Raw genomic sequence first — 144,179 nt, 5'->3', positions numbered from 1 at the left:
CCGAAATAGCATCACTCTTGAGCTCGTTAGTTTGATAAACTGTCCCAAGTGTGAAGCAACAATGGTACCTCTAGCACAGAAGCATTTATGGGTCTCTAGGGAATTCTGAAAAACACCAGGAAGTGTTTAGGTACTGAATCACAGCCAAGTGTTCTGAATCTTTAATTTTTTTTTTTTTCTATGAGGATGTCAGCATGAAAATATAAAACATGCTTTTCCCACTTGGTTCCTATTACTTGTAAAGCATTTGAGCACTTCTAGGCTAGAATTACCTGCTTCCCAGTCAAGAAAAAAAAAAAAACAAAAACTCCAAAAGGCGCATTAACGGTTCCTTTGCTGGCCTTCTACATTTTTGACCCAACAATATAATAAAAATGACGAAATACCAAACCTGAGCACCAGGCTTCTAAATCCATCATGGTTTTTATCATATTTATCCATGCAGTGTTCCCATCTTTGGTGGTTCGGATAATGCATGTTGAAATAAATTTTGCAAGATAACTAGTTTGTTTTCAGATATGACACATCCATCATCCAAATAACCAGGCAATTATGACATCGCAAACCTTTGGAATAAATGATTTGTTTTAAAGGTGGTTTGGGTTACAGTTAAAAATTAAAGTTCACAGTGAAGGCAGGAAAAAAAAAAACAAGACACAATTAATGTTTGTAAATAAGAATTTAAAACTGAAGCCGGGCTTCTTTTGCTTGGTTAATTTTCATTTTTAATTAAGCACATTTATTATTTATGCTGGAATACCTCAGTCAACCAGTGGGGGAAGAAGAGAGATTACAACTGTATTGTCTCAAATCTTAACTTTATCTGGCTTTGTTTACTGACTGCATTAGTATTTTTAAACAAATCACCCCAACAACTGGACATTGAGCTATTTATCCACATACAAATAAGCAAAAATACAGGTAAAAAGGTGTTGAATATACCAAATTACAGTATTAACAAATTGGAGACAATCGTCCATCAATAGGGAATAGCTAATCAATTTTGACTAGAGTCAGATAAGCAGGACAGAGAGTGCTTTGCAGACATTTTGAAAAATTGAACAGATCAGCATATACCCGTGTGGACATGTCCGTGTCCTAGTGGTAAACATAAAAAGCATTCTGCATTCAGAGAATACTAATGAGAATACTAAGATGTCCTCCAGAAATAAGAACTCATAGATACATTTGAATATTGTTTGCATTTTTACAACAAGAACATATCAGCCATCGTATTATTTTTAAATGATTCTTTAAAGGGTCCGGAAGAATACCGAACAACGTGCTCATGGCTATTGCAGTGAGCAGGACAGGAGGAAAAGAACATTCACTCTTACCTGTGTTACTTAAAAGACACTACCACTTTAAACAATACTCACTTCGTCTAAACACTCGTTCAGTACTGAATGAAAAAAATGTCATTTACATGAGATTCAGGGGGATCATACTAACATAGGCATGTGTACCAGGGACTAGGAAAGGGAAAAGACAAATATCTAGTGAAAGAAATGTAAGATAATAATGACAATAATACTACTTTCTAACTTGGCAAAACGGGTACTGAAAATATTTCAGCTGATGGCAGGAACAGAAGTTCACACAACCTTTCTAGAGAGCACTTCTGTATTGTATATCATGAGCTTTACAAACATCTGCGTTCTTCAGTCCAGCATTTCCACTTCCAAGATTTTCACCTAAGAAAAAGATGATGCTCACAGCACTACTTTAAAAAACAGGGAGGGGAGGGGGGGGTCTGGGTGACTCGGTTAGTTGAACGTCCGACTCTCAATTCTGGCTCAGGTCATGTTCCCAGGGTCCTGGGACTGAGCCCCAAGTTAGGCTCCACGCTAAGCATGAAGTGTGCTTAGGCTTCTCTCTCCCTCTCCTCCCTCTCTCTCTCTGTCTCTCTCTCTCTCCCTCCCTTTGCCCCTCTCCCCCACTCACACTTCCTCTCTCTTTCTAAAATAAAAAATATACAAAAATAAAAAAGACTGGGTTCCAGGGATGTGAGTACATCCCTAAACGGAACACATAACTGCTTTGTATATTTTAAGTTCAAATTATACAAGTCATATATTTATGTATTGCTTATTGAAGGTTTTGTCTTTGAAAATAGTGTTTCTAAGATTAATAAGGTGACCTTGGGACTGTTATAAATAAATAAATAAACAAACAAACAAACAAACAAATAAATAAATAACAGAGTGGGATACAACATGAACATCTCGTCAGAGAGGATTAGATAACCAATTGATTTTTAAACCTTTATGGGTTACCTACAATATGCTAAGCATTGTTCCAAGGGCTTAATGGACATTGGTTCACGTACTCTCCTTAACAACCCACGAGGTATGCCCTATAACTTTCTACCTTTACGGGTGAGGAGACAGAGACACGAGTCATTCCAATAACTTGTCCCCGATCCACAGCTGGTAAGAACTACAGCAGGGAACAGACCCAGGCAGTCAAGAAGACACAGCCTGCGATCTTAAACCGACACACTAATCTGTATTCACCCGATGGAATGCCAGGTAGCCGTTAGAGATGATGGCATATCACTGACACGGAAAAATATTTGTGATTTCTTGTTACGTAAAAGTATATAATGCAACATAGCATGTCTAGTGTAGTGATGATTTGGTAGCACACGTTCACATACCAACATAGGATTTTCTAAAATTAACATGGATTCCTTTTGTGATCAGAACTAGACATAAACACTTATTTGTAAGCCTTTCATGAGTGGTTAATGACATCATACAGTAAGCAAGAATGAAAGGTGCCAGTTGCATATGTTATAAAATAGTGATCTCCAATTTTGAAGTCGTAAATCGCCCTGCTAATGGGCTTTTCCAACTGATGTCCTCCTCTGCCTCTGGTTGATGTGTCTCATGGACGGACACACACACACACACACACACACACACACACACAAGCAAAAGATGAGACAGATACATAAAAATATTATCAGTAACCCTCTGAATGTGGAATTTAAGAGTAACGTTCATCTTTTTCATTGTTCTTGGACAACTGTTTTCCAAATTTTTCCGATGTAAATGTAGAATTTTAATATAAGGAAAAACGTTATTATTAATACTTATATTTACATATAATATATATAAAGCAATATAACACAGTTTTCTCTATTATATAAAGATACATGTATGTGTATTGTATTTGTAAACTCGTACTTTTTTATTGGAAAAATACAAACATTCGTAGATGGTATGATGCCCCATATACTCATGACTCAGATCCAGTAATTACCAGGGACCATCAAGACTTTGGGGCAAGTCCTTTAGTTTCTCAGGAAAGAGCTCAGGGCAGGGCAGGGCAGGGGATTAAGGTGAGGCAAGGGAAGCATTCACCGCAGGTGGAAAATTTAAGGTGGCACCAAAGAGCTCACTAATCAAGATAAATAATATTTAATGCAATACTTTTTAAAATCAAAGTTGATGCGAAAATTCCATGATGCACCCATAGCAAAAATTTAAGTAAGGACAGGACCCACCCCTCCATTTGCTGGGCTCTGAGTCCCAAGCCTGCCTTCTAAGAGGGGAAATGCGGGTGGAAGAAAAGAAGGGAGAAGGAAGAGAAACAGGTACCGCTCAGAGGCAAGTCCTAGCCTAGGAGAGAGAGGAGCGGTTTGCCCAAAACACGCCCACCGTGAACAGCTCTCATTGTCTCCTGTTTCCCAGGCCTTCGGGAAAATCATGCCGAACGTTGGGCCCTGTAATTTCTAGTAAGAAAGTTTGCGATATGACCATATTACAGTAGGGGCATTGGGGAGCTAAACCTCAACCCGCCAGGGTCCCCATTTCTGTCCACAAACCCCACATACCGCCACAGGGCTTTTCACAGAATCCACTTACAGGGTACTGTGAAAATACATGCATGGAAAATTATTTGTGTAAAAGTTCTAAATTAAGTATAATTACAAAACAGGAAAAAGAGAGAGAGAGAGATTCAGTTCATCTCTTTATACCACCTGAGATGAAGACAGGATACTACCAAAAATGTTAAGCCTAATTGGGAAGGATTCTCTAAAGATGTCTATTGAAGACAATATTTGAAAAATAAAAAGAACCATACGTGCTTTCTAGTTTTAGCTGCATAGCTCTTCTGGTAAACAAACAAAAGTGGAAGATGCTACAATCCTTATCATCAGGGGAAAAAACCTGCCCCCTCTCTCAACCCCCCCCCCTCCCCCCACCTACCCACATCAAGAAAACCTACAAAGTTTCCATGAACAGAAAGTTCTGGTCATATGGCCATTGACACCTCCTAGCCACTGGTTTGAAATGTAAGACCTAGTGTGGAATTTCCCTAAAACTCACTGGCCATCAAGGAACACATTTGGACAAAAAAGGAATCTCCCAAATAATTCATTTCAGAAGAAAAAATAAACACCATTTCAGAGACTGAACCTCAGCTCTAACAATATACTTAATATTTCCTGCACACTTCCCCCAAATTAATAATTATATACATTTGAAAGGAGGCAGACAAATTACCATTTTAACATAATTAATTTGACATTTATTCATTGTTGTAAAATTATTATTGTCACATAGTCATACTTTAATGTGCACATGTCAATAAGGCAAGCCAAGGATGAGGATTTTAAATAGTTTCAAGAAGGAAGACAATTAATTTTTATGATTGTTGCATAAACATTGCATTAAATGTCAAAGGAACACATCGGAGGAATTCAAATGGCTTCATAAAATCAAAGAGAAGGAAAGTCATAATTACACATATCAGAGAATGATGAACTATTCTTTCAAATGAATTCCTTTGCTGAAGATTAACAAACATTGGCTTTTGCCAGAATGTTCCAAGATGTGCACCACAGGTGGGACAGGAGATAAACATGATTCTGTGTTAATAGTTTTGTGTTTATTTTAATGTGTCTTAGAGATGGGGCGCCTGGGTGGCTCAGTCGTTAAGCATGACTTCGGCTCAGGTCATGATCTCACAGTTCATGAATTTGAGTCCCACATCAGGTGGGCTCAAGCCCCACTTTGGGCAAAACATGAGCCCCAGGTGAGCCCCACTTCTCTCCCCCCCCCCACCTCTGCCCCTCACTCACTTGCACCCTCTCTCTCTCAAAAAAATAATATATTAAAGAAATATTATTAGTGTACCAAGCCTGAGGTGCCACAATATTATTGCTTAGAATGAACTCTTGTTTTATTTTATTTTTATTTTTTTTTAATGTTTATTCATTTTTTTGAGAGAGAGACAGACAGAGCACGAGTAGGGACAGGGCAGAGAGAGAGGGAGACACAGAATCCTTCTCAGGCTCCAGGCTCTGAGCCATCAGCACAGAGCCCGATGCGGGGCTCAAACCCACGAACCGTGAGATCATGCCTGAGCTGAAGTCAAACACTTAACCAACTGAGCCACCCAGGCGCCCTGATGGTCTCTTGTTTTAAAAAAAAAAAAAAAAAGTTTGTATAAATGAAAATATAACTAACTCATGGGACAAGTAGGACACAGATTAGAGCAGACGACGTCAGCATACCGCTGTACCCCCGTGAATGCCTCCTGTTTACCTGCACACAGACCCCCAGTGTGTTCCCCCTCCTGACAGCCAAGCACTTGGGGTCTTTGTCCACCTCAAGCTTCTGATGCCAGTTTTGCCTGGGATCGGGTAGAGCTAGAAATGCCTTAACCACTGTCCTTAACCGACAGGTGCAAGGGTATAAACTAGTTCTCTCCCTAGAAATACGGTACCATCCATCTGGGTCATTTAAAGCTTGCCGGTAGCTATATGTTTACACAAGTAAAAACAAACACATGAAATAATTTTGATTATACAATTTATTTAACCCATTACAGTCAAAACGTATCATTTCGATATGTAGTCAATATTAAAACTTACTGATGAAATCTTTTATATTCTTGGTTTTTTGTACCGCGTTTTCAAAACCTGGTGTGTATTTCACCCTGACAGAATATTTCAGTTTGGACTAGCCACATTTCAAGAGCTCAGTGGCCACAAGTGGCTGGTGGCTGCCGTCTTAAACAGAGCAGTTCTAGACAGCTGCTATGGACTGTTTGTGTCCCCATCCCCAAACTTATATGCTGAAACCTTAATTCCCAGTATTAGAGTATTTGAAGGTGGGGCCTTTGGGAGGTCATTAGGTCATGATGGGGGAGCCCCCATGAATGGGATTAGTGCCCTAACAGAAACAGACACAAGAGAATTTCTCTCCCTCTCTCTCTCCCTCTCTCTCTCTCTCTCTCTCTGTCTCTCTCTCGGCCTTGTGAAAATATTGCAAGAGGCAACTATTTTCGAATCAGGAAGAGGGCTCTCACCTGACTGATAGACAAGGTCACAAAAACAACCTGACTGACGGCTGAGAGTCCAGTCCCTGGAAGGGAGGAGCCCCGTCCTTGGTCTCCAGCAGGACAGGGAGGAGATGAATGTCTGATCGGCCCCTTGGCTTGGGAAGGAAGGGCATCTTCGTTAATGATCCTACCAAGACTTCCTGCAACACAGGAGATCCAATTTCTCCAAAAGAAAAATGCACGTTTATACCATTAAAATGGGGAGATATTCTGGGCAGCAAGAAAATCGTGAACAGTCTTCAGAAGTATATATCTGCGTCTCCAAATATCGATAAAACTTTCCCAAAATGCGTGCACATCCCCACACATACACAGTTAAAAATTCCTTTTTATTATTTATCTATTGATTGATTGATTGATTGATTTAGAGAGACAGAGAGAAAGCGCGCATGAGCAGGAAAGAGGAGCAGAGGGAGAGAGAGAGAATCTTAAGCAAGCTCCACGCTCACTGTGGAGTCTGATGCAGAGCTGGATGTGGGGATCGATCCGGGGACCATGAGATCGTGACCTGAGCCAAAATCAAGAGGCAGATACTTAACTGATTATTGAGCCACCCCAGTGCCCCTAAAAATCCCCTGTATTTTTTTTAAGTTAATTTATTTTGAGAGAGAGAGAGAGAGAGAGAGAGAGAGAGAGAGAAAGGTGGGGGGAGGGGCAGAGAGACAGGGAGACACAGAATCCAAAGCAGGCTCCAGGCTCGGAGCTGTGGGCACAGAATCCATCACGGGGCTCGAACTCGTGAACCGTGAGATCATGACCTGAGCCAAAGTCGGACGCTTAACTGACTGAGCCACCCAGGCGCCCCTAAAAATCTCTTTTTAAAAGGAGCCCTAGGGGCACCTGGGTGGCTCAGTAGGTTAAGTGTCCAACTCTTGATCTAAGCTCAGGTCGTGATCTCACGGTTCATGGGTTGGAGCCCATGACGTCATGGGCTCTAGCTCTAGCCCATGGGTTGGGGTCCGAGCTGACATCAAGGAGCCTGCTTGGGATCCTCTGTCTCCCTCTCTCTGCTCCTCTCCCACTCGTTCTCTCTCTCTCTCTCTCTCTCTCAAAATAAATTAAAAAACTTAAAAAAAAGAGAAAGTTAAGGTAAAAATATCAATAGAAGGATTTTTTTTTTTTTTTTAGAAAAAGGATCCCTAAGTTTCCTTTAAGCTTTAGAACTATTTAATTGTCTTTACATTTATGTCCTTAGTTACTGGGGCACTTTTTCGTGTACTCTTGTATTTAGCTGGTGAGTTTTGCTTGATTTTACTTTGTTTCAGTCAGGCCTCTCTTTCCATCCCATGTGGGCTTGGGACACAATGTGACGCCCTACGGGAAGACAGCAAACAGACGTTGGCAAGTCTTCACTGGCATAAGATCTAGACTTGTCCAGAAAATCTTTTTACCACGAAGTTCAAAATTATTTCCTTTCACTGACATGGTTTTTATCTCTTATTTCACTGGAACCCTGTAGGGGGGGATTGGCTGGAGGAGCGGGAGCCTGGGTGCCCGTCAGCAACGGCGTCACTGTAAGAAGGGAACAAAGTCCTCGGGTGCCACGCACCCCCCCCCTGCCCCCTAGTCACCTCTCTGCCTCTCGTCTGTGGACACGCTCCTACCAGCAAGTGACGTGAGCAGCTAGGGCCGTTTGGAGAAGAAGCAGGTGACCAACTTACAGACAAAAGCCAGGGGCTGAGCCAGCTGGGGCAGAAGGTTGGGGAAAGCCCAGTCTCCGGGGGACACATGAAGCAGCCTGTCCCTGGACAGGCTACCTGCATCCAGGCTTCTTCAGAATCGGCCACGGCCACCTTCAGGTTTGCAGCCACCGTCACTTACGCTCTCTGCTACCTGCGGCCGGTGGGACCCAAGGGAATAAGTGGCTTTGAATCATTTCAGAGGGACTGACTGCTAATCCTCACCATTCCTCGCCCCCAGCCTCGAGCCTCCCTCTAAATAAACCTTGGACAGGGGCACCTGGGTGGCTCAGTTGGTTGAGCGTCTGACTCTTGATTTCGGCTCAGGTCGTGATCTCACGGTTCGTGAGTTCGAGCCCCGCTTCGGGCTCTGTGCTGACAGCACGGAACCTGCTTGGGATTCTCTCTCTCCCTCTCTCTCTCTCTGCCCCTTCCCCACTCGTGCTGTCTGTGTCTCTCTCAAAATAAGTAAACTTAAAATTCTTTAAAAATTTAAATAAATCTTGGACAAATGTCTACAAACAGTCTGAAGGGACTGTACAACGTAAGTGTGACCCAGAAGGTCCTCTCTAATGTATACGCAGGGCAGAAACGAGCACAACAAAATTCATGGTGTTTTCTGTTCCCTGAGTCAGCAGTTCACGCACTTCGTGTGTCTTCCATGGCAGTCACTTGGGGAGGCTGGTGAAAATACATAGTCTGGGGCCCCACCCTTGTATATTCAGAGTCAACATTCTCTGCCCAGAAATCTGCACTCTTACCAAGTCGTGCCCCCGAGACGGTGCGAGGCAGGGGTCTGCAGGTGTGGTTCTGAACATTCAAGCATGGCTTCCTAATGGGCCTCCTGTGTGGCCCAAGGAGGGAAACGCGGAGAATCCAAGTCCCCCCATTATCCAGAGGGGAGAAACGCGCCAGGAGGTAACGCAGGACTTGAGGATGCTGTGTGGGAAAGAAACACTGCACCCAGAGTCGTCGGCAACTAGAAAGTGGTTTATCGGTCAAAAGAATGAACAGGGTTCGCTATAATCAGCGTGACTGGCTACACCCCAATCATTGCAGTGGACAGAAGATTCCTAAACGAGAAACCAGTGGCTCTCAACCACAATCACAGGGGTGATTTGGTCCCCAGGGGACATTTGACAATACCTGCAGACACTTTTGGCTGTCGCAAGTGGGCAGGTCCCACTGGCATCCAGTGGGTGGACGCCAGGGATCCTGCTAAACATCCCACAATCCACAGGGCAGCCCCCGTGACAAGGAATTATCTGGCCCCAAATGTCAAGAGCGCTGTGGTTGACGAGCTGTCTTCATTTCCCGTGGCTCCTATAACATTAAGCCACAAACTGAGTGGCTTAAAACAGCAGAAATGAATCGTCTCACGGGGCTGGAGCCTGGATGTCCAAAATCAAGATGGCAGCACGGTCGTGTTCTCTCGGAAGACTGGAGGGGAGAATCTGACCGTGTCTATTTCTTGGCTGCTGGTGCTGCCCACAATCCGTGGCGTCCTTGGCTTGTAGCGGTATCTGTTCAATCTCTGCCTCTGTCCCCACATGGCATTCTCCTGTGTGTGTGTGCCTGGCTGTGTCTCTTCTCTTCTTACGAGGATACCAGTCCTGTTGGATTAAGGGCCCACCCTCCTCCAGTCTGACCTCATCCTTACTTACGTCTGCAAAGACCCTGTTTCCAAATAAGGTTACATTCACAAGTACCAGGGGTAAAGTCTTCAACATATTGTAGAGGGGGATTCAGTTCAACCCACGACAGGATCCAGAGCCTAAACTAGGTTATTCATGTGTCTCTTAAGCAGTTCCCAAGTAGGAGGCCATTAAGAAAAAAAAACCAAACAAACAAGGAATAAATATGTGGAACTTAGGCCACAAATGAGCCGCTATAACTCAGTGACTTTTCTTAGCCAATTCTGTTCTTTTTTTTTTTTTTTTCTTTTTCATTCTAGGCCTGGTCAGCCAAATGCACGGACCAAAGTCAACCCCCCCTTTTTTTTTTCTTTTTAACTTGAGTCAAATATACTAGGACACTGGAGTAAAGAGTCATGACACCTTGAAGTGCTGAATAAGTTCTTTTGGAAAAAAAATATGTCACATAACTGCCAACAAAAAAAAAAAAAAAAAAAAAATGAAGAGGAAGGCAAAATCTCTGGTAAAAATCAAAGAGGAAGTCAGTTGTGATGTTTCAACCGCGAAGTCACCTTCACGATGTGGGAAAGGAGATTAACAGCAGTGGCTCTCACTGTGCACCTTCCTTCTGCCTTGGACACCTCCCGGCCGTGGCCTTGTTAACACCGGCTTCATGTCCTGCGACTACAGGAGGTCTCGGGAACCTTTCATGTCCTGCGGGCAGACATTCGCACTGACCCAACAGGATCTCTGGCTCTCACACTTTTAGTTCAATTTCGGTTACATTACTAGGAGCGCGGGGACGTGCATACATTTCAAAAACCGTATAAGTGATCCTGGTACAATAAAAGCTGACTTTTTTCCTGCAGGCTGCGGGCTTCCTTTTGAGTTATTTATTAAGTTAGTGAGTTATTCGAGAATGTCTCCACGACATTCATCCCAGGCACACGGTACTAAAATGCCCTGTGCGTGCCAAAGCCGAGGGAAGGACGTCAGTTTCCTCCCGCTGCTCCACCAAATTGCCATGAACTTAGAGGCTTGCAGCAATGAGGATCTTCTAGTCCAGGTGCCCAGAAGTCCAAACGCAGTCTCACTGGGCTGGTCCCTTTGGGAGGTGTTGGACCTCATTCAAAGGAGGACCCAAAGAACAGACCTATGCCCAGATCAGGAAGAATTGAAATGAATGTGCCAACTGAGGTGTAGTAGTTTCCTACCGCTGCTGTGATAAGTTACCACCAACTGTGTGGCTTAAAACATGAAGTGGCTCATTATCTTACAGGTCCGCAGGTCAGAAGTCCACAAACCAAGGTGTTGGTAGGGCTGGATCCTTCTGGAGGCTCTAGGAGAGAATCCGTTTCCCATCTGTTCCATCCACATTCCTTGGATTGTGGCCTCTTCCTCCATCTTCAAAGCCAGCAGCTTGAAGGTCCTTCTCTGACCTCTTTGTCCATTACCACACCTTCTGTGACTCTGACCCTCCTGCCTCCCCTCTGTGAGGTCACTGCCATTGCACTGGGCTCACCCAGACAACCCAGGGCAATCTCCCCAGTTCAAGACCCTTCATTTAATCACATCTGGAAAGTGCCTTGTGTTAGGTAAGGTCTCTGGACAGGGAGCTTTAGGCACAGGGACTAAACTGAAAATAGAGAGGACAAGAGAAGGGTTACAAACTGATTGCCGAGGTCCCTTGACCTTCCCCCCACCACCACCTCCCAAGACCACAGGCAAGATGGCGGCCATCCTCCAGCAGCTGGGTGGCACGCATTCTCTGGGAAATCTGCCCAGCATAGAAAAAGGAAACCTGTGGGTGTGAGGAGGTGAAGGCAAGGACACAATGATGCTCAGCCTTGACAAGCAGCCAAGCCTCCCCCCTGCGCTCAGAACTGCCAATCAGCGCTTTCGTGCCTCTTTCTACAGTAAGGTCGGGTAGCCAAGGAGCACGGGACCTTGGCCAAGGCAAAAACAGCTGAACAGAGAAGTGTGAGGCCACCCGCAGGAAACCACAACTCGGTGAGAGGGAAAAAAATCCCCTCCCCCAAACATCAGCATCCTCAGAGAAGAGAAAGTATTGCCTCCACAAAGTAAGAATCAGGCAGCATTTTCTTAATCCAGATAACAAAAATAGAGTCCTGGGAAATTAAAAAACACGAGAGTAGGAGTGGAAGATGGCATAGAAAGCCTGAAAGATACAGTAGAGGAAATATCCCAGAAGGCAAAGCAAAAAGACCAAGACACGGAAGTTAGAGAGAAATGATACGTAACGACAGGACCAAGGCAGGAAGGAGTTCCGCTTCCAAGTGCCGGGGGTTCTAGCAAGAGAACAGAGAAAACAGGGGAAGAGAAAAAGTCGATACAATGTCCCAGAGCCCACGACAGAGGACACTAGTTGTCAGATGGCAGGGCTCCTCTGGGTACCCCGTGCCACAGGCGGACATCGACCCCACCGATGAACATTGTCACCAAATTCTAGGTTACTAGGAAACAAGGAGAAGCAGCTAAAAGCTAGTGAGAACACGCAGAAGTTTTCATCTAACAGCACAACGACCAGAGAATGGCATCACACTTAGGTCCTCGGGGACGTGGGAAACACAGCGACACAGAGGTGATTACAGTAGACCTCATTATTCCCAAGTTCAGTATTTGTAATTTACCTGCTGGCTCAAATTTCACACTGAAATCAATACTCGACACGTTTTCCTGGTCATTCAGGGACATGCGCAGAGGGGCAAGAAACTTGGGTCTTGGGACAGCACCTTCCCAGCTGACGTCAAGCAAACCAAGGCGATGTTCTGCCTCCTCAATTCTGCCCTCATTCTCTGAGCAAGGGTCTTCATGGACTGTTTTGTGCCACGTTTCACACACTGTTTGTGGCTTTTGTTGGTGATTTCAAACTGTTCATTTTTTTTAATGTTTATTTATTTTAGGGGAAAGAGAGAGAGTGTGTGTGTGTGAGAGAGAGAGAGAGAGCAGGGGAGGAACAGAGAGAGAGAGAGAGAGAGAGAGAGAGAGAGAAGCCCAAGCAGATTCCATGCTGCCAGCACAGGGCCCCATGAAGGTCTCAATCCCATGAACCATGAGACCATGACCTCAGCCAAAATCAAAAGTCAGACGCTTAACCCACTGACCCACCCAAGCACCCCTCAAACTGTTTAAAACAGCCCCCAAAAATACAAAGCAAAACCACACTCAGATATCACCTCAACGCCAGTCAGAGTGGCCAAAATGAACAAATCAGGAGACTATAGATGCTGGAGAGGATGTGGAGAAACGGGAACCCTCTTGCACTGTTGGTGGGAATGCAAATTGGTGCAGCTGCTCTGGAAAGCAGTGTGGAGGTTCCTCAGAAAATTAAAAATAGACCTACCCTATGACCCAGCAATAGCACTGCTAGGAATTTACCCAAGGGATACAGGAGTACTGATGCATAGGGGCACTTGTACCCCAATGTTTATAGCAGCACTCTCAACAATAGCCAAATTATGGAAAGAGCCTAAATGTCCATCAACTGATGAATGGATAAAGAAATTGTGGTTTCTATACACAATGGAGTACAACGTGGCAATGAGAAAGAATGAAATATGGCCTTTTGTAGCAACGTGGATGGAACTGGAGAGTGTGATGCTAAGTGAAATAAGCCATACAGAGAAAGACAGATACCATATGGTTTCACTCTTATGTGGATCCTGAGAAACGTAACAGAAACCCATGGGGGAGGGGAAGGGGAAAAAAAAAAAAGAAGTTAGAGTGGGAGAGAGACAAAGCATAAGAGACTCTTAAAAACTGAGAACAAACTGAGGGCTGATGGGGGGTGGGAGGGAGAGGAGGGTGGGGGATGGGTATTGAGGAGGGCACCTTTTGGGATGAGCACTGGGTGTTGTATGGAAACCAATTTGACAATAAATTTCATATATTAAATAAATAAATAAATAAATAAATAAATAAATAAATAAAATAAACAAAACAGCCCCCAAGCAGGGGCAACTGGCGGGCTCAGTCGGTAGAGCATGTAACTTGATCTTGGGGTCATGGGTTCGAGCCCCACGTTGGGCACAGACATTCCTTAATAAAATTAACAATGAAACGGCCCCAAGCAAAGTGCCGAAGCGACGTCTAGTGCTCTACAGGCAGGAAGGCTGTGACATCCTTAGAGAGAACATTGGTGTGTTGGGTAAGGTTTGTTCAGGCATAAGTAACAATGCTATTGTCAGACTTCAGTGCTAACGAATCAACAATATATGTTAAATAAAATGTCTTTAAACAGAAGCACACATAAGATTATGCACTGATGAAAATGTCATAAGCAGAGGCTCAAGAGACCCAACCTTGTTTTTTGCCTAGGAGCTCTGTAATTCAACGGTTACGATAACTATAGAACACAACTACAGCAAATAATAAGAATCAACTAGAATTTTAATATAGAATGGGTTTTTTATATTATAATACATTGAGATTTTTTTTTTCTTTCCGTGTATAGTTCTGTGAATTTCAACACAGGTATAGATTTGGGTGACCATCACCCCAATCAGGACACAGAATGTTTCCAGCACCCCACCATATTGGCTCATGTCACCTCCGTGCAGTCAAACCCTCCCCCTCCTGTTAAACCCTGGTAAGCACTGATGTACTTCCCGTCACTGTCACTGTCTTTTAGAAAATGCCAGATAAACGGGATCACCGTATGGGGACGCCTGGGTGGCTCAGTCGGTTAACCGTCCGGCTTTGGCTCAGGTCATGATCTCACGGCTATTCATGAGTTCAAGCCCCATGTCGGGCTCTGTGCTGACAGATATCAAGACTATGAAAACATCTTTGGCAGGAGCTGGGTGGAGGGTACGAGGGTATGAAAGTTTCACAACTTTTGGGGGCTCAAACTATATCATGACAAAAGGAGGGTATAAAAACATCTCCCAAAAAGGTTTAAAAAAATTTTTTTTCAAATAGTTTCGGATTCCCACAAGAATGGGAGGGACTCAGTTTCCCTCTCCGCAAAATAAGAACTAGATCAGTAGTTTTCAAACCTTAGTGTCACAAAGGGTGTTCCAACAGCTCAGCAAATACCTGATTTGAATTTCATCTTTAATGTATAATTAACACCATTTGAAAACAGCACACCCAGATGTGTTACATGCTAACTTTTAACACACTGAGGACCCCCAGGAGGTCCGCTTTCAGATTCCGTCTTTGGAGTTCAAACTTTGGAACAAAGTGTCTCTCCCGTCATATATGCATTATATTTGAACCTCTTATAAGTCAATAATTACACAGAATGTAACGACAGGGTTTGGTTTTGTTGGAGAGCAGCATTGAGAATTTGCCTTCGGGGCACCCGGGTGGCTCAGTGGGTTAAGCGTCCCACTTCCGCTCAGGCCAGGATCTCATTGGGTTTGTGAGTTCGAGCCCTGCGCCCGACTCTGTGCTGACAGCGCGGAGCCTGGAGCCTGCTTTGGATTCTGGGTCTCCGCTCCCTCTGCTCCTCCCCCACTCACACTCTGTCTCTCTCTCTTAAAAATAAATAAACATTAAAAAAAATTGCTTTCATTTTGCTTAAATTCAGGCCTGTATCATAATTAAAGACATGCAAATGAAATCTACAACTTAGCATTTTTTTTACCCATCAGATTGACAAAGATCAGAAATGTGATAATATCGTGTGAGCAGGTGGGAGACTGGTGCCCTGACAAGTTACTGGTAGGAGCTCTACGTGGCACAACCCCATCGGAATCGCATCAAAATTTTAAATGGCGTCGGACCCAGCCGTTTTAGTCTAGGAAAGTATTCTACAGATATACTCTCTCCTGTACCGATATAAAAACAGACACAGATATTTGTTGCAGCTTTGCAGTAACAAAGAAACTGACAACAAACTAAATGTCCATTAACAGAAATGGTTTGAATACACTTTACCATACGTACGTGTACAATGGACAAGTGAACTCTTCCTAAAGCAATAAGGCAGATCTGGAGCCCTACGAACCAGTGTTTCCCAAGATACATTGGCATGCAAAAAAGGGGATATAGAATGTTGTTTGCATTATGGTGTCATTTGGAAAACAGAAATGGATGAGTATACATAAACTTTTTTGTACATAGGTAGGAAACTTCTGAAGAACGCCCAAGAAACTGATCATAGCAGTTGCTTCCTAAGAAAGGAAACTTGGGGGCCTGAGGGAGGTTGAAGGCAACCCACTTTTCCCTGTATACTCTTTTATGCTGTTGGAGTATTTTCATGTTGATGCATTAACTATATACAGGAGTGGGGGGAAGAAAAAGCAAGGCCTGTGTATGCTTGCTCCTCTGAAATTATCTAAGTCAATATAACTATTAAAACACAGGTGTGCCACCCTTGGTTAGGGGCCAGGCAAGACTCAAAGCCAACTCTCATCAAAATAATTGGTTGTGTAATCACCACTTAATGCACAACGGGTTGAGTCTTGAGCGGACCCCATCACAGAGGGTTTTAGCGCTTCGTTTAACTGTCCTCTTTTTCTTCGTGGACTTTTATGTTTATGTAAGGGCCGTGGCTGAATATCGCCAGTGAATCAATTTTGGAATACATTTTGCCCTGGGCCCCTTCAAAGATTTCAGATGGGCTTTCAGTGATGCGGTCAGGGGGTGCTGGTTAGAGTCACCCAAGTTGTGACTCCACACTGCGTGCCTGGACCATACGCCCTGAGATTCTGTTCCAGCGCCTTTGGGTGGTGCCTGAGTTCCCAGCAAGCTCCCGTGGAGAGTCGGAGGCGCTCTCCAGTTAGGAATCCGCCATAGAATCCAGAAAAGCAACAAAGTTGCAAGCCCTACAAGCCTTATTACAGCTACTCCAGTCAGGGCCCAACCAGAAACAGAGAAGCAAACTCTGAGGATTTAGGTGTAAATTTAAAGCAGGGAATTTGATACACTCGGGATAATGGAGCCGAAAAGCCAAACGGGGGCAGTCAGGCAACCAAGAGATTAATAATGACTGGAAGCCACTACCCCTCCTCCCCAGGGATGCGGCTGGGGACAAAGGGAGAAGGGGTGTTTTCAGAGACAAGGGAGTAGTGTCACCTGGCAGAAGATGAGACCACAGTGGCCTGTCTGGGATCTGGGGCCACAGAGCGGACGCAGCCACAGCCACCAAGGTAGAGAGGTTCGGGAAGGCATCCTCTGGGTTCTCCCTTCTGTCCATTAACCAAACCCAGCGGGAAGCCAGAAGTCCTAAAAGGCTGGAAAATGCAAAGGGGGGTCAGCTGCCCTGGCAGGGAGAGCTGAGCAGGGGAAGCAGACAACGGATCAGAGGACAACAGACCCAGGGCGGGGCCCCCCTCCTTTGATTAAATATATAGCCGATGCCTTGCGCCATGATTTTCTGTGCAATTGTGACAAACTCTGGGCGGAGACGTGGTTCATACAAGTGCTTTTGAAAGTACAAAGCCCTGGGTTGGCCATTCTTGTTAGCCTTTGTCTGGAAAAATAAGGGAGGTTTAAAAATATTTGCATACCAGTTACCATACAGTTTCAATGGAAATTGAAATGTTTCAATTTTCACTGGAAAATTTTTCAGTGGAAATTCTTCTAGACTCAGTCATCGTATCACACTTTTGTCTGTATGTTTCACTAAAAAGGGAAAAATGCTTTCTTCTGATGGCCAAAGGTTTGCTCTAATAGTGATCTTCCAAAGGAACTTGAATACTATCTATCCGTCCGTCACTTTTTACGTACCAGGCCCTATTGTAGATGATGAAGTAAGGAAGAAAATAAACAAAAGTTGCTGTCCTGAGAACTTACATTTTAGTGGATTGTGCACCATCGCTATAGCAAACTGTTTTTGTTAAAATGTTTACAACGGGAGGGGCACCTGGGTGGCTCAGTCAGGTAAATGTCCGACTTCGGCTTTGGTCATGATCTCACAGTTTGTGAGTTCGAGCCCCACGTCGGGCTCCGTGCTGACAGCTCAGACCCTGGAGCCTGTTTCAGGTTCTGTGTGTATGTCTCTCTCTCTCTCTCTCTGCCCTCCCTCCCTTGCTCATGCTCTCTCTCTCTCTCTCTCTCAAAAATAAATAAACATTAAAAAAAGAAGAAGAAGAAAAATGTTTACAATGGGAGAAAAAAATCGGTTACTTGAATCAATGAACTATCTTGCTAAGAGAAGGTTATCTTTGCTCATAAAACTTATAACAATTAATCCAGTGATTATTACCTTGTTATTCTGGTTATTATTAACATTACCAGGATTTAAAAATGTATATTCTCTTAATAAGTTAAGAAAGTATCTGAAAATCTCCTTCCAGAAATTAAGAAAATAATTCTCATAGGTTGATTTTGAAACACTGTGCAAATCTCGGTTCTTCTGCAGTTTATGTTACCTGCCCTCAAAGATTCTAACCTAAAATCATCCTTTATTGGCCTTCTGACTGGAGGAAATCTATTTACCCTTTATGAGACTCAGTTTCTACATCAATAAAATCATGACAATAGTGTCTACCCGTCTATTGTTCTGAGGGTTAAATGACAAACACAGGTAATGTAGGTAATTCCTTGGCAGAGATTTTTAGTCAAAAGAAATATTTAAACCATAGGAAAGGACAAATCCCTTTTTCTATCAGAAACATACTGGAAATTTTGGGTAAATTCAAATACATGCAGCACAAGGGCAATGATCTAGGGGACTAAAACTCAATCTTGATATCAAGAAGTAATAGGGAGGAGTGGAGACTGGGGTAAATTGGCGAGGCCGGGCTTTATATGAAGGGGAGGCTTCTCAGACCCAGGCAAGTGCTGCTATCACACATATGATAATCCAGGCCCAGATTTGCCAGATCTCTCCATTTAAAAAAAAAAAAAAAAAAAAAAGAATGCTATAAATCCCTAGTTTTCTGAGAAATTTGTCATCTTTTAAGGGTTGGCAATAGATTTCAAGTTCATTTATTTATTTTGAGACAGAGCGTGAGCAGGGAAGGGGCAGAGAGAGAGGGAGAGAGAAAATCGCAAGCAGGCTCCAAACAGTCAGTGAAGAGCCTGACATGGGACTCAATCCCATGAACTGTGAGATCATGACCTGAGCTGAAACCAAGAGTCAGATACTTAACGACCAAGCCACCCAGGCGCCCCGGGATTGACTTAAATCTAAATTTATTTAAATTTATTCTAGAGTCTAGATTTAAATTTATTCTAGAGTCTAGATTTCCAACATGTAGCAGGATTATATCTAAAACCTACAGGAAGTTTGCCATTGCTTGGTTGTATCTTATCTATTTAAATGAGAAGTAGTCAAAACCGTAAGAACAGAAGAGACCATGAGCATTCTAGTCAGGCCAAGCCTTTTTAAGAAATGTAATTCTTTTTTTTTTTTTTAAGTTTATTTATTTTTGAGAGAGAGAGAGAGAGAGAGAGAGAGAGAGAAAGAGAGAGAGACAGAGTGCAAGTGGGGTAGGGGCAGAGAGAGAGGGAGACACAGAATCCGAAGCAGGCTCCAGGCTCTGAGCTGTCAGCACAGAGCCCGATGCGGGGCTTGAACTCACAGACCGCGAGATCATGACCTGAGCCAAAGTCGGATGCTTAGCTGACTGAGCCACCCAGGTGCCCCTAAGAAATGTAATCCTTAACCCAGAAATTCATCTGGAAGGAAACCATATTGAGAAAATGATCTGAAAAGAAAAGGGGAGGAAAAACCCTTCCAAATGGTGTTGAAACAAGTTCTCATAGCCGCTCTGTTCAGGACGGCTGGCAGAGAGAGGCAATGGGTTCGCCTGGGCCAATAAAAAAGCCACTGAGCGTATGACTTGTGACATTTAAAAAGTAATTAACAACATCCAATAGCACATCAAATAAATTATGATGCAATCCTATAATAAAATATCATGCAACCATTAAAACTAACAGTGAGAAGCACAAGCTTGCACACACCAAGAACATCACCATCACCCAAGGAGCTCGTCAAGCGTAAAGACGCCCAAGCTTCCTGCCAGGCCGCCTGTACCAGGGTCTCCACAAATGGAGTGGGGGGAATCTGCATATTTCGCAACTTCCCAGGTGATTCTAATGCACCAACCAAACTGGGAAAACCCTTCTACATCAAAGCCAGTTATGAAACAGTCCGCAAAGTATTGAGTTTGATGAGGATTTGATTCCACTGCATGTGAAAGAAACACACACACACACACACACAAACACACACACACACAAGTAACAGTGGCTGAAACAAAATAAAAGTGCATTTCTCCTGTAAACGAAGCCCAGAAGTCGGCAGTCCAGCTGACAGCTCCACAAAGAAGTTAGGGACCTAACCAGCCATACCTAGAGTATAACTTCCTTCTCATAGTCCAAAGTGGCAGCTAAAGCTCCAGCCATCACATCTTCTTTCCAAGCAAGGACAGGAGGGAGTGAAAAAGAAGGGGCAAATGGCTACGTCCACTGTTATGTTTAGGAGATTTCTGGGAAGTTCCATCACAACATTTCATTTACATTGTGAGAATGCAGTCATGGATCCATGTCTGGCAGCAAAGGAGGCTGGAAAAAGTCTTTTTCCAGGAGGCCATGCACTCAGCTGCAAATCAAACATTCTGCAACTACGAATTTGAGACAATCAGTGTATATAAACAGCATTCCCTACCAGAAGTCTAATATTAATATGGTGACTCGTATCGATTTGAACCGTATGAAATTAACATTTTTAACTTAAAATTAGACAAACATCAGCAGTTCATTTGATTCATTCTATTGTATTTCTATGGAAAAATCTAAAAAGATATATAGTACATAAGTGAATACTGGTTATCTCTGGATGGTGGGATCTCCGGTAGCCATACATTATTTGTATAACTTTTAAAAATAATGATCATAATACATACCCCAAAAAGGGAGCTTAAAATGCCATGTAAGTGAAAATCACATTTTTATAAAATATATGAATACAACGTGTGTGTTTATGCATATATACATATACACAGATGTACATAGACACAAAGAAAAAAAGACTTTAGGTATATTTATCAATCAGATATTATTTCTTGGGGGTGCCTGTGTGGCTCAGTCAGTGGAGCATGTGATTCTTGATCTTAGGGTTGTGAGTTCAAGCCCCACAAGGAAGGTAGAGCTCACTTTTAAAGAAATGCTATTTCTACATGGATGGAACTGGAGAGTGTGATGCTAAGTGAAATAAGCCATACAGAGAAAGACAGATACCATATGGTTTCACTCTTATGTGGATCCTGAGAAACATAACAGAAACCCATGGGGGAGGGGAAGGAAAAAAAAAAAAAAAAAAAAAAGAGGTTAGAGTGGGAGAGAGCCAAAGCATAAGAGACTGTTAAAAACTGAGAACAAACTGAGGGTTGATGGGGGGTGGGAGGGAGGGCAGGGTGGGTGATGGGTATTGAGGAGGGCACCTTTTGGGATGAGCACTGGGTGTTGTATGGAAACCAATTTGACAGTAAATTTCATATATTAAAAAATAAAAAAAATTAAAAAAAATAAAAAAAAAAGAAATGCTATTTCTGGGTACTATATTATAAATGTGTTTTATTTTCTTCCTTATGTTTTCCTGAGTTTTTTTCCCCAAATTTCTAACACTGACCCTGTAATACTCCTACAGTAAGAAAAACAAGCATGGAAAGAAAAAAGAAAAAAAGAAAAAACAAGAAAAGAGGGAATTTTAAGACCAGAAAAAACACCACTGCAGTGATCTACACGTACAAGGGTAAATATGGCTGGGCATAGTAGCAAATGGTTAAATTCGAGCTGATGGAAACATACACAAGTTCATTCAACAACAAAAAAATGTATTGAGGCCACCTGTGAACCAGGCCCTGTCCTAGGCTCTGAGAATGCAAGGTTAATAAAGTAAGTCAGGTCTATGCCCTCTTGGAGCTTATAGCCAGTGGGGAGATAGGTAATAACCAAGTAAAAATGAAAAATAGATAGGGGCCCCCGGGTGGCTCAGTCGGTTAAGCGACCGACTTCGGCTCAGGTCACGATCTCGCGGTTCGTGAGTTCGAGCCCCGCGTCGGGCTCTGTGCCGACAGCTCGGAGCCTGGAGCCCGCTTCGGATTCTGTGACTCCCTCTCTCTCTCTGCCTCTCCCCCCGCTCACGCTCTCTCTCTCAAAAAATAAATAAGCATTTCAAAATTAAAAAGGAAAAAAAAGTAATGAGAGCTGGGATGTGTTGCCCAGTTATACGAGCCATGCACTGTTGTAAGCCCGTTATACGTATGGACCGGCTTCCTCTGAAAAACAACTTAATGAAGTAGCTACTCCTATTATCTCCACTTGCAGAAAATTGAGACACAGAGCAGTTGCCCAAGGTCACCCAACTAGTCACCGCGACGTGGCCATGGAACAGACGGTCTGCCTCCAGATCCTACAGACTTCACCACCTTTTGGCAAAGCCCAGGCTTTTATCTCAATAAGAATTACCTGCGGCGCTTGTGAAATACGTGCAAATTACCAGGTCTTGCCCTAGGAAAAGCTGCAGTAGGTCCAGACTGGGACTTGAGAATTTGGTCTCTCCAGGCGTTTCTTCTCTGCAGGCAAATAGGAAGAATTCTGGTCCCAACAAAAGGAATCTGTGGCAACAGACGCGGAGGGGCGCTTACCTCTCCGGGCTTGGGGAGCTGGGGCATCATTGACCGGGAAGGGTGGCGAGGCTGGAAATCGTCTGCATCTTGATCCGGGTGGGGCTGATTGAGGTGTGCACCTGGGCGCACAGTAATCAAGCATTCGAAAATAAACATTGCCCTAAGCGGGAGGGCCTTTCTAGATCCTGTCAGCTGGGGATAGGTATAGTGAAGGTGGTGTGGCAGAGTGCCGAGAGGGGCAGATGCTTTAGATAGGAGGCAGGAAAAATCACCCTAGGAAGGGGACATTCCTTTTGGCCCTGGATGACAGAAAGCATTCAGTCCTGGGAAAAGATTCCAGACAGAGGGTGGTACAGATGCAGAGGCCCTGGGGCAACAGCAGGATGGCAGAAGGCACTGGCCTGAGCAAAGCAAGAGGGGAGTGGTAAGGCGCGCAGGGGGCGGGGAGTGGCCAATTCGCATCCAGCTCATTCCTGCCTCGGGGCTCTTGCTCCCCTCCACCACCTACCACCTACAGATCTTCCCTGCTCTCAGTGTGATTATTAGCTACTCGGAGAGGCCTTCCTTGACCATTCCTGCAGCCATTATCGCAGCCTTGTTTTATGTCTCCTGAGACTTTATCGCTGTTACGAAATCACACTGCTGATAGGACTATATTTAGTGTTGGCTCAATCACTAGCCACTCGCCAAGTTCTATTAGAGAGGTACCAAATCATCTGGATCACCCTCGTACCTCCAGGGGTGGGCTCAGTGCCTGGCACATTGCAACACACAGAAAGAATTGGAGGAATGAACAAATCCTTAAAGGAAGCAGCAGGGAAAGTTCCATTAGTTATACAGTCATATTTACTGAGAAGCTACTATGTGCCAGGCCCTAGGCCAAGTCGCTGGGGATAAATATAGCAGTGAAGCAAAGAGATATTTTTTTTAATCCCACTTTCTTGGGAGCTTCTGAATGTGTAAGGGGGAACAGGTAATACACAAGTAAATTATCTATCTTCTAGATCCACGGATCCATGGATGGATAGATACACTACAGATACATAACGCCAACTGTAATAAGTTCTGAGAAGAAAGAAAAGGCAGACCAGAGAGAGACAGGGAGCAGTCGGGTGAGGGAAGAGGAAGCTTCAATATTAGAATGGGCTAGCCAATGGGGTGCCTGGGTGGCTCAGTGGATTGAGCGTCCGACTTCTGCTCAGGTCGTGATCTCACAGCTCCTGAGTTCGAGCCCCGCATGGGGTTCTATCCTGACAGCTCAGAGCCTGGAGCCTGCTTCCCATTCTGTGTCTCCCTCTCCCTCTGCCCCTCCCCCACCCACACACACTCTCTTTCAAAAAGTAAATAAACATTAAAACATTTTTAAATAGAATGGGTTAGCCAAGACTGGCCTCCCCAAGAACGTGAATTTGAATCAAGACCCGAAGAGAGTAGGGAGTGGCAGGTGGATAAGGAGAGACCGGTAGCACAGGAGACTTGAGGCTGGTGAGCGGTTTGCCGCTGAAGCCCGAGGGAAGTAGGGGACGAGGTCCACCGAGCGGGCACCGGTCAGGGAGGGCTGCGTCCACCAACGACTGGGACTTCACTTGGAAACTTGGAAATGCTTGTTCTCGGACCTCCCACCAGACTTCACTGAATCAGAAACTCTGGGGTGGACCCCGCAGTGCGCAGAACCCGCGGGGTGGGCGTTCGAGCCCAGATGTTACTCTTACGATCCACGTGATCACGGTCCTCGGTATTTCACTAGCTGGGCAGGGGACCCGCCCAGCGCTTCGCTGATTTGCCGGGCGCTGACGCTCAGCTGGGGTTTCTCCCCAGCCCGCCGCGCCCCGCGCACCCACCCCCCAACCGCAGCCTGACGCGGTCCCCTCTGCAAAGCGCCCCCCGTGATCCGGGAGCGACGCCCAGGGCGGCAGGTGCAAAAGCGACCGAGCCGGGGAGGCCAGACTCCTCGGCCAAGACCGCAGGGGTTCGGGCCGGGCGGCGGCGGCCGGGGGTGGGGGCGCGTCCCTCGCCGCCCGCGGCCGCCCAACCCGCCGGGACGCTGGTGCGCGGTCCAGATCCCGGGGGATTCCGCGCTCCCAGGCCGCGCGGCCCGGGCATCGGGATTGGCCCGCAGCTTCCCCCGGGAGCCGCTGATGCAAAGCCAGGCTGGGGCGGCCGGGCCCGGCCAGCGCCCTCTAGGCAGCGGAAGTGGAGCTTGCTTTACATCCGTCCTCCCCGCCTGGCGGAGTTGGGAGAAGGAAGGCTGGGGGGTGTGGAAAAATAAAAGGAAAAGTGCTTGCACCATGTAGATCAGCGCCCCCCACCCTGGCACCCCGGCCGGCCGGGGACCTCCCAGTCTGCGGCCATGAACGCGACCAGCGAGGGCGAGAGCTTCCCGGGCTCGGTGCAAAGTAAGTGCTTTTCCGGGCGCAGTGCGCGCTCCGGGGCCCAGTGCGCGCTCCGGGGCCCGGGCCCAAGCACGTCTGCGACGCAGCGAGCAGGCCCGGGGCCCCGAAATCGGGGTGACGGCCCGGAGCCGGCGTCTCGGGCACCGCGGCGGGCGCGCCGGGCAGGGGGCGCCGGAGTGGGCTTGGGATGGGGGCACCCAAGCCAGGGGAAGGCGGGGGGCGCTCTCCAGCCTGGCGAGACCCCTTGCGAAGGGACGGTGGGGGAGGGCACGCCGTTCAGACAATCGCCACCCCCTCGGGGTATTCCCCGCCCCCCTCCGGGCGGAGTTTGGGGGGTTTGGGGGGTAACTGCGATTACGCTGATGGGAAAACTTCTGCCTTGGCGGCTCAAAAATCATTGAAGTCTGGGGATCCGAGGGTTGCATGAGGTCTGGCGGGCTGGGCTGGCCGCGGCACTGCAAAGCCTTTTACGCATGAAAGGTGGAGATCTGAATGGGGAGTGGGGCGGTGGTCGCTTTCTTTGAGTTTGGGATTCATTTGAATTTGCCTGACGAGGACAGCAGCCTGATTCACGTCCCTCATTTCTCCCGCTGCATTGTTTCCCAAAGTGGGGTCCGGAGCCTGAGCGCCAACCAGCCACCTGGGAGCGCGAGCGCTTATTTTTAAAAAAAAGAGAAAAGAAAAAAAAGCTCCCTGGGCCCCACCCATGAGATGGGGGACGTGGGGGAGGGGATCCTTGGCCTTACCCCGAACGATTCGGACGCACACAGCCTAGAGAACCCACCTCTGGCACAGGGGGTTGCAGATACCGGGCGCATAGTAAGCGCTTCTCTTAGCTGTTTTGAAGACATTGCCTCCCAAACTTGGCTGGGTATTCCTTGCATAACTTGTGAAAAGCCCAGATTTCTCTAAACACCAGCCCCTTCTGCGCCCACCTCCATTATGACTCAGTATCTCCAAAGTGGGGCTCAGATGTGTCCATGTTCAACACCCCCCCACACACACACCCCCAGATTTTTCTGATACCGAGACAGATTTGGAGTACGGAGTGAAGATAAAGGGATTCTTTCTGGTTGCTGTTAAAAGCTTGTGCCCGTGCCCAGTGTTTTTTATCTGGTCTGTTAATTCTCACTACAAATGCAGGAGGTTAGGTATATTTTATCAGTCCCAAGTTTTCAGAGGGGGATACCCTCCCATTCAAATGGGGTAGCTTAGTGCACCACCAGACTCCTGCCCGGGGACGGAGACCCTGTGCTGGCCTTTTACAAGCACGATCTCGGTTAATCCTTGGCACCTTCCTCTGCAACAGAAACTTCCCATTTTACAGACGAGAGAGACGAAGCCCGAGTCACTGTAAATCGTAGTGTCTGAATTCTAAGGAAGTCTCGGTCATGACCTGTACACTTGGCCACATCCTGGAGCTATTGTTATTAAGACCCTTCCATACTGGGTATCAGTCTTGTTCGGTCATTAAGGAATCCTCATCGATGCAAATCACTTCATTTCCTGGTTCCTGTTTCCCTGTTAGTCTCATGGGCACCTCAGCGACAGGGAGGCAGTGTTCCAGAGGAATAGAAAAGGCTTCGTTTCTTCCATCCATCGACTTTGATGTACTCAAGTGCACACGGCACTCTGCAAGACGGCTTATACAACGTGGCAACACAGGGGTGCCTGGGTGGCTCAGTCGGCTGGGTGTCCAGATCTCGACTTCAGCTCAGGTCTTGATCTCACGATTTGTGAGTTCAAGCCCCACATCGGGCTCTGCACGGACAGCGTGGAGCCTGCTTGGGATTCTCTGCTCTCCCACTCTCTCTTCCCCTCTGCCGTTTATGTGCTCTCTTTCTCTCTCTTTCAAAATAAATAAATAAACCTAAAAAAAGTAAAATAAAATTAAAAAAGTGACAGCACAGCCCAGCACCGGTGTCTTTAGCAAGTCGGCCAAATTGTATTTCCACACAGAGGTTACTTGCCTTTGCTCAACTTGGGGGAAAAGGGAACCTAATGGAAATATTTATAAATTTTCAGAAAGTTATGATGCACATATACCAACCACATATGCACAAAGGTAGTTTTCATAGGATTTAGACTTGAGGAAAATTAGAAATAATATAAAGACCTTATAAGTACAGAGGTTATGATGCATGGATAACATATGATCGTGTGCTATTAAATAATAAGATTTATAAAAACTTTAGTGATCTAGCCATAACGCTTATGTGATGTTATGTGGGGAAAAGACCGATTTAACGGTACATTATGATCTTAATTTTTAAGCGTTAATGAATGGAAGAAAATGTTTTGTAATGTTCATGGTACCCAGAGGTGGAAAGATTGTGAGTGATTTTCCTTCTGCTTCTTCTCTTCCCAATTTTCTGTGATTAACATGAGTTTCCTTATGATGAGGCAAAGAAAATTTGAAAAATAAAAATAAAGGTAGTCCTATTAGAGACTCATTCATTGTGTATCTTTTTTGTATGTTTTTAACTTTTATTTATTCTGAGAGAGAGAGAGAGAGAGTGTGCATGCGTGTGTGCTCACACAAGCAGGGGAGGGGTGGAGAGAGGATCCCGAGCCGGCTTCACCCCATCAGCACAGAGTCAGACACAGGGCTTGAACCCACGAACCTGTGAGATCATGACCCAAGCCGAAGTCTGACGCTTAACTGTCTGAGCCAGCCAGGTACCTGATTGTATTTATTTAGCAAACATTTACATAGCACTTTCTTATACAGTGCCAGATATTGTGGGAAGTGCTTTGCAAATGTTAACACGGTGTTAACTTTTGGTATCATTATGGTTAACTTTTGGTATCATTATGGACTGTTGAGAAACAGTACCCCTATCAGTTAGGAGTGAATTTTGGCTACAGGTAACAAACTGAACTATCCCAGCCTAATGAAAAGTCTGGGATTGGTTGATTCAGGGGATCAATGAAGTAAGGATGAGCATCTGTAGGGACTTTAGCATTTCCCTTATAGTAACAACATGGCTGCAGAAGCTCCTGGCGTCACATCCGCATGCAAGGCCAGAAGAGCAGGGGACCAGTGCCAACCATGTCTACTCCCTTTTTATCACGAAAGCCAGATTTTCCCAGAAGTTCCCGAGTATGTAAGGGACCAAGATTATTTAGACTAGTAGTTCTCCTGGATGGGAGCGGGAGGATCGTCCAAGCGGAGGGGTTGGTTTTCCTGACGACTGGGAAGTACAACTACCTTTTGTTGGGATAGGACTAGCTCCTGGTCCTTCAGAGTGCAAGCAGCCCTGCACACCAAAGAACTTTCTTGCGTAAAATGCCACCGGTATCCCCACGGGCAACGGCCCAAAGGTGTCAGGAGCCGGAAGTTGGGTCTGGGAACGCTGCTGCTGGCTGGGACAAAAGAAGGGAGCAGAACGGACATTGCGCCAACGACTGGCCCTCGCTGCCGCGAGTCTGGTCTGTGTTGCGATTTGAAGCTGTTTGGAATGGACCGCTTAACTAATCTGTGACTTTCCCTTTGTCCCATGGAGTTCCAGGTGGCACAACGGTGCTGGTGGAACTTACTCCGGACATCCACATCTGCGGCATCTGCAAGCAGCAGTTTAACAACCTGGATGCCTTCGTGGCTCATAAGCAGAGCGGCTGCCCGCTGACCGGCTCGTCCGGGGCCGCCCCCAGCACGGTCCAGTTTGTGTCTGAAGAAACCGTGCCTGCCGCCCAGACTCAGGCCGCCACCAGGACCATCACCTCCGAGACCCAGACGATCACAGGTACGGCCGGGGGGACGGGAGAGGCGTCCTGCTTATGTCCCAGGCACCTCCGTGGAACTCATTGAAAAGGCGGATTCCCGGGGTCCACCCCGTGGGGTTGTGGATTCTTCTTCTTTTTTCTTTAATGTTTATTTATTTTTAATTTTGAGAGAGGGAGAGCATGAGAGGAGCACAGAGACGGGGAGACACAGAACCCGACGTGGGGCTCGAACTCATGACCCGAGCCACAGTTGGACGCTTAACCGACCGAGCCACCCGGGCACCCCACGGATTCATTCACTCTTTTTAAACAAGCTCCGCTGGGAAGCCAGCTGCCCAGCCAGGTTTGGGAACTGCTGGGTGAAAACGTCAAGCGTTAGCAGTTAGAGATGCTGTCACATGTTGAAACAGGCAAAAAACAGATTTCTGAAACAAAAACCTGTACATACTAAGGAAACAAAAATACTTGCAGGAAATACGTTGCATGGGAAAAAGGCAGTTGTTTTGGGTGGTGGGACCATGTGTGTCATCCCAGAATTTGCTTCATTTTTATAAAGGGACAAGCAACATAGGTTTGTTTTGAATCTACCAGCAGGCATTGACGTCCACCCTCCCCTGTGCTGCCTGCCAGAAAGATAGAAAAGTTCGTCCTAGTTCTTGGTTGTGTTCATTTACTCCACCAAAAATAAATTGCAGAGCCCCCCCCCCGGGGGCTCAGTCAGTTAAGCAACCGACTCTTGGTCGCAGCTCAGGTCTTGATCTCAGGGTCGTGAGTTCAAGCCCCGCACTGGGCTCCACGCTGAGCTTGAAGCCCGCTTCGAAAAAATTGCAGATAGATCCAAAATTGAAATGGTTTCATTTCACAACGAAACCATCAAAGTTCTAGAGTAAATATATACACACACATACACACTCACATAAAAACACTCGTGCACAAACATATATCTCTACTTATACCTCTATAATCTGTCTCAAGGGACTAGACAGACAACTTTAAAAACATGAAGTCACCCATTTATGAGGACACAGTACAAACACTGCTGGATCCTGTGGGGAAATAAAGAATGTAATTCCTTAGTTAAAAGCATTCAGGTTTTTAAATTCAAATCTGTGAGGCGCCTGGCTGGCTCAGTTGGTATAACATGCAACTCTTGATCTCGGGGCTGTGAATTTGAGCCCCACATTGGGTATAGAAATTACTTAAAAATAAAGACTTGAAAAATACTATATATATATATAAACAAAACATATACATATACATACATACACATACATGTATATGTATATACATATGTATATGTATATATATGTATGTATATGTATATACATACATATATATACATATATACATATACACATATATATGTATATGTATGTATATGTATATATGTATGTATATGTATATGTGTGTGTATGTATATATACATATATACATATACACACATATATATACATATACACATATACGTATATATGTGTATATATGTATATATATGTGTGTATGTGTATATACACATATACATATATATGTGTATATGTATATATATGTATGTATATGTATATATGTATATATACATAGGGGTGCCTGAGTGGCTTATTCGGTGAAGTGCCCGATTCTTGGTTTCGGCTCAGGTCACGATCTCATGACTCCAAGAGTTCGAGCCCCGTTTTGGGCTCTGTGCTCATAGTGTGTAGCCTGCTTGGGATTCTCTCTCTGCCTCTCTCTCTCAAAATAAATACACTTAAATCCTCTAGCAAAAGGAAAAGAATCGTGTGTGTGGCTACAAATAAAGTTACAATTTTTCCAAAGTAAAAACAATGTATAAAATTAAAGACCCACAATTGGGGGCGGGGGGGGGGGGGGGGAACTGCAGCATCGATGGCCAAGGCCTAATGTCCTTCATATACAAAGAACTCCTAAAATCAGACGAGATCGGGCGCGTTCAGGGTGGTATGGCCGTAGACAGAACTCCTAAAATCAATAAAAGTAGAGAAAAAGAACCAAATGGAAAAGTCAGCAAAGGGCAACAGATGATATACGAAGGGCCACCAAACATGAAAGGATGCTCTGTCACCTTAGTCATTAAAGAAATGTAAGGGAAAAGACTTCGGACAGGAAACGGCTTCCATTTTCCCGGGATGTAAACTCATATAACCTGGGCAATTTTGTGATATCTTTTAAACTTAAAATCTTTCAAATTTTAAAATGTGCATTAACACATTTACCCAGTAAGTCCACTTCGCGGTATTTATCCCGTAAAATTTTATAAACCTATGTATCCTGTAAAATTTTATTCATTTACGGTATATACGGTCAAGAAAGTGGAACCTTTAGGGGTGCCTGGGTGGCTCAGTCAGTTGAACGTCTGACTGTGGATTTCGGCCCAGGTCACGATCTCGAGGTTCGTGAGTTCAAGCCCCGAGTCGGGCTCTACACCGACCATGCAGCCTGCTTGGGATCCTCTCTCTCCCTGCCCTTCCCATGTCTCTCTAAATAAAAAAATAAACATTAAAAGAAAGAAAGTGGAACCTTTGTATATATACATGTATACATCAAGAGACGATGAGATAAGTAGGCATCAGAGATTTGGACAACTGGACAATGAAGTATGACTTAGCCTTGAAAAGGGGAGCTAGATCTTTGTATGGACATAGATTCCCAGGGTAAGTGTAAAAAAAAAAAAAAAAAATACACATACATATGCATACATGCATAGTATTCAAGGCAGGCTTCTAGAAGAGGAATGAGGTAGGTAATGTTAATGATAGAAGCTGTACGTCAGGTGACGGGCACTGCTGGGGTGGGAGGGGGGACTGTGGTAGAGAACAAGCATAGAGAAAAACCATGTGCGACTCATCCAAAGGTACAGCTGCCCTTTGGATCCGGTCACTTAGATATTTGGGTTCTTCAGAGAGGCTGAAAAATATAAAATGTCCTACATTTTCAAACTTTGTTGGCCAAACAAAATACATCTATAAGCTTGACGGAGTCTGCAGGCTTCTAGCCTTTCTCCGACACTGTTCAGCAGGTGGTTAGCCTGGAGCTGAGGAGTGGAGAGAACGTCTGACCGGGGGCGGGCCACCAACCTGCACCTTGCTGATTCTGTCCTGTGTTGGTGTTTCCATTTTTTTGGCAATAAGCAAAGTTTTGTGGTTGTCTTCTTAACGCATCCAGAAGAATGTTTCTGCTGAGTTTTTTTTTTCCCAAAGTGTATTTGTTTTTGAGTGAGAGAGAGTGAGCACGAGTGGGGGAGGGGGAGAGAGAGGGCAACAGAGGATCTGAAGTGGGTTCTACGCGGACAGCAGAGACCCGGATGCGGGGCTTGAACTTGTCACCTGCAAGATCATGACCTGAGCCGAAGGCCAACGCTTAACCGACTGAGCCACCCAGGTGCCCCTCTGCTGAGTTTTTAAAACGCTGAAATATAATGATCTGATCACTCACAAGCCTTAAGGGGGCAACCTTCTGATTTTACTGCTGGTCCAAGGGAAGCTGTAAGTGGGGAGGAGACACGGCCAGCGGCCACCACAAGTTCGGGACAGTCCCAGGACTTACACATTTTGGCCTTTACCCCAGCAGCCCTGTCCCTGTTCACTGTCCTCGCAGTCAAACTCCCATCACCCCACACACTGGGTACGAAGCCTGTAGAACAATGCCTCGGGTTCAGGAGGCTTTTACTTGTGGCCATTGCCCCTTTCTGGGTTCTGAGCCTTTCCTCGGGCTGTTCCCCGGGCCTGAAATACTTTTCCTGCCTTTACCTGGCATGACCGTCCACACAGAGGATCTGGTTTCATCTCAGGACACCCCCTTCACTCTGGCGGCAGCCCAGCCGAAGTCCTCTGTTTTCCAATGAACCCCGTTTCCTTGCCTTGGCGGGTTCGTACCGTGTTGTTCCCTCTGCGTGGGACTCCTTCTTACGCAGACGTCAGAGCAGAGCTTAAAGGCATCTCCTCGGAGATCCCGTCTCGAACATCACACACACACGCTGTTCCCCCGAGCCAGGCCAGGTCCCTGTAATTAAATGAATATCTGGGGAACAAACTTCAGGTCTGTCCCGTCACTGAGCCATGGGCACCGTGAGGTCAAGGGCAGCACCCCTCCCGTCCACCACCGGATCCCCAGCACCAGCCTTTGCTCAGGGAATGACCAGCTGCCCCAGTCTCCCGTCCGTCGTGAGGCTGATCGCGCACCCACAAACCTGCTCCTTCTTGTGTCCTGTGTCTTTGCTCAAGGACGCTTACCCTTCCTTGGCATTTCTACTACCCTGCCATCCCTCACGCTGGCCATGCCTGGGTTGTGCCGGCCACCCCGTACGTTCAGGCTGGGCCTGGAGACCCCTGTGTGCCCAGCTCACGGCGCTGCAGGGAGCTCCGAGCTCCAGAGACAGACTGCCAGGCTTGCACCCCTGTCTGCCACCCACCAGCCCTAGACCACGGGCAAGCTGCTCTCTGCTCTCTGCTTAATATTCCTCGTGTGCAAAAAGAGGTTACGGTGACACCTAATGCTGTTAGGTAATAGAATTAGGTGCCTAATACCTAGTAATCATTGTGTTATTGGAGGACTCTGTGATAATCCACATAAAGGGTCTGGGACGGAGTCATTGGGCTCAGTAAACCACCGCCGTTATGAACAGGTGGCGAATGGACGTGAGATCTGCAGTCTTTTAATCATTCCTGCTTCTGTGCCACACAACAACCGGAAGCCTGCCTTCTCCCCCCTTCTTCCACACTGTTTCGTTTGGTCTTCTGGGCCTGACTCCCCGAAAGCTTGGGCTTCCCTGTTCCATTTAGTGGCAGTTCCGAGACCCTCCCATGGACCAGAGTCTCTGGGGAGCTTGTTAAAGATACCGATGCCCGGGCCCCACCTCCTGCAGCCGAGTCTCTGGGGCCGAGGCTCAGGCATCTGTATTTTTAACAAGCTCCTAAGGGATTCCACGTCTCGGCCAAGTTGGAGAGTCCCTCGCTGCTCGAGGCCACGGTCTGACCCCCGGCAGGCAGATTTCTCCAGATATTCTCACGCAGACACTGTCCAAACTTGTTTGTGCCTCCCAGTCGTTGACTAAAGCCAAACCTTGCCAGATCGCTCAACTCATCTCCGTCCCTTCTCTGTCCAATAATATAGTTGAATCTAAAAGAGAATCCTAGTAGTAGGTGGATGTAAAGTAAACTTGATTCTCTGCCTGCTTCGAAAGCTGCCTTTTGTCTGGCGTTTGGCTAAAGAACTTTTCTACAGGTGCAGTAATAGTAGATATTGATGCTGGTGAAAAAAATAGTGAGCAGCCCACATACATTTTCTAAGACTCTAAAAATCACGGGGCTTAGGAGTTAGGCCCCTGAGTTGGAATCCCGGCCGTGACCATGGCAAATTATAGGAGCTCCTGGTGTCTTGTTTTCGAAGTGGGGATAAGAATAGATAGAAAGGCCACGGGGTTTGATGGTTAAAGAGTCTGGGTCCGATTGCCTTGAGTTCGATTCCCAGCCGCCCCCACCTGCGGTCAGGTAACCTTGGGCAGGTAACAGGATCTCACTGTCTGTTTCCCCAGCTATATAACATGCCGGTACTCACCTCAGAGGGTTCTAGCCAGGCCTCCCCCATGGAAGACGCTTAGAGCTGTCAGTGTTAGCCCCTCGTACTTAACCACATCCGAGGGCTGTGAAAATGCAATGAAACAGCACAGAAAATGCGGCTGCAGGGCCCGGCCCATGACAAGCCCCCAGCCAAGAGTAGTTGAATCGATCTCTTGACCCAGAAGGATCTTTCTTTCTCTCCCCTTCTAGTTAATTCCTACCCTTTGGGTCCCACGCTAAAGGTCACCTCCACCTAGAAGCTCTCCGTGATTTCTCACTCCCCACACCCCCGAGGTTACGTGTTTTACCGCTTCCCCACCCGGCACTTATTTATCTCGCTTGTGATTCACTAGCAATTTGGGGATAAGCAGTCTTTAGTTAGCTGGAGAAGTGGGTTCAGATGCTGTCACAGGGCAGGCGGAGACGGTGAATTCAGGAGCAGATATGCCACGATGGGGAGTGGGAGGGCCTGGGGACCACCAGCTGGGAAAGGAAAGCTTCCTGATAGCCAGGAACCGGCACCAGCTTCCTCTTGGTATGACTAGGAGGTGGGCTGGCTCTATCAGGCAGGCTGTGCTGGTCCCCTGTCCTCTGTTCTCCTGGGAAACAGTTCCCAGAAGGCCAGCATGAGCTGGGCCGCTCTGGGACCATGGTGGGACAGGACCACAACTAGACCGCTCCCTCCTGAGACGCCAGATACCCGACATCCCCTCCCCCACGCATGGGGGTGACAGCTGCTTCTCTGCCTATTACAGGTGAGCCTTTTCTCCTCCTCAGTCTTAACTAAGATACCAAATCCTAGGCTTTTCCCCACTTTCTGACGGCTTGCAGGCCGGCTTCCTCAGGCCTCCCCAAACCTCACTTAACATGAGCCCCAAACCAGTTAGAAGTCCTTTGTAGCCACCGGTTACTGAGATGCCCCGTGGCTCTCGTGGAATGACTCTTTCCTGCCGCAATGAGTGACAGACTTACTCAGCCACAGGCATGTCCCTAGTGTCTCTGGCCAGAGGACATTGATACAGGGAAGGTCCAGCCCACCTAGCTGGTTTTGGAAGCCTTGAAAGAGAATCCGAAGGCTCAGTTTGGCCCGTGGGCCCCCAATCAGTGGTTTAATTTCTTGTTTACTGGATTGTAGATCTCCCTGCCCGCAGGGACCTAATCGTCTTGCTTTCCTGCCCCCTCAGCACCAGACCTGGCACACCGGAGACCCTCAATAAAACAGTTCTGGAAGGGACACGGGAAAGGGCAGCTGTAGGATTAGATTAATGTGCGTGTAGCATGTGACTTGGTGTCTGCCCCATCCTGAGGGTCCAGGGAGGGCAGTCCCGTGAGACTGTTGTGCAGCAGACGTGGGAGCCGAGATAATGGAGATGCCTGCCCCTGGAGAATTCCAAGCCCACGGGGGAGGAGAATTTAGTTGCAAGACATACAAAACCAGCCGTCGGTGACAAGTCTGGCCTTGTGCAAAGAGTTAATGGAGTAGATTGGTCCCAGTGGGGAAAGCCAAGGGGGGGAAATGAGATCAAATGTATAATAGTCCTTGAAAGACTCACTGGCCTTTGGGAGGAAGATGGTGGGAAGGGGGTATTTCCTAATGGTGCTTTAGATGTCGAGACGCTCCAGGCAGTATCTGGTAACAGTGGCTGGAGTGACAAAGAGTGTATGTGCAAGGAACCATGCTTCAGCTCTGGTCTTTATTCCAAAGGAACCGGGGAGCCATTGAAGGTTGTTGAGCAGGTGAGCGGTTTAGTAAGATAAACTATATAATGATTTGCTGGAAGAATCCGACAATAATAGAGCCAATTCTTATGTGAGTGCTTATTCACCATGTCTTTTCTAAGCACTGCATATGAGCCATAAATTAGATGCGAAGAATGATTAATCCCCATGTTACCAATAACCAGCTAAGGCACAAAGGGGTTAAATAGCTGTTCAAGTTGACAGAGCCAGAAAGTAGCAAATCCAAGCCACCTGGCTAGAGAATCTGTGCACTTGACCACTTACACACCAGCCCTTAGAACACCCTCATGACAGTGTTTCTCAAACGTGTCTGTGCCTCAGAAGCCCCTGAAACTTCGGTGAAACGTGGAAATATCCAGATCCCCTTCCCCTGGCGGTAACATCTCCGTGGCTCTGAAAGGGCCCTGGGAATTTGAACCAGCCGATGAAGGCTTGTTTTAAATTTTTTTTTTTTTTTAACGTTTATTTATTTTTGAGACAGAGAGAGACAGAGCATGAACGGGGGAGGGTCAGAGAGAGAGGGAGACACAGAATCTGAAACAGGCTCCAGGCTCTGAGCTGTCAGCACAGAGCCCAACGTGGGGCTCGAACCCACGGACCGCGAGATCGTGACCTGAGCCGAAGTCGGATGCTTAACCGACTGAGCCACCCAGGCGCCCCGAAGGCTTGTTTTAAAGAACTACTGAATTGCACCTGCGTTTTACAGAGATCCCCCAGATCTGTCTATCCCCAGATAGATCCCAAGATCCCAAGAAGCTATCTGCATGACTGCCCCCAGGTTTTATGCCTTTTTTCCCCCCACAAAAGGAAAGTTCACACCAGACTGCGGGAATCTTAGTCCCAATTCCTACCTTCCGGGCGAGCGGGTCTGATTGGCTCAGCTCCTGGAGGTATCTGCTGCTGGACCAATCAGCTGCGGCAGAGGAGACGGGGCGGTGTCAGGCTGGGACCTCACGTCGGACGTGCGTGAAAACCCTTTGGAGGGGCATGAGTGGCCTTTTTTCTTAGGAGATGAATTCTGAGTTTGCATTTGGTTCCAGAACCCTAAATGTCAATCGTACGCGTGGACAACATTGGAAGAAACAGAAAAGTACAAGCGATTTGAATATATGACAATGTAACGATATCCTTAATCTGTAAAGCTCATGTACAAGTCAATAAGAAAAAAGTGAAATTCAATAGAAAAAAAAAAAAAAAAAAAAGAAAAAATAGCATGAACAGGGAGCTCACTACAGAAGGTACAGGGATGGATTAAAAAAAAAAAAATGTCAAAAGGAATTCATCCTCACCAGTTGTTTGAAAAAAATGTGGGTTAACGAAAATGATCTCATTTTGTTCTGTCAAATAGCTGATGTGCTAGCAAAAGTGAAGGGGAGAATGTAAATTGATTTAGATTTGCAGAAAGGATCTTATAATCATGTATCACCAAGGAACACGGTGACCATACCACTCTGACCAATCCTGCAACTTAGAGGAATGTATCCAAAGTATCCAGAGGTCAGTTAAAAATCTGGGGTGGGGGTGCCTGGGTGGCGTAGTCCGTTGGGTGACTGACTTTGGTTTAGGCGGTGATACCACGGTTGGTGAGTTCGAGCCCCTCGTCGGGCTCTGTGCTGACAGCTCAGAGCCTGGAACCTGCTTCGGATTCTGTGTCTCCCTCTCTCTCTGCCCTTCCCCTGCTCGTGCTCTGTCTCTCAAAAGTAAATAAACATGAAAAAAATTTTTTTTAATTTGGGGTAGGTGTTATTTATACAAATAAATACCCAGAAGCCAACTCAGTGTTAAAAACAGGGGAATGGATGATATAGCTCAACCAAAATGAAGGAATAGAATGTAGCCATTTGAAATTGTGATTTAGGTGAATGATAGCCTGGCCAACAGCTTCAAATGGTGACGTTTTTTAACAAAAGGGGACTGTAAATGATTCAAGCCATGTCCCAGTTTTACACTTTTGAAATCTACATACAAAGAATGTGTTAGCCATTAGGTATCATTAATTCACAAATATTTTTTGAGCCCCTGCCCTTTGCCAAGTTCTGTGTTAGTTGCTGGGAGACAGAGATGGAGAGGACAGGTGTGACCTCGGGTGTCTCATCCAACCAGAGGGAGGGGAGGACCACGATTAGATAATTTCCCAAGTAATTTTTTTTTCAATTTTTTTTTTTAACGTTTATTTATTTTTGAGACAGAGAGAGACACAGAGCACGAGCAGGGGAGGGGCAGAGAGAGAGGGAGACACAGAATCCGAAACAGGCTCCAGGCTCCGAGCTGTCAGCACAGAACCCGACGTGGGGCTCGAACTCACGGACCGTGAGATCATGACCTGAGCCGAAGTCGGACGCTTAACCGACCGAGCCACCCAGGCGCCCCCCAAGTAATTATTTCATCACAGTAGAGATTAGTGCTTTAGAGAAAAAAATACAGAATGTAATGAGCACATAATGCACGCGTGTATATTGCCATGTTGACGGCCTTGGGCAGTTTTTATTTTCTTCTCTGTGATTTTTCTGTATCCCTAGATTTTCTACAGTTAATGTTTACTTTTATTTAAAAAAAAAAAAAAAAAAACAGGGGTGCCTGGGTGGCTCAGTGGCTTAAGTGTTTGACTTCGGCTCAGGTCCTGATCTCACAGTTTGTGAGTTCGAGCCCCACGTCGGGCTCTGTGCTGATAGTGCAGAGCCTGCTTGAGATTTTCTGTCTCCCTCTCTCTCTTTCCCTTCCCCACTTGCAGTCTCTCTCTCTTTCTCTGTCTCTCTCTCTCTCAAAAGTAATTAATTAATTTTTTTTTTTAATTTTTTTTTTCAACGTTTTTTATTTATTTTTGGGACAGAGAGAGACATAGCATGAACGGGGGAGGGGCAGAGAGAGAGGGAGACACAGAATCAGAAACAGGCTCCAGGCTCTGAGCCATCAGCCCAGAGCCTGACGCGGGGCTCGAACTCATGGACCATGAGATCGTGACCTGGCTGAAGTCGGACGCTTAACCGACTGCGCCACCCAGGCGCCCCATTAATTAATTTTTAAAAATGCAGGGGCTCCTGGGTGGCTCAGTCGGTTAAGCGTCCGACTTCGGCTCAGGTCATGATCTCACAGTTCGTGAGTTCGAGCCCCGCGTCGGGCTTGGTGCTGACAGCTCGGAGCCTGGAGCCTGCTTCGGATTCTGGGTCTTCCTCTCTCTCTGCCCCTCCCCTGCTTGCGCTCTGTCTCTCAAAAATAAATAAACATTTAAAAAAATTTAATAAAAATAAAAGAGATAAAAAAGGGGAGTCTTTAAAAATTGAAGGAGAGGGGCGCCTGGGTGGCTCAGTCGGTTGGGCGTCCGACTTTGGCTCAGGTCATGATCTCCTGGTTCGTGAGTTCAAGCCCCGCGTCGGGCTCTGTGCTGACAGCTCAGAGCCTGGAGCCTGTTTCAGAGTCTGTGTCTCCCTCTCTCTCTGACCCTCCCCCCTCTCTGTCTCTCCCTGTCTCAAAAATAAATAAACGTTAAAAAAATTTTTTTAAATAAAAATTGAAGGAGAGACGGGAGAAGCCAGAAGCGCTGGAGGATGTGAACGATGCCGTCAGATATCCGAAGGGCCGAAGGGCCATTGTGCAGAAAAGGAGCTCCCGCTGGTCCACGTGAGCCCAGCGGGTTAAGACACTGAGGGGCGTGACCTCTGAGACATTTGGCTTCTGTAACACTCATCTAACAGTCTTATATTTTAAGCAGCCTCATAACCGAGTAACCCAACACCCACGGTGCTCTGGCCACAAACCGGGACTTAACTACAACACACGGGCTCTCGGGTGCACGCCTGGACACCCAGAAAGCCGGGGAAATCCCCCAGGGACAAGAAACAAGACCGAAAGCCCAAAGCAGGTGTGTGAGGCCGTCAGCTGCCGCAGGGTGTGGGGGCAGGGGGCGGATCTCACTGAACGTGGGACTTGACTTTCATAGCCAAGCCAGAGGAGGAGGCGGCGAGGCCCTGAACCGCTTGCGAAAGCCTCGGGTCAGTGGGACTGTTCACACCCCCTCAACGCCTGGGTCACATCACACACAGACACCTAAAGGGGCCTGAGGCCGCCCCCCCAGTGACCAAGGCCACTTGAAGCCTTCCCCTGGGTATCTGTAGGCCCTGCTATTCCCAGGGCCTCCTAGAAAGAAGCCAGAGGGGACGGCGGGGACAGGGGACCCTTTCTAAAGCCAGCCCAGAGGCTCCAGCAATATTGGTAACCGGAGACCCCAGTGCTCCTTTCTCGCGTGTTGAATTCCAGGCACCTGCAACAGGCACTATGAACAATTACGTGCTTCCGTGTTCTGAAATGTCACCTTCTCCCCGAAGCCCTCACAGATCCCCCTACTTGAGACTGCACGGCCCCCCAGGACTCCCTGGACCCCTTCTCTGTGTATCTTCCTCCATAGCGTTTAGCTATATATCTGTATTAGCTGTATGGCGTGTGGGTAAGTTACTGCCTGCACCAACTAGAGTGTGGGCTCCATGAAGGCAGGGATTTTTTTCTGAGTGCAGGGAGGGGCGGAGAAAGAAGGAGAGAGAAAATCCCAAGCAGGCTCTATGCTATCCGCGCAGAGCCCGACACGCGGCTTGATCTCACAAACTGGGAGGTGAGGACCTAGGCCAAAATCAAGAGTCGGACGCTCGGCTGACTGAGCCACCCAGGCACGAAGGCAGGGACTTTTGTCCCTTTGGCTCACTGATGTGTTTCTAGTGCCTAGAACGGTGTCTGGCCCGCAGTAGGTGCTTAATAAACGAGGGACGCCTCGGTGGCTCAGTTAAACAATTCTCACTCTCTCTCAAAATAAACAAACAAACATTTAAAGAAATATTTGCTCTGGGGCGCCTGGGTGGCTCAGTCGGTTAAGCGTCGGACTTTGGCTCAGGTCACGATCTCGCAGCTGTTGAGTTCGAGCCCCGCGTCGGACTCTGTGCTCACAGCTCGGAGCCTGGAGCCTGCTTCGGATTCTGGGTCTCCCTCTCTCTCTGCTCCTCCCCCACTCATGCTGTCTCTGTCTCTCAAAAATTACTAAACATTAAAAGAATTTTTTTTAGGGGCGCCTGGGTGGCGCAGTCGGTTAAGCGTCCGACTTCAGCCAGGTCACGATCTCGCGGTCTGTGAGTTCGAGCCCCGCGTCAGGCTCTGGGCTGATGGCTCGGAGCCTGGAGCCTGTTTCCGATTCTGCGTCTCCCTCTCTCTCTGCCCCTCCCCCGTTCATGCTCTGTCTCTCTCTGTCCCAAAAATAAATAAAAAACGTTGAAAAAAAAAATTTAAAAAAAAAAAAAAAAAAGAATTTTTTTTAATATTTGCTGAATAAGTCCATGAAAAATGACAACAGCGGTAGCAGTTTTCCATGCGTGATTTCTACTCTTCACAATAGCTCTAGGAGGTAGGAATAGAAATTGTACCCATTCTCCAGGTGAGGAAACTGAGGCTCAAGGAGATAAGACTTAAGAGCCCAAGCTCTTGAGCAAACCCCTTCTGGTCTTGGACCCAGCTACTTTGGGATGACTCACTCATTATGTGTCATTAGACCCACCCCAAAATGACCCCTGCAGCTGGGTGCCTGGCTCCCTTTGTTTCCTGCTGCCTCCCCCAGGACACCAAAAGCACAGGCAATTTGTCTATTTTGCCTAAAGGCGGAAATAGACAAATGGAAATCCATCAAACTTCTGTGCATCAGACGAAACAAGGCTGAAAAGACAACCTTGAGGTGCCTGGGTGGCTCAGTCCGTTAAGCAACTGACTCTTGATTTCGGCTCGGGTCACGATCTCACGCGTGATTCATGAGATCGAGCCCCACATCGGGCTCTGCGCTGACCGTGCAGAGCCTGCTTGGGATTTTCTTTCTCCTTCTCTTGCTGCTCCTTGCCCCCCCTCAAAATAAATAAATAAACATGTTTTTTTAAAAAGGCAACCAAGGGGCTCCTGGGTGGCTCAGTTGGTTAAGCGTCCAACTTCGGCTCAGGTCATGATCTCACAGCTCGTGGGTTCGAGCCCCGCGTCCAGCTCTGTGCTGACAGCTAGGAGCCTGGAGCCTGCTTCAGGTTCTGTGTCTCCCTCTCTCTCTCTCTCTCTCTACCCCTCCCCCCACTCACGCTCTCTCTCAAGACAAATATTAAAAAAAAAAAGTTTTTTTAAACCCCAAATGTCTTTGCGAGCCTGCAAACAAACTTGAGCACTGTTGAACGCCTTGTTGTCACTCAGCAGAAGGGTGTGCATTTTGGGGGACTACGTATATCGAGCTTCATTGTTTAAACATCTCCCAAGATGTCGCATGATGAATCGGGTTGAAGATGAAAAGTAACCGTGTACGCAGAAATACCCGCAAAGAGTAGCAGGGGGTCAATTTGATATTAATGACGCAAATGTCGTTGGAGGAACAACACAGTTCTTGCCGTTCTTGCAAAGCAACAACCAGGAGAGATGAACTCCCTCAGTTAGACAAAGCTGCGTTAAGTGTTACTGAGGCGCATGGAGAGTGTTCTCAAACTCGACCACGCATCAGAACGACCTGGGTGGCTTGTTAGGACACAGGTTGCTGGGTTTCTGAGTCCGTGGGCTGGGGCGGGACCGGAGGATCGGCCTTGGTAGCAAGCTCCGCCGTGGGCCCAGGGCTGCTGGCCGAGGACCACGCTTTGAGAACTGAGCAGAGCGCTGGAAGCAAAATCCCACGGCGTAAATGAAACGTTCCAACAAGAGGCAAGTGTGGTTGGTACCTGCATCCAAGGGACTCGGCGTGCAGACAGGATATCGGTTTGTCAGAATCTTTTGGCCAACTTTAAACAAAAGCCACTCAACTTCCGGGGCACCTGGGTGGCCTCCGACTTCGGCTCAGGTCACGATCTCGCGGTTCGTGGGTTCGAGCCCCGCGTCAGGCTCTGTGCCGACAGCTCGGAGCCTGGAGCCTGCTTGGGATTCTGTGTGTGTGTGTGTGTGTGTGTGTGTGTGTCTCTGCTCCTCTTCCGCTCATGCTCTGTCTCTCTCTGTCTCTCAAAAATAAATAGTAAAAATTTTTTAAAAAGCCACTCAACTCCCCCGTGCATATTGCAGTTGAAACCGTGAAACCATTTACTTGCATAGCAAGTGCTGCTGGAACCCAGGCGTTCTTGGGCTTCATGCTGTCATTGCCAAAGGTCCTTAAGAGGTGGAGATAAGAAGCCTGGGTTTCCTCAAACGTCCAAAGAAATCGAAAATAATTCATTCCATACGTTCATGGTTTTGCCATCGTTAGGACCTCTCAGCCTGAAAAATACACCCAACGAACAGACCTGCCACTGGTCATATTGACTCTTCCTGTGAAACCAAGTCTCCACGTAACAAATTATGTGTCATAAAGGAAGAAAATATTTCCAAACCCAAAACCATAACTGTAGTTAATGAAGTAGTCACAAAAGTTTTTATAAGCAGGAAAAGAAACTTGAGACTGCCTGTTTTATTCTTTATAATAATAAAAACAAAGATCAAGATGATGAAGATGTTTGGTTTCTTTTTTTCCCTTGAAAACTTCAGTAAGAATACAAGGAGTTTTTGATTTTTGTTTTGTTTTTTTGGGGTTTTTTTTTTTGGTTTTTGTCTGTTTGTTTGTTTTTGGAATACTTGAGTTTTTAGAGAGTATTTGTAGTTTGGATCAGAATTCCTTTGATCAGTTCCTGTCCAATTGCTTGTTAGGATTTTGTGATAAAAACTTATGAAGGTACCAAGTGCATTTGGCCAGAGATAATAGAAAGCTTGCCTGGTATAAATGATAGGCACATTTCTTGTTTATTTAATAAGTCTAGATTTGGATAGTCTCCGAGTTCTGGCTCAACGTCAGATTTCCTTGCTCTTTCCTCATGGTCATAGAACGGCTGCCACAGATCCAGGCATCACATCCTCACTCCAGCACATCCCAAGACAGAAAATGGGACAACCAGGACAGTAAGAATGAGCTTTCCTCGACTGCCTCTTTTTTTATTTTTAAATCAGGAAGAAAATCTCTCCCAGAAGCCCCTCAACAGATGTTCTCTGGTGCCTCACTGGCTAGAAAAGGGTCACAGGATCAGTCCTAGACAGCAAAGGAAACTGGGAAAGCAATTTCACCTGTTCACTCTCTGTGGAGGAGGGTAGGCAAAGGGAAGAGCTGTCGGGTATTCATATGATGAGAGCTAACATCCATCGTATCTTTCAGTTTCAGCTCCAGAATTTGTGTTTGAACATGGCTATCAAACTTATCTGCCCACGGAAAGCAATGAAAACCAGACAGCCACTGTCATCTCTCTCCCTGCCAAGTCACGTGCCAAAAAGCCCACAGCCCCACCTGCTCAGAAAAGGCTTAACTGTTGCTATCCAGGTAAAGGCAGCCTTGGGTCCCGCTTGCGTAAAGGATGTGACATTCACGGATTCCAGGGCCCTCGGTGGTGGATCCCTGACAAGTGGACATAGACGTGCTCCAAAGCGCTTGGCTTAAAAATCAGAGCCCCATAGCATTTACATCATCCCATAGGACCTCTCTCTCGCTGTCCCTGGTTACTGTGCATGTGGACTCTAAACTTTTACAGCCATGGGCTTTGAAATGAAACTCGTGAGTATCCAGGGGACTGTGAATTTTTCTCCCTGTGCTGTAGCTTACAAAGACACCCAGAAAGATTGTTGTTTCCTTTAAAAATAAAACAAAGCGAAACTTCGTATTTGGGAATAATTTCAGACTTACAGAAAAGTTGCACAAATAGTACCAAAAAATGTACGTATGCCCTTCATCTGGATTTCCCAAATGTTAACATACTGTCTTTGCTCTGCATTCTTTCTGTATATAAATATTTTCCCCCAAAACCATTTTAGACTAAGTTACAGACATGATGTCCCTTTACCCCTAAATACCACAATTTATGTTTCCTAGAACCAAGGAAATTCTTTTATATAACCACAGTACAATCATCAAAATCAGGAAATTAACATTCATACACACTATTATCAAACTACTGACCTTATTAAGATCTTACCAGTTTCTCAGTAACATGAGAAATTAGAAGAAAAACATTTTCCCCTGGTTTAGAATCCAGATCATGATCCCCCATTGATTTGCGTTTTTGTCCGTCTTTAGTTTCCTTTAATCCTAAAGTTTTGTCTTCCATGGCCTTGATATTTTGCCAAGTACAGTTATTTTGTAAAATGCTCCTCGGTGTGGGTTTGCCTGATATTTCTGCACGATCAGATTGGAGCTCTGCAGTTCGGACAGGAAGCACAGAAGTGATACATGTCCTTCTCGGTGCATCGTATCAGGAGGCACGTGATACCTGTTTGTCCTGTGTACTGTGGGGTTAACTTTCATCACCTGGTTAAGGAAGTTTCTGCCAGCCTTCTCCACCCTTAAGTTACTATGTTCCCCTTTGTAATTAATCTTTTCTTGCCTTTATAAGGTTGCCAATTCAAGACTGCCTACGGCATGAAGGACATGGAGCGTCATTTAAAAATTCACACTGGTAAGTAACATTTCTTCGGCTCGTACGCCCGGGACGTGTATTGTGTGCCAGGAGCCGGGGATCCAGACGAGTCAGACATGTGATAGGACACAGAACCTCACTGGTCGTCACAGGAATACAAATACAAATTAAATAAAAATAAGATGCTATTTCCGCCCATGGTTTTGGCAGAAAATGTTTGAAGCAATAAAATCCAGTGCTGGAACAGATATGAGCAAGCTTAGCTAGTGGAAATGTGAACTGCATTTTTGATGATTAATCAGCCAGAATTAATTAAAATTTAAATGTACATATTCTTCTCATTTTGAGATGATCCTATAAATCTGCGTGTGTGTGTGTGTGTGTGTGTGTGTGTGTGTGTGTGTGTGTGCATAACGACTGATAGAGAGGGAAGGATAGTAAATATTTTTATGTTTACGTCATATCACTGGACACAGGGTGTATGTGTGCTATTTTTGCCATTTTGAAGGTGAAATTGAATTCATAAATACTTTTTTTAAAAAAAGAGGGAAGGAAAGATTGATGGGGCACCTAGCTGGCTCAGTCGGTGGAGCATGTGACTTGTGACTCTTGATCTTGAGGTCGTGGGTTCGAGCCCCACGTTGGCGTAGAGATTACTTTAAAAACAAAGCAAAAGGAGAGGAAAAGAGTGATGCACGGAAAAAGAAAAACGTGATTATTTCTGGTGATTTTAATTTTCTTTAATATACATTTTTATGTCTCCCAGTTTTTCTGGATGGAGAAGGAACTGCATTTAGACTATTTTTAACAAAGTATTAGATACTCATGATTCAAATGATACAGTATGAACACGGAAAGTGTCAATGTGTGTAAGACAGGGATACGCTGAAATGTAGCTGGGGCGTCCCTAGTTGCCCCAAGTCTGCCATTTAGCCTCAGCCTTTGGAAGATGAAATATCCAGCAGTTATTTCTGAAATTTGTTGGCCATGGCCAATGACTGCCTTGGTGCAGTGGGGTCATCGTCATATTCTCCCCAACCTCATGGTGTCACATCATTTGGATTTTTTTTTTTTTTAACGTTTATTTATTTTTGAGACAGAGAGAGACAGAGCATGAACGGGGGAGGGGCAGAGAGAGAGGGAGACACAGAATCGGAAACAGGCTCCAGGCTCTGAGCTGTCAGCACAGAGCCCGACGTGGGGCTCGAACCCACGGACCGCGAGATCGTGACCTGAGCCGAAGTCAGAGGCTTAACCGACTGAGCCACCCAGGTGCCCCTCTTTCATACCCTTTTAGATGTATTCTTAAACCCCAGATGTTTGCTGTAAGACAACAGTGATCGGCTTTGGCCGATGATTGATTTTAACAGTTGGCTACTTAGAATTTGGCCAAAAGTCACATTTAATACATAAAGTAAAAAGGGGAGATCCTGACTTCACCACCCACTTCCTTATCCCATATAGACCCAAAGTCACCAGTCTTAATAGTCTCCTGTGTCATATTCTTAAATTTTGGCATCCCTGTACGGGGGCTAAAAACACACCAAATCTACTTTTCGCATCCTTTATGAAGTTAATATCATCCAAACCATCACTGCAAATTGCAGTGGAAAACACCATTCAATAGTGGTCATCTGTCCATAAAGGTAGTAGATGCCTACCTCACTGGTTTCAGTGGCCAGGTAGGGAATTGGTTCAATAATTTACGCTCCATCCATACAGTCAACTACGTCAGCTTTCAGAATTGTGTTGTGGCTATTTAATGATGTGACGAGACGTTCGAAATTATTTCCAGTGCCAGAAAGTAGTCAGTGGGGAGGCACTATTGCATTTGGCTCAGAAAGCAAGAACGTCGTGGGTTCTAATCCCGGTTGCTGACAGGATTGAGGAAAGTCACTGAGAGGCCCGGTGCCTCGGAAACAGTATTCGAGTTGACGTCAGCCGAGAAGTTTTTTGTGCCTGATACGCACACAGACGCACGTAGATAGTTGCAGAGACCTCCATCGAAAAGTTAGCAGCTGTTCATGGGTGGTAAGTTGGCCTGTGCTTAGTGAGGACAGGTTAGGCTGCTGTCACAGAGAAACCCAAACAGCGGCTCGTACGCGGTGGGGGTTTGTGGGTCTGTCACATAACTGTCCGGAGGTAAGGCAGGTGGTCTAGGGCAGGCAGGCGGCTCTGTCCTACGATCATCCGAGGACCTCGCTTCCTTCTACACCATTATGGTGCGTTGTGTCCCATGACACCATCCACACACCTGCTGACCGCACCTGCCGTTCACCTTCCCCCCCCCCCCCCCCCCCCCGGTCTTGGAAACAGCCGGCAGGAAGGGCGGAAAGCAAACAGTAAAAGGCAAGCAGTGTCCTTTTACAAAAGGGACGCCTTTACCTCCTCTGCGACATCAGCGAGGGGGACTCTGCTGCCGAATCACGCCTCGCTGCGGGAGAGGCTGAGAAATGCAGCCTTGAGCTGCTTGGCCAGGAGCGCCCCTAAAACGTGAGCCTCCGCGTGCTGGGGCGTGTCCGTGAAGAAAAGGGAACAGGACGGAATGGAGCGAGACCTCCGTGAGAACAGCGTCTTGTTTTACTGAGCCGTACTTTAACAACTTGAGTCGCCTTCTGTGCTTAACTAACAAGGAACTCTTTTCGATGTAGGAGAAATTAGAAAATGCCAGTAGGCAAACCCGAAGGAACTCCCCCTCTCCTGACGTGTTGGGCAGCTCTTTTGCCCGTGTTCTGCGTAGCTCTGGGGCTTTCCTGAATGTTCTTCGCTGATTGCGTATTCCTCTTCTCGTAAGGCAGTGGGAAATAAGCCTGTTTCCTTTTCAGTATCGTTTTCTGATGCCATCTGTGTGTGTGTGTGTGTGTGTGTGTGTGTGTGTGTGTGTGTGTGTGTCTGAAGGAGACAAGCCCCACAAGTGTGAAGTCTGCGGCAAGTGCTTTAGCCGGAAGGATAAGCTGAAGACCCACATGCGCTGCCACACGGGCGTGAAGCCCTACAAGTGTAAGACGTGCGACTACGCTGCAGCCGACAGCAGCAGCCTCAACAAGCACCTGCGGATACACTCGGACGAGCGGCCCTTCAAATGCCAGATCTGCCCCTACGCCAGCCGCAACTCCAGCCAGCTCACCGTGCACCTGCGGTCCCACACAGGTAGGTCCCTCCCGCTGCCTCTCACGCTGCACTCGTAACTGCCTGTGACCTGAGTCAGAAGCACCCCAGAGCCTCGAGTCACAAGCGCAGTAAGCGACCTGGGGACGGGTGGTCATTGCACCGTTCGTGGGTTTGCTTTTCATCTACCCAGAAACGCCTCTGCTCAGTCCAGCAGGGAAGAACGTGGAGTTTATAACCTCGTGTATATCTTTGTGTGGCTTTCTACCTTCTTCACTTCTAAGGTATTTGGTTGAGGAGGTGAGCTAAATGAAATAGAGATACAAATATAAACAATGCACTTTAATCCATTTCTGCATAGCTTCCGTATTACTTCCATCCTTTTTGAAGTATGCTCGGATTCGCTCAGCATGGGCACAGGTTCATGGAAGAACCCAGCAGAGTAGGTAACTTACCCAAGCGTGTGCGTTTTCCTTTGGGCGAGTGTATCAGTCAGCTATCGATACAATGATGCTGTGTAACAACCGCTACAAAACCTCAGTGGCGTATTGTAATAAGCGTTCATTGCTTACGGACTTCAGGTCTAGCCGGTGGACTGGACACTGTGTTGATCTCGGCAGGGCTCAGTCGCATGTGTGGGGAAAGGCTGGCTATCTGTCCACTGACCTTGGCTGGGGTTCTGCTGCCTGTGGGTTAGCTGTCTGTACACTTGCCTTAGCTGTGGCAGTCTGGCTCTGCTCCACATGCCTCTCATCCTCTTCCTGGGGCCAGTGGGCTACCCCAGGTTTGTCCTTCTCATGGCCGTGGCAGGGTACAAGCAGGCACCCCCCAGTGGGGAGGCCCCAGTCAAGCCTCTGCCTTCATCCCACTGGCTGAAGCAGGCTGTATGGTTGGGCCTGGTGTCACAGGTGGGACTGGGCTCACCCACGGTGGGAGGTCACCGCCAGGTTACACGGCAGAGGCCAGAGATAGGAGGAAGGGTAAAGAATCGGGGCCATTTTTGCAAACAACTGTAGTCCAGCTCGCCATCACTCACATCTCTGACGTGAAGATAGAGTCATACCTTCCCAAGACCCACATAAATCACACCCAGTCACAGGATCAAGATTAAAGGCCGGGATACCGTGATCTCCACCAGGTTCGAATATGGCTTCTCTTAACCTAGAGGCCTTGGAAATGAAAAGACAAGCCGTGTGTTCCTACGTTCCCAATGTGCAGTGGTGACACAGAGCTGGAATAATTCCAGTAACCCTGCTGTTCAAAAGGGGAAGAATGGGAAGCCCTTGGCAGTCCCTGCTCCACAGATTTCCAAGATCCCTCTGGGCAAATGTCCCCGGGTCCCCTCACTCTGGGGCCAGGGAATGTTTCCTGGTTAGGCCTTCCTTGGCTCGGCTCCCCGGTTCCCGACCCTCCCCACCACAGCATCCTTCCTATCACCTGCCTGAGCCCCTTCTGAAAAGCGGTGGAAAATGTTCCTTTGAGGAACTTTCTCAGCCTGCTTCCTGCCCACCCAAAGGTACTGCTCTTTGACTCTAGGGTGGTGACAAGTTTGCTAGCAGAGCCATCAGCAAGACTTTGTGAGTTTCCTGTGTGTCTTTGTGCCAAAAGCCACACCCACAATTCTCTCGGAGGCTCTCCTTTCTCCGAACCCAATTCTAGGCACTTTGGGCTTAAAACCTTCTGCTGTTGAATCCCTGGAGATTCCCAGGACTCGCGGCCAGCGGGAGAACCTACTTATGCCAACTTCGTTCTTTCGGAGGTCTTAACGAAGAGCCGTACTTTACATCGACACCCCTCGTTTGTCATCCGGTCTTCCCCCTGAGATCACTTTCCTGGATCTGATCTTCAATCCCCGAGTTTCTGTCTTACTCGGAAAACCTTTTACTGACTGGAGATGAGAAATCTTATCTAACCCAGCCCATCTTTGGTTTTCTGTATTCTCTCTGAATTCCATTTAGGAAATGGCCGGTTCTTTTTTGAGTTTGTCTCTTCCTTATCGGACCTCATCCTATGCAGCTTGGAAGACGCTTTCACGGTTCTGCCCAGAATTGATCTCTTTGCTCGAGTCCACAGTTCAGTAGGTGCATTCTCTGTCTTCTGAGTGGCTACAGGTGACAGTTTTACCAAATGTTTGCCATTAAACAGTGTGCAACTGCCAGGCCTCCGGTCTCTACTTGCTGCCCGGTCCCAAGGCCAATGCTACAGATTTTAGTTTTCTGTTACGGCAGCATTTTGTTTCTAGATACCGATATCCGTCTCAGCTATCTGTCGTCACAGTAATGCGGCATTAACAAAACCTCAGCAGATGTGACAACACGCCGTTTCTGTCCACGTGCTGGGGATCAGCTGGGTGTCACCTCAGCAACTCTGATCTTGGCAGGATTCACTTAACGTGTCTGAGAATCTGCTCGCTGCGGGCTGTCCGTCCACTGGTCTTGGTTGCTGGAATCCAGCACTGCTCCACATTTCTGTCATCCTCCTCCTGGGACCAGGGCTGAGCCAGCCTTGATCCTCCCACGGCGACGGCTGACGGAGGTACAAGCGAGCAAATCCCAACGCACAAGCGCATTTCGAGCCATTACGCGGATCAAGCCCAGTTAACCTACCCTCAGCCAAAATCTAGTGACGTGGTGTCGAGGGTCACGGCAGGTCGTCCTGCCCCTGTCAAGAGACCATGCGTGATTCCACACGCGGCAAAGGTCGCAGCTACAGGGAGGGAGGAGAGGTGGCAAGATTTGGGACCGTTTTTGTAACCCGTTACAGCAGCTTAAGACATCGGCATAACTGGTGGTCAGTGGGTGTCTTCAGAATTCCCCCCGGCCTAAGTGACAAGAGCCGAAGGGTTCACACGTGAAAGGGTTCAGAATCATTTTCACTTAGAAAGATAAACTTACCGTTGATAGCAGCATCTTCAAATTGGTGTAGAAAAGGTGGAGTCTCCAAGAATTTAAACGTGTGCCGTGTATGCGAGGTCTCCCTAGAAGGTTCATTTCCCTTTTATAAATCTGCGGCACTTACGAGATTTTACAGAGAGTAAGATTAATAGGATTTGGTTTTTACCCTGTCGTCACTTAGATTGGCTCCATCATCAGTGGCTTGAGCAGCAACGTAAACTTGAGAAAAGATCTGCCGGCTAAGGTCAGTTGCTCATTCATTCGGCAACATTCATGAAGTCCCTGCTAGGTCCTAGACACCGTGAGGGTCCCATAGTGGGCAGAAATAAATGTAGTCATTAGCTTTGGAGAGCGTATGGCCCCGCGCATCTATTACTAACCAGGATGCCTCAGTTAAGAAATCTGTGGTTAAAGAAAAAAAAAAAAGGAAGAACGATGACAAAGGGATTTAGGACCTTTGCCTTCATATCAACAAGTGCTGTTAAACTCTGCAACTCAGCTGTGAGATTTGGTTATCCGGTGTTTCTGGATTTCACCCCGCGCTGATGGCTTTAAAAAAAAAAAAAAAAAAAAAGGCAAAAAGACTGTCAGTCGTTAGGGCAGGGATACGACTGGAAAACCTAGGAGACTTTTCTGAAGTAGAGAGTCTTACTCTGGGTCCACAGATGCCTCCACTCGGTGATGCATGAGTAGAATTTCGGTGGTCCGTGAACTTGGATGGGGGAAAAAAGTCCACCTTCCCTGTCACTAACTGTACCGAAATTTGCCGTGTCCTTCAATTACGAAAAAGGCAACTGGTGTCAGAATAGTGCCTATGACTTGTCGCCAGGAGAGATCACAGATCTTTTCAGGACGCTTGTTGTAGATAGATCGAAATATCACTTCCGCTCTTCTCTGTTTAGAAATTATTATAGTTCTAGACCCGCCGCTACATCTTATTCAATGCATTAATAAAGCGCAGGCATAGGGGCACCCGGCTGACTCAGTCGGTGGAGCATGCGACCCTCGATCTTGGGGTCATGAGTTCGAGCCCCATGTTGGGTGCAGAGATCACTTTAAAAAAAAAATTTTAATAAAGCACACGACATTGCCATAGCGTGAATTTTTCCTTTTCATTTCTTAAGTAACTATTTCAAAATACTTGGTTTCTTTTGGATTCCTGTTGATTTTTATTTTAGTTTACTTTGTGTATTTAAGCAGTGTCCTAAGAAAGGGTCCGGGGGTTTCACTCGCCTGCCAGAAAAGAGTTGATAGCATCAGAGAGGTTCAGCATAAAATTCCGAGGCGGGAGTCAGCAAGCTTTCCGTAAAAGGCCCAACAGTACATGTTTTAGGCTTTTCAGGCCATACAGTTGCTGAAACTGTATCAGCACGATTGCTGTCGCAATTGTTCAGCTCTGCCTTTGGAGCATAAATCAGCCAGAAGCAACATACGCACAACTGTGCGTGGCTAGATTCCAATAAAACTTTATTTATAAAAGCAGGCCGTGGGCTGGCTTTGGCCCACAGGCTGTAGCTTACCACTCCTGGTCCTAGAGCTTAGCGTGCACGATCTTGGGGGCGTGTAGTCCTACAAAGCATCGTTGAGGCTCGAGCCTCTCGGTTTTAGAGAAGCTTGTTAAACTTGCCCCCGGCCATCTTCACTCATTTGTACTTATGAATAAGCCGCTTATGGTGACGTTTTAGGCCTTATACCAAAAAGCCGGAACACGATTCCTTCTCTGAGTTTATGGCCTGAGAAAGCGCACATCAGTCCTATGCACAGATGATTGCCCGGCGTCTAAGAATACCAGCCTTGGAGGCAGCCTGGGTTCGAATCCAGGCCCTGCTACGAACAAGTTACGTAGTCTGCCTGGGCCTCATCCGTACGGTAGTGTTAGGAATAATAGTGGTAATAGCCCCCACCTCATGGGAATGTTGGGAGCATCAAACGAGGCCATTCTTGTGGAGTGCTCAGCAGAGGGCCTGCCATCCTGGAAGCAACGGAAGAATGTCAGCTGCTACTTTGCTTGCTTAACCCGTAAAATGGGCAGGGGTCACCCATTCGCGTGAGTTGTCAGTGCCTTAGATGATTTGGACGTGCCATTCATTGAGGAAATACATTTGGAATATCACGTGCACTCAGATGTTTGCAATTTCACTTTCCCCTGCTCATCTTTCCGCGAACGTGAATTCAAAACAAAACAAAACAAAAATCGGGCAGCTGGATGCCGTAACTTCACAAGCAAAGAACGCAGCTGGCAATGCGGGATAAATAAATTTTGCGCGATAAACACGTCTTTGTTCATAAAACTCTGCACGGAGTGTAAGCTGGGCGTTTCGATCACTTTGTAAAAGACTATTCTAATTGAGTGCGGAGCTGATTCCAAAATGTGGCCTCGAACCCGTTACGCCACGTAACTCAGTCGAAATCCACGGATTGTGCAAAGTTTCCGCAAGTGCGAACCATTAACTAGCAGAGTGGGCACCTGAGCAAAGTGAACGCTAGCTTGATTGCTTTAAAGAACAGAAGTTATATTCACACATACCCTGTTATTTGGGACAGTTGAATAGCTCTTTTCCATCTCCCGTGTTTCCCGTGGGGTTGGTCACGGTCCTGGGGGTTCAGGTTTTGGGGAAAGAAAAGAAGCCCCCGTCCCCCTCCCCCCCCCCCCCGCTTTTTTTTTTCTCCCAGGGTCGGAAACTAGCAGCTGCGGTTAGAAGGTCTCCACCGCCCGCCTTGGTATAAGCGATTTTCTGGTGTGTGCTTCGGGGGGATCCGCTGTGGTTGTTGCCTGCCTGTTCTTATCGAAACTCACCTTGTGTTGACAGGGGACGCCCCCTTCCAGTGCTGGCTCTGTAGCGCCAAGTTCAAAATCAGCTCGGACTTGAAAAGGCACATGCGCGTGCACTCGGGGGAGAAGCCTTTCAAGTGCGAGTTCTGCGGTGTCCGCTGCACCATGAAGGGCAACCTCAAGTCGCACATCCGCATCAAGCACAGCGGGAATAACTTCAAGTGTCCGCATTGCGACTTCCTGGGTGACAGCAAGGCCACCCTGCGCAAGCACAGCCGGCTGCACCAGTCTGAGCATCCCGAGAAGTGCTCGGAGTGCAGTTACTCGTGCCCCAGCAAGGCGGCGCTGCGCGTCCACGAGCGCATCCACTGCACCGACCGGCCCTTCAAGTGTCAGTACTGCAGCTTCGACAGCAAGCAGCCCAGCAACCTGAGCAAGCACGTGAAGAAATTCCACGCGGACGTGGTCAAGACCGAGGCCTTGGACGGGAAGGACTCGGGCCGGCAGAGCAGCCGGCAGGTGGCCAAGCTGGACGCCAAGAAGACTTTCCACTGCGATATGTGCGAAGCCTCGTTCATGCGCGAGGACTCGCTCCGCAGCCACAAGAGGCAGCACAGCGAGTACCACGAGAACAAGAACTCGGATGTGACCGTCCTGCAGTTCCAGATCGACCCCAGCAAGCAGCCGGCCGCGCCCCTCGCCGTGGGCCACCTGCAGGTGCCCCTGCAGCCCAGCCAAGCGCCCCCCCCGTTCAGCGAGGGGCGAGTCAAAATCATCGTCGGTCATCAAGTGCCGCAGGCCAACACCATCATCCAGGCCGCGGCCGCCGCGGTGAACATCGTGCCCCCCGCCCTGGTGGCGCAGAACCCGGAGGAGCTCCCGGGGAACAGCCGGCTGCAGATTTTGCGCCAGGTCAATCTGATCGCCCCCCCCCAGCCCTCGGGGTGTCCGAGCGAGGCGGGCGCCATGACCCAGCCGGCTGTGCTGCTCACGGCTCACGACCGGGCCGACGGAGCCACTCTGCACCAGACTCTCATCCCCGCGACCCCAGGCAGCCCCCAGGAAGGCTCCGGCAACCAGACTTTTATCACCAGTTCGGGGATTACATGCGCTGACTTTGAAGGCCTTAACGCTCTGATTCAGGAGGGGACAACCGAAGTGACCGTGGTAAGCGACGGAGGTCAGAACATCGCCGTGGCCACCACGGCCCCGCCTATATTCTCCTCCTCTTCCCAGCAAGAATTACCCAAGCAGACTTACTCCATCATTCAGGGGGGAGCCCACCCAGCCTTGCTCTGTCCGGCGGATTCCATACCAGATTAGAACTGAAAAGCCAAAAGAAAGGGGAAAAGAGGAGTGACAAAACAGGAAGTCGTAAATAGAATTCTGTGACAGGTTTGCTCTTAATGTTTTTAAGGATTGTTGTGAAACCCCTCCCCTCGTAATAAATTGTAATTTTATACTGCTTAACTATAATTTTTTAATGCTGTAATAATAACTTTGAGGTCACCTCTGAATCGCCGTGTTATTTAGCTGTTGTAGGATTCTTAAATGTTCCCAAGATGATTCCAGTTAGGGGTTGGAATTAAATGCAGTGAGTCGTGAGTACATTTGTTTTGTCCAGCTTGATTTCCCAGTTCTGAGAAAGGTTTTTTCCAATCTCATTAAATTTGTGTACGAGATGGGACTTCCCGACCTCTCTTAAGTTACGGTTCTGAGATTCTCCTTCGAGTTTGGGCCATTAGTGTTTTAGTACGTGGATACCAATCTATTAGCGTGAGGACCATTTTCTACATAATGTTACATGGACACTGGACCCCCCCCCCCCCACCCTCCACCAAAAAAAAAAAAAAAATGTTTAGTGCTAATCAGAAAAAAAAGGAATGGTTTCCTAATAAATTGATATGTGAGTAAAATATACTGAATTGTTAATGATTCTTTAGAGCCACAGTATGACTGGGGCATGATGGGTGTGAATTATCCTATGACTAAAGAGAATTTGAAGAAGCAAATGTTTTTAGACCCCTGATAAATATTACACAAACATACCAGTCAACTTAAGTATGCATGGTGTCCAAAGTGACCCAACTGTATAGCATTTCGAAACCTGAGATTGATGAACCTGACGTTTCTGTTTAGATGCAAATGTGATGTGAGTTCCTACTTACGTTTAGGATAGTTTTCTTGGATGCGATTGTTTTAAATATCAACATACGTGCAGTCCCAGGGACCAGATGAGTGGGACTGGGAAAGTACCTAGGGTTTTCGAAAGCGCAGGCTCTACGATGGAAAGGGAAATTTAAAGGTTATTGTTTTGGATTGAAATGCTGTTCGATCAGTAGGTGGCACCAGAGAGCAAGCTAGAATCACTCAGGCTTCCACCCAAAGGCATGAACTTCAGGGTGGTTACCTCTAATTTCCAGCCTTTAGCATGATCTTCAGCTCATGTTGGGCTCTTAGTATATACTGAACGAATGAAACATGCTCTCACAGAGTGTCAGCAAGGATTGGGGAGGAGAGGAGGGTTCTCTTGTGAGAGAAACATTTACAATGTTAGAGAAAACACATTTTTTAACTTTATTTAAGATTTATTTATTTATTTGAAGACTTATTTATTTTTGAGAAAGAGAGTACAAGCAGGGAAGGGGCAGAGAGAGGGGGACAGAAGATCCGAAGCAGGCTGTGACTACAGCAACTAGCTCCACATGGGGCTCGAACTCACGAACTGAGATGATGACCCAAGCCCAAATTGAATGCTTAACCAACTGAGCCACCCAGGTGCCCTAACTTTTTTTTTTTTTTTTTTTTTTTTTTTTTGGTAATGTTTATTTATTTATTTTGAGAGAGAGAGAGAGAGCAGGGGAGGGGCAGAGAGAGAGGGAGACAGAGAATCCCAAGCAGGCTCTGCACTCCCAGTATGGAGTCCTGTGTGGGGCTCAGACCCATGAACCATGAAACCACGGCCTGAGCCAAAATCAAGAGTCGGATGCTCAACCGACTGAGCCACCCAGGTGCCCCCAAAACACATTTTTTCCAGAGTCCTCATTACTTTGACTTTCCCGGTGCACAAAGTTCTCATGCGGATCAGCTCACTTTTGTATAAAGATATTACCCTCCCCCCCTTTTTCTCTGCCAATAACAAACTTAGGAAATACACACAATGGTGATGCAGAAACCTTCAGGGTTTGCCTGTTGGAAATAGGAAAGTCAGCTTCCCTTAGGAAATAGCTATAGAGTTTGAGCTTTCTTTGATCCTTAATATTTGAACATAATTCTGAAGGTTCTGGGATGGTGGGGTTGCCACAATTTATTTTCCTATTAGCAATGGATATAGTGAGCCACTAACCATGATTTGGTAAGAAATTGAAAAAGTTTCCAGCATACTATGTTAATATTTTAATAATTTCACTGCTTTAGAATTCTTGCTTACAGCTCTTTAGCCTACTATTTAGCTAGGGGCACCTGAGTGGCTCAGTTGGTTGAGCATCTAACTTCAGCTCAGGTCATGATCTCACAGTTCGTGGGTTCGAGCCCCGCATCGGGCTCTGCACTGACAGTAGGGAGCCTGCTTGGGAGCCTCTCTTTCTGCCCCTCCCCCACTCATCCTTTTTCTCTCTCTCTCTCAAAATAAGTAAACTTAAAAAAAATAAATAACTATGTAGCTATTCAGTTTTATCCGGGAAACTTCTAGTACCACGAACTTGTTTTCTATCTCTTTCTTTTTTTTCCCAGAATGCCCCCTTTTCTTTTTCAACTTTTTATTAAAGAGTTTTTTTTTTTTTTCCCCTGATTAGAAATGCAGAGTACATTCAAGGTAGAAAAGATGTGAAACACATATTATTTTTAAAAATTAAAGTTGCTAGGGGCATCTGGGTGGCTCAGTCGGTTAAATGTCCGACTCTTGATTTGGGCTTAGGTCATGGTCTCCCAGTTCATGGGATCAAGCCCCGCATGCTTGGGATTCTCTCTCTCGCCCTCTCTGCCCCTCCCCTGCTCGTTCACTTGTGTGCTCTCTCTCTCCCTCTCTCTCTCTCTCTCTCAAAATAAATAAACATTTTTTTAAAAAATAAAAGTTACTAGTGTTCTTAGCACCCAGACATAAAAATTGTGACCATTTTGATGGATTTTCTTTTTTGATGGACTTCCTTTGTTTCTATGTTTATGTATGGTATGCCTTCCACTCCAGTTATAGAGTTGGGTTTGAACTGAACATGCTGTTTTCTGTTTACATGCTCTATTTCTTTTTAAATCTTTGCACCTTGCCTGGCTGCTGCCCTCTATATACACATATACATGCCTACACACACACACACACACACACACACACACACACACACACGTGCATATTTGGATTTTTTTTGTAACAAACCGCAACAGCAAAATGTGTTCCTTGCAACAAACTATCTATAGAAAGGTACAAAAAACAAGCCAATCATCTCCAGCCCCCTTCCTATTCTCATCCTACCCAAGGTTAGTAATGTTAAGTTTTCTCTGCGTTCATACTAACATACATAGGCTCAAAAACTAACATAGAAAGGTTTTTTTTCCTATTTTTCTCGTAATTGTATCACACTATGTATATTTCTCTGTAAGTTGCTCTTGCGATGCTATGTGTTAACAGTGCTGCAGGTGAATACAGCTATCTCTAACTTTCTGCTTAAGCCAAAGGTAGTAGGATGAACAAACCACACATTATTCGACCATCTCCCTACTCGTGGGCGTGCAGGTTGCTCCGTTTTCGTTTGCCGTCACAAACGGCAGCGGTAAACGTCCTACTGATCGCTCACGTTCAGTTGTGCCTTCTGAGTTTCAGCAAGTGGCCGTGGCTGCTACTTGCATAGTTTGAGATTACTTTTTCGACACGGTAGTCTCACGTGTGGTGTGCATCCCCACCATCACCAATCCTGGGTGTTAGCAATCTTTCCAAGTTTTGTCAAGCTGGCGAGGGAAGTGAGCCATCTGGTCTGTGTGCGTTTCGCCAGCTGGTGTTTTCATCTGCCTTTCTGTGGCGCCTCTATATAGACTTGTTGGTGATTTGCATTTCTCTTGTCTGTGAACCTTAAATGCATCCTCCCTCACTTTCCTCCTTGGATTGTTGGGCACTGGAGACACGAACCCCATGTCTGTCACATATTGCTGAGTTTCCTTCCCTCCTGTCCTCTGTCTGGGGACTGTTCTTGCAATGCCATCACCATACAAAAAAAAAAAACTATCTTTTTCTATAGTCAGAATCTTCTATGCTTCACTTGTGGCTACTGTTTTATCTAGGACAAGTCCTCTCTTCCCCTGAGATGAAAAAAGGGTTTTTTTCCTTTCATATTTTTGTGGTGTGTTTTTAGTTAGCAATTTACTGCAGCAAAAATTCCTAGCTATGCCCATAGGACATGGGAATTTGGTGGCTCACACGTGCAGGACCATTTGTTAAATAAGATATTCTTTTCCTCGGAACAGAAATCCTAATTTCACCTGTAGACCAAGTTCTCGAATACACTTGGATCTGTTTCTGGAAACTCTGATTTGTCTCACTGATCTTTAATGTCTTTTCTGGTTTGCCGGCAGCACAGACTTTATTATATTAGCTCTAAGATAAGCCTTACTGTCTTTTAGAATCACAAAGCCTCCCTCAGCTATTCTGTTCCAAGATTTTCTTAGCGATTCTTAGATATTCTTTCTTCCAAATGAGCTGTTGTTTGTTTGTACTGTACAGTATTTCTCAGCTCCCCTCCCCAGGAAAGAAACCTTTTGAGAATTTTTATAAGAAATGTGTTGGGGCGCCTGGGTGGCTCAGTCGGTTAAGCGTCTGACTTCAGCTCACGTCCTGATCTCACGGTCTGTGAGTTCGAGCCCCGTGTCGGGCTCTGTGCTGACAGCTCGGAGCCTGGAGCCTGTTTCAGATTCTGTGTCTCCCTCTTTCTCTCTCCTCCCCTGCTCATGCTCTGTCTCTCTCTTCTCAAAAATAAATAAACGTTAAAAAAATTAAAAAAAAAAAAAAAGAAATGTGTCAATGTGATATTGCATCTAAAAACAGAATGACTTTTTAAAACATGTTAACTCTCACACCCAAAAACCTTTATTCAAATCCTGTGGTAATCGTTATTCAATAAAATCATATGGTGGCTCAGCCAGTTAAGCGTCGACTTGGGCTCAGGTCATGATCTCAGGATTTGTGAATTCGAGCCCCACATCGGGCTCTCTGCTGTCAGCACAGGACCCGCTTCGGATCCTCTGTCCCTCTCTCTCTCTCTCTGCCCCTTTCCTGCTCATGCTGTCTCTCTCTCAAAAGTCAACATTAAAAAAATAATAATAATAAGTAAAAATAAAATCTTTTAAAAAATCGTATTAATTGACAGTATTAGAAACTCTGGGTCTCCCATATATATAATTTATGATGGTCATAATACAGTCATCTCATTTCTAGGTTCTTTCATCTTGTAATATTTCTGCTACTTTGTTTTCTTGTCCAGTTCTTTCATCTTGTAATATTTCTGCTACTTTGTTTTCTGGTCCAGTTCTTTCATCTTGTAATATTTCTGCTACTTTGTTTTCTGGTCCAGCTGCAATTAGCCTGAGCCTCCAAGAAAAGGTGATACAGCTGACATCTTCCTGTGTCTCCAATTGGAACGTGAATGGCTTCAGAATTTCCCCATTTAATATAATGTACACTGTTCTTTTGAGCGGTAGTTTTTCCAGCACTTTGGTCACTTTGTTCTGCACTTTTCACTTAGAGTTTTTATCAGGGTAGTTTGCTGAATGTTGTCAAATATCTTTGGAGTGTCTTGACATAGCTTTTTGGGGTTTGCACGTAAGTACGCGGATGTAGTGAATTCGTATAGCCTGGTCCTGAATCGCCTTGCGGTCCCGGAATGAGCCATCTCGGGCACATTGGCTGAGTCTTGTAACACACTGCTCGGTTGCATTTACTGTGTTTCCCTTGGAAGTTCTAGAACTCTAACCATAAGCACCATTGATCTCTGGGTTTCTTTTTTTGTGCTCATTTTTGCTTGTTCTGGTAGGTGATGCTACTCTGAAGATAAATTGGCACTCTTTCCTTCTTTTTCAGGGACTTAGCAATAATTTTGCTATCTCAGGAATGATCTGTTTACTGTGTGGGCTGCAAGCCCTTTTTTGTTTCACGTCCTTAACAAAACTTCCCAACTTTTTCTACAGTTACCAGTCTGTGCGGGTTTTATAGCCCTTGTGGCTCGATTTTGGTCATTTATATTTTGCAAAAGAAAAATAAATCATTCACTCTGCTCTAGCTTTCAAGTCGCCAGCTCTATAATTCTGTTCAACATCCTCTTAAAATTATTTTTAAATCTTCGGCATTTGGGGGAGCTCTATCAGCTTTCTTTTTTTTTTAATTTTTTTAATGTTTATTTATTTTTGAGAGAGAGAGAGAGAGAGAGAATGCGAGTGGGTTAGGGGCAGAGAGAGAGGGAGACGCAGAATCCGAAGCAGGCTCCAGGCTCTGAGCTGTCAGCACAGAGCCCAATGCGGGGTTTGAACCCAGGACCCGCAAGATCATGACGTGAGCCAGAGTTGGATGCTTAACCAACTGAGCCTCCCAGGCACCCCACCAGCTTTCTTACTGCTACTGGTTTCTAGGGGGTGTTTCTGTTTCTGTTTTGATTTTTTTTTTTTTTTTTTTTTTTTTTTGTATTTTCAGTCTGCTCCTCAGTTTGCCAAAAGGATTGTCTGTTGTCCACTTGTATTAAAGTAAAAGTAAAAATATTAGAGTAAAAGCTTTTGCTTTTATTTACTTGGCTTACCCTCCTCCATTTTATTATTTTCTCTTTTCTCTTTATTCATTCGTTTTCCTACTTTTCTTTCCGTTTAGTTTGTTCCTCTAATTTCCTGAGCATTCACTTATTTTCAGCCTTTCATAATGAAAGCATCGAAAGCTATGTATTTTCCACGGTGACTTCGCCTCTGTTAAAAAGATAATCTTTTAAAGGGTTTAAATCAGGACTGTCACAAATGACAGTCACATGTGACGTGACACAAACATAAAATATTCATGAGTGAAATGTAGCGAAAATATTAACGAGGGCATTGGTTTCCACAGGTTACAGCAGGTGCGAAGGAGAATTCGGTGCACGTACACTCACATACCCGATCAGAAATGTTACAGTGAATTCACAGACACGGGCACCACTGCTCAGTGTCTCGTGGGCAAAAGCCACTACATTCCACCTGACAAAGTGCCTTTGCATTCCCGTGGATGAGGTATTTGCGTTATTATACGTTCCTGTGACTCACAAAGTTGCCAAATATCTCAAAACCAACAAAAGGCACTAACCTGTCGAGAATTCGGTAACCCAGAGCTGGGAACAGACAGGATACCCAGCAATCATTTTTGCCTATTTCGGGGTCTTCCAGAAATGTCCGTGATGTCCATATCCCTGTAGATTTTTTTTCTTTTTTAGTTTATTTACTTATTTTTGAGAGAGACAGAGAGAGTACGAGTAGGGGAGGGGCAGAGAAGGTGGGAGAATCCCAAGCAGGCCCCAGGCTGTCAGCGCAGAGCCTGATGCGGGGCTCAGACTCACAAACCATGCAATCGTGACCAGAGCCAAAACCAAGAGTCGGACGCTTCAACCGACTGAGCCACCCGGGTGTCCCCCTATAGATTCTTATATGAAGTATCCTTCTTTCCTAAATTTCTAGATGCTTTGTCATTTCAATTTTAGGGTGGGTTGCTTGGTTTCGTGGGTTGTCGGAACAGAATCCAAGGGTTTATACAGAGACCCGTTTCTTATTTTTCGAGTATTTACAATTTGTGAAACTGTGTTTTGGATTATAGCTTCTGATGTTCAGAGCGAGCGTGTGATCTGTGAAATACGTGCTTTTTGTAATTTATTAGTTTTCTTTAAGGCCATGCACGTGCCCAGGTTTTGCTTGGACTGGCGGGTTATCTGTGAAGTAAGCATGGTGACTGAGCTATTCAGTTCCTCTAATCCTCTCTCAGTTTTTGTCTATTTGATAGATTTTGAAAGAAGTAATTTTATTTATTTTTTTAAATCTTTATTTTTGAGAGAGAGAGTGTGTGTGAGCAGGGGAAGGGGAGAGACAGAGGGAGATACAGCATCCAAAGCAAGCTCCAGGCTCTGAGCTGTCAGCACAGAGCCTGACTCGGGGCTCGAACTCACAAACCGCGAGATCATGACCTGAGCTGAAGTTGGAGGCTTAACTGACAGAGCCACCCAGGCGCCCCTTAACCAAGCCTTTCTTATAACTACTAGGGTGTTTTGCTTTATTGTACTTTGCCCTGTGTCACTTTTTTTTTTAATGTTTATTTATTTCTGAGACAGAAAGAGACAGAGCATGAGTGGGGGAGGGGCAGAGAGAGAAGGAGACCCAGAATCCGAAGCAGGCTCCAGGCTCCGAGCTGTCAGCACACAGCCCGACGCAGGGCTCGAACCCAAGAGCCGTGAGATCATGACCTGAGCCGAAGTCGGTCGTTCAACCGACTGAGCCCCCAGGTGCCCCATTGCCCTATGTCGTTTGCAGAGTACAAGTTGATGGTTGTTGTATATTCCTTGTCAATTTTACCTTTTTTCCTTTCCTATACCAGTTCTTTCCATTCAGTAGCTTTTGACCTTAAATTATAATATTATATATTATATTATAATATCATAATAATATTCTAAGTCCTATTTTATATTTATTTACCTGTGCCTGGCTTACTTTTGCCTACTCTGTTATTTAATATCTTTCTTTTATCAGCTTCCTTTTTTCTTTGGTAGGAGAATTATCATTCGTACATTCACTACTGTGTTATTGAATATTTTGTTTATTAAACTTTGTGATTTTTCTCCCTTTTCCTTTTTAGCCTTTCTCTTTTCTCTTGAAAGTTCTTGCAAACGTCTCTGTTCTGCTAACAGTTACTTTCCGAGCTTTACGGATCATTTTTAAACTTACATTTCTCCGGGCGCCTGGGGGGCTCAGTCGGTTAAGCGTCTGACTCTTAATTTCAGCTCAGGTCATGATCTCGTGGTTCATGGGATTGAGCCCCATGAATGGCTCTGTGCTGACAGCATGGAGCCTGCTTGGGATTCTCTCTCTCCCTCTCTCTGCCTCTCTCTCTCTGCCCCCCCCCCCATTAAATAAATAAATATTTAACTTAAAAAATACGTAAATTTACATTTCTCTATTGCTGTCTCAAATATAAATATTAACCATGCCCCAACCTCCCCCAAAAAACCTCCTCCCCCATGACAGGGGACCCTTGGACGTCATGTCTTCCAAAAACCCCCTCCCCAAATCCTGAGTTTTGCCGAGACAGTTCATGAGTTTATTTCCAAGCTTTTGTTAAGATTTGTCCTGTGGTTTGTCTCAATTCCCGCATTATTATCACCCACTTACATTTGGCCAAAGATGACAATGGTCATTGTTTGCCATCATTTCCTATATTACTCTTCCTCTTCCCCTTCCCCTCTTTCACATCTTTACTCTGATCCTTATTCCGTTAAGAGTGCTTTCTTGAGTATGTTTTTCAGAACGGGCACCTCAGTGGGCATTCCCCTGGTCCTGGCAGATGAAAGATAGCTTTGGACATAGGATTCTTTTCTCTCCAGTTATCTTTAAAGTCTGTTCTAGTGGAGATGAAAGGTTTGATACTGATCTCATCCAATTCGCAGATGCCCTAGATCCAGGGACTAGCCACGCTGAGACAAAATGTCAGTGTCGCTAGGGGAAAACGTGGAAACTCACCTCACTCCCCTCGCCCAATCAAAGTGACAGAACCAGTCTGTCACTGAAGCTTCCAGAATAGGGGGACCCGAAGGGCTTGGACGTGGCAAATGTTACGATCTAGAAAAATTTTTTGTCGCACGTGCCCTCCTACTTCTCAGCAACAAAAGTAGGGTTATCTCATTTGAAATTTGCATTTTTTTATTCCCTATGACCATGCAGCTCCTAGCTTTTTTTTTTTTTCCTAACTGAAGTATAATTGACACAGAATGTTATAGTAGTTTCAAGTATGATTTGTTACATATATATTACATATACATACGTATACCTTACATATGTAATATACATATATATTACAAAATGAGCCCCAATGTAAGTTACCATCCATCACTAGACAAAGTTTTTACAATATTGCTGACTGTATTGCCTATGCTGTAATATACATATATATTACAAAATGAGCCCCAATGTAAGTTACCATCCATCACTAGACAAAGTTTTTACAGTATTGCTGACTGTATTGCCTATGCTGTACGTTACATCCCCCTGCTTATTTATTTTCTAACCAGAAGGATGTGCCTCTTAATCCCTTTCACCTAATTTGCCCATCTCCCCACCCACCTGCCATCCAGCAACCATCAGTTTCTTCTCTGTATTTATGAGTGTGTTTTGTTTGTTCATTTGCTTTGTTTTTCAGATTTCATATGTAAGTGAGATCATATGGTATTTGTCTTTCTCTCTCTGACCTCATCTCCCTTAGCAGACGACCCTCTAGAACCATCCATGTTGCCGCAAAGGGCAAGCACTCGTTTTTTTTTTTGTTTGTTTGTTTTTTTCAACGTTTTTAATTTATTTTTGGGACAGAGAGAGACAGAGCATGAACGGGGGAGGGGCAGAGAGAGAGAGAGACACAGAATCGGAAACAGGCTCCAGGCTCCGAGCCATCAGCCCAGAGCCCGACGCGGGGCTCGAACTCACGGACCGCGAGATCGTGACCTGGCTGAAGTCGGACGCTTAACCGACTGCACCACCCAGGCGCCCCCGAAGCACTCGTTTTTTTATGGCTGAGTAATATTCACATATGAATTTATCCATTCATCTATTGATGGACACTTAGGCTGCTTCCATGACTTGGCTGCTGTAAGTAACACTGCGATAAACGTGAGGATACAGATATCTTTTCGAGCTAGTGTTTTTTTCATCTTCTTCAGACCAATACCCACATGGTGGCTCAATTTTCAGTTTTCTTAAGGAAACTCCACAGTGTTTGCCATGGTGGCTGCACCCATTTGGCTAGAGCTCCAAGCTTTAAACATTTTTTTTTCTACATCAGATCATCACTAGAAACAACTTGGGGGTGGGGGGGGGGAGGCGGGGGGCGCCTGGCCGGCTCAGTCGGAGGAACATGTGACTCTTGATCTCGGGGTCATGAGTTCGAGTCCCACATTGGGTGTGGAGATTACTTAAATAAATAAACCTTAAAAAAAAAAAATTTTCTATTGGGATGTGGTAAACTACAGAAATATATTATACATTTTGATAAGTAACTATTAAAGATAAGCAAAATCTTACTGGTAATATATATCTTGATGAGCTAGATAGGCCTACTTTTTTTTTTAATTTTTTTTTAATGTTTTATTTATTTTTGAGAGAGACAGAGCATGAGCGGGGGAGGCACAGAGAGAGAGGGAGACCCAGAATCCAGAGCAGGCTCCAGGCTCCGAGCTGTCAGCACAGAGCCCAACACACTTGAACTCACAAACTGTGAGATCATGACCTGAGCCAAGGTCGGACACTCAACCGACTGAGCCACCCAGACTCCCCAGATAGGCCTACTTTTTAAATCAGCTTATATATCCTTGATGAATGTTACCTTTCTCAAAAAAAAAAAAAAAAAAATTTACCAACTGCTGGAATAAGATACATGTAATTTTCAGTTATTCTCTTTTTAATTGGTGTAAACCCTGAGAAGTCTCTTTCATATAAGGATATGGAAACAGAAATTGTATTGTTATAGTGATGCTTCTCAAATTATTTTAATGCCTTCTGAATTACATGCCAGAAAACCACATAATGATTGATCCTAACTAATTGGGTCCATTTGGGTAAAAGCAAAGAGGTGAAAACCACCTGGGATTTCTCTCCCAGGCATGGAGCACTTACCTTCTCAACACTGACACCGTAAGTGCCCACATTTTGTGCTTTTTATTTTTCTGGCATCCCAGAGATTTTACAGCCCTGTGCGTTGATTCAGTACAGATTACTCATGATGAGTTCTCAAATGATCAAGGTTAGGAAAAAGTACACACAGAAATCAAGGATCTGAGAATTGATTTCCTCCATCAATCCCATAAACCTCTTGAAAAACCTTTGTTTACTCCTGAAACACAAGAACCTTACCTGAAGTCTCTGTCCCTGGAGCGGTGGTTCAGCTCTAACTTTCCGTGTAAAGAGCCAGACAGCAAATATTTTCAGCTCTGTGGACCACACGGTCTTTGTTACGACTATTCAACTCCGCCACGTATCCTGGGAGCCGTAGACAGTACATAAAGGAGTAGGTGTGGCTGTGTTCCAGGAAAACTTTACTTATGGGCATCGAAATCTGAATCTCATAAAATTTTCACATGTCAGGAAATACCCTTTTCCTTTTGTATTTTTTTTTCAGCCATTCAAAAAAACTGTGAAAACCATGCTTAGCTTACAGGTCCCGCAAAAAACAGGTGCTGGGCCATAGGTTGCCAACCCTTGATCTGGACCCTGCACAGAGTAGGTGCATAATAAATATTTATTAAATAAATGGCAGTGATGAATTTCAGTGGTAAAAGCTGAGATTTCTTGACCCACGATGTGCCACCACCAGGCTGAGTGCTGTACGCAATAATCTCATTTAATGCTCCCCTCCACCCGTGAGGGCGGTAGTGTTATCCCTTGCATTGTGCTGGGAAGGATGTGTTTCTCAACTGGCCTGGTGTGTGTAAGAATCAGCTGAAAAATGTGCTTTAAGTGCCCACGGACACAGCCCAGCTGCAGAAACTCCAATACGGTGCCTCTGGACAGGTCCTGATAATCTGTATTTTAAATCTAGCACCTCTGGGAGGCGCCTGGGTGGCTCAGTCGGTTAAGTGTCTGGCTCTTGATTTCGGCTCAGGTCATGAGCTAGCTCGTGGTTTGTGGGTTCGAGCCCCACATCAGGCTCTGCGCTGACAGTGCGGAGCCTCCTGGGGATTCTCTCTTTCCTTCTCTCTCTCCCCCTCCCCTGCTTGTGCTTGCACTCTTTCTCTCTCTCTCTTAAAATGAGTAAATAAACATAAAAAAAAAAGAAAATCTAGCCCCTCTGGGGATATTTCTGATCCAGGCAGTTGTGAAACATCAAGGTATAGAACCAGAGATTCAGAGAAGGTAAGAGACCTTGCCCAGGTCACACAGCCGTTAGCCCTAAGAAGTTTCAACCCAGAGCCAACACTCAAGTGACCTGCCTTCGTTCTAATCAGTGTGTTTTTGCTGGTCAGGACCTTCAGCCCGCTTGCTAAATCAGGGCTTGTTTGCAGGAATCCATGGGCAGAGGGACCTTCGTGGGATACTAAGTGAGACTGGGCAGGCTTTCCTGGCGTGCCCGCCGAGCCCACCCCCAGATGTGAATGACGGATCTAATTTTGTTGCGCCTTAGTTTACAGTATGATTCGGGGAACTCAGAGTTCGCCTCTTTGCGGTGAACCTGGGCACGCCCAAATGCCTCCGTGTCGGATTTGCACTTATTCCCCCCGGCCGGGCAGAGCTGGTGAACGCACACCTGTACTGTGACGCGGGTTCTCTCGAGGAGAAGTAAAAACGAAATGCTTGCAACTGAAATTTCTCTTCAATCCATTAGCCAGATTTGGATCTTTGGGAACGATTTCAGTAGAGACTAAAAGCGCCAGTGGTTTTCTCCTCCACCCCTCCTGGTTCCTTCAGTGCTGTGCTGCTGTCCTTTCTAGAGGTCAGAAATTATCTGAGGTCGGGGCGCCTGGGTGGCTCAGCTGGCTAAGCGTCGGACTCTTGGTCTCGGCTCAGGTCACGATGTCACAGTTCGTGAGTTCGAGCCCCACGTCAGGCTCTGCACTGACAGCATGGAGCCTGTCTGGGATTCTCTCTCTCTCTGTCTCTCCCTTTCTCTCTGCCCCTCCCCTGCTTATACTCTAAGTCTCTCTCTCAAAGTAAATAAAGAACACATTAAAAAAAGAAAAGAAATTGTCTGAGGTGGTCTGAGGAACCAGATTCAACCCCGTAGGGCTTTCCCACCACGGGACTCCCTGCTCTTAGCCCACGAACGACAGGTTCAACAACACAGGCTGCAAAGGGTGAACTCTCGTTTAAGCCAACCCTTCACTTTTTTTTTTTCTAATCTTTTTTAATGTTTATTCATTTTTTGAGAGAGAGAGAGTGAGGGGGTGAGGGGCAGAGAGAGGGGGAGACACAGAATCCTAAGCAAGCTCCAGGCTCTGAGCTGTCAGCACAGAGCCCGACACGGGGCTCGAACTCACGAACCGTGAGATCATGACCTGGCTGAAGTCAGACGTTTAACTGACTGAGCCACCCGGGCACCCCGACCCTTCACTCTTGGAAATGGTCTCTCACTACTTATTTCTGTGCTTCCAGTAAGATGGGAAAACAGAGTGAGACAGAGGTCACGTGACTCGCCCAAGGTCCCTCTGCTGGTGACTGGCCTGATGGCCCCTGAGCCCAGCCCGCTTCATACATCATCACTTCCTTCCCCAGCCCTGAGTACCCGGCTAGTGGCTAACGCTCAGAGCCAAGATTACCTTTTTCACTCTGTTTGGTTTAGCTTTCTAATTTCGCTTGGTGCCTCTGACTTCATCCTGTTATGAGAGCAAATCAGGGCCCCCCCAAAAGTCCCCAAAACAGAGAACACAGGCTCCCAGAAAGGTAACAGTCTAACATTGATTTATTAAGAACCAGCAAGGCCACATTGCTATTGTCCTGGGTTGTGGGTACTTTTCCCCTACATAAGCCCCCTTCCCACACACACACACACACACACACACACACGCACACATTTAAAATTATATTTTACAACTGTGTGGGTATAAAGATGGATGAGCCAGGCTGGATCATATTAAATATATTTTCTTTTGATTTCTGAAGCACTTTCATGGACTCTGAGCATCATGCCCACTGAGCTTAATGGAAAAGTCAGCCCCGGGGCTGGGAGATTATAACCAACATGAGAAATGCAAGAGAAGGTTCGTTCTACAGGGAGAAGACGTGGGTTGGGCAGAAAGATACTCACTTGTATTTGTTTTGCCCTAGTTTATTTTTTTTTTTTTTACAAAAGCGTTATTAAGACAATATTCATATACCAGACAGTTCACCCTTGAAACTGTATAATTTTAAATTTTGTTTAACGTTCATTTATTTTTGAGAGAGAGGAAGAGCGTGAGCCAGGGAGGAGCAGAGAGAGAGGGAGACACAGAATCCGAAGCAGAGCCCGACACGCTTGAACTCACAAACCGTGAGATCATGACCTGAGCTGAAGTCAGATGCTTAATCGACCGAGCCACCCAGGTGCCCCCCCCTTGAAACTGTATAATTTAACAATTTTTAGTATATTCACTAACATTGTGCAACCATTACCAGTATGTAATTGCGGAACATTTTCGATACCCCAAGAAGAAACCCCAGCTCCGTAGGAATCACTCTCCGTTCCTCCCTCTTCCCAGCCTCTGGCAACCACAAATCTGCTTTCTGGCTCTACGTTTTTGCCTTTGCTGAGCATTTCACATCCCTGGAATCATACCATACGGGATCTTTTGCGACTGATGGCTCTTATTCAGCGTAACGTTGTCAACGTTCGTGTTGTAGGATGTATCAGTGCTGAATAGTATTCCACTGTCTGGACAGGCCACGTTTTGTTTATCTGTTCACCAGTGGGTGGAAATTTAGGTTGCTTTCCTATTAGCCCTTGTTTGTAAGATATTCATATATTCAGATTTTTAGAATTATTTGTGAACTTTGATCATGATACCCGCTGCGTCTTGTGCAACTACTCTGGGTCAGTCACACTAATTCAGTGAACGTCCCCAGCAGCCCCTTAAGGAGCTGTTATTACCCTCCCCATCTTAGAGCTGATGAGATTGAGCGATAGAAAGGGTAAGCAGCTGACCCCGGGTCCCACGGCTAGTTGATTTGATTTGATTTGAATCACACAGTGATTCAGATCTTCTTCTGGAGCCAGAATCCCGCGTCGGAAATCCAGTAAACAGCAGGGCACATCCGTCCGCCTTCGCTTGAACACAAAGACAGAGCAGTAGATACGAGCCCAGGGGCCAACATGAAAATGGGAGGGCATGGCAGGGGGATGGGACATTTCTCGCTCAGGTGAGTAGGACAGGTGGAGGTGGCGGGCCAAGGAGGTGCTCCGTTCTCCTACTAAGCTAACGTCCATTGAGCACTCATTGCAGGCCAGGTACTTACTAAGCATTTAACTGCCGCCTCCTACCACCAACTCCCCCGAAATCAAGAATGGACCAGAAGAAAGCTCTGAAGTTTCTTCTGGCAACAACATTGGCATCCCTGAGCCCCCAGGAAATACATCCCTCCATACTCATATCGTATTTACTTTTTTTTTTTTTTAACAAAGGTACATTTATTTGTATTTTTAAAACATGGTTTCTTAGGATAGTCAAGATTTTTTTGGACGGAAAAAATTACAAGTCCAGTGGTACTTTTGACTATTCTTCCTGACATCAATCTCTTTTTTTTTTTTTTTTTTTCGAAAATTAACTATGACATTTGAGAAGAATTAGAAAGTTACTTTTTTAATGCTGGTGTGGTTTTGAGCAATGGTGATGGTCACTTACCTTGGACTACGTTTTTCCAGTATTATCCTTGCCCTGAGAGTTGCTACACGGGATTCTGAAGGTGGAACTAGATGTTATTTAGTTCTTAGAACAAGGGAGACTATAGAGCGAATGTTCTGGATCCCATCCACTCTTATGATACTGGCAGTTCATTGGTAGAATCGTTCCGGCTGCGTGTACAGAACGAGGGACAGGTCAGGGGGGCGAAGACACCGGGTTGAATGATTGAGCCCCTGCCTTGAAGCTGTTTATTGTCCAGGGCACCATTGTTTCCTCTACCAAAACTGTGGGTCTGGAGGGCTGAGACTGATCCTGACCACTCTGCACCCCCGGAAAAAGCGCTCAGTAAATGTTCATGGAACTCATTCATTCATTCATTCATTCATACAATAAGTGTTTTTTGGCCACCTACCATGCGCCAGATCCAGTTCTGGAAACTTGAGGGTTATCAATGAGCAGAGAGTGATCTTTGCCTTCATGGAGTCCACCTTCCAGGGCGGGGAAACAGACAACACACAGCAAACAGAATACGAAAGTGTGTTATAACAGTCTCAGGAGGTGATGAGTGCTGGGGGGGAGGGGAGTTCGGTAGCGGGAGAGGGGTTGATGTTTTAAATAGGGTGGTCGGGGAAGTCCTCCCTGAGAAGTTAAGATCAGAACAAAGACTGGAATGAGGGAGGAAGCCATGTGGTTACAAAGGGGAGGAGAATTCCAGAGGGAAAAGCCAGTGGAAAAACCCTAAGCGAAACATGAGAGTGCTTTTCGGTGTAAATGTGGCTGGAAAAGGGAGAAAACGAACAACGGCAGGTAGACAATGAGGATGATGCGAGAATTTTTCTCTATGCCTTGCGCGTGCCTGACATATATCATGATAAAAATTAAAACAAGAATAGCAATTGCATTCACTCTGCAAATATGCTGTTGGTGCTGCGAGGCAGGCAGGACCCTTGCCCTCTGGGAGCTCACGGTCTCATCAGGCAGACAGCACATAAGTGCTCTCGTGGGGGACACGAAAGCATGACGAGGAAGCCAGGTGACCCAGGTTTGGACCGCCCAGGGGAGGCTGCCTACGGAAGGTCAAAATGCCCAGTAATAGCCACAGGTGAAAAGCAGGAACTAAGAAATGGGGAGTGAGCATTCTAAGGGGGGGCGGGAACCTACGAAGGTCTGGAGGGAGAGGGGTCCTTTGCGATTGGAGCATTTTTCCAGAAGGGAAAGGGGGAAAAAGGAAGAACACACAGATCGGTGTTCTTCATGGTGCATTTGGCGCCTGGGAAGGTTGTTTATCGCAGGAGAAAACAATGCCACACGTATACCATAAATAAAAGACGATTGTACAGTTCACCGTCCAAACTGGGACACCTATGGGAGTGAAGAGGCACCGTTGAGAATGATGTTGGGAGAGCAGATGTGAATCAGCTTCCAACGTGCCATTGCGACTGATGGAAGGCCACGGCCAGAAGCTGTCGGCTAATGACTAGAGCTTAGCCCTAGCAGTACGATGCAGCAATGCAACACAAAGCAGATATTAGAGTGTCGCATCCCACGGGTCAGTTTTCCGAAGAAAAGAACAAGTCCCATGCCCCAAAGCTGATCAAAGGTGGGGTCTCTGACCTGATGCTTTAGACATGAATTGATTAGGAGTATAAACGTCTCTGTCAGCCTTTACCAATCTGTTCATGCTTCACTGTGTGATTGTATTCCAGTTTTCAATGTTAACAGCTGCGGTAGATCAGGTTATTGTTCCAACTCGACACTCCCTCCCTGGGACAGAATTCTATGCATCCACCCTCGCCCATCGGCATCATGGTGGGTGAAATGTGCTTCCCCACCCCCACTGATCTGGGGCAAAGCCATGTGATTTCCTGTGGCTAATGGAGTACTGGTGGACCTGATGGGGAAAATCTCACATTCATTAATGTGCCTGTACGATTCGGCTTATCCTCTTATTCTCAAGTGACCTGTCCTGAGAAGAACGTGCCCTGTGTGGCTGACGGCCCAAGCAGAAACGGGCAGACAAATGGAACTGACCTCAACCCAACCCTCAGCCTAGAGCCAAAGCCAGCAGAGCCACAATGAACTCACAGACCTAGAAAAAAGAAAATAAATATTTGTTGTGGAAAGCCACTGAGATTTTTGTTTGTTACACCAGCAAAGACTGACTAATACAGGAGACGATGAGTGAAAACGTCAATGTATGATAGAATAAGAATTACCATATCCAGTATTCAGTATTTATTTGAACGAGTGAGATAATGTTTTCCCTACAATACTACTTTAAAATAGCTTTCATACTCTGGTTTCTCTTCAGATCAAATAAATCTTTCGCCTTTGACTAAAATAGCTTTTGGGACACCTGGGTGGCTCAGTAGGTTAAGCGTCAGACTTCAGCTGAAGTCATGATCTCGTGGTTCATGAGTTCGAGCCCCACATCAGGCTCTGTGCTGTCCTCATGGAGCCTGCTTGGGATCCTCTGTCTCCCTCTGTCTTCCCCTCCCTGCTCACACTTGCTCTCTCTCTCTCTCTCTCTCTCTCTCTCAAGAATGTTTTTTAAAAAATAAAATAAAATCACTTTCAACACAAGTGTGATGAAAAAGTACCATTTGGATATAAATATATCGGGTCTCTCCTCCCATCTTGTTTTGCCTCCTTTTCTTTCCTTTTTTTTTTTCTTTTTTTAAATTTTAATTTCATTTTCCTTTCATGGGCAAGGACACCTGCCCATAGGACTCCCCACCCAGTCTACGTAGGACCTGTTGGCCTCCATAGGGCATCTTTTGTTCAAGGCAGCATTTTGCCGGTTGGCTCTGAGACCCAGCACCCCCCAGGAGCAGACGCACAGAAGGAACGTAGTGCTGGAGATGCCCCACTTTTATGAGACTTCACACCTTCCCACAGAGGATTCTGTTCGTTTCGAGCTACCTCTCACTTACCAGGGTCTTCAGAAAGACAAACAGTTTAAAAGATGGGTATGTTGGGGCTCCTGGGTGGCCCAGTCAGTTAAGCATCTGACTTCGGCTCAGGTCACGATCTCGCGGTCCGTGAGTTCGAGCCCCGCGTCGGGCTCTGTGCTGACAGCTCAGGGCTTGGAGCCTGCTTCCGATTCTGTGTCTTCCCTCTCTTTCAGCCCCCCACTCGCACTCTGTCTCTCTCTCTCTCTCTCAAAAATAAATGATAAACATCAAAAAAATAAAAGATGGGTATGTCGAAGGTAGGGTTAAATAAACTAATGCACGTGGAGTAGCTGGCACACAGTAGGCGGTCAATTGATGTAGCCGAATACAAGAGCAGCGCTAATGAGCCGCTCGCTCAGCCCACATGCGTCCTTGGTGAAGCCACCCAGACCTCGCACCCGTCATTGTCAGGGCTGCTCGCAAGCCACCTCCGCCCCGTGCCGTCCCCGCGCTCACCTGGGTGGAGGGCAGTGCCCTACCTGCCACGGCACCAGCCGGTGCACATCGGCCACTCCCACCCCTTCCTTGGAGCTGGAGGACAAGCACATGACCTGGGCTTGGCCCACCGGATGCTCCTGCCCCAGACGGGAGGGATCGGAATTCACTCACAGTGGCAGCGTTTCAGCGGACGTGTAAACTGGGTGCGATGGCGGGATGGGGGCCGCGTGGGGTCCAGCTTCGGGGTTTCGGCGTCAGTAGCAGAGAAGTCTCCCTGCGTTATCCAAAGCAGATGGTCCCCACGGAGCATGTCATGGGGACACCTGTCTGGCCCGCCTCCCCCGCTGCTCATCACCCCGGCCAGGCTCTCCACGCCCATCGAGGCACTTAGCTGCCAGTAAGTTCCTGTTCTGGTTCAACTGGCCAACGGTTTCTGTTGCCGGCACTGAGCCAGCTCAGGCGTGAACCTTGGCACCTTGAGGCAGAAGGCTGCCCCCCACCATTGTCATGGGATCTCGCCTCCCCTCCGAGAGCTGAGTGGTACCAGCTTCACGGCCGGCCTTTGATTTCATCACAGAAGGGGAACTTCTTAAAGTAATTCCGTCCCCCAATTTTTTTTTGTAAAAAGTTTCAAACGTACAGCAAACTGAAAGAATTTTCTGGTGAATACCCATAGGCTTTGCGTGAAGATTCTATCACCATGTTACTATATTTGCTTTTTAACGTTTATTTATTTTTGAGACAGAGAGACAGAGACAGAGCGCGAGTGGGGAAGGAGCAGGGAGAGAGGGAGACGCAGAATCTGAAGCAGGCTCCAGGCTCTGAGCTGTCAGTGCGGAGCCAGACATGGGGCTCGAACCCACAAATAACAAGATCGTGACCTGAGCCAGTTGGACGCTCAACCGACTGAGCCACCCACGCACCCCTGTATTTGCTCTATGGAGTATCTTTCCATTACAGTACATTATTCATTGAAAAGGTAATACATGCAGCCTGGAAAAATTCAAACATTTCAATGTGGTATCTCATGAAAAATTATTCTCCTTACCTCACCGGATTCTCGCCTCCCTTCCCCCAAAGCAACCATGTGCTAACACATGCTTGTATGTGTAGTTTTTGTTTCTTTTTCTTCTTGCTTCTTTTCAGTGGGCCCTTACTCGACATACTGTCCTGTAGGGGGTCTTCTCTTTTTTTTTTCTTTTTCTTCCATTTAACAATATATCTTTCAGGATTTATTCTGTAAAGTTTATTCAGCACCTACTAGGTGCCAGGCACTTTTTCTAGCCAGCAGGCACCCTGACAGGGTGGAATCATTTCACACCACCATCTGGGCCTGAAGATTCAGAAATCATTCCGTATCAGCTCATGTGAAACTAGTTCATTCTGTTTTCAGATTTTATTTTTAAGTAATCTCTAACCCCAACGTGGGGCTGGAACCCACAACCCTGAGATCAAGAGTCCCAATCGAGCCAGCCAGGCACCTGTAAACTGGTTCATTCTTAAAGGCCCTCCTTTTTCCTTTAAGTTTATTTATCTATTTTGAGAGAGAGAGAGAGAGAGAGAGAGAAGGTGAACAAGTAGGGAAAGGGCAGAGAGAGAGAGAGAGAGAGAGAGAGAGAGAATCCCAAGCAGACTCTGCACCACCAACATGAAGCCTGATGCAGGGCTCAAGCCCACGAACCACGAGATCATGACCTGAGCCCAAGTCAGATACTTAACTGACTGAGCCACCCAGGAGCCCCAAAGGGACTTTTAATCCAGCGTTTACAAGCTGGTAAGACCCAGGTGGTAACAAAAATGTGAGAAGGTCTGTGTAATACAAAACAGTGAAAGCTTGGCCGCTGGACTTCAGGAGGTCAGAGGCTCTAGGTACAGCTTATTAGTTCTGGGAATTCTTGGGTATTTTCTCTGCCATAGATGAGACTCAGATATTCCCCATCGATCTGTTTGTTTGGATTTCTTTTTTCAGTGCTGCACCTCACCTCTATTCTGTCTCTTTCACATACCCCGTGGCTTCCACCTTGGGTTTTTGCTTTCTCCTGACTTCAGAAGCCCCTGTCCGGTCTTTGTCTCCAGTTTGATCAGATATTTTCAACATTCTTTTGGTTACACGTAACAGGAAACATACTAAAACTAGCAGAAGTAAGAACACTTTGGACAGACAGTGGGTAGTTTCCAGAATCTAAGAAAGAAACACAGGGCTAAGCCCCAGGGAACTTAGGACCTACACCAGGGAGGTGGCTTTGTGGGCATCTTTTTTCATGATCACGCCCATACAGCTGACCTTGGCTTGGCTTTATGCTTTCCTCCGGCAGATGGGTTTTTTGTGGGTTGGTTTTTTGTTGTTTTTTTTTTTTTTTTTGGTACTTGGCAGAAGGATATGGTCACAGCAGCTCCAGCTTTAACATCATCCCAATTCAGCAAACCCAGAGGGCAGTCCTTCTCTCTCTCTCTGCTTTGGTATATAAATAGCCCAGGAATGGCCCTCCGCTGAGGCACACGCCCAATCCTAGAGCCGCTCTGTGGTCTGGAGGATACAGTGAGCTAGGACGAGCCCATCCTGCCCACTGGCCATCTGTGGCTTTTCCATAACTAGCTGTCTGTGCAAAACCTCCTCGGGAGCTTCCTGGGTATAATCTGAAACCAGCTCTGTACCAGAGGGTAAGGAGAGACTGAAGAGTCAAGCCACTCCATACTAGAGGGTGGTAGCTTTAATATGCAAGGGAACATACACACGACACTTGTCTCGGGCGGCTGCAAGACAAAGAGATCTCTACACCCTCCTGCCAAATCTCAAAAGTTCATGTGGAAGCCTGCACTGGGTTCAGTCGTGTACCATCCCATCCAGACGGTCTAAGCACCACATCACTATCTCAAGGCTGCGTCCTTGGGGCGGCTTGTGGGAGTGGGGAAGGCAAACAGAACCCCTATTTCAAGTAGAGAGGAGGGAGGAAGAAGCCTCCGATGGCTGGGGTCCAGCTCATGGGTCAACCGGTGGTCACATCCTCTCCGTGACCTCCCCTAACTCTGCCAGTCCGACAAGAACCACCTCCCCGGAGGAAATAGGGTAGCATGGTTGTACAAAACCATAAACGTTCACTGCAGAGGCCTTAAGCCTCTGCTCCCTCTGCTAACTACCTCTTCCCCTGAGCATTTCCTAGATGTTCCTTAGGGATCTGCCCCGCCCCCACCTTCAGTCCATATGCTCTAAGTGGGGCTGACACACGCCCTGCATGAGGGGAAGGGGTGTGTCACATGCTTGGCCAATCAAAGTACCCTGTGATCTTGGTCAAAGTTACTGGTCTAAAGGAAGGGTTGGCAACTTATTTCTTTTTCTTTTTTTTTTTAATTTTTTTTTTTTTTTTGAGACAGAGAGAGAGCATGAGTGGGGAAGGAGCAGAGAGAGAGGGAGACCCAGGATCCGAAGCAGGCTCCAGGCTCTGAGCTGTCAGCACAGGGCCCGACGTGGGGCTCAAACCCATGAGCTGTGAGATCATGACCTGAGCCGAAGTCAGATGCTCGACCGACTGAGCCACCCAGGCGCACCAGCAAATTCTTGCTAAAGCAACAGAAATGGTTGCTGATTTCAACAGAAATAATTGATAGTAAAATTTTTTTTTTAGTTTTTTTTAAGTTTATTTATTTATTTTGAGAGACAGAGTGGGAGGGGGAAGGCAGAGAGAGAGAGGGAGGGAGAGAGAGAATCCCAGGTAGGCTCTACTCTGTCAGCGCAGAGCCCAATGTGGGGCTTGAATTCACAAACCGTGAGATCATGATGTGAACCAAAATCAAGATTTGGACGCTTAACCCGTCGACTGAGCCACCCAGATGCCCCAAAAGTAAATGCTTTAGATGTAGGGGGTCATCTAATCCCTGTCGCAGCTACTCAACTCTGTGGTTTCAGCACAAAAGCAGCCATAGACAATAAACATCTATGAATGAGGCAGTGTTCCCAAAAAACCCATTTACAGAAACAGGCAGTGGCCAGATTTGGCCCACCGACCATAGGTTGCCATTTCCTGGTCTAAAGAATGGGCAGATGACCCAAGGCAAGCCAATCAAGCCTAACCGGGGCTAAATCCTGGGACTTCTGTTTGAATGATCAGGAAAAGGGCACTCTCTCTACCTTTCTTTTCCTTGGAGCTCTGAGGATATAAGGCTGGCCCTGCCCCAAATCTTCCAGTAGAGATATATTACTAATCTATTGCATATAACAAATTACCCCAAAACTTAGTGGCTTAACACAAAGAATATTTACTACCTCAGGGTTTCTGTGGGTCAGGAGTCCAAGCATAGCTTAACTGGGACTTCTGTCTCAAGGTTCCTCACAAAGCCGTAATCAAGTTGTTGGCCGGGGCTGGGGTCTCCCCCGAAGGCTCAGATGAGGGGGACAGATCTGTTTCCAAGCTCGTTCACATGGTTGTTGACAGGATTCAGTGATTCATGGTCCATTGGGTTGAAGACCTTGTTACCTCACTGGCTGTTGGCCCGATGCTATCATCAACATCTTGCCTCATGAACCTCTCTATAAGGCAGCTCACAACATGGCAGCTGGCTTCCATCAGGGCAAGCCAGCAAGAGAGAACAAGACAGGGTGAGCGAGAAGGAAGACGGTCTCTGTAAGTGACATTTCATCACTTTTGCCTATTCAGCTTATTAGAAGTGCGTCTCTAGGTCCGGCCACGGGGAGGGGATTAGCCAAGAGCAAGCATTTCTGGAAGCCGGGCTCTTTAGGGGCCACATCAGAAGCTGCCTGCCCCGTGAGAGAACCACCTGGGACTAAACCCAACACACAGCAAAGCTTTGCTGAGAGGAGCAGAGAAACCAAGATGGAGTGATGTTTGAGCCCCTGGATCACGCCAGAGCTGGAATACAAATGTGCTCTCAGCCTTCAGTTCTTTGGCACAAATTCTTCTCTTTCTTAAGGGGGAAGAAAAAAGGAAAGGGTGTCTAGTTACTTGCAAGCATACAATCCCGACTAATAGACCCTCCATTACAGAAACTGAGTCGAAGGAAGCCTTGGGTATCTCTAGGCGTTGTTCATCGACTGCTCCCTCTGTGCTAAGTAATGCCCTAAGCATGTTACAACTAGTATTTCATCAACCCTTATGGCAGCCCTAAACAGGAGACAATGCAATAATGCTCTTTTTACAAATGAGAAAACCAAGGCCCGGAAATATTAAGCCACGTGTCAGGCACGCAGACCTCTTGAGGGTCAACTTTTTTAGATCCAGCGTTTCCCTTACAACGTTGAGAGGGAAATAGCGTGGGTATTTATTGTGCCCACTTCTTTTTTTTTTTTTTTTTTTTTTTTTTTTTTTTTTTTAATTTTTTCCCAACGTTTTTTATTTATTTTTGGGACAGAGAGAGACAGAGCATGAATGGGGGAGGGGCAGAGAGAGAGGGAGACACAGAATCGGAAACAGGCTCCAGGCTCCAAGCCATCAGCCCAGAGCCTGACGCGGGGCTCGAACTCACGGACCGCGAGATCGTGACCTGGCTGAAGTCGGACGCTTAACCGACTGCGCCACCCAGGCGCCCCTATTGTGCCCACTTCTTAGGTGACGGAACGGAGACCCAAAACTCATGGGTTCACCGCCATCCCACGCTGCACACTGCCGGACAGGCGACGGCACGATTCACCATGCCTTCCCCTCGTGCAACTTCCCCCTTCCATATGTAACCTAGGACTCATGCCCCTAACACAAGAGGGAGAGGAGTTGGGGGGACTTACACCTTTGCAAGATGGCAAGTGGTTTGGCATCAAACAGAAATGAGCATAGCACGCGTAGGGTACTCCGGCAAAAACTGTTCATTTTCCCCCATCAGCCGATGTGTTCTTTTTTTTTTTTTTTTTTAATGTTTATTTGTATTTGACAGAGAGAGAGAGCGAGCAGGGGAGGGGCAGAGAGAGAGGGAGACACAGAAGCCGCAGCAGGCTCCAGGCTCCGAGCCGTCAGCCCAGAGCCCGACGCGGGGCTCAAACTCACAAACCGCGAGATCATGACCTGAGCCGAAGTCGGACGCTTAACCGACTGAGTCACCCAGGTGCCTCAATGTGTTCTTTGTAAGACTACAGTCACTAATGTTTTTGTGAGGTCTGTCGTGAATAATTCATACATTCACAAAACAGAACATAAGAGGGTATACGTTGAGATGTCTCTTTCTCATCCTGTGTTCCCTTCCTGCTCCTTATGGGTAACTGTTTCTTTCTTTCTCTCTCTCTTTCTTTCTTCCCTTCCTTTTTCTTCCTTTCTTTCTTTTCTTTCTCTCTCTCTTTCTTTCTTTCTTCCCTTCCTTTTTTTTTCTTTCTTTTCTCTCTCTCTCTCTCTCTCTTTCTTCCCTTCCTTTTTCTTTCTTTCTTTCTTTCTTTCTTTCTTTTCTCTCTCTCTTTCTTTCTTCCCTTCCTTTTTCTTTCTTTCTTTTCTCTCTCTCTCTCTTTCTTTCTTCCCTTCCTTTTTCTTTCTTTCTTTCTTTTCTCTCTCTCTTTCTTTCTTCCCTTCCTTTTTCTTTCTTTCTTTCTTTTCTCTCTCTCTCTCTCTCTTTCTTCCCTTCCTTTTTCTTTCTTTCTTTCTTTTCTCTGTCTCTCTCTCTCTCTTTCTTCCTTTCTGTCTCTCTTTCTTTCCTTTTCTCTTTCTTCTTTTTCTTCCCTTCCTCTTCTTCCTCCTCCTCCTTCTCCTCCTTTTCCTTCTTCTTTTCTTTGTCTTATTGCAGTTTCCCCAGTAGCAGACCCTGAGACAAGGATTAGAGAGCAAGGAGCTTATTTGGGAGGTGATCCCAGGAAACACCCAGAGTCAGGTGGGTGCAGGAGTGAGACAGAGGAGGGAAAGAGCTGATACAGAGTGTGTGATGGGCAGAGCTGCTGCTGTGGGCATCTGGCACTTACTCCTGCTGGAACCCCTGGGAGGCAGGAAGGAACCGATGCATCCAGAGTTATCCATTTGTGGGGCAAGGTTGCTGAGGTATTCATCCACCAACTCCCCGCATTTGCTGATTGAGAGCTGCTCCTGAGGTAGTAGGAAGAGATTGACAGCCCAAGCCTTTCAGGCTGCTGCACTGGGGGGCAACGTGAATGCTCACAAACAGAGAAAACCCCAGAAAAAGAAGCGCAGGTGCAGGGACACCTGGGTGGCTCAGTCGGTTAAGCGTCCGACTTCGACTCAGGTCAAGATCTCATGGTTCATGGGTTCGAGCCCCGTGTCAGGCTCTGTGCTGACAGCTCGGAGCCTGGAGTCTGCTTTGGATTCTGTGTCTCCCTCTCTGTCTGTCCTTCCCTGCTCTTACTCTGTCTCTGTCTCAAAAATAAATATACATTTAAAAAAATTTTTTTTTAATTTTTTTGAAACAAACGCGGTCCCGGCAGCTGGAAGTCAGTCCATCATGCACTGAGGGGACAATGTTGAGGGCCCGTGGGTGGGGCACCAACAGCAATTGCTACACTCTATAGCCTTCCAGTGTTTCTGTATGCGACCATAAGCAAATACGAAAATATTCTTCCATTACCTCCTTCCCTTTTGCAAAACAAAAAAAGGGACAGTTCTGTCCCTTGCTTTTTTCATTTAATATATTCAGAAAATCTTACCATATTAGTAAAACAGGGATTCCTCATTCTTTTTTTATTTTTTTTTAGCAGCTGCAGAGTATCGCATCGTGTGGGGCTTTATCACAGTTTATTCAGCATCTCACCTGTGGACAAACCCTTGGGTTGTTTCCTGGCTTTTGCAATTTCAGAGAGCGCTGCAGTGAAGGATCTCATAGAGGCGTCATTTTGTGCGTGTGCCTCTGTATCAGTAGGATAAATTCCCAGAAATCTTCCCCAAGTTTTAGTTGGGCACACATCCACCCTATTAGAATCCACATTCCCTGGGGCGCCCGGCTGGCTCCGTCGGTTGGGCCACTGACTTTGGCTCAGGTCACGGTCAAACTTTGACTTGGGCTCAAGCCCCGCCTCGGGCTCTGCGCTGACGGCTCGGAGCTGGGGCCTGCTTCGGACTGTGTGACTCCCTTTCCTCCTCGTGCTCTGTCTCTCAAAAATAAATAAACATTGGGGCGTCTGGGTGGCTCGGTCGGTTGAGCTTCCGACTTCGGCTCAGGTCATGACCTCACGGTCGGTGAGTTCGAGCCCCACGTCGGGCTCTGTGCTGACAGCTTGGAGCCTGGAGCTGGCTTCAGATTCTGTGTCTCCCTCTCTCTCTGACCCTCCCCCATCCATGCTCTGTCTCTCTGTGTCTCAAAAATAAAATAAAATATTTAAAAGTTTTAAAAATAAATAAACATTAAAAAAAAAATTTTAAAAATCCACATTCCCAGACTCCCTTGCAGCTACCTGCGACCATGTGACTAAATGCTGGCCAATGGGAGACAACCAGGAAGTGATACACACTCTGGGTTACTGTGTAAAAGACAGCTGCTTGCCTTCCTCTCCCTTTTTGCTCCTTCCCATGGACTGGATCACAGGTGTGGATCTTCACCTTGAGAGAAACACCCCAGGGGCTCGTACAGCAATACGCTAGGACACGGGTCCCCGGCTGATCTCCTGCGGCATCATCCGCCAGAAGTAAACCTTCTATTTTCATTCGTCACTTTTATTGGGTCTCTGTTAAAAAAAAAACTCAAAGGACTAGCGTAACTAAACACAGGATCACATCACGGCCTGCATTATAGTACAGCTGAACACTAAGTGTTCCAGATACAGCCCCTTCTGTCTTTTTCACCAATGTATCCCCAGCACTCCCAGCACAATGTAGGTATTAAGTAAAATCAGCATTTATAATAATTGTCATTATATTTTATAACAGTTTTTTTTCTTTTTCAAATTTTTAAGTTCTAGCTAGTTAATATATAGTATAATATTGGTTTTAGGAGTAGAATTTAGTAGAAGTAGAATCACATATAACACCCAGTTCTCAGCCCAGCAAGTGCCCTCCTTAGTACTCATCACCCATCTAGCCTATCCTCACCCCCCCTCCCTGTATCAACCCTCAGTTTGTCTTCTATAGTTAAGAGTCTCTTATGGTTTGCTTCCCCCTTCTTTGTCTTCCCTTCCCATGTGTTCATCTGTTTTGTTTCTTAAATTTCACATATGAGCGAGATCATATTGTATTTGTCTTTCTCTGGCTGACTTATTTCACTTATCATAATACCCACTAGCTCCATCCACATCGTTGCAAACAGCAAGATTCCGTTCTTTTTGATGGCTGAGTAATATTCCATTGTATATGTATATATGCCACATCTTTATCCATTTGTCAGTCGATGGATTTTTGGGCTCTCTCCATAGTTTGGCTACGTTGGTAATGCTGCTGTAAACATCGGAGTGCACGTTGCCCTTCGGATCGGTATTTTTGTATCTTTTGGCTAAATTGCTACCTAGCAGTGCAATTGCTGGGTCATAGGGCAGATCTATTTGTAACTTTCTGAGGAAGCTCCATACCGTTTTCCAGAGCGGCCCCACCAGTTTGCATTCCCACCAGCGGTACAAGAGGGTTCCCCTTTCTCCGCACCCTGGCCAACATCTGGTGTTTCCTGTGTTGTTACCGTTAGCCGTTCTGACAGGTGTGAGGTTATCTTGTGCAATAGTTTTCAAAGTTAGTATCGTGTAAGGGGAGTAGGCGGGTGACTGCCGACAACAATGACAAGTAACATTCTTCATGACGTACTGCTTGTCGATCCCTTTCCATACATTCCCTTTGAATACTCAGGAAACCCCTTTGAGGTAGGTTGAATTATTATCCCCATTTTACAGATGAGACTGAGGCTCGAGAGGTTAAGAGGCTTGTACAAAGCACACATCTGCGAAGCGCTGGTGAGACTGGGCCTTAGCATCAGTGAGCGTTCACGGTCTTCGTGGTCAGAGTCATTACCACTGTCAGCATGGCTGCTTCTCGGGCGAGGAGAGGTGAAGTAACTTCACCTTGTCAAACCAAGCCTGGAATTGGCCTCTGGATGTGTCCGAAGCTGAACAGGAAGAGAAGGGAAAGAGGGAGCAGGAAACGGTTGAATGTATCCTGTCTGCCTTACAAGGCCATGGAGTCGACCTCCCACTGGCCTCCTTTGCCTCATCGCCAGCGTCCCGGCCAGACTGAGGCTTCTCAAAACGTCTATCTCTTACCTCCTGGTCTTTGCACAGGCTGTTGCTGTGCCTGTGACCCTCTTCACCCCACTTCTGTACCTGCCCAAGACCGACTCACCCTGTTACGAATCGGCCTGTGGCAGGAAGCGTTCCCTGACCACTGTGTGAACCTTTATCACACTATCTCGTAACTGCCTATTTCCTTATTTTCCATCCTCGTTCATCTGTGACTTTCTCAAAGGCCTGCTGGTGCATTCCTAGAGGTTAGCACAGTGCCTCAAAACCGGAGAGAACCCCATAAATGTTTGGCCAACAAGCGAATGGCTCTGGGGCAAGCCCTAATGAACAACGTCAAGAGTCAGGGAGACTGTGGCCTAAGACATGGAAACACGAAAAGAATCTGCAGGTGACGATCGGTCTGGGTGATTTTGATGTTGCTGGAAAGGGATCGGAAACTCACTTTTCTCAGGACTGGCTAAGACAACCGACAACCCATGTTGCCACACCCTGCCCGAGATCTAGAAGCTTAGAAGTCTTTTCTTTTTAATTTTTTTTTTAAACGTTTATTCATTTTTGAGAGACAGAGAGACACAGAGCATGAGCGGGGAAGGGGCAGAGAGAGGGAGACACAGAATCCGAAGCAGGTGCCAGGCTCCGAACTGTCAGCACAGAGCCCGACGCGGGGCTCAAACTCACGGACCGCGAGATCATGACCCGAGCCGAAGTCAGACGCTCAACCGACTGAGCCACACAGGCGCCCCTAGAAGCTTAGACGTCTTACTCTTAGACAACATTCCTTTATAGTTCAGGAACCACCAAACCTGTAGGAATCAGCAGGTGACCTGGAGGCCGTGTTCCCTATAAATAAAGGCCCTGATACACTGTGGCACCTACACGGCATCCTCCTCCAGTACGTCGTTTCATTACAGATTCTAATCCATGAAGGGGAGGGGCTGGGGTGTGGGAGCAGAAAGGAGAGATGTGAGGTTGCGAGTAGTGGTTCTGAACATTTTTTTTAAATGGTTATTTTGAGAGACAGAGAGACCAAGCGTGGGAGGGGCAGAGAGAATCCCAAGCAGGCTTCACATTGTCAGTGCAGAGTCCAACATGGCGTCAATCTCACGAACCATGAGATCATGACCTGAGCCGATATCAAGAGTCGGACGCTTAACCGACGGAGCCCCCCGGGCGCCCCGTTATGAACATTTTCGAATAAGACTGTGCCCCGGTGACTTTTTTAACTAGTTCCCTTTTGTCCCCCCAGTCATTTTCATCTTAAAAGTTACATATGCTGCCGGGAATGTAAATTGACACAGTCACACTGGAAAACAGTTTGGCACTTCCTGGGAAAGTTGCAGGTGAGCATATGCTGTGATCCAGCTCTCCCTCCCCACCGCTGCACGTCTCAGCCGTACCGTCGGTGAGAGGCACCGGGGGGACGTTGTTAAAATGCGGATTCTGAGGGGCGCCTGGGTGGCTCAGTCGGTTAGGCGACCAACTTCGGTTCAGGTCATGATCTCACAGCTCGTGAGTTCGAGCCCCGTGTCAGGCTCTGTGCTGACGGCTCGGAGCCTGGAGCCTGCTTCCGATTCTGTGTCTCCCCCTCTCTCTGCCCCTCCCCTGCTCACACTCTGTGTCTCTCTGTCTCTCAATAATAAATAAACGTTACATTTTCCTTTTTAATAAATAAAAATACAATGCAGATTCTGATTCCAGTGCGTCCCTAACTTTAACACGGATACAGATCACCGGGAGACCTTGTTAAGAAGCAGATTCTGACCTCAGTGCTCCTCAAACCATAAGGTACAGAAGAATCGCCTGGGGATCTTGTTAAATGCAGATTCTGGGCGTAGAGCAATTTACACCCAAGAATCAGGAGATCTGTGCAAGAGTGTCGATAGCTACATTGCTCATAATTACCAAATTGGAAACCGCCCATTGGCGGCGAAGGTGTCAAATGTGGTATATTCAAGTGTGGACTCCAGCTGCCTGCCTCACCACGGGCGCATCTCACACACTTCAAGAAGCACTTGAAGGAATATTACTCATGCAGCTCAAAAGGCGGCAAAACTAAGCATCATTATTTAGGTGACGAAACTGTTGTTGTTGTTTTTCATCGAAGTATGGTTGATGTACAGTGACAAAACTATTTTTAAATCATAATTACACAAAATTAGAACTAGCGAAAGAAGGTGGCAGAAGGCAGGAGAGGCTAACGGACAGGAGCATGTGAAGCATCTCTTTGAGGGGCGCCCGGGCGGCTCAATCAGTTAAGCTCCGACTCCTGGTTACAGCTCAGGTCATGATCTCAGGTTCGTGGGTTCAAGCCCCGCATCAGGCTCTGTGCTGACGGTACAGAGCCTGCTTGGGATTCTGTTTCCCTCTCTCTCTGTCCTTCCCCTGCTTGCTCACTCTCTCTCTCTCTCTCAAAAATAAATAAGTAAACATTAAAAAAAAATTTTTTAAAGCACTATCTTTGGTACTAAGACCTTAAGTTGTCAGTGGTTACAAGGATGTTTGTTTCATTCCCTAAGCTGCACGTTTGCGTCTTATGCACGCCTGTAGGTGTGTCAAATTTTATGATTTAAAATGTTTTAACTAATGAGATTGCCAAAAAGTATATATTAAGATGTCATTCAGACAACTGATGTCCTGTCCCCATGGATGATGCATGTTCCCAGTTCCCTGGTCTCTGCATTCGTGTGTGTGTGTGTGTGTGTGTGTGTGTGTGTGTGTGAAATGTAATAGAGAGATGCTGTTATATATGTATGTTTTTACATATATACATACACACATACACACAATAGCATAATTTATCTACTTTTCCGTCCTTTGAATATTTCACTTAACATATTCTGAGAATATTCTGTATCGGCACACAGAGAAATACATTATTGTCCATTATGGTCATATAAAATGTATCACATTGTATGACAACCATCACTTGGGGCGCCTGGGTGGCTCAGTTGGTTAAGCGGCTGGTTAAGCTCTTGATTTCAGCTCAGGTCATGATCTCACAAGATCAAGTCCTGTATCAGTCCCTGTGCTGACAGCACAGAGCCTGCTTGGGATCCTCACTGTCCCTCTCTCTCTGCCCCTCACTAATTCGTGCTCTCACTCTCTCTCTCTCTCTCTCTCAAAATAAATAAACATTTTTTTAAAAAAGAACCATCAGGGGCGCCTGGGTGGCTCAGTCGATTAAGCGCCCGACTTTGGCCCAGGTCATGATCTCGCGGTCTGTGAGTTCAAGCCCCGCGTCGGGCTCTGTGCTGACAGCTCAGAGCCTGGAGCCTGCTTCGGATTCTGTGTCTCCTCCCCCTCCCCTGCCTCTCTGCCCCTACCCCACTCCTGCTGAGTCTCGTTCTGTCTCTCAAAAATAAATGTTAAAAGAAATTAAAAAAAAAGAAAAAAGAAACATCAGTTAGTTAAGTATTTTAATTATTACTTTTTAACTATCAAGCAGGATGGGAATACAGTCCCTATTTTTTTTTAAGTTTACTTATTTATTTTAAGAGAGAGAGAGGGACGCCTGGGTGGCTCAGTCGGTTGGGCATCCAACTTCAGCTCAATTCATGATCTCGTGGTCTGTGAGTTCAAGCCCCACGTTGGACTCTTTGCTGACAGCTCGGAGCCTGCTTTGGATCCTGTGTCTCCTTCTCTCCCTGCCCCTCCCCCGCTCATGTTCTGTCTCTCTCTCTCTCAAAAATAAATAAACATTAAAATTTTTTTTTTTTTTAAAGAGAGAGAGAGAGCAGGGCAGGGGCAGAGAGAGGGGGAGATGATTACTTCCATTTGTTGCCTGGTGTTCCGTGGTATGGTTAAACCTTAGTTTAACCTAACCAGTCCCCTGTTGCTGGGCATTGTCAGGTTGTTTCTCAATGGTCTGTGGGTTTTTGGTTTTGAGGGGGTTGTTTTGTTTTGTTTCGCTACGATATTAGTGTTGCCACAAACATCCTTGCTCCCTTGCGCACGTGTGCAGACGTTTCTCTGGAGAACAGATGGAAGCAGAATTGATAGGTCACTGGCAGGGCACGTTTAACAAAGTACTGTAGGGGCGCCTGGGGGGCTCCGTCGGTCGAGCGTCCAACTTCGGCTCGGGTCACGATCTCGCGGTCCGTGAGTTCGAGCCCCGCGTCGGGCTCTGGGCGGATGGCTCGGAGCCTGGAGCCTGTTTCCGATTCTGTGTCTCCCTCTCTCTGCCCCTCCCCCGCTCATGCTCTGTCTCTCTATGTCTCAAAAATAAATAAACGTTTACAAAAATTTTTTTAAAAAAACAAAAACAAAAAAAAGTACTGCTAAATTGCCCTCTGCAGCACCTATGAACCTTCACGCTCCTGCCACCAACGCGTTAGAAGGCCAATTTCCCTGCACTCTTGCTAACGGTAGATGTTACCAGCATTCTTAATTTTCACTGATCTGATGCGGGGGAGGAGGGGGGTGCTGTGTGTGGAATTTAGGGTTATTTAATATTCATTCCCTTATAATTAGCGAGGCAGTGAGGCTGTATAACTCTTAGAGGTTTGTTGCCCAGAATCTGCTTTTAACAAGATCACCAGGTCATTCTTCTGCACATGAAGGTCTGAGAAATCACAATCCACGCCTTAACAAGGTCCCCAGGTGATCCGTATTCATGTTAAATTTTGAGTCACGCTGGAGTCAGAATCTGCATTTAACAAGGTCCCCAGGTGATTCTCCTGAACAGTAAAGTCTGAGACGTGCAGCGTGGGGGAGAAAAAGCCCATGCTCACCTTTGCTAATAACGTGTGTGGGTTTAATCTGTTCTGTCAAGAGAGGATATAAAACAGTATTTCAATTTATTTCAACTTGCATTTCTTTGCTCATAAGTGAGCTGGCACTTTGTTTTTCCAACTTCTTACAAGCCATATATTTTTCTTTCTGGCGACCAGCTAGCCACGGATGCTTCCTGCTTTGCTTCAAACATGACAAAGCTGATTTTCTTAGAGCCTTTGCTCTGGATTCTTCTCCCAGAAATGCTCTCTCTCTGTTTCTTCCCATGGCTGCCTATTAGATCAGGTGTTAGCTCGCAGGTCTCTTCTAGCCAGACTCAGCTGCCCTCCCACCACCCAGTCACCCTGGGTCACACCACCCCATGTCATCTTGATTGTGGTACCCATTGTTATCCGAAGTGACCTTTTGCCCTCATTCATTCATTCATTCATTCGTCCTCTAGCTGCCCTGCGGGATCTTGTTTGTCTTGCGTGTGGCTCTATACCCAACACCTGGAACGGAGCCACGCAACAGCGAGAAGTCAAAAAATAATCAGTTGAACAAATAAATTCTTGGCAGATGAATGAAGAAGTCAGACTTGCTCCTGTCTGCCTTTACTTCCTGTTTGGGAACCATTTGTACCTGGAAAACATTTACCCGTTCTTTCATTCCCGTATCCATAGTGGAGAAAAGGTAAGGGACAGGACAGCAATGAGGTGAGCAATGACTTTTTCTCTTAAAAAAGAAAGCACTTACGTGCGCCAAATTCAATGAGGAGCATTGAATTCCTCGTTTAATATACATATACTGAAGGTGTTATGAAAGCAGGGAAGATCTGCAGCTCCTGAGGGTTCCGTAAAGTCAACACAGTCTCGTTTGCTTCCCATTTATTTCCACGGAAAACAGCGTCTGCGCCTCGTTAATTGGAACCCCCAATGCCGGCTGAGCGGGAGCTCTTATTATACATGACAACTTGTACTGGTAAACTAATACTCGTACTCCGTTATAGTGATTGTTAACTCTTACCCCCTCGGCACTAGACGTTGTTCTCTGTACTTTGCATACGGAAACCCATTCGTCCTCACGACTGCCCTAGTCATGTGAGCATTGCCATTTTACTGATGAGAAAACTGGAGCACAGAACGGCTTTCCCAAGGTCACACGGTAACGGAGCCAGGATTTCAACTCAGGCTGGCTCTAGTCCATATGTTATTACATTTTACTGCCTCTCAATCTTTATGATGCTCTGTAAAGAGATGTAGAGGGATAAGGAGAATCTTTTGTAGAACTCAGAGGGCACCGTTTAGCTCTTGGCAAGAGACTTAAGTGATCAAAATTACAGATCTTTTCCCTTTTCCCTTTAAAAAGTGGCAAGGGTTGAAAATTAGACTTTCCGGAAGGGATACACCCTGTGGAGGAAGTATTTTGGAATGCACGTTTGACCGTAGTTTCTTTGTTCTGTGATTTTGTGGCCGAAGGACAATGAAAAGGTGTCACCCGGAAAAAACCTCATTCTGCGTGTTTAAACTTAGCGATAGAATTTTCTAATCTGTTTAAACATTGTCCAAGCACAGTGGTTTGAAATCCATCTGTTAAAGACGTAGTGATGTGCCCTCTTTAGTTTAATTTGCAAAAGCCTCGGGTTTGATTATCAGGGAAGATGAAAATTTATGAGCTGGATTTCAAGAAAATAGTCAATTTGTATAACTGGTGAATGGAATTGGAGGAGAAGTGTGATTTATCATAGCCATTGAGTGATACCCTGCTTTTACGTAGATCTCTAATCTAGGAGTTATATTTTTTGTTTTTGTTTTTTTTACATCTATTTATTTTTGAGAGAGAGAGTAGAGGACAGTGTGAGTGGAGGAAGGGCAGAGACAGAAGGAGACATAGAATCCCAAGCAGGCTCCAGGCTCTGAACTGTCAGCAAAGAGTCTGATGCGGAGCTCGAACCCAGAAACCGTGTGATCATAACCTGAGCCAAAGTCTCATGACCTGAGTGAACACGCTTAACTGAGCCACCCAGGAACCCCTCAATTTTTTTTTTAATGTTTATTTATTTTTGATAGAGAGTCAGAGAGACAGAGACAGAGCGCTAGCCAGGGAGGGGCAGAGAGGGAGAGAGAGGGAGACACAGAATCCGAAGCAGGCTCCAGGCTCTGACCTGTCAGCACAGAGCCTGACGTGGGGCTCGAACCCACGAACCGTGAGATCATGACCTGAGCCAAGACGCTTAACTGACTGAGCCACCCAGGCACCTCAGTTTTGAGGGGTTTTTTGTGTGGTTTTTTTTGTTTTGGGTTTTTTTTTTTTTTTTAGTAGGCCCCATACCCAGCGTGGGGCTTGAACTCACCCCCCAGAGATCAAGATTCGACTGGTCTACGAACTAAGCCAGCCAGGCACGCCTCCATTTTTCTTTCAATTTTTCATTTAGACCCTTCAAGTCAAGCCATTAAAACCATACATGGTAATAAACTTAATTTACACAGTAACTTTGAATAGATGTATTTAAAAAATCATAAAACGGTGCCTTCAAAAAAATGAAACAAATTTTATCAGTTGCTGTCATTACTTTTGTGAAAAACAATAATTTTGCCTTTTTTTTGTGTTGGAAACAATGCATGCAGGGAAAATGCAAATCAAGACCACAGTGAAATATCATTGTATATTCACATGTCTGATAATACCGAGTATAGGAAAGGATGTGGCTCCACAGTATCTCTCTCTCCCTTTGCTGGCAAAAATGCAATCTGGTGCCAGCACGTTAGCATAATCTCTTAAAGGGTCACCTGCAATCTGAAAATGTGTACATTCACTTAAACTCTGACACTTTTTTTTAATGTTTATGTATTTTTGAGACAGAGCATGAGCAGGGAAGGGGCAGAGAGAGAGGGAGAGACACAGAATCCGAAACAGGCTCCAGGCTCCGAGCCGTCAGCACAGAGCCCGACGCGGGGCTCGAACTCACGAACTGTGAGATCATGACCTGAGCCGAAGTCGGACGCTCCACCGACTGAGCCACCCAGGGGCCCCAAACTCTGACACTTTTTTAGAAGGGTCACAGATGATACCCACACGCTTCAGAAAGACTGGGAAACAACCCAAGTGCCCACCACCAGGAGGGCAGATGAATAAACTGTGCTATTTTCACAGCAATGTGGATGCTTTTAGCAATATAATATGGGGGGTTCCTAGAAAATTACATATGCTTTTTTAGTTCTTGAAAAAAACTAAAATTGTGGGGCACCTGGGTGGCTCAGCTGGTTAAGCGGCCGACTTCGGCTCAGGTCATGATTTCGCAGTTCGTGGGTTCGAGCCCCGCGTCGGGCTCTGTGCTGACAGCTCCAAGCCTGGAGCCTGCTTCAGATTCTGTGACTCCCCCTCTCTCTACCCCTCCCCTGCCTACACTCTGTGTCTGTCTCTCAATAATAAATAAACGTTAAAAAAATTTTTTTTAATTAAAATTGTCTTTTAAGATTACATGCACGTGCAAAAGAACTTACTGAAAAGATAAAGCAAAGGAATGAAGTGTATGGGGTTTAGATTGACAGCCATGAAATTGGAGGAGGGGGCCATAGGAGAGACTCTACGTAACACTGATGCTCCCAGCTTTGGGCTCCCTAATATCTCTTATATCCTAATAAGCCAGGGACCAAATAAGCCACCGTTCAAGCCAGCAATGACCAGTAATGACCAGGTGTCACGTACCAAGGATTAATCCAATCCTGGGCACCTGAGCTGATGAAATGCCATATAAATATCAAATACAAACACATACACACCGCAGGCAGTATAAACGGAGTACCAGCGATCTCCCATCCTTCTGGCTGGGGGCACTTCTCCAGAGGCAACAACCACTGTCCCCAGTTTATCCAGTATCCTCTTGAGACATTCCACCAGACACAATAAAAGTAAGCACATAATAGGTTTTCAAATGGCTTTATGTGTATGTGTAACTACACGCACATCCCAAAGGAAAGTTTAAAGGTTGGGCCACCAGGGTGGCTCAGTCGGTTGGGCATCCGACTGGGACTCAGGTCATGATCTCGCAGTTTGTGGGTTCAAGCCCCCGCCTCAGGCTCTGTGCTGGCAGCTCGGAGGCTGGAGCCTGCTTCGGATTCTGTGTGTGTCTCTCTCTGCCCCTCCCCTGCTCATGCTGTCTCTCTCTGTCTCAAAAATAAACGTAAACATTAAAGAAAGAAAGAAAAGTTTAAAGGTTAAAAAAAAATTGGCTCCATAACTTAATCCCGGGGCACCTGGCTGGCTCAGTCCGTAGAGCACACAAGTCTTGATCTCTGGGGGGTGAGTTCAAGCCCCATGTTGGGGGTAGGGATTGCTTTTTTTTTTTTTTTTTAAGTCATAAATAAGTAATTTAACCTTGAGTGACCTCAGCTGGCATTACACAACCATCCCTAAAGTCAATTCAGAACTTGAAAATCAGCGGGAAGTTAGAGAACAGCTCAGTTTTTGAGAAAAGTAAAAATGTTCATCCCGCAGGCCCTACCCCACGATTTGCCAACGGTAACCCCAAGGAGACGGGTTACAGGTGGCTGCCGAGCCCCACGGGGCCCGCCCTAGCCACAAAGTAAACTTTCACCATCCTTGCTGTTAGAAACGCAGATGCTTAGGCCCACGTCCCCACGGATTCAGAGCCGAGCCGAGCCCGGGTCCTTTCTAACGAGGGCCCTCTCGTGATTCGCAGGTTGGGGCAAGCTTAGGGTACAGCCCCGCCTTGAGCAACTCCCCAATTTGTAGAAAGTAAACACCTGAGCGGTGTAGGTGGCTCTCTCGCTCCCCGTGTTAACCTGATGCAAGGACGGGTCCCCCTCGGGTCTCATCAAGGTCCCAGCCAGTCTGAGCTTGAACGCCAATTAGCTCAACACCTCCCCTCCCCAGACCACGCCTCAGTCACCTGCTAGGCAGGCCCACTCCCCTGCTGGCCCCGAGGCTTCTCGCGCGTGTGGTCCTAGACCTGGGGCGCCAGAGTCACCGGACGAGGGACGGGGTTTGGGGGCGCCGTGTAGAAATACAGATTGCCGGGCTCCGCCGCCCGAAGCCAAAACTTTCCGAAATCTGCATTTTTAATGAGCTCCTCCATAAAGTGGTTCATCTGCCGTTGGAGACTCTCTGGCCTCATTTAAATTTTAAATGCGAATATGCTGGAGGTCGTGCTTCTCAGCCTTGGCTGCACGTCAGAATAACCTGGGGAGCTTAAGAAAAAAATATATATGTACACTAATGCCCAGGCTTCAGCCCAGACCAATTAAGTCAGAATCTAAGAGCACGGCCTGTGCAGCCGCAGCGGCAGTGGTACCACCTGGGAGCTCGTTAGAAATACCGAAGCTCAGGCCCCACCCCAGACCCACTGAGTCAGAATCTGCATTTTAACGAGATCCCCAGTGATTCGTGCGCGCAGGAAAGTTGGAGGAGAGCTGTGCTTCTGAAATTTTAATGGGCAAGCGAATCACCTGGGGATCTCGTTAAAATGCAGACACGGTCTCTGCAACTTTAATGTGCATGCGAATCACCTGGGGAGCTTGTTAAAATGCAGATTCTGATTCGGCGGGTCTGGGGTGGAGCCCGAGAGTCTGCATTTCTAACGAGCTCTCGGGTGGTGTGGGCTGCAGCGGCGCGGCCCGCGCTTCCCCGGGACCCCCCGAGGCCTTGGCGCCGGGCCAATCAGCCGTCAGGGTTCTTGATAAATCGCCCCGCTCGGCCGAGGCGCAAAATTGCCGGGACATGCGCGCTCCGGTCGCGGGGTTGGGGGGAAATTTCCGAACTCCGGGAAGCGGTCGTGGGAGAGGCGGGCCACTGGCGTGCGCGGCGCCGGGGGCCGCGATCGGCTCGCCATGTCGCGGCGCAAACAGGCCAAGCCCCAGCACCTGAACTCGGAGGAGCCGCAGCCCGCGCGCCCGGGGGTCGCCGACGCTGCCCCCGAGGGGGTGGGGCTGTCGGGTGAGTAGCGCTGCGGGCGGTTGTTCGGACGGTCCCGGGACCCGCGTGGGTGCGAGGCCTCGGGCGGGGAAGGGCGGCTGAGGCCCCCAAGTCGAGCGCGGCGGCTCAGCCCTCGGCGCCCCCGCCGCGCGCCTTTGTAAATTACATCTCCTTGTGAATTCTCTCTCCCGGGGCGAACTACGCCGCGCCCCCCGAGCGCTAGCGAATCGCGAATCTTCTCTCCAAGGCGCTGGGCGGGCGCCCCGAGACCCTGTCCGAGGCCGGCTTCGGGGTGCGCCGGCGCCCGGGTCCTGGACCTGCTTCTTTGGCGCTGGTCCGGGGCGGGGCGCCTGGAAGGTGAGCCTTCTGAGTGCGGCGTCCCGAGCCCAGGGGGATTTCCGAAAGACGTCTGAGTGTCCGCAGGGGCCGGGGTGGGGGACGGGACACAGCAACGAACGAGCAAAAATCCCGCTCTTGCTTGAGTTTAGGGCCGAGTGGGGTCGGGAAAGATGGGACTCGAGATAGAGCGGTGAGGCGTAAGGTGCGTTGGGGGTGAGCGCCGGCTGCAACCCTGAAGCAGGGGAGGAGGTATTTCACATGGTCCGGGGAGGGCCTCCCCGAGGTGGGCATCGTCAAAGGGTGTGGGGGAGAGGCTTGGAGGTGGCTGGGGGAAGAGGAACCAGGTAGGAGGAACGGCCAGTGGGGGCCGCGGGGGGAGTCATCGAGGTTGCAGCCTGGGGTGGGGGAGGGGGGTTGGGTCCAGTAAGGACTTCACCTTTTACTCGAAGCGAGGCTCTGGAGGGAGGGGTGTGTTGAGGAGAGCAGCGCCACGGTAGGATTTAGCGGGCCGAGCCGGCTGCAGAGTGGCTGGAGGGGCTCGGAGCGAAGCTACGAGGCCCCCCGACTACCCTAAACCCTCAGGGCGTTATGGTCCGTGGAGCCTCGGCTTGTGGAGAGCTTTGCTAACTCGCTAAATTCCTGCGTCCACCTTTGGGCACCGCCCCCGTTGGAATCTCTGGGGTGAGGCGGGGCTGGGGAATCTGCATTTCTAAAGCTCTTCCGTTCCGATAATCTCGGCCTCGGATTAAGGTAATGTAAATTCTCACTCGATCGCCTCTCCCGGCCCTTCTCCCGCAGTTCGCAGTTCGTTGAGAATCTCTCCTTAGTCCCAAATGAACTTTCTTCTCTCCCTCTCTCTGCATTTTCTCGGCCCAGGAAAGGGAGCAAGGGACCTCGGGTCAGACGTCCAGCAGTGCAGATCGTTCTGGTGTGGGCTTTGAGAACCACATATCCAAGGAGGTGGAGGAGGGGAGAAACTTAAGGAAACTACTCCTCAAATGATAGTATCTAAAACTGAAGTTTGGCTGGATGGTATTCCCATTAACCAAAACTCCCTAACTACCTTTGTGCCCAAGGACCATGATGGACCCAGGTTGCCACTGGTTGGGGGGGGGGGGGGAGCAGGCCCCCTGCTGATCTTCTAGAAGAAGAACTGGGGGGTGTTGAATCTTTTGGGGGAAGCCATTATCAAAGAGCATAACCTGAAGGACCCCTGGCTGTTGGTCAGTGCCATGGGCCTCTTTTCTCGAGTATAGTGTAGTAGAGACCCCCTCTGTTTAGAAGGCTTGTGGCGCGGTCTGTACCGTGCAGTATTTGGGGTGCCCCTGTGGGAGCAGGGCATAATCAGAACTAAACACTAGCCACTGCTGCAGAGACAAAAAACCTTCCGACTGACGCGGTTTTTCCCCTGCATCTTAGGTCTGTCGAGCTGAACAAAAGGCCCACCTCCTTTTTGAGGTTTGTGGAGGTCTTTGCTTTAAGGTTAACTGGCAAATGGGTTGGCAACTCAGATAGGCTTTGGAAGAACTAAAACACAGCAGGTCAGCTGGTAGGACTTCAGTGGTGACCAGTTTAAAAAAAAAAAAAAAAAAAAACAGAAAAAAGCCCTGAGGGTAACCTTCTAAAAGGAACGGCAGTTTTTCCTAGGGTTAAAGGGCCCACTGTGCTAAACGGGGTCCTGTCAAACGTGGCCCACCCCCACTTTGAGACGAGAAGGGACCCTGTCCCATCTGCACGGTGCTCAGGAGAATGTGGGCTTCGAGCTTTCACTGGCTTCCTGGATGTTTAAAAGAGAAGGAAGTCCCTTTGGGGGGCCCTTCCATGCCACTCCACATTTTACCTGGATGCCCCTTTCTACCATTGGACAGTTTTGTTACCACTTTCACCCCTTAGTCTCTTCAGCCTGTTTCCACACCTTCGTGGCACGATGTGTCTCCTTCCCGTGGAGAATCGTGGCTCACGTGCATACACGTCAATAAAAACCGTAATGATGATTTAATGACTTAAGTAACAGGTCCTTTTATATATACTAAGACTTAACCTTCACCTAAACCTACGAAATCAGAGCCGTGATCCCCATTTTAGATACGGAAATGGAGGAATAGGGAAGCGGAGCAACTCTCAGGGGCCACAAGGCTAATAAATGATAGAACCGAAATTTGAAATTTCACAGCTGGCTTCGCGGTCAGTTCCCGAAACTACCGCGCCTTACGACCTCTCACGTAGATTTCACTTTTCAATCTTCCTTGGTATCTGTGGGATTAAAAACTCTCCAGAATTTGTTGTCTTTAAATTTTTTTTTTTTTAACGTTTATTTATTTTTGAGACCGAGAGAGACAGAGCATGAACAGGGGAGGGGCAGAGAGAGAGGGAGACACAGAATGTGAAATGGGCTCCAGGCTCTGAGCGGTCGGCACAGAGCCCGACGCGGGGCTCAAACCCACGGACCGTGAGATCATGACCTGAGCCGAAGTCGGACGCTTAACCGACTGAGCCACCCAGGCGCCCCCAGAATTTGTCGTCTTTAATATGCATTGCTAGAGTGCAAGGTTTGGGGTTTGCTTCCAGGGCACATAGTGATGGGTTTCAGATCCGGCAGGTGCGGGTTCTGATCGGTTGGAAGACTTCTAGCCCCCTAAGCTTCAGCATCTCCTCTGAGCCAGCCCCTCAGAGCTTGCAAAAGTGTGGTTGCCAGGGGTGCCTGGGTGGCTCAGCCTGTTAAGCATCCAACTCTTGACTTAAGCTCAGGCCACGATCTCCGTTTGTGAGTTCCAGCCCTACATCTGGCTCTGTGCTGACAGGGTGGAGCCGCCTTCTGATTAGGTCTATCTCTCTGCCCCTCCCGTGCATGGGCGCGTGTGTCCTTTCTCAAAAGTAAACATTTAGGGGCACCTGGGTGGCTCTCGGTTAGGCGTCCCACTTCGGCTCCGGTCATGATCTCACGGTCCGCGAGTTCGAGCCCCACGTCGGGCTCTGTGCTGACAGCTCAGCAGGCCTGGAGCCTGCTTCGGATTCTGTGTCTCCCTTTCTCTCTGACCCTCCCCCATTCATGCTCTGTCTCTCTCTGTCTCAAAAATAAATATTAAAATATTTAAAGTGTGGTTGGCAGATCAGCATCAGCTGGGAACTTGTTAGATAACGAAAAAATCACCAGCTCTACTCCAGCTCCACTGAATCAGGAACTCTAAAGATGAAGCCCAAGCTACCTGTGCCTTAATAAGCCCTCCAGGTAATCCTGGAGCACTTAAGAAGCGTTGCCTTGGCATTGGGCTCCTATTTTAATGTGCCCAGGAATCACCTGGGGATCTTGTTAAGGGGCAGATTGATTCTGTTGGTCTGGGACCTGAGGTTCTGCTTCTCTAACAAGCTTCCAAGTTACGCTGATAACTAGAAGCTCTGGGACCACCCTTCAAGTAGCAAGGGCTTAGAGCATATGCCGTAATCACTGGGGCCTGTTTTAAAAGTATGGGTTCCGGGATGCCAGGGTGGCGGTTGGCGGATTATCCAGCTCTTGATTTCGGCTCAACTCCTGATCTCACGCTTTGTCTTGGGAGACCGTGCCTGGTGTCTCGCTCCCTGCCCCTCTGCTGCCCTCACTTGATCTTTCTCTCCTCCTCTCTCAAACTTAATTTTTTTTTTTTTTTTTTGGTTCCTGGGATCTGCCCTTAACTCCAACCCCAAGTTATCTGCGATGAGCACTGGGAAGGTACATTTAAAACCTACAACTCCTTGGGGCGCCTGGGTGGCTGAGTCGGTTAAGCGTCCAGCTTTGGCTCAGGTCATGATCACCTGGTTCATGAGTCCGAGCCCCACATCGGCCACTGTGGTGACAGCTTAGAGCCTGGAGCCTGCTACGAATTCTGTGGCTCCCTCTCTCTCTCTACTCCTCCCCTGCTCATGCTCTCTCTTTCTCTGCTTCAAAAATAAATAAAAACATTAAAACCTACAACTCCTGGGGCGACTGAGTGACTCAGTCCATTAAGCAACCGATCCTTGATGTAGGCTCAGGTTATGATCTCCTAGTTTGTGGAATTGACCCCTGCATCAGGGTCTGTGCTGACAGCACGGAGCCTGCTTGGGAATCCCCCCACCCCCACCCCATCTCTCTGCCCCAACCCTGGCTCATGCTCTCTTTCAAAATGTTTTAAAAATAAATAAAACCCACAATGCAGGTGATCCTGACACGGGTGTGGGGGCTCTCCTGTACATCGTAGGATGGTTTCAACATCCCTGGCCTGTACTCCCTAGATGCCACTATCCCCTATATGTGTGCACATCTGACAGTCAAATGTCCCCAAGCATTGCCAGATGTCCGCTGGGGACAAAATGACTCTCCGTTGAGAGCCACAGGATTAGGTCACTTGTTCACATCCTGTTAAGGGGCTCTGAGCACCACCCTATTCAGATGTGACCTCTGCAGGCCTTTATTCCTGAATAGTGTTTACATGGTACCAGCTGGGTCACATACTGAGAACTTACATTGTGCATTTAACCCTACAACTCCGACAGGTCAATGATCCCTTCTTCAAGGGTAAACTGAGGCCCAGAAAGATTAAGTTTCAGTTAGCAAGTTGCTGAGCAAGCCCTGTACTGGAGTTGATGTCCTTCCCAGTGTGCTCAACGGCCTCTCCTGGTAAGAGGTTCGCCTTGACAAATCTCTCACGGAGAATGGAATCCACCTTGTATACCAGGAGCAAAAAGAGTCCCAGTTCTTGGCCTCTAATTCCTACAGGAGTCAAGGCACATATATTTTTCAGACCGCAGACCTTGACAGCTTTTGTTTTCCCTTGGGTTTAAATCTATTTGGAGAGGAATCCCTTGATCTTTTAGGAATGCTTGGTCCTTGTGACAAATTCTTAAACCTCCCCATTAGCTCAGACCACATGAAACTGTGTGACCATTTTGGCCCACAAAAATGTCCGTCTTGCGTGGTTCTGCCATCGTCGCAAAAGGATGCCGTGAACTTCGACGTTCACGTCACGTTCGATGTTCGACCTGGTGCTGGGCTTCAAAGATGACAGCGTGGCCAGTCTGGTTTCCTCTGTCCCACTATTCCCCTGCCCTGGATTGCTTTGAAATGAATCTGCTACCTAGGCCTTGTAAGTATCTGTCCCTAAATGATGAGAATGCTCTCAAAACCGATTTCATCTTCGCAATCTGAAGGGATTTTTTTTGTTTTTTTTCTTATCGAGCTTTGAGTGCTGATGTTTCTCGTGGTCTTGACTGGCTCCTTAAAGTGTGTACAAATCCGGATTCAGAGAAACTCCTGATCGCAGAAATCCTCTCAAGCCTTTGACTCTGGTTCCTCCCTGCCCCCCATCTTTAAGCGAGGTGTTGAAACCATGGTCTTTGTCTAGGAGTTCCGTGGTGCTGGAAGTGTGGTCTGTGACCTACTGAATGGAGACCAAGCAAATTCAGAAATTGAGAAAGCTTTTAAAAATAGCTTGATGTTTTCAAGGCACCCAGCTTTCTGTCCTCTCAAATAACATTTGGCCTTTTTGGTCCTATTTCACTTGTAATTTGTGTTACAACTTATTAAAAAAAAATGTCCACATGTGATGGATCAGAAAACGTCTGCACACTAAGTTTTCCCTAGGTCATTTGAGAAGCACTGTTGCAAGTTTTGCCTCCTGGATCTTGCCAGTTGCGTGTCATGTTACCATTTCCCTTGTCCCCTGTGTTTCCTGGAAGCTGATAGTTCAAGAAAGGACTTCTATAAGGCCAGAGCGTACTTGGCTTTGTTTTTAATGTGTCGTCTTTTTTTTTCCCCCCAAGGCTGTTCTAGCCTAAGACGCACCATGGTGGTTCCATTTGAGAAAGTAACGCTTTTTTTTTTTTCTTTTTTTGTCTCCATTTCAGCTTCAGAATTAGATGATGATCCCAAACCAACTTGTCCCGCCGTGGATGGCAGTGATGCTCAGAAAATCCCTGCCATGGCCCTTGCCCCAGAGTCGAAGGACCAAACTGTGATGCTTGGAGAAAGGACCTTCAACTGTTGCTATCCAGGTGAACCCCCAAACGTGCCGCGTGGAGCCCCTTCTCTGTACCGGGTGCTGGCGGACGAGCTCTGCCTCGCTTTACCCCCTGAGCCCCTGTGCTGTGTTCCCACATGGTCCTGGCACACAGGAGCATTCTGTGTGTTCTAAGTATCCTGTATGGCATCTGAGCTCAGTGTGACTTCCCAGAACTTCAGATTTCTGGTAGCTTCCTTTTGGAGCTTTATTTATTTATTTTTTTTTTTAGTGAACTTTTTTTGTCAAAAACTTTTTTTTTTTTTTAACGTTTATTTATTTTTGAGACAGAGCATGAACAGGGGAGGGTCAGAGAGAGGGAGACACAGAATCCGAAACAGGCTCCGGGCTCTGAGCTGTCAGCACAGAGCCCGACGCGGGGCTCGAACTCACGGACCGTGAGATCATGACCTGAGCTGAAGTCGGACGCTTAACCGACCGAGCCACCCAGGCGCCCCTGTCAAAAACTTTTTAATGTTTATTTCTGAGAGACTGAGCATGAGCGGGGGAGGTGTACAGAATCTGAAACAGGCTCTAGGCTCGAACCCACAGACTGCGATCATGACCTGAGCCGAAGTCCGATGCTCAACTGACTGAGCCACCCAGACCTACCCAGCTTCTTTTTTAAGAAAAGCCGTTGTTGTTTTTTTCCCCTCCTAGGTTGCCACTTCAAAACTGTTCATGGCATGAAAGATCTGGACCGCCATCTGAGAATCCACACAGGTATCCGTTTGTTTGTTCAAAGCTTGAATGTTAAAAAAAAAAAAAAAAAAAAAATGGATATGAATTTAAGTGTTGGCGTAGAATGTGGTAAGCAGGCCAGGAAGAGTCGATGCCTCGTGAAGTGGTCTGGTGGGGTGGGCTGTGACCTCAAAGGTCAGAAGCTAGGGGAAAAGTGCCGGGAAACCTGTTCCAGGAGATTGGATCAAGGCTGTTCACGAAGGGCTTTTCTGAAGATTCTTAAAGTATGAAAGATGGCTCCGTAACCAGACAAGACCAGGAACATTCCAGCAGAGGGAGCAGCAGGGGCGGGGGCTTAGAAGGCACAAAATGAGTGGAGGGAAGGCTCCGCGGAGGCCCTGTGGCCCTAGTAAATGTCAGATGAGCGTAATGAGGTTGCTTGTTAAAGGTTCCTTCTTGAGAGCAGCCAGCTGCTGAGAATACACAGAAAATGGGCTGGAGCAGAGGAGTTTCCATGATCTACAAATGATCCTACTGTGAGCCAGATCTAACCTGTGCAGCTCATTTGTCGTCTGTGGCTGCTTTGGCCCCACAGTGGCATGGAGTAGTCACTAGAAAGACTGTGGTGCACAGATGTCTAAGATATTTACTATCCGGCTCTTTCCAAAAACTCTGCCCACCGTTGGTCTCGGGTCCTAGTCCATGGGAGTTAGGATATTGGTCTGTGGGGCGCCTGGCTGGCTCAGTTGGAAGAGCTTGTGACTCTTGATCTTGGGGTTGTGAGTTCAACCCCAAATTAGGTGTAGAAAGGACTAAGAATAAAAATAAAAATTACTGGGCTTTTGGCTCTTACAGAAACTGAAGTGGCTTAAACCTAATCCACTTTCTCTCGAGTACGACTTAAGAAGGGAATACTCCACAGCCGGTAGAATAGCCCTGTCATCCTTAATAGAGACCTTCATCTCCAAGGCAATAGCCCTGTCATCCTTAATAGAGACCTTCATCTCCAAGGCAACTGCTCTCGCACTCCCGACTCGGTTAACCAGTGGGAAGCAGAAGTAGGGGAGGGGCTTAAAGCATCCCTCCCTCAGGCCATGTCCTGCCCCACCCCCAAGCAGAATCCCTGATGACTCCTGGGATGGAAGCAGAACTTGGTCATGGCCACATCCTGCATCAAGGAGGGCTGGGAAGTCCTTTCCAGAAGGACAGCCTCCTGCCCAGCTGAACCTGGGAGCTCCCATAGACAGGCTGCTTTCTGGGCGATGAGTCATGTCTGCTAGAAGTGGGCATTGTGCCATGCAAACAAGAGAATGAAGGGTCCTTCTCACCAGGGAAGGGTGGTAGGTCATGAAAGGGGGAAAGGGGTGTGCTGCAAGCACGAGGGCAACGAGAGCGTGGAACACTGTCAGGGTGGACCGAGAAAGCTGCCAGAGACTAGATTAATAATCTATTGGGAAAATACAGAGCGTGTTGGGGATACAGGAAGTAGGCAAGGCCCTGTCCTTGGGGTTCAGAGTCTGCGATCTATCCAGAAGGGGGGGCGGACAGACGGCTTCCCTATGGGATGGTTAGGCTCTTTGTGTCCAATGCAGATGTTCTAGTTATCTGAATCTCTTCACCAGGGGCAAAATAGGAGAGGGGTCTGGGCGCTCACAGCATCTCTCCCTCAGGGCATGACCCCGAAGGTAGTATCCCTCATGATTCATGGAATAGTGAGAGCCAGCTAATGGTGGCTTTAAAACCAAGGTATTTCTATCCTGTGACCATCCAAATTAGGTATGGTGGACAACCCCCATGGTTCCGGGGGTTGGGCTCTTCTGTTGTCCCTTTGACATCCCGAGGATGTAGCTCACCTAGGCATGGGCTGAGGAGGCTTCCTGCCCCTTCGAGGTACATCCTGGAAGCTACAGGTCACCTGGGTTCGTGTCTGATGGGCCAAAACTTCATCACGTGGCTACTTTTAGCTGTGGAAATGGAGGCTGCCAAAGTCTTTGGCCAGTTTATAAAAGGTTGTTTACAAAAAACCCGGAACTGATACATGGGCCAGATGGCATCCCCGACAGATCTGAGAGGCAGGGGCGGTGATCATTTAAGGCTTCAGCTGGACCTTTGCCAAATGGATAGAACAGTGGTTCTCAAAGCACTGTTTAGAGCTGCTTTTACATCTAAAAATCGAAGACTTCCCCCCCCCCCCCAAATTTGTGTTTTATCCACAGTTACTGCATTAGAAATTAAAACCAGAGGCGCCTGGAGGGGTCAGTCAGATAAGCCTCCAACTCTTTGGCTCAGGTCATGATTTCCTAGTTCGTGGATCTGAGCTCCACGTCAAGCTCTGTGCCAGTGGTGCGGAGCCTGCTTCGGATTCTCTCCCTCTCTCTGCCCCTCCCTTGCTCACGCACGTGCATGCACACACTCTTGGAGATAAACTTTTTTTTTTTTTTTTTTTTTTAAAACACTTTAAAATATCTGCTTAAAAGTAACAGCCGGGGTGCCTGACTCAGGGCATGCCACTCTTGATCTTGGGGCTGTAAGTTCAAGCCCTGCATTGGGTGGAAGGATTACTTAAAATCTTAGGGGCACCTGGGTGGCTCAGTCGGTTAACTGGCCGACTTCGGCTCACGTCATGATCTCGCGGTCCGTGAGTTCGAGCCCCGCGTCCAGCTCTGTGCTGACAGCTCAGAGCCTGGAGCCTGTTTCAGATTCTGTGTCTCCCTCTCTCTGACCCTCCCCATTCATGCTCTGTCTCTCTCTGTCTCAAAAATAAATAAACGTTAAAAAAAAATTAAAAAAAAAATCTTAAGAACATCTCTCAAAACTTGAATAAAAACTAACTCCCCCAAAAATGTGACTGGGGCATTATCTGTACCTTTGCAAATCTCCTTGTTGAAGTCAGCTGGATTCTCACGCCTGTAGTCAGTCCATCACCGTGTGTTTTGAGGTGTCGGAAGAAAATCTGGCCTCTCCCATGTGGTTGAGATGGGAATATTGATCGCCATTTCAGATAACGTTCTTTATTCTACCCAACCCAACAAAGGGTGGTTTCTTAAGGATTAGTTGCTGTGTAGAATCTGTAGCCATATCCATAACCTTTTCACACCATTAAACTAAAATCCGTTGTTGTAATTACCTTGGCTCTTAACCCCTGCTTGAATTTCTAGATGTCCTGCATTAGTCTCTTGAAAATACTGGTTGAGCCACTCACGTGTTTCTTCCAAATGTTGACCCATTTCATAATCCTGTAGGGGGAAAAAAATCCCTTCATATTCTCGGCCTCCTCGGAAAAAAAGTCTAAGAACCAGGAAGCTGTGCCCTCAGGGGAGGGACTCCATTCTGACGTCTCAACTTTGCGCTCAGAGCTGGGATGTTACCCTTGCCCTGTTGGTAATTTTCCTTGCAATGACAGGTTCGCTTAGTTCGTTCTTTAGATTTGCCAGATGCCAGACCTGGGGCAGGAAAAAAAAAAAACCCGTAGTTGGTCTGCTCTTTGAAGTCCAAGTGGTGTGGACACCTAGCTTGCATCCCAGCCACGTGACGGTGCTTGTTCTCCAGACAACCGGGGTACTCGGGTTCACAGCGGAGTGCTTTCTGCATACTTCGTGTTTCGCTACAAGGTGTTAAAAAAAAAAAAAAAAAAGCTTCAGGGGGAGTGGCTTAATCAGAGCAATTTGCTGCTGGGAAAAGCTACTCCTAAGTGAAAGGAGCTCTGTGCTCCCTGGGAGGGCATGGGGTGAAGGGCATCCGTACTGCTGGCAGAGCTGATGGTCGGTACTCGGGCACCTGCAGTTCTGCTCAGCGACTCCTGTGGCAGGTGTAAAGGTCAACAGTGAAAACAAAGTCCCCCCCCCCCCCTTAGTCAAAGGTATTTCCATACTACTACGGGCTCTAGCAGAAGAGACTCCGGGACCCCCGGGCACTCACGGACTGCACTTTGAGAACTGTGGAGGGTGGAGTTTGAGGGGCAAAGGCAGGAGGGTGGGGTGCCGCAGGCACAGGAGTGGCTCAGAACGGGGGGCCTGCGTACCCAGAATGTGGGCTTGCTGTGGACTTCTATTTGGGAAGAGTAAATTAGCAAGCTGGCTGTGATCACATTGGAGACTTCTTGGAAAACCAGACCTTGATCGTGGATCTTATTACCTTTATCCTAAAGCTACGTCTTCTCGAGGCTCCGGGGTGGCTCAGTCGGTTGAGATTAGGACTTTGGCTGGGGTCATGATCTCGAAGTTCATGGGTTTGAGCCCCACACCAGGCTCTTCACTGTCCGCAAAGAGCCTGCTTTGGATCCTCTGTCTGCCCCTCCCCACTCATCCGTCCTCCCTCTCTCTCAAAAATAAACATTAAAAAGAAGTCCTGTTTTGTCTATATAGCCTAAATGCCAGTTTATCCTGGATGAAAAAGTGTTTAATGTTTTATTAGAGCATGCAAGGGGAGGAGGGGGGAGAGAAAATCCCAAGCGGGCTCCATGCTGTTAGCACGGAGCCTGACGTGGGGCTCAGACCCTCGAACTGCGAGATTGTGGCCGAAATCCAGAGTCCAGAATCGGACGCTTGGCCAGCTAAGTCACGCACACGACCCTCTCCTGGGTGAAAATATTTAATCGAAGTGAAGATGGCCCTGTCCTGCAGCACGTTGTAACAGGAGTTGGGCTTAAGGTTTCTATTCTGAGGTTTTACTTCCTCACTTGGTAGCGGCAGCAGGTTAATCAGTCATGAAAGGAGTGGAGGCATTTTTCTGTTTTCCCTCTGCCAGTAGACCGTTAACTGAATGTGTGCACACTTTTCCTAGAGCCTTGATAGAACATGCCAGCAATGCTCTCTGCTTAGGACTTGCAGCAGATGGAGAGGGGAGTGTCAATTAGGCTATGAGGACAATGTCCTCTCAGTGGCAACTAAGACTGCTCGGCCCCTTCCGGTGTCCCCCAGAGCCCATCATTGCTTCTCGCCTTGTGGTCTTCTGTCCAGACCCGGCCGATGCAGCGGCCTCTGTCCGGAACCTGCTGGATAAAGTCGGTCTTGACCTTTTTTTTTTTTTTTTCTTTCCTGCCATGGACCCTTGCCAGAATGTTTTTCAGTGCGATAAAATGACATTAAGCTATATTTTAGTACAATTTGCCAGTGTTCAGGGGGAGACCCAGAATCCGAAGCAGGCTCCAGGCTCTGAGCTGTCAGCAGAGAGCCCGATGCAGGGCTCGAACTGTGAGATCGTGACCTGAGCCTAAGTCGGAAGCTTAACCAACTGAGCTACCCGGGTGCCCAGTGTGGTCTTCTACTAGACTAATCCTTTCTATTCGAAACTATAGTAAAGACCAGAAGTGAAAGCATCACCTGGGATCTTGTTAAAAAGGCCGAATCTTGGGGCTAACCCAGACGTGATGCAAACTACGTTTTTACTCTTTAAGTTCGATGCAAGAACTAGGAGATGGTGGTCAAAGGGTGCGAACCTCCAGTTCCGAGACGTACGCGTCCTGGGGATCTGACGTACGGTGTGGGGACTGTTCAGTTACTGTTACATTCTTGAAAGTTGCTGAGCGTAGATCTTAAGTGTTCTCACCACAAAAAAAAGAATAATTCTCTGAGGTCAAGGAGGTGCTAACTAAACTTCTAGTGGTGATCCTTTCTCGATATATTCTTGTATTAAGTCATCACGTTGGATGCCTTAAGGTCCTGTTCATGAGATCACCAAGCCGGACAAAACCGCCTAGTGATGCAGCCTTCCTCACCCCCGCATTAGTATGTGCAGGAACCCAGAAGAAACCCTGTTTAATGTCGGGTCAGCTACTAGATCCTGTCTTAATTGGGAAGTAGTGACGAGCATAAATGAGGCTTCAAGAGACCCGCAGGTATGAACATGGTTCCTGTCTATTGACCGGGGTCTCAGGTCAATTATTAGTATGACTATATTATTAGTATAGCGTGTTGACTGCACAGTGGGTTGGAATGCTAAATTCCAGTTAGAGGTAGTAGAAATAAAAATCGCTTCCCGTATAAGGTCTTGGACCCCCTAAACCTTGCCCGCAAGCCCTGAATTAAGAACCCCTGATCTGGAATGTTACTGGTCATCCCGGGCAAGAGAAACGTGTGACCAACCACACCCTGGCTTTTAAAAAGCCTTTGCCTGGGGGTGCCTGGCTGGCTCCGAAGAGCTGGTGACTCTCGATCTCGGGGCCGTGAGTTCAAGCCTCTCATTGGGTGTAGAGATTACTTAAAGCTTGAAAAAAGGATTTGCCTGACAGCAACGCCTCAGCTTGAATTCTATTTCTTTGGGCGGCACAAGACCTATACCTAAGCCTATGGTCAGTCCCAGGGCCAGGGAGGCAAAATTCTCCTGGGCGGGGGCGCATGAATACTGGACCAGTGAATCGTTCACTTCGGGGTACATCTCTGACCTAGCGATTTTAATGGTTGTTGATCTGTTTTTTCCTGGTTCAGACGTTGTAATTTGACCTATTCCTAAACCATTATCCTTGTTATTAAATCTTAATTTGTTTGGGGTAAAGTTCTACATAAGTCACGATGGGCTCGACGTCCTGCCCCCTTCCTCTTTTCCAGAGTCCGGTGGAATTGTTGTCAATCAGGTAGGTAGTCTTGTCTCCCACCCCCACCCTGGGGACACTGGTCAATAATCAGAAGACCTTTTTGACTCTTAACACTGGGAGTGGAGGTGCTCCTGGCATCTAGTGGGAGGTGGTCAGGGATGCTGCTGAACATCCCACAGTGCACAGGAGAGCCTGCAGGAAAGAACTAATTGACCAAAAAGGCGATGTTGAGATTGAAGACCCTATGGTATTGATCTCTTCTCCTTGAGCAGATCTCCCTTCTTCACCGTTATATGTGTATACGGATTAGCTGCTGCGTATCCTAATTTCTTCTAGTTTATTAAATTGCCTACGGTTCACCTTTAGCCTTTTGTTAACCATGAACTCAAGTCTATAAACATTCCTCTGAAAACAGGGATAGGCTCTAGGTTTTGATCCATGGAGCTCTCCCTGTTCATCTCTAGGGAGCTTGTAATCTGATTTTGATTCTTGAACAAAAAGAGTTTTAAAATATGCTCCTGGGGCCCCTGGGCAACCCAGCTGAGCGTCTGGCTCTCGATTTCGGCTCAGGTCATGATCTCTCGGTGGCGTGGGTTTGGGCCCCGCATTGGGCTCTGTGCTGGCAGCTCGGAGCCTGCTTGGGATTCTCTCTTGCCCTCTCTCTCTGCCCTTCCCCCACTCAAACTGCCTCTCAAATAAACTTTAAAGTAAAAAATATATGCTCTGACTTTTGGAAAACTGTTTGTGAAACCATATTCATTTCAGAAGTTTGAGTCCCATCTGCTTGGTTTTATCTTTTCAGTATGAGTTTCTCCGTGGCTTTCGCCATGATTTCTGTTTTGCCTAACGGTTGATACTCTTCTGGCACTTTTCCTACAATGTTTTTCTGTCCTAGAATACGTGTTTCCTAGAATAGGTTTCTACTTGTCATTTTTATTTACCTTAAGAGCATTAAACTGACCCCTTAAATGCGTTAAAACTTTTAACAGGGAAACTTAATCCATTTATCTTGACTTATACGTAGTTTGACTTTTACTTGTGTTCTTTTGCCTCTCTTTTATGGTTCTCTTGGGGTTTGGAAGCAATAGTTTGCATTTTATTATATCCCACATCTTCCTTTTTTTTTTTTTTTTTTTTTTTTTTTTTCCCTGATGTACACAGTTCAAGCATGATGCCCTGAGTCATCCACTGGCTTTATTTTCTCTTCCCACTCCATGCTAGTTCAAGTATAGGACTCCATTTAAATAATTTCTGTAGAACTTTTGCAGACACTGCTCTCGTCTTGCTGCCATCCAGGGTTGTTGGAGGAATGATAAGCTGATCTGAGCATTTCTTTCTAAAAGCTGGAAGATCTCCTCCTCATGCCTCTACATAAGCCATCTGAAGACCCGTGGCTGTCTTTCGTGTAGAGAAGGAACTGTTTTCTCTGTTCTGTCCTAGACCGTCTAGAACTGGCTTTTCATGTCTTGTACTTTCCCCGTTGTCCTTTTGGGCAGCCTTCTGGGAGATTCTTTCGCCCCATCATCTAAGTCCTCTTGAGACCACCTTTCTGCTAGACAACTTGGAGTCTTGAGAGTCCTGGGAGAACAGGAAGTGTTACGAAAATGAAAAAGGTTTGCTTTTAGAACCTCAGGTTCTTGGACATGTCTTTTGTGGTTCTGGCTTTCCCCCTAAGCATTTGTTTGTTGGGTAGATTTTTTTTTTTTTTTTTTTTTTTTTTTTTAACCTGCGTATGATCAGTCTGGAGTGGTTGTAGGGGAGGGCTGGAGCACTCCTTGGAGGAAATGTTCTGGCAATAGGGTTCTGTTCTCCAGAATCTCTCTGGCTCCTTGAGGCCTTTGCGCTGTTGCTGTGGTTGTAAGCACCCTCACTTTCTAATAGCCTGGGGGTAGACGCCGTTGCTGCTGTGGTTTGGTAGAAGTAAGGGAGGGAGTCATCCCGATCATTCTGTGTGGTTCGTCAGCTGCTGAGCCAGAAAGCCGTTCTAAGATCCCTACACCTGAACTTGAATACTTCTAATAATCCCTCGCTTTTTCCCAAACCGGGTTTGCCCTATGATGTTCTCCTTCAGTCTGATTTTAGCTCATCTGCTTCTTCAGATTCCTTAAAATTTGTGAGCCATCAACGAAGAGCCCACCTTCTCGAGTCCCAGTGCGCTGAACTGTGGTATCTTCCTATCTGGGCATTTGGACCGAAGAAAGAGGCAGAGACCCCCTATGTCCCGGCTACCACCTTGGTCAGATCTCTTTGCCACCCTCTTCACAGAGAGACCCTTAACCCCTTGAATCTTCCTTATGTGTTTGAAGGAGACAAACCACACAAGTGTGAGTTCTGTGACAAGTGCTTCAGCCGGAAGGACAACCTGACCATGCACATGCGTTGCCACACCAGCGTGAAGCCCCACAAGTGTCACCTGTGTGACTACGCCGCCGTGGACAGCAGCAGCCTCAAGAAGCACCTGCGGATACACTCGGACGAGCGGCCGTACAAATGCCAGCTCTGCCCCTACGCCAGCCGAAACTCCAGCCAGCTCACCGTGCACCTGCGGTCCCACACAGGTAGGTCCCTGGCCTTGGAAACCTGTGCCTTACTTGTTACCTAGCCTCTTAACCTTCATCTCCTCAAAACACAAGCGTCTGAGGTGATTTGATGGTCCAAGCAAAAGGACTGGAATTTTCTGTGGTTTTTCACCAGGAAGACAACTTCCAGTAACACATGGAAGTCGGACAGCTGGGTTCTCTAACTTTCACGGACCACAGCTGGGGAGGAATACCCAAGACAGCAGTTAAGCAAAGGCTGTGTCTCCAGAGTCCGATGTATAAAGTAGGCATTTCCGTCATTGTACAGAAACCGATTCCATGCCTTAATTCAGAAATGTGACAAAATTAGTTGACGGGAACTGCAAATCCCAAGTTTCTAGTTTCTGGAAATCAGACTTTGCCACGAGCTTGCTCTTCCCCTGGTGAGACCCCTTTTGAATAACGATAGAACCAGCCAGCTCATGGTGGCTCAGGAAAAATGGGGGTTGGGAAGCTCAAGAGGCTGAGAAAATTAGACTTTTCAGTGAATTCATAGAAGATGGTGAGCAGGCTGAAAATGCTGACATCTGAAACTAAGTTAATCAGTAAATAAAATTCCAGCAGACAAATGGGAGGTAGACGTAGAGTTGGGAGCCCATCCTTCCAGCCAATGTCTTACTGCCCTGAGAGCTCTGAACTTGAAACTGGCACGTAGACCTGCCAAGGCCACATAGGTCAGAGGAGAAGCTAAAGCCGATTTGGCAATATGGCCCCAACTGCCCAGTGGCAGATAAAACCCATGACACCTATGTCTAATCCTAAATCCGTCTCCCCTTCCTAAATCTAAATGTCAGTTGTGGATCATGAGTCACGGCAGGAAACGAGTGATCTAAAATGCACCAAAGCAAACCAACCCTGGAGTTAACCAAGTACTTGGGTAATCGTTTCCATCCTAATTGGTATCTTCCCACTAGCAGAAATGTTACATCCAAGACGAGTTCTATGAGAAGGCAGTGAGAACAAAGTATGAATTAAAACGAGAGCTGCTGTCTACAAAGGTAAAGAAATTTCCCAGAGATTAGATGAAAAAAAATCTGATTTGTATAACTGAGAATAAGAAGTTAGAAGTTCGGCGTCACTAACTAGGCCTAGGAAACAAAGAAAACAGAAGTGAGAAAATCAAATGAGAAAGAATTTCCCAATTCTAGAGAGCTGTGAGAATGGACAGGGTTCACAAGATTCCAAGCACAGAGGGGGTGGATGGGGAGCGTCAAACCTAGGAAAACTTCTCAGTGGTGTTGGCTTCTAAGGAGATAGTGGAATAGTGTCCTCAAAGCTGGGAAAGGATTTTGAAGGAAGAATTCTATACCCAGCTAAACTTCCCGAAGTATGCAAGTAGAAAGTAGGCACAATCTGCAAGAAGTCCAGACTTCCAGCCAGTCTGCTCATGGAAGTTACTGGGAGATAGGCTGTTCTCCAGGGAAGACCTAATTTGGCATGAGATATTTGATGTATATTTGAATATAGCTAACAGAGTTTGTGGTAAAGAAATCTCCAGATAATTCCTCTGTAGAAGGTTTAAGAGAAAATTCAATAAATCAGAAGTTAACCCACAAGAAATTTCCCGTAAACTGTTGCATAATTAAAAGACTGGATGACTCTGAGATTATGGCAAGATTCTTTTTTTCCTCAGTGCATAGTCCAGTCAAGAATTAAGCTAAACTGTGAACCAAAGTAAGCATGAAAGAAAAGCAAATCGGTTTGACCTGGATACTATCCCATGGCCCAGGTGTGACAGTAACCCTCTAAGGAGGTGGACGGAATTCTGGTCCAGTATTTGCCTCTGGTGAATATGACCTATACCCAGTCACAAATTGTGATTTGATTCTAACACTGAAAACAGCTAGTTAAAGCCTGGGAATTCACTGGTCAGAATGCGAATGTTCTGGAACTTAAATGTGAAAATAAAGCTATCCTGACGAGTAGGAAGACATAGTGTGGTGATGAAGAGGAAGGACTCCTCAAGAAACCTCTCAAGCTGACAGACTAGAAGTCGGGAAGTTATTACCCAATGTAGGAGGTAACACCAGAAGAATAAAACACCTACCCAATAATGGAGGGTAGGGGGAAGGATGGGTGTGTAGGATAAGTGAGATCCTCATCTTTGCTTAGGTTCAGCTGATGATGATTAAAGTAGGAACCTCCCAAAGCACTAAAAACCCTCAGCAGTGCCTCCAGAGTACAGAAGGAGGCTATGAATTTTCAGTACTTGTTGCTGGGCAGCCTATTCCCTCATTGATTTTATAAGTAAAATTCAGTCTAATCGTAAACTTTGGCTTATATTACTAAAGTTTCCTGTCGATTGATCTAATACAGCTCAAATGCTAGAAGTAAGCGATTAGGTCCCAGTTGGATTTGGAACAACTGTAACCTAAACTGTACCCCTTCCACGCCAACTCTGAGGCGTGAGAGTCAGATTCGAAAGTAAAGTGACCTCATGAAGAGCACGAACTTGGATATCATGGTGCCTGAGTTTAAATCCCTGCTGTTTGACCTCCCTAAGCCTCCATTACCCCATCTATGAAATGGGGGTTATGGTACCTACTCCTAAGATTGTCGTGAGGAAAAGAGAAGGTCACGGACGTGGTAAGTGGTGCTGTTAGGGAGTCACTGGTAGGTAGAGTTCAAAGACCCAACTGTCTCTGCGGCTACAGGTATTCTGACGTATGTTTGGGGGGAGCTCTTTCGCCTGCCCGCTCTAATGGAAACACACCTTCCGTTGTTAGGGGACACCCCCTTCCAGTGCTGGCTCTGTAGCGCCAAGTTCAAAATCAGCTCGGACTTGAAAAGGCACATGATCGTGCACTCGGGGGAGAAGCCTTTCAAGTGCGAGTTCTGTGACGTCCGCTGCACCATGAAAGCCAACCTCAAGTCGCACATCCGCATCAAGCACACGTTCAAGTGCCTGCACTGCTCCTTCCAGGGCCGGGACCGGGCCGACCTCCTGGAGCACAGCCGGCTGCACCAGGCCGACCACCCCGAGAAGTGTCCCGAGTGCAGCTACTCGTGCTCCAGCGCGGCCGCCCTGCGCGTGCACAGCAGGGTCCATTGCAAAGACCGCCCGTTCAAGTGTGACTTCTGCAGCTTTGACACGAAGCGGCCCAGCAGCCTGGCCAAGCACATTGACAAGGTGCACAGGGACGAGACCAAAACAGAGAACCGGGCCCCGCAGGGCAAGGAGGGGCCCCGAGGGAGCAGCTCCCAGCACGTGGCCAAGATAGTGACCCAGAGGGCCTTCCGCTGTGAGACCTGCGGCGCCTCCTTCGTCAGGGATGACTCTCTGAGATGCCATAAGAAGCAGCACAACGACCAGAGTGAGAACAAGAACTCGGACTTGGTCACCTTCCCGCCCGAAAGCAGTGCCTCGGGGCAGCTCGGCCCCCTGGTCTCCACGGGGCAGCTTGAGACGCCCCTGGAGCCCAGCCAGTGCCTCTAGTTCAGCCAAAGAGGGTGGTCAGCTGTCTGGATTCCGGGCAAATGCCCTCCGAGTTGAGGCCGTCAAGCCAGACTTGAGCTGCCAGCTCCGGGGACGGCTGCCCCAACTTTCCAGGCCCTCGAGGCAGTGGCCGCAGTCGCTGGCATGAGAACCAACGCCAAAGCACCAGTGTGGAGACTGCCCTCCACGTTGCCGTCTAACCTCCGAGCGTCATCTAAGCAAGCGGACCCAGGCGTCCCGAGGGGGGGGGGGGGGGGGTGTCCATCATGCACGGCTCTATCCAGTAGGGATGGTTTCGTGATGGTTTCTGATCCTAAAACGAATCCATCTGTGATGGGATTATTAAACTACTTAGACGACATGGAAAACCAAACTGATGCAAACAGTGGGGAAGGTTAGGAGGACAGCGGGGTATGTGGGGGGCCTGGGGCGGCTGGAAAAGTTCTGTTTCTTAACCTGGGTGGCGGTGATGAGTGTTCGCCTTATGCGCTCGTGTGGTTCCTTTTAGCGTTGTCTTCTAATAAACAGGCAGACTCCTCTGTGGGATGACGTAAGAGGGACGCTCCATTTTTGTCTTTACGCCCTTGCAGTAGAGTGGTTATGGCATGGGTTGCCCCAGCCCCAGCCCGTTGGGTAACGCATTCTGAATGCACACGGGCTTTCTCCAGGTCTCTGCTTCAGGGAAGTGAAATGCAGTTGGATCTGTAGGTGGCACCAAAGATCAAGCTAACACTCCCTGCGCCTGCCATACGCATTGCGAAGAAAAGACTAGGGGCCCAGTGGGGCCCCAGCTTGGTTCTGGGACACGTGATGCATGAGATGGCCGGAGCTTAGAGTCTCCTCCCAGTAAGCACTTGGTATTTGCTGCGCCAACAAGTGGAAACCCCACCCTCTTGTAGATGGACATTTTGCTTGGCCGAAACTTCGGAGGGCTCTGGAAAGGCCAGTGGATATGTAATTGATCCAAAGCTGTTTTGTTCTTTGACACCTTTCCTCACATCCGGTCTTTGTGCCCTCGTCAAGTTAGACGTCTGTGCTTTTAAAACCAATTAAGTCGATCCATTGTTTTTGGTAAACTAGGAAAAAAGGACGTGAAAATTTTTATAGATTGTTTACAGGGGAATAAATGGTTTACTTACGAAACAGCAAGAGGTATGTAGCTTACTTTGCTATGCGTTCTGTTGTTTGAACGTATCTGATTGAGGTGTGGCATCAGGTGAATGATAAAACCCCGTCGGACCTCTTTGTTGCCAGAAGAAAAGATGATAAGTGATGGAAACGCGTGATAGAATTAATCCTTGCTTTGCAACTGTGGTTTTCCACTGTTCAAGGGAGTGTTTGGTTACCGAATGCCAGTGCATTGTACTGATGCTGTTGTCACATTTCTCCTGTTTGTCACGAGTCTTATCTGTGTTTCTGTTCTAGTAGCAGGGGGCTGTTGACCTTTCAAGTGGGAACCCACAGATCGAAATCATAAACGTTCCTCGAACTTTTGGTATCACAGCTCTTCAGATAAACAGGAACAGCCTTTTTGAGAAGGCCGATTTTCCCCCCCATTTTGTATGGACTTTCAGAGGTCCAAGATCCACCCTGGGTATCATCCAGCAATTTGGATTCCCTATAGGGCAGAGGTCAGCAAAGACTTCCGGACCAGACGGTAAATATTGGAGGCACCGTGGGGCCACCAGGTCTCCCTTGTGACGAAACTCTGGTTTTAGCACAAAAGCAGCCATAGACTCTAAGAAAAAGAATGAACTTGTCTGTGTTCTAATAAAACTTCATAACATAGGGGCGCCTGGCTGGCCCAGTTGGAAGATCATGTGACTCTTAGTCTCAAGGGTCGGGGGTTTGAGCCCCAAGGGGGGGTGTCGAGATTATTTAAATAAAACTTTAAAAAAGCAACTTGATAAGATAATTCAGGAGGTGGGAGAGTAAACTGGCTATCCCTTGCAGGATGAGACTTCAAGCGGACAGTCAATGCCAAAACTACGGGAAACCGCCATGACGGTGCAGACCAGTAAAGCCAAGTTTCTGTGCCTCGGTTTGCAAAGTCCCTGTTGGTCTGAAGGGGGGAATTGAGCGTGGTGGCAGTTTGACTTCACCTGGACTAGGAGTTGGTGAGCTTTCTCAGTCAAGTGCCAGATAGTAAATATTTGGGGCTCTGCTGGCCTTTGTCTCTGATGAAACTATCACACTGTGTTCATTTATGCTGTTGTAGCACAACAACTCCACTCTGCCGTTGTCACTGCAGGAGCCAGAGGCGATAGGTGAGCAAATGGGCGTGGCCATGTGCCGATAAAACTTTATTTACAAAAAGGGCCATGATTTGGAGGGCCAGAGTTTGCTGACCTCTGGGCTGGACTACTGAGTGCAAGCAACGGGGTAAGTGATTATGGGTTGAAAACGTGGAGAAGAGCCACTGAGGTGGCTAAATGTCCTGGGGTCCCTTCGAGGAAGGGGCTGTTTCACTCAACAGATGAGTTCAAGGTGGTAGGCACTGGGGAAAACTGGATCCTCCTGATTCTTCTTCAGATGGGCTATAAAGTCTCCAGGGAGGAGTCCAGAAATCAAGATGATGACCTCATGTTCTTGTCTGCTCATGGTTTCTTGCTGCCTTCTAAACCCTATAGACCATGGATTTTTTTGTCCCTGCATTTAGCTCCTTTCTTAAAAGGATGGACCTCCATTCCTCTTGCCGTGGCCAGACCTTGTGCTAAAACTTCACCTGCATTCACTGATCTCCCCCAGTGCCATCCAGAGCTGGGACTGGAGTCAGGGAGTGGGAGGCACTTGCCCAGAGCACCGAAAGCTACATGACCGACAAATATTTTGATCGGCGAGCCACGGCGCTGAGGTCAGCCACTTTGTTTTTGTGAAGTGGCATTAGAAGTTGGCCTGGGACTTAGGGCAAGCCATCGGGAGCAGACTTGGATCCTATCTTTAAAATTGCATTAAAATACTGACCTTGATCAGTGAGATGGTTGGTACGACTTTGCATTGGCACCTGAGGGGACCGCCTCACCCACCTCACCCTGGTTCCTGCCTCCTGTCCAAATGCAAAAACCGAAACACAAAGGTGAAGGAACTTCCTGGAACAGACTTGTTGTTTCAGCCGCTGGCAGGGTAGCTCCAGAATCCAAGTTTTTAACAAGAGTGCGAGGCTGGGTCTCGGAGAAAAATCTTGTTAAGCTAATAAGTTGACCTGAGCCGGGGTGATGACCACCATCCCCAGGAAACCTTTTGATGTAAGCGAATGGGGTTGAGGAGGAAGGATGCGAGGAAGGCCAGCCTCTGGTGGCACCATGTGGCTGACCTCCAGCCAGAGACTCAGATTCTCAGTTGGCTCCTCTGCATGTGCTGCTTCAGGCATTTGGCATCATGATAAAAATCACCCGGCTTAGAACAAAACCGAGGTTGGCTTACCTGTTTGTCCTTTTCTTGTTCAGGGGGGAGGCAGATTGGGGAATGACCAAGACCTAGCACTGTAGCTTCTGACGTTGGGGATCGTGGCTTCTGTCTTCTCACCCAGGCTGGATCTTCAACATGTAGCCCAAGATGGCGGCCCTTAAGCTCCCACCAGGTGGAAAAGGCCCATCCCCCTTCCCCTTAACACTACCGAGAAGTTCTAGGTAAACTTCTGCTCGCCTCCTCCAGTTACGTAGCTGGTCACACGGTAGTGAAGGGTGCCGGGAGGTGGTGGCTCTGGAAGAGCCTGTGCCGAGTTAAAACCTGGAAAGAGACCCCAGATCGTGAGTGTTCTCTGACCAGTAATGCAGTCATGCGGCCTCCTAAAAGTTGCAGGTGACTTTTCTAGGAAACCCCTGGTCTGGATCCTGAACCCTCGGTGTTCTCCACACAAACCCTTCCATCTTATCAGGGTTTATTGGCCTTCATCCAAGGTCTTCTGTCCCCCTTGTCCAGTGGGTCTCCACCGTGGCTACAGTCACCTGGGAAGCCTTTAGGTATTCGGAATCTATCTTGGGGCAGGGGGATTGGTATCTCTGGGAGTTCTGCAGGTGATTCTAAGGTGCAGTGGGACAGCTGCTCCAATTCGAGGACCTGCCACGTTATGCTTTCACAGAAGGGCCAACGCTCGACTGTTCTTGCCGTGTTGAAATTCTTAATTTTTTTTTAACGTTTATTTTTGAGAGAAAGAGAGCTGGAGTGGGGGGGGGGGGGGGCGGGGAGGGAGAGGGAGACCCAGGATCCAAAGCAGGCTCCAGGCTCTGAGCTGTGAACACAGAGCCCGATGCAGGGCTTGAACCCGTGAACCGTGGGATCATGACCTGGGCTGAAGTCGGACGCTTAACCAACGGAGCCACCCAGGTGCCCCTTTTGAATGATGTAGGCTTCGATTGCTGCATTAAATAAGCTCTAGCAGCAGATCTAGTGAGTGCTCTCCCTTTGCAGTAGTGATGGTATTTCAAGATCACTAGAGCCGTGATGTTAAAATGCCTGATTTCCTTTGACTTGGTACCTATATCCAGAATTGACGGCCCGGTTGGAGCCAAGTGCAGGAAGCTCCTCTTTCCTGCCCGAATCCCGGACCTCCTGGATTCCATCCGTGGTCCCTTGATCCTATATGAAGGCCTCTAGTGCTGATGCAATTTCTGGGTCTGGTGTCCCTGGTGAACTTGCACATCTGTCATAACTTGACCTGGTAGCACCAGTATTTGAAAACTGCCCCCCCCCCCCCGACCCCATACCCCTGCTCAAAACACCTTGCGTTAGGCTTCCCCAAATGGGCTCCTTGTACCGTCTTTTTCTGATAGGCTGTTCTTTAAGATGACTCAGTGCTCACGTGTCCGTCTAAGGAACTTTGGCCCCTAGAAAATACCTTGTACATTCGTCCGACCGTTCTGACGTTCTCAAGACACTGCTCGCACTCACGTTTTATCATCTGTTTCTTGGAAGGCTGCAAAAGACTGGCTTCGGCCTAGTACCAAAGGTAGGCTTTTTGCCCAAGGCTGGGAGGGTAACCTGTGAATACAGAACGGTTAATTCTAGTATTCAGCCTGGTGTCCCGAGCACTTGTTTTAAGCATCCTGGGAGGGGAATGGGGTTTCAGGTGTATTGGTGGTTACTTATGGCTGTGAAACAACCTACCTCCATTTCTTTTAGTTTTGGTAAGTGGTCCCTTCAGGAGGAAAAGAAATTGATTCCCTGCGTATAGTTCTTTAAAAAAAAAAAAAAAAAAACAAAAAAAAAAAACACCTCTCTGGATTTTGACAAAAACTAGGTCCATCTGCCTCCCGGGTGGTTCATACATCCCCGGTTGCCAGAAGACCTTTCCGCTCTCCGTATCTGAGGGAATCAGAGGTGCAAATGTCCTTTGGAAAGGTTTCCCCTTTGAAAGAAAAATCTTTATTCCAGAGACTCCTTTCTTCCCTGGCCCTAGCCTGGTCTCTAGCCCAGGGGTCAGCACACTTTTTTGTAAAGCAGGTAGTAAATATCTTTGGCTCTGTAGGCCCTTCGGTCTCTTTTGCAACAACTGAACTCTGACCTTGTAGCATAGAGGCAGCCGTAGACTGTACGTAAGGGAATGTATAGCTGTGTTCCAGTTAATCTTCATGGGCAGTGAAAGGAGTTTCATGTAACTTCTCACGTCACAAAATACTTGCTTTGATTTTTTGTTTAAGCAATTAAAACTCTAAGAACCCATCTTCATTTGTGGATTATACAAAAACAGTTGATGGCTTACCATGGAAAAGCCTGGGCAAAGTTTACACAGGATCTCTGGTTCTTTGGACCTATAATTCTCATAGGAAGTTTGTTTATTTTAATAACAGGTAGTTGGCTGGCTTTGGCCCCTGAGCTGTAGTTTCTAACCCCTGCCGGTCAGAACAGCTTATGAACTTTTTTTTTTAATTTTTTTAAATGTTTGTTTAGGGGTGCCTGGGTGGCTCAGTCGGTTGAGCGTCCGACTTCGGCTCAGGTCGTGATCTCATGGTCTGTGAGTTTGAGCCCTGCATCAGGCTCTGTGCTGACAGCTCAGAGCCTGGATCCTGCTTCGGATTCTGTGTCTCCCTCTCTCTCTGACCTCCCCTGTTCATTCTCTGTCTCTCTCTCTGTCTCAAAAATAAATAAACATTGAAAAAAATTTTCAACGTTTATTTTTGAAAGAGCGTGAGCAGGGGAGGGGCAGAGAGAGAAGGAGAGGCAGAAACCGAAGCTCAGGCTCCAAACTGTCAGCACAGAGCCTAACTCAGGGCTCGAACTCACGAACTGTGAGATCACGACCTGAGCCGAAGTCGGACGCTTAACCTACTGAGCCATCCAGGCGCCCCATGAAAACGTATTTTTTAAACCGCTCTCCTTTCTTAGATTGTTTTTGACGTGCTCAGAACATCTGAATATTCTTTTGATGTGTGCTGTTCCCAAATATTGCTTTTATATTAACAGTTCAAATATAAAAGCCTGTGCCATGTAGTGGTCCCTATAATCGTTCGTGTTTCTCAAACGTCTAAATATAGGAAGTGAGTTTGTCAAATGTTCACTTGATTAGCTCAACACATCATCGTCAAAGTCATTTATGACTATTGTTTATATTTCAAAAGTGTAATACATACACATAGTTTAGAGAACAGTATCAGGGCACCTGGGTGGCTCAATCAGTTGGGCGTCTGACTCTTGATGTCAGCTCAGGTCGTGATCTCACGGTTCTGTGGGTTCGAGCCCCACATTGGGCTCTGCATTGCCCGTGCGGAGCCTGCTTGGGATTCTCTCCTTCCCTCTCTGTCCCTCCCCCACTCGTATTCTCGTGCTCTCTCAAAATAAGTGAATAAACTCAAAAAAAAAAAAAAAGTATCAGGATGTGCTATGAGCAGTCTCCCTCCCATCTTGGTCCCTCTTTGTCCCTCTCAAGAGGCAGCTAAGATCTTTGTTTTCACACAAGTTTTGATTTCAAATTTGTCATCGTAGCTGGTTTGGTGTTGGGTTCGCTGCCCAAGGTTTATAGTCGTGAGCACTTCAGGCACGTGCTGCTCTCCAACACCTCTGCTCTGCACGGCAACTTTGCAACACGGGTGATGCTGGCCCCACTCTTTTCAGAGGCTCCAATGGACTTCCGGGAGAATGGTCATCAGTCACCAGCAGGGAGTGGTCTCCAGACGTCTTGTGATTCTGCCTGTTGTCTGCACAGGAAGTGCCTTGGCAGGGCGCGGAGGTCCCCCGTCTAGCCTCACATGCTGAGCGGCGATGATCCTTGCCTCCCACCTTGCGAATGACCTCTCTCCATTCCCTCTTCCTTTTCTGCTTCCTTTATCTGCCCGGGGGCCTCTTCCGTGACGGACATGCGCTACGACGCTAACTGCGTAGCCCCTGCAGTCCCCTCAGAGACGCGTGTGACCTGGTGCGTGACCAGCGGCCGTTCCAATAAAGACACATGGCCTGAAGACCAGCTCTTGAGGAGGATTCGGATTTCAAAAATTGTTCTTGAAGAGGCGTAGGAAAACGGGACACCTCCCCTGACCTTTCTTGCATTTTTTGTATCTGGTGGGCATGGTCAACCATTAAAATAAGCCCACGTTTGTGTAGTCAGACTAAACTGGAATTCGGCAGTGCTTTATCTGGAAAAAGAGAGACTACAGTGGAGGGAACGAAACCTACATCCTGACCAGGGCCACTCAAACTGGAAAGCAACACCCTAGATGGTGTAGCAGTCAGCTGTTTTGGAGACAATGTTGCGTAACAAACCACCTGCCCACCAAAACATGGGGGCTTTCGGCAGACATTTACTTTTCTCACTTGTGGACTCGGCAGCTCAGTGGTATGTTAAATGAGCTGGACTCCAGGTTTGGGGTTGGGTTCCAGTCTATTCTGTGAACCTCCATCTTCTCCTGGGGTCAGTGACCGTCACGATCTTCTCATGGCCGATCCCAGGAGCACACGAGGCAAAGCAAAACTCACAACGCTGGTGAAAGTCTCTGCTCGTGCAAGCCCAACATGAGGGGTGAGGAAATACGTGTCCTGTGCTCTGGGAGGACTGCAGAGGTCAACAGCCAAGGATGTGGGCGCCTCATCCTATTAGAGAAGAATAGGAACCAGTTGACTAATCTAGGGATCAGCATTCTACAATCCATGGGCTACATCTGGCCAGCCACCTGTTTTCGCAAATAGTGTTATTGGCATCTCAGTGTGCAGGTGGGCGAGATCATTCCAGATTCACATGCGATCGTGAGAAGTAATACAGGGCAAGCTCTTGTACGGTTCACCTTCTTTCCCCCCAATGATGAGCCCCCCCATTTTTGTACAACCCTTGAGCTAAGAACGGTTTTCATATTTTTAAATGGTTGAAAGAAAAAAACACTTTATGATCTATGGCAACTACATGAAATTCAGGCTCCTGGGTGACTCAGTTGGTTAAGCATCTTGAGTCTTGGTTTCAGCTTAGGTCATGATCTCGTAGTTTGTGAGTTCGAGCCCCGCTGTGCTGGCAATGTGGCACCTGTGTGGGAGCCTCCCTCTCTGCCCTCCCCACTCACGTTCTCTCTCTGAAGAATTCTTTAAAAAACGTACATGAAATTCAAATGTGCATAAATAATACTGCACCAGAACACAGCCACACCCCTTCACTCCCTTTGTCTGTGGCTGCCTTTGTCCCGTGCTGGCGGAGGAGAGGCAGAGACCCTGTGTCCTGCAAAGCCTAAAGTATCCAGGACCATGGTCCTTCCACAGGAGATGTGCCCACCCTACCCTAACCCGCAACACTTGATGTGCAGTGTGCTGGCAACAGCTTGCCTTTGGTTTGGTTGGTTTGGGTTCATTTATTTTTCCCCCCTTGTGGGGGAAGCTAGTTTGGGGCTTGAACTCACAACCCTGAGATCAAGAGTCTCATGCTCTACTGACCAAACCAAAAGCCACACCCCAGTTTGCCTTGGTTTTGTGATTGCTGTGTGTCAGGTGTTTTCCCAAGTGCTTTACCACCACCACCACCACCACCCACTCCCCGCTTAAGTCATGTGACCATCACAAGAACTGTAAGGGGGGTGTGGGGGGTGGGGAGCCTTTTTATCCCCATTTTACATATGAATCAGCTGAGGCTTTGGAACTGGAACGCCTAGGGTATGTTATGAGTGATGAAGTCACCATTCGTACCCAGACACCCCAATACTGAGCTGCTTCCCCCGTATTAACCACTGAGCTGTTCCAGGTCTTTCTGCCATGTCCCCAGTGGTCATGGGTCCAGTGGATTTTAGGTTCTCTTGTGTGCTGCTTAGCCGACGAATGAAAACAATGTCAGAGGAATGTACCAGAAGCACTTGGCAGGGCTTTTATATTCTCTATCGGAACTCATTCCATCCCGAGAAGCCTGACCTCCTAATTCTGCCCGACCAGAAGGACTCTGTCTTCCCTTTTCTTTCCCAAAGCAGACGTCGCTCTTGTCAAATTCTGCTCGCAGGGATCGTGGCTGTTGTCGTTGTGGACACGTCATACCTTCCACTGGGCGTATAGACAGCAGGGTGCTCACATCGGTACTAAATTCTGTGGGTGTATGGTACCTTCCAGATTTGAATGCAAAGTACGGGAAGCACCGACATGACACGCTATGATCAGGAATCTTGAAACTTTGCCTCTGGTGTCCGGGAGGACGTGAAACCCGCCTGATGTCGAGTGGCCCTTGGTAGGGAGCATGGATGAGGCTTTTGGAAAGATGAGCCACTTTCTGGTATCGACAGTGTTCTGTCCTGGAGAACTATCGATATTTTTTTAGGAACTCTGTTTTTGCTTTTGTTTTGTTTTACGTTCATTTTTGAAAGAAGCAGAGTCCACGTGGGGGAGGGGCAGAGAGAGGAGACACAGAATCCGAAGCAGGGTCCAGGCTCTGAGCTGTCACCACAGAGCCCGACGCGGGGCTCGAACCCACAAACCATGAGATCATGACGAGCCGAAGTCAGACACTCAGCCGGCTGAGCCCCCCCAGGCACCGCGCATCCTTAGGTCTTGAACGTGAACTTCAGATACAGCGTGGTGGTTACGAACCCAAAGGCTACAGTCAGGATGCCTGGTTTGAACTCTGGCTGTCGTTTAATTAGCTTCATGACCTTGGTCCTATCACTTGAGACCTCTGTGCCTTATTTCTTTATGAAATGAAGATAATGGTAGTGTCTCCTCACAGAATTGTCACGAAGATTAAATTAATGTATGTAATAGAGCGGGACTAGTGCCTGGTATATAATAAGCCCCAGGTAAAAAGCTACCTAATTATAATTTATGTTTGTAAATGAGTAGTTAATAACTGCAGACAGTTCTCCTTACCCCTGCCTACCAGGACGTGCAAGAGTTTCCTTGATCAAATCAGTTACGTGTGACTTTGGAATTAATTCTGTACTGTTTGCATTGGATTTATTTTGTTAATAGAAATCTCCAATGCTCATACTTGAATTGGAACAGACCACACATTTTGCCTTTTTTCGTCTTTGGTCAAGTACAAAATGCCTGTGTCTTGCAACGACATGGACAAAAAAAGGAACAGAAATCATCTGTTTATTATGAAGAAAATTCGGTTCCTCAGCCAAAGATGGGGGCAAGAGATTCTTGTGCTCCGTGAGGGGGAGACTCCCTGGAAGAGGAATTCAGCTATATTTACCAAAATATAAAATGCGTCTCTCCTTGACCCAATGATTCTCCCTGTAGAGATTTCCCCCATGGAATGAGTTTAATGGAGTATGCAAGTAATTACGTGTCAAGATGTTCAGGGCAGCGTTGTCCGTGGGACCACTTAGTGGGATACAGCCAAAATTTCCTTAAGTGGATGACCGCAGAAACCTTAGTGGCCTTTTTCCTCTTTCAAAGGTGTGGTTGATGTGGATAATGGTTGAAGGTGAGCAAAAAGTAAGTTACAGAACACCTGTCCCCACTGGTGTTCACAAAAGAGGTTATGTGTGTGGCTCTTGTCTCGAAGGATACAAAATAACCTTAGAGGTGGCTGTCTCTGGTAAGTGAAGCAGGTGTGAGGAGAGGGGAGCTTTTATGACTTTACTAGCCTTCTGTTAGGCTCTTTACAGCAAGCAAGTCCTACGTAAATAATGAAAATAGCTTTTAAGTTTATCCCCCCTATTCTCATTTATTCCCTTTGATGTCCACATTCTGAATACATACGATACGTTAATTTAAACATGTAAAATGCTTTAGAATTTAAAAGCCCTATGAACGTCTTCCTTCTCGTATTTTGCTTTGCTCCCTCCCTGCACCTGTCTCCCCACCCCTCGCCATCCACCTTTGGACATTTTTAACTTCGCTTTCTGCCAGCGTCTGGAGAAACCTCGGACAACAAACTGAAAAAGTTCTTTATGACGCAGTTTGTGAATTGCACAGTCTCGTCTTTCCAAACCTGAGCCTGGAAGAATTGATCACCTTTGTTTGTTACTTTCTGAGATGCTAATTTCAGGATAAAATAGGAATTTACTCCATTAGCACAGTAGTCATCTCAGCAGCTAGCCCTGTTTCCGTCTGGAAAAAAAAAAAAAAAGATTTTCAGTCATACAGTGGATCTTTTCACTGCCTTTTTTTTTTTTTTTTAAAGTTTATTTATTTTGAGAGAGTGTGCAGACAAGCAGGGTAGGGGCAGAGAGAGAGAGGGAGAGTCTCAAACAGGCTCTGCACTGACAGCAAAGAGCCCAACACAGGGCTCGAACTTAGGAAAATGTGAGATCACGACCTGAGCCAAAATCTGTATATAGTCAGACACTCAACTGACTGAGCCACCCAGGCACCCAACACCGATTCTGTCGATTATTCACCTCCCGCTCTTGTGCTTTCCTCTGATACGGTATTTCTCAAGAATTTTACCACATCTTTTAAGAAGAGGTAATATTGTAATAGGAGACGACACGATGTATTACTGATATTTCAGAAGAAATACTTCACACCAGAATAAAATGTTGATGTTAATTTTTAAACTACTGCAATACGATCATTTTTATTATACAAGTTAGGTCCATGCTTGTAGGAAATTTGGAAAATACAAAACAAAGTAAAATTACCTCTGATCTCGGCCTCAATTCACAGGCAACAGTTGCTGACATTCTGCTCTATTTTCGTAGAGCTTGGTCCGCTCGGTGTGTTTTTACATCATTGCCTAATGCCGTTACCGCGTGCACAATTTGACATCTTTATCTTCCCTTCTTTAAAATGTAGCAAGACATTCCCCCATATTCTCGTGTGTACTACTTAGAAGTTACTTTCCGTCGTTCCCTCAGTGAACATTCGGGTTTCTTCTAATTTTTTTATGATCAAAGATAATGGCGTATTTATCATCTCAATGCATAAAGCTCGTTTCAAGATAGGATTATTTTCTTCAGATAGATTCCCAGAAATTGAATTACTGTGTCAAAGGTTATTAGCATTTTAAGACTCTGGCCAGATGTTGCCAAATTGCGTTCCGCAAAGATTACCCCAGTTTTACACTCGTCGGTACTGAGAGGCCAAGTGTACTTTCCCCTGCTCCCAAATTAGGTGTTATTTTGCTAAGTACCATACTAATTTAGTTAAGCCAGTTATCATTATGGCATTAGTAACTTTTAATGGCGTTAGCAGATTTTTAGAACTCCATACATGGTCATATTTTTACATAGTTTAAGTGACCTATAGTACAGTGAATAAATGGGAAAAATGATGATGAGTATCCTGATAGTACCAACACACAAATAGAAAATTTACCAATCCCTTAATCCAAGGGCACAGTAAGCACTGTATAGAGGCGCCTGGCTGGCTCAGTCAGTAAAGCATGCAACCCTTGATCTCAGGGTCATGAGTTCAAGCCCCACGCTGAGTGTGACAATTACCTTAAAAATCTTAAAACGAAAAAAAACACCGTATAGACATAAAATCATTTGCAATTTCACCCCTTCATTTAGCACATGATGATTGCAGTAACCAGCAGAAAGGGAAATTATTAAGAATCGGGACTTTTTGCCCCCACGTTGGGAGTTTATCCCCTGCATGTCGATTTCCTTAATCGATATTAAATACTGCTTGTGTATCAGTCGTAGGACCGTAACTTCTAATCGGACAGTGATGTTGATGATGAGCAAAGTTGCCGGCACAGTTAGTTTTTTGGTAATGACTTGGCTTGAAAATTGTCCGGCACGGACCCGTTTTCAATTGATTATCTTTCATTGCTAATAGCCTCAAAGACTGTTTCTACTCCTGTATTTAAATGTAATCTTGATAGCTGAACAAAGCACGGGTCGAGGAAAGGGTATGGGGGTGGGGGCCGCAATAAAACAAATGTACAGCTTTGCCGGATTTCAGTTAACTCTGAGGGCAGCCCGAAAATCGGAAGTGTGCAGCAGCTAACTAAGCTCCTTATGTCAGAAAATGGATGGAAACCTCGGTGGGGGGAGCGGGGGAGACTGTTCCCAGCGAGCGCTCAAAGTTGACATATTAAAAAAAAAAAAAGAAATACTTATCTAGTATCAGGGGCTACTCATGCTGTCATTTCTGTAACTGCGTTTGATCATTTGGGATAAGACTCAAGACTTGCACAGTAGCTTAGTTTGAGAATAGCTGGGGAAAAAAAAAGAATAACGGAAAAATGTGTGACAGGGATAATCCATCAATGAAAACGTAAGACAGCATAAAGATGATATATGGTTTGTTGATATTTTTATTTTTATTTTGAATTTTTTTTTATTTATTTTTGAGAGAGCGAGAGACAGAGACAGTACGATTGGGGAGGGGCAGAGAGAGAAAGAGACACGGAATCCGAAGCAGGCTCCAGGCTCTGAGCCTTCAGCACAGAGCCCGACGTGGGGCTCGAACTCACAGACCGCAAGTGAGATCATGACCTGAGCCGAGGTCGGACGCTCAACCCACTGAGCCACCCAGGCGCCCCACAGTTTTCTTATTTTTAAATAGTGTCCACACCGTGGGGTTGTTGTGAGGGCTCCATGATGTATCTTACGTAACGTGTTTCCTGGCATGGTACCCGCACATCATAAATTCTCGTTAAACGCTGTCTTCCCATTCTCTGTCATTTCAGAAAAAGGAACAATTGGCTGTACTTACGTAATTGGCAACTAAGTAATGAGATCACGAACTGTGAGATCATGAACTTAGCGGAAGTTGGATGCTTAACCGACTGAGCCACTCAGACGCCCCTGTTGATGTCATTTTTAAAATAGAGACTCCTGGCACCCACCATTACTGGTTTTGTATCCATAGAATGGGATCCTGTATGAGCTCCCTGAAAAACTAGCGCTAAGAGAACAAAACCCTCAAAAAAAAAAAAAAAATACAGAACAAAACCTTCAAGAGTATGATCTCACCCCCGTAAGGGTGCCATAGTTAACACAAAGATTGTATCACTTATAACACTGTTAAGGAGAACACAAAAGTCGATGCCCTCAGTTCAGCAATACTCACCGAACACCTACTATGTGCCTGGCATTGCGCATGACAGAGACACGAGAGAGAGATCTCAATATATGATTTTATTCCTTTCCTTTTAAGTAATTGTATTTTATTATTATAAAAAGTGATATATAGGGGCGCCTGGGTGGCTCAGTTGAGCATCTGACTCTTGATTTCGGCTCAGGTCATGATCCCAGGATCTTGGGATCCACGCTGAGCTCAGAGCCTGCTTAAGATTCTCTCTTTCTCTTGGGGCGCCTGGGTGGCTCAGTCGGTTAAGCGTCCGACTTCGGCTCAGGTCATGATCTCGCGGTCCGTGAGTTCGAGCCCCACGTCGGGCTCTGGGCTGATGGCTCAGAGCCTGGACCCTGCTTCTGATTCTGTGTCTCCCTCTCTCTCTGCCCCTCCCCCATTCGTGCTCTGTCTCTCTCTGTATCAAAAATAAATAAACGTTAAAAAAATTTTTTTTAAAAATTCTCTTTCTCCCTCTGCCCCTCTCCCCTACTCGCACACACTTGCTCTCAAAAAACAAAAAAAAAAGTAATTAATTTGTAGAAGATTTAAATCTTACATATAATTTTAAAAAAAGATGAGGGACAATTCAATAAATGTGCTTGGGAAAATTGACTACTGGGGCGGGAGGGAAGTAAAGTTAGATTCTGCATTTACAAAACTAGATCCCCACTGATTAAATAGCAAAGCCCAAAAAAAATTGCTGGTTGTGGAAGAATGTATGGAAGAATATATTTATGTTCAAAAGACACAAAAGCCATCAAAGAAAGATTTTAGATAGCTCCAGCTCTGAAATTCCGATTATAAAAAGGCACACAGTGAAGTTTTTTAACTTCGCAGTTTTTTAACCCAGCAGGATGCTGGGTGAAATATTTGCCTCCCGTATTAGACAAATGACAAATCCAGAATCCACAAAGAACTCTTTGGGTAAGAAAACGACAACCCGATAGGGGGAAATGTGGCAAAGGCTGTGGACAGGAACAGACACCTGGTCAGTATGCTATGCGGGAGGCTGGACGGAGCCTGACTCGGGAGAATGGACAGGGGAGCCCATTTCCAAACGTTGAGACTGGCAGACGTTTCCCAGTTGGCGATACCACGTGTGGACGAGGGCTAAAATAGGAGATACGAGGGTCCAGTCCCCATAATCTACGAACTTGCTACGTTGCGGCCTCAAGGCGGTGTCCATAGGCTTCCTCCACTTTGACGTTTCCTTTTCCCCTTCGTACCTTGGAGGGGGCGGGGAGCACCTGGGTGGCCCAGTGGGTTAAGCTTCCGGTTTTGGTTCAGGTCGTGATCTCGCGACCCATGCGTTTTGAGCCCCACATCGGGCTCACCGCTGTCCCCATAGAGCCTGCATGGGATCCTCTGTCCCCACCTCTCTCTCCCCCTGCCCAACTTGCACTCATGCACATACATGCACGTGCTCTCTCTCTCTCAAAAAAAAATTTTTTTTTAATCTTCAATACACACCTTATGGGGAGATTCTTTGATGCCGTGCAAATGTCCTGTTTCTCTACATTTTCTGCCCCCTGCCCCACACTTTAACACCCATCAGTGCTCCGTGGCTGCAACAATTACTCCCATGGTGTTTGCCAAATGATGATTTTTTTTTTTAATTTTTTTTTAACGTTTATTTATTTTTGAGACAGAGAGAGACAGAGCATGAACGGGGGAGGGTCAGAGAGAGAGGGAGACACAGAATCTGAAACGGGCTCCAGGCTCTGAGCTGTCAGCGCAGAGCCCGACGCGGGGCTCGAACCCACGGACCGTGAGATCATGACCTGAGCCGAAGTCGGACGCTTAACCGACTGAGCCACCCAGGCGCCCCCAAATGATGATTTTTCAAACTCTGGCATTGCTTTCTCACTTATTTACTGGAATTTCTGTAAGGAAGCAGTGCCCTTTCCCTCCGCCCCCCCATTTATTTATTCGAGTATTGACTTGGACCATTTATTATTTCTATGACTTATTTGGTTGCTCAAAGTGGTTTATGTTTGGCCATTGAGATCATCTTCGTGGTGGCTCCTGTGTCTTTCCGTCACGCCCTCACCATTTTTTTTTAATTTATTTATTTTGAGAGAGTGATAGCGAGTGAGTGGGGGAGGGGCAGAGAACGAGGGAGACGGAGAATCCCAAAGCAAGTTCCACGCTGTCAGCACAGAGCCCAGCGCGGGGTTCGAACTCACAAACCGTGAGATCATGACCTGAGCCGAAGTCCAGAGTCAGCCGCTCAACCGACTGAGCCACCCAGGCGCCCCTGCCCTCATCATGTTTTAAGCACTTCCTTGCTTCCTGGCACCAAAAGATGTGCCAGGCTCGTCTGGCACATTTCCTGCCCCAGCCCTGGAATTGGCCGTTTCTAAAAGGAGCCCGGGTTTCTTTTATTTGAATAGTATTTGAAATCAGTCTGGGCACAAAGTGTGGCTCTTGCTACTGGGTATCTCCAGACTATATCCTGCGCCTTTCCGGGTCCCCTCTTTCCGGTCTTGCCTTTCTCCCACTCACCTTCCAGGTGGTAACAGGAATAATCTTGGAACACTATTTGGACCGTATCATTCCTTTGCATAAAACCTTTGATGGGTGTCAAGGTTGGGTTGAGATAACAGAACACTGCGCATTCGAGCATGGCCAGCCTTCCTCAAGACCAGCCACCAACAACACCGGCCTGCCACATCTTGGTGCGAGGTTGACACACTTTTTTTGTAAAGGACCACAAAGTAAAGATGTTCAACTTTGCAGACCGTTCAATCCTGCTGTCGTAGCCCCAAAGCAGGCACAAACACTGTACAAATAAAAGCGTGGCTGTGTTCCAGAAAAACTTGACAAAATGTGCGATGAGCTGGATTTGGCCTGCTTTAGCAGGTGTAATTTCAAAACCTTGCCCGAAGGCACTGTGAACTCTTAGCCCTCTGTAGGTAGCACCACAGTTAATATGAAGTTCTCCGGGAAGCTGCCTCAACCTCTCCACCCCACCCTTACCTCAAGCCCATAGCTGCACCTGCCCCCAGCTAACCTCTTCCTCTGTGGGCCGGGTTGCTTACAAGTGCCTCCCACTGGCAGTCTCGAACCTGGAACCCACGGGGAAGGGGATTCTGGGAAATGTCCAAAGGGCAACAGACAATTTAGCCCAGTGGCTTCCCATTGCCTGCGAGCTAAACTTCACTCACACCATGGCTGCCTTCTCCTCCCCTTGACCATTACACACTCCACTATGTTCCCCTCTGTTCTTCAAGCCTGCCAGCCTCTTTTCTACCTCGGGACCTTTGTACATGCTGCCCCATTTGCTTGGAATGCTCCTCCTTCCCCTCGCCCAAGCCTAGCTCTTTCTATGAGATCCCAGATGAAAGGGTGCTCTCTTGGAGAGGCCTCCCTGACCCCTTTATTTTTAATCCCCTCCCTTTTATTAGAATCTGCCTTTTCAAAGCTAAAGGGCTGTTTGGTTCCTTGTCATATCTGCAAGATTTAGAACAGTGCCTATCACACGGAGGTGCTCAAATACTTACTAAATGCATTTAGCACTTACCACAATTGGCTAATATTTCACTTGCCTCTTTACTGTTGACCAATCACTGATCTGCTTCCTACATCCATATAAGCGCTTTTAGGGAAGGGGTTAGGACTATCATTTCTTGCTTATACCTAACCCCTAAAATGGTACCTAGAACACAGTGGGCATTCAGTAAACAATCGTTGAATGAATAAATGAATGAACCTCACACGTTTAGAAAACCTTATATGGACAGAAAGTCCTAGATAATCATGGGGCTCAGGTAAGATTGCATCGCAGACGTTTTTGTTTATTAAGTATTTTCTAATATCCATGTAACGTCTAGACCCCGCCCCATGTTGCCACGTGGCAAGCCATCCGAGGAGGGGATCTCTGGACTTGGAGGGTCCCGTCTGAGTTTAGGACCAGCACACCCTGTCAGTTCTTTGCCTCACCTTAAGATGTCACTAAGTGACTTGGCCACGGCGTCTGCAGGGCTCTTGCTGAAAGGGCTGGGGGGCCGGGAAGGGAAGGGAGGAAATGACCGGGTGTTATGAACAAATCTCCCACTTCCGCCAGTGCCTGGCGGACAAGGTGACAAAGTGCTGATGTGCTCCCCCGGCTTTACGGGACGTTCATTAGCACACCTGATATTCCGGAGCCCTGGAATCTTCTGTTTTCCTCTGCAGCCAGAACCTTAATAAATCAGTCCAGACCCGATAAATCATGTCACTTCATGATTGACTCCGTGTTGTGAGTCCAGCCCTGTCCCTAGGGTCCTGGGATGGACTTAAATGTTAAGTAATATTTCTGTTCTCAAGGAGTAGTGGGGGAGTGGAGACATACAGGAAGGAAGTAAAAATAATAGAAAATCCTACAGGCAACGTGGTATCCTAGATCCCAACAGAAAAGGGCGTATTAGGGGGAACACTAGTGAAATACAAAGGAAATGTCTAGTTTAGTTAATAGTGTAGCAATGTTGGGGCGCCTGGGTGGCTCCGTCGGTTAAGCGTCCGACTTCGGCTCAGGTCATGATCTCGCAGTTCATGAGTTCGAGCCCCGCGTCGGGCTCTGTGCTGACAGCTCGGAGCCTGGAGCCTGCTTCCGATTCTGTGTCGCCCTCTCTCTCTGCCCCTCCCCTGCTCATGCTCTGTCTCTCTGTGTCTCAAAAATAAATAAAACATTTTAAACAATTAAAAAATAGCGTAGCAATGTTAAGCTTGGGGTTTGTTCATTAGGAGAAGCGAGGTGAGCCATACGCACAACTCTCTGTACTATCGTTACAAGTTCCCATAAATCTAAAGGTAGTTTTAAGAGTGTAAGACAATTAACCCGTGTAATCTTCAGGTCTTAAGACACAGGGATACAATGTACAGCCTGGGGAATATAGTGAACAATGTTGTAATAACTTTGTGTGGCAACGCATGGCAGCTGGATTTATCGTGGGGGTCACTTCATGGTGGGTATAACCATGGCATCACTGATAATATTGTTTGCCAGCTACACTTGAAAAAAGTGTGTAAGAGTGTTGGCCCGGATGGCATGGGTATATACTGTAGGACTCCAGACACAGTAGAAGAATTCCCAAAATCAAACAGCCCTGGGACAAATCTCTTCCCCCACACACCCCCCCACTTACCAGCTGTGTGACCTTGGGCAAGTGACTTAACCTCTCAGAGCATTAGTTTTTTGTTTGTTTGTTTGTTTTTAATTATTTTGAGAGAGAGCTCATGACAGTGTGGGAGGGACAGAGAGGGAGAGAGAGATAGAGAGAGAGAGAGAGAGAGAGAATATCCCAAGAAGGCTCCACACTGTCAGCACAGAGCCCGACGTGGGACCCAGTCCTACCAACCATGAGATCATGACCTGAGCTGAAATCAAGAGCTGGATGCTTAACTGACTGAGCCACCCAGGCGCCCCTTAGTTTTCTTTTTTTTTTTTTTTTTTGTAATTTTCTTTTAATGTTTAATTTTTTTTAATGTTTATTTATTTCTCAGACAGAGACAGAGCATGAGTGGGGGAGGGGCAGAGAGAGAGGGAGACACAGAATCTGAAGCAGGCTCCAGGCTCTGAGATGTCAGCACAGAGCCCGACGCGGGGCTCGAACTCACGGACCATGAGATCATGACCTGAGCCGAAGTCAGACGCTTAACCGACTGAGCCACCCAGGCGCCCCTTTAATGTTTATTTTTGAGAGAGAGCCAGAGTGGGAGCAGTTGAGGGGCGGGGGAGGGGCAGACTCCAGGCTCTGAGCCGTCAGCCCAGAGCCCGACGTGGGGCTCGAACTCACCGCCAGAGAGATGGTGACCTGAGCCGAAGTCAGACGCTCAACCCACTGAGCCACCCAGGCGCCCCACAGTTTTCTTATTTTTAAATAGTGTCCACACCGTGGGGTTGTTGTGAGGGCTCCATGATGTATCTTACGTAACGTGTTTCCTGGCATGGTACCCGCACGTCATAAATTCTCGTTAAATGCTGTCTTCCCATTCTCTGTCATTTCAGAAAAAGGAACAATTGGCTGTACTTATATAATTGGCAAGTAAGTAATGAGAAAAGAGATTTGTATTAGGTCAGTGAGGTCAGCTCACTCAAATGAGAAAAGCAGGAAGGGGACAACGATCTGGCCAGAAAGCCAAGAGGATCGTTCTTGATCTGTTTTTAAGTCTATGAAAGCTACTTTGCAGGCTATCGAAGGAGGCCTTTTTCTATGAAAACAGGTCTTAAAAACTTGTGTTCCTTTTTCTAATGTAAACTAAGAGATGAACCATAGTTTATGGAGGTCGTTCATCACAGCACTGATTGTAAAAGGCCAACAATTGGAAACCAGTTAAATGCCCTCACGTAGGGAGTCTGGCTCAATAATTTAGGGTTCATCCTTGCCATGGAAGTCTCTGCAGACATTTAAAAATATATAGCAGGGGTGCCTGGGGGGGGCTCAGTCGGTTAAGTGTCCGACTTCATCTCAGGTCATGATCTCGCGGTCCATGGGTTCGAGCCCCATGTCGGGCTCTGTGTCGGCTCAGAGCCTAGAGCCTGCTTCTGAGTCTGTGTCTCCCTCTCTCTCTGTCCCCCCCCCCCCCACTTGTGCTCTGTCTCTCTCTCAAAAAATGAATAAACATTATAAAATATATATAATAAAACAATGTTACTAATTAATGATAATAAACATAAAATATATGTAAACGTTACAAATACATATACACATATTTTTTGTGTATTTATATATATGTACATATACACCAAGTATGTACGTGTGTGTCTGTATACGGTATGTGATGATATGGCATGGTCATATGTGAAGGTACGTAAGCAAAAAGGATGCAGGATTGCTTACACTGTGCTACCATTTACCTATCAAAAGAGTATATACGAGTATTTATTCACATGTCCATCCACTACCACTGGAAAGATACACAAGAACCTGGTAAGAGCAGTTGTTATTTGACTGGCACCAAAGAGACCATTCAAGTTATATCCATCTCGTTAAAATGTTATTGCCGGTAAAATTTAAGAATGCATGGCGTACTTCTCCCACGTGTTTTTAACATTTTCTCATGAAAAATTTCAAACATATACAGAGGAGTGAGGATCACAATGCCCCTCTCTGTACCCAGGACCCAGCTTCAACAATCAGCAACCTTCTGTCGTTCTGATTTTGTAATGCCGTCACCTTGTTTTCATCAATTACATAAAAATAATCATTTCATCAATTACATTAAAATAACCCCTGTACTCGGAACTCGGATCTGATCAAAGGAAGTTAAAAAGGGTTTTAAAATTTCCATGTAAATTTTCTTGCTAAGAAGCTTGACAGGGTGATCAATACAAGACTTCTAAGCCAAAGAATAATTACTACATGACTATAAAAGCCTGTAGGGAGGCGGAATTAAAATACGAGTTTTAGGAGAAAAACTCCTTCGGTAATGATGTCAAATCGCAACAGCTCATGCGTATGTTATTTAAATGGATGGACCAGGATACGTGGTATTCAGGCTACTTTATATTTAAATACACGATGTAATAATGTGCCCCAGAATCCTTTTAAGCTATTTAAATCTATGAAAACATTTTAGATATCAACTTTACAACATTTACCGGAGTATGTACTTCTTAAAAGTTACTTTAGGTGGTGTAAGAGAAAAACAGGTTGAAGGTCACTAAGTGACAGAATCCGTGGTATTTACTTCCAAGTCTCAGGGAGCTGTTGGGGGATTTGGCTAGAAGGTCACGTGTGCCTGAAGTCTGGAGAGAGGCAAGGAAGCCTGGGACCTGAGACTGAGGTCTGATCCATGCGTCTCTTTCCCACTATCCATTATGACCGTGCTGGATCATTCCAAGAATGCAAGGCTGGCTTAATGCAAAGCAACCAATTTAATTCACCCATGACAACCCAGGGCCACAGATGTTCAAGTCTCCTTGGCCACTATCCATGTGCGGGAGAAATAAACACCACCAGCCACGGTCCCTTCCTTGACTCGCCATTGAACCCGTTTGCCTTGGAGACTCTTTGTTCACTACGTGGGTGGTGGAGGGTGCGACCCACGTATGCCCTGACTAATTGCCTTGAAACGATGGTGACCACTCTGCTCCTCTCCCTGGCTGCGTGCTCGGTCTTCACACGGCGTCTTTCCAGATATGGCTCGTTGCCTGTCTGTCTGCAGCTGGGATCCCCATAGAGCCCCGGGTCCCAGCGCAGAACTTCCGAGGCATCTCTTTGGGAATCTGCACTTGAAACATCTCCCCTCTCCCAGAGGTTTGGGCCTTTCTCCTGACTGTTCCTTCTCTGACCCCTCTGTGGGCTCCGCTTCCTCCACCACTCCCCTAAATACCTATGCCCCCGCCCCTTTCAAGCATCCACCTTTTTGTAGCTGACTTCCACCCTCTCATCGCTTGAGTCAGCATATATGGAGTACCTGTCGAGGAATGCGTGTTAGACCTTGACTTTGATTCACTCATCGATGGCCCAGAGCAGCCCTCTGAGGTAGGTCATCATGGTCCATCTCTTACGAACAATGAAAACAGAAGCTCGGAGGGAAAAGCAGCTTTTCCAGCGTGTAAGGACTAAAAGCAGGTTTTGAACTTGGGACAGTCTGACCTCTTAATCTCAGCGGCCAGAGTCTCACTTGTGCTCTCAAATGCCTGGAACATGATTTGCTACCTCTCCCGGCCCATCTCCCATGCCGGATGTCTTCTGTTGGCCCTTCCAGAACCGCAGGAGGTAACCCCGTGTCCTGAATGTTCACGCCTCCTGGAAACACTCTTCTCAGATCTCTGACCTCATTCTTCCGCTCTGCAGGCTCACATTTGTCCCCACTCTGCTACTACCGAAAATAAGTTGAAAGTACAACGACATGCTCTTTAAAAAGTTCTCTGAACTTCGTGGCAGGGCCAAAAACAGACGAACTCTTTCAGTTTGGGAGACTTCTGTACTCAGAAGCAGAATATTGCTGCGTCCCTGTACGGCTGAATCTAAGTGACAGAATACACGTGCCCCTATGTACCCTTTGGTGTAAGTGTAACCTTCACTTCCTTTCCTAACCTCATCCTGGACCTCTTCCTCCACTCTCTTGACTCTATCACTGCTTTAGTACTCATCCAAAATGAGGAATTAAGGATCATAAACGCTTTGAAAACCAGCACAAACCATAGCAGAGTGCAGTGGACCAGAAGGCTGATCACGGTGACCTTGGGAACAAATCTAGCTTAAAGATGCGATCTCCCCAGAAACAGGCTTTTTAGTTCTTTGGTTTTTATTTGGAGAGAGAGAGAGAAAGAAAGCGCAGTAGGGGAGGGAACGGGGCGGGGGGGGGTGGGGGGGGGTGGGGAGGGGGAGAGAATCCCAAGCAGGCTCTGTGCTGTCAGTGCAAAGCCCAGTGTGGGGCTGGAACCCACAAACCGTGAGATCATGACCTGAGCCAAAATCAAGAGTTGGGCGTTTAACCGACTGAGCCACCCAGGCGCCCCGTTTTTGGCTCTGGATCCCTCACTGCTGTGGCTCTGACTGTAAAATACATGAAATATTTACTAAACACCATGGCAAATCTGTCCCCCCGCATGCACACACACACACACACACACACACACACACCCACACCCAGTGACACTGTGCTGTCCGGGGCACCACACATCCGCGGTCGTGGCTGACGCTGTTCAGATCTCAGGGAAGCACTTCCCATCTCTGGTCCCATGTCTGCAAGACACAAGGCACTTGCTTCTGAATCCGCGAAGACCTGTGCTTGCGCTGGTGCCTGACATAAGACAGACCCTGCCCCGCGGTGCCGGGAGCACTCGAGCAGCAGAAGCACTGAGGGAAGAGCAAAGGGATGGAACTAACTGGAAGCTCCTGCTGTCGCATAAACCCGTCAGGTACATACATGTGCAGGCATGTACCCAGCAGCACCAGAGCATTCCCTTCCCTCTCGTCATCCAAGTTCACGGTGACGCGCTTCCCCAGAGCACGGGACTGGTGCCAGTTGCACGTGGCAGCTGAGGAACGTTGGGTAACGTTAAGTAATTCATTTTACTCTTAAATTTGCTTATATATTGGGCTTGATGAACATGCTTAGATCCTTGACATTGACATCTAGATGAACACTGAATGCTGGCCCTGAAAGTTTTATTGTTGGGGCGCCTGGGTGGCTCAGCCTGTTAAGGGTCAGACTCTTGATTTCAGCTCAGGTCATGATCTCATGGTTCGTGAGTTCAAGCCCCACATCAGGCTCTGCACTGACGGTGTAGAGCCTGCGTGGGGTTCTCTCTCTCTGCCCCTTCCCTGCTCACGCTTTCTCTCTCTCTCTCAAATAAAAAAAAAAAAAGTAGTTTTATATTTATAATATATTTAGGGGAATTTAGCTAAAGCTTATATATATATATATATATATATATATATATATATATATACACATTTTAGTTTTTAAATAATTTTGACATGAAGCGGATGCCAGTTATCATTCGTATTTACCTTTCCATCTTAAATAATTTTGAATATTTTAGGAGAAAAATATTTTTAAATATTTATGAAGTATTTAACATTTAATGTTTTAAAGAACATGCTCAATTTTTTCTTCTTTAAATATAGTTGTATGTGATTATTTTTTTCATCTTTTAGATGATTATTGTCGATAGCAGGAGTCAACAAGTAACAGGATTTTATTTCTAAAAGCCTAAAGGCTCTGTTTAGCTATATTTAGTCCATAATGGCTAAGAATGGTTTTTGTATTTTTTTAAGTTTTTTTTTTTTAACATTTATTTTTGAGAGAGACAGAGCACAAGTGAGGGAAGGGCAGAGACAGAGGGAGACGCAGAATCCAAAGCAGGCTCCAGGCTCTGAGCTGTCAGCACAGAGCCTGATGGCGAGGCTCGAACTCACGAACCGCGAGATCGTGACCCGAGCCGAAGTCGGATGCTTAACTGACTGAGTCACCCAGGTGCCCCTGTATTTTTAAAAATTTGTAAAACAGGGGCACCTGGGCGGCTCAGTCAGTTAAGCGTCCATCCAATCCTTGATTTTGGCTCAGGTCATGATCTCACAGTTTGTGAGATCAAGCCCTACGTCAGGCTCTGCACTGACAGCTCACAGCCTGCTTGGGATTCTCTCTCTCTCCCTTTCTCTCTGCCCCTCCCCCACTCACATTCTCTCTCTCTCTCTCTCTCTCTCTCTCTCAATAAATAAATAACATTTTTAAAAATCTTTAAAGATTTGTAAAACAAAAAAGAACATATGAGAGAGACCTTATATAGACTGCAAAGCCTAAAACACTCTCTGGCTCTTTACAAACATATTTTGTCAACCTCTGGTCAATAGAATATAAATTACGTAAAATCTTGACTGTAGGGGCTCCTGGTTGGCTCAGTTGGTGGAGCATGTGACTTTTTATTTTATTTTTTTAATTTTTTTTTTAACGTTTATTTATTTTTGAGGCAGAGAGAGACAGAGCATGAACGGGGGAGGGTCAGAGAGAGGGAGACACAGAATCCGAAACAGGCTCCAGGCTCTGAGCTGTCAGCACAGAGCCTGATGGCGAGGCTCGAACTCACAGACCGCGAGATCATGACCTGAGGCGAAGTCGGCCGCTTAACCGACTGAGCCACCCAGGTGCCCCATGTGACTCTTGATCTTAGGGCTGTGAATGTGAGCCCCACGCTGGGTGGAGAGATTACATAAAGCAAAAACAAACAAAAAACTCTTGGCTATAACTGTGTATTTCATAATTTTATTGAAATGCAAGCATTTGCAAAAAGAAATGGGATATGTAATAATTATTAGATAATGTAATAATATAGGATAAATAATTATGAGTTATCTTTGTTACTCATTCAGATAATCTCAGAGGACCAACCACAGAACACCAGATGTGCAATAATAAGGAAATTCTCCCACCTTTGATAGTTTTCTGACTTTCAGGAGCTTTACACACACTTCGCCTTTGTCACTGTGAATATACTTGTCAACGTAGGAGGATTGGATGATTTGTTTAAAATTTGTTTAGGTTGATTTATGACTCTGCGGGCCGTGGCCGAAATCTGCTGAATCGTTTGTCTCTAACCCTTGCGTGCATTTGAGTTTGGGTCTTGCCTTAGCCTAAAAATTTTTTACCGGACTCCAGAGACCCAGCCTGTGTCTGTCGCCCTCTGTTGGCATCGGGTAGAGTTACCATAGTTTTGCTTCTGCTTGGAGTTCGTCGAAATCATGAAAAGGTCTGAACTGAACCTTCATAACTAGAGAAGTTTCTGGGCTGTGTGTTACTACTCTGGTTACATAATCATTTAAAAACAAAGCAACAGGGGCCCCTGGGTAGCTCTGTCGGTTAAGCGTCCAACTCTTGATCTCAGCTCAGGTCATGATCTCATGGTTTTGTGAGTTCGATCCCCATATCCCGCTCTGTGCTGGTGGTGCAGAGCCTGCTTGAGACTGATTCACTCTCTCCCTGTCTCTATGTCCTTCCCCCACTTGTGCTCTCTCTCTCTCTCAGAATAAATAAATGAACATTTAAAAAAAATAATCAACAAAGATGCTTTAGGAGGCAACATTTTTATCCACCCCCCCCCCCCCAAAAGTCATTCTGGTCAAATTATTTGTTTTTACTAATCACCATCCTTGTTGCAGAGGTTTGGGGCCAATGTGTCCCTTCGGTCTTCTCAGACTTTTTTATTGATTACTGATAATATTTATTGATGACTGAGAAGGAGACCTAGCTTCCAAAGACTGGATGGAGGAAAGAACACACAAGGCAAAGAGTGGGAAACCATTGGTGTTCCCAAAGAAGAAAGACTCAATCCCCTTGCAAAGGGAAGCAAAATACAGGAAGAAGGGGAGAGGAGGGTGGAGGAGAGGAGGGAGAGGGCACAGGTCGCTGAGCGAGCAGGGGGAAAGCGAAGGAGAAGGAAGGAGCCCCTGGGGCTCTGACCCCCACTGAGTTCTTATCAGCCTTCTCCACCCTTAACTGCCTTACTCCGGCTCGGCTTTTACCTGTGACACCAGTTTCTTTCTTTCCAGGTGAAAACAGGAATTGCTCCTTTTAAGGGTAAGCTTGGGGCTCTTGCTCCCGTAGCCAGGGGCCACACTCGCCACTGGTCACATCCCCCTCCTGAGAGCAAAAGGACCATTCTTCCCCAGAGCCTCACCTGGAGATGTTCCTTCGCAATCCATTCTGCTCTCCCTCACTGCTCCTCCCCACCCATGTCCTGTAAATAAATAAATAAGCAAACAAACAAACAGAATTCTTCAGGGGCGCCTGAGTGGCGGCTCAGTCGGTTAAGCGTCCACTTTCAGCTCAGGTCATGATCTCACGGTTCGTGGGTTCGGGGCCCGCTCTGGGCTGTGTGCTAACAGCTCAGAGCCTGGAGCCTCCTCCTTCAGATTCTTTGTCTGCCTCTCTCTGCCCCTCCCCCGCTCGTGCTCTGTCTCTCTCTCTCAAAAATAAACATTTAAAGAAATTTTTTAATTAAAAAAAAAAAAAGAAACATTCTAGCACACTCGCTACCTGTTTAAGAATCCTCAAATTGCCCACAGTTCTTTTAGAAGGCTCATCATATTTTACATCAACTCTCATTTTATCGCTGTGAATTGGGACAAAAAGGTCTTAGCAGCTTTTCTGTTCTGTTTTTGAAAATACTGATTCCAAAAGGAGGGCCGAGGGGCCCTTTTCCCCACCATAGGATTTTATTTTTAAATTCAGATGCAGGATATCTAAGTCTTTTCCAGCCTATACATTTATTTATTTACATGTATTTATTTCCCCTATTTCCATCATTGATAATATTTTGATGTCTGTAAACCTACCAGAAGGAACTGTCCCAGGTAACCAAACATAAGTCAGTACAGAGAGAAGTGGGGACACAGACGCTTCTTCAGAACCCCCTAAAGAGAGACTGGCCACTGACAGTTTAAATCTTCAATGCTTTATCTCTTTGTGCGAGTCTTGGAATGCCATTGATACCTTCTTTGTATTTATAATTGTTTTAATTAGCCACCCAGCAGGAGCCCCTCTTCTAGCTGGATTATAGGCAGCACAGCAGGACCCAACAACCCAGTTAAAATAAAGCACAGACTTTATGGCTCCCTTGATTTCTTTTATCTGTATCAATTTTTTTTTCTTTCTTCCCTTTCATTTTTCACTCTCTTGTTCTCCCTTCCCACCCCCCTCCCCCGGTGTTTGTGGAAGGCAGGGGCGAAAAGCTTCGACTCCTCGCATGGTATTATGCTTTTGAAAAACCAAAAAAATTATGGAGAAAACGCGACCGTGGATATTTATCAGCAGTTCACATCTCCGAGAGGCAAGAAGCGCACAGATGTGCTTGTCCACTGCTCTTGGTAACATTTCGTAAACCTCGATGTGATGGTATCTTGAGTGATTACGCCGAAATTGATGTCAGTTGCTAAACCCTTGTGGGCAGAGGCAGGGGCAAGTCTGCAAAAAAGGCGTCTCTGTTGCCCCTGGTGTTGTTTGTTCTTATCGACCACATCCTTCTTTTGCGGATGGAAATCTGGAGGATCAATTATGATGCAGATCTGACACCATTTCCATTTGTGGGAGCCCCGTGGCCAGGGATGTTTGGACTTTTGGAAATTCTTGCATTGTTAAGATTGTTTCCCCCTCCTTTGAACTGGATGCTGCCATTGGTGTGGCCGCAAACAAACTGCCTGACCCAGAGCGAATCCTAAGGACCCAGCAGAAATGCAGAGTTGGTGGCTTCAGAGAAAGACCCGGGGTCTCCCTTTATGTGTGAAT

General features: G+C 46.8%; 1 protein-coding gene across 5 annotated transcripts; it reads left to right on the top strand.

Moving 5' to 3' along the window:
* The first annotated feature begins 23,992 nt into the window (after positions 1–23,992).
* Positions 23,993–115,846, top strand: ZFP64 (ZFP64 zinc finger protein). 5 transcript variants are annotated; one of them, XM_060620412.3, is made up of 9 exons: positions 23,996–24,617; positions 28,121–28,360; positions 43,812–43,973; positions 45,040–45,102; positions 47,962–48,213; positions 101,712–101,858; positions 102,524–102,586; positions 111,383–111,634; positions 114,382–115,846. In XM_060620412.3, exons 1-9 carry the CDS (start codon positions 24,572–24,574, stop codon positions 115,089–115,091), a joined length of 1,935 nt encoding a protein of 644 aa, XP_060476395.1. In that variant the 5' UTR covers positions 23,996–24,571; the 3' UTR covers positions 115,092–115,846. The 5 variants fall into 5 exon arrangements, with proteins under 5 accessions (XP_060476404.1, XP_060476395.1, XP_060476388.1 ...); XM_060620421.3 differs by lacking the exon at positions 47,962–48,213 and having other exon boundaries at positions 23,993–24,617; XM_060620405.3 differs by lacking the exons at positions 101,712–101,858; positions 102,524–102,586; positions 111,383–111,634; positions 114,382–115,846 and adding an exon at positions 53,876–55,314 and having other exon boundaries at positions 24,006–24,617; positions 28,127–28,360.
* The last annotated feature ends 28,333 nt before the right edge of the window (positions 115,847–144,179 follow it).

This window comes from Panthera onca, chromosome A3, assembly GCF_046562875.1.
Source record: "Panthera onca isolate mPanOnc1 chromosome A3, mPanOnc1 haplotype 2, whole genome shotgun sequence".
Taxonomy (NCBI): Eukaryota; Metazoa; Chordata; class Mammalia; order Carnivora; family Felidae; genus Panthera; species Panthera onca.
This window is presented reverse-complemented; position numbering and strand designations above follow the sequence as displayed.

Bases quoted from the DNA above. Each gene is read 5' to 3' on its own strand.
- ZFP64 (XM_060620395.3), top strand. From the start codon at position 24,572: ATGAACGCGACCAGCGAGGGCGAGAGCTTCCCGGGCTCGGTGCAAA. The intron at 43,974-45,039 runs GTAAAGGCAGCC...TGCCTTTATAAG, and splicing joins GCTTAACTGTTGCTATCCAG to GTTGCCAATTCAAGACTGCC. The intron at 48,214-53,875 runs GTAGGTCCCTCC...TTGTGTTGACAG, and splicing joins GCACCTGCGGTCCCACACAG to GGGACGCCCCCTTCCAGTGC.